Source organism: Phyllostomus discolor, chromosome X (genome assembly GCF_004126475.2).
Source record: "Phyllostomus discolor isolate MPI-MPIP mPhyDis1 chromosome X, mPhyDis1.pri.v3, whole genome shotgun sequence".
Lineage (NCBI taxonomy): Eukaryota > Metazoa > Chordata > Mammalia > Chiroptera > Phyllostomidae > Phyllostomus > Phyllostomus discolor.
Genome location: NC_050198.1, coordinates 40654747 through 40789143, shown reverse-complemented (window position 1 = coordinate 40789143; position 134397 = coordinate 40654747). Strand labels below are relative to the sequence as shown.

Sequence of the window (134397 nt, the reverse complement as noted above, 5' to 3'; positions counted from 1 at the left end):
ACTTCCTAGCACTTGGGAGGGGCCAAGCAGTCTCTAGGGCCAAAAGGCAGACCACACACCCTGCCATAGGCAACAGGAAAGCCTTTCTCCTTCACTCACCCTCTGTTTAGCTCAGGCATAAATGTTCTTAAGTGCTCAGCATTAGTTGGTAACCCGGCAGCCCTTCTTCAGACTTCTTTCTCAGGGAGGTCCTCATAAATGAGGGTGTGCACAGTCTGTTGGAGTGCCCTGAATTGGGGGAACAGTCTTGGCATCTGCACTGCCACTTTCCTATGGGACTGGAGGGGAGGAGGGCACTTGGATAAGAGAACAGGGTGTAAGTTGGAGTGAGAAGTACCACACTCAAATGTGCAAGTGTTCCTAATGGTGGCTCTGATGAACCTCTGCAAACCCCTTTGTGGCATACAAAAGGCGGGAACACTGCAGGGAGAAGGGGGAGGAGAGCAGAGAAATTGGCAGTGACAACTAAATGCCAAGAGGCCCAAACTCTGGGACCCATGGGTGTTTCCTGCCCAGATGGAAGTCCAGACCCTGAGGGTCAAACGGTAATTAAACACATGATCGCCTTGTTGATGAAACAAAATCTACAACCCTAAAGAATCAAAACATGTCAAAGGCATGGAGGCAAAGGTCAACAGGACAGACATTTGCAGTATTTAAAATCATGCACACAAGCATTTGTGTAATCTGATTAGGGCTCTACCCTCAGCCAGGGGGGAAGGTAGTGGGGAGAAAGGTAGGAAGTTCAGCGGCAATGGGAGTGACTTCAGTCAAAAACTAGTATTGAGTCTTTGGGTAGAAGCTCCACTCACAGGTAGATTTACATCTAGAACCTTGTAGCACATGGTCTGTTAGAAAAGCTGAAGGGTGTTTGTGGACAGCAGTGGATCTGGGCAGGAGGTAGGGGCCACCCAGTTTAATGCTGCTCCTTTATTTTCATTTTTTCATCTGCCTGCAGGCAATGCCCATCAGTTTCCATCTGGGATGTTGCACCCAGGAGGGCAAGGCATCAAACTTTTATTTTAGATTTCTACCTGCTACCCACTTGCTCTGAAATCTTGGGTAAACCACTTTACCTCTCCATGCCTCTGCAGACTCTGGAATATAAGGGGCAAAGATAAGAGGTCTGCACTAGATCAAGAAACCAATGAATGAATGAATGAATGAATGAATGAATGAATGAATGAATATGAATGGGTGAGCAAACAAATGTCCTCAGTTTATCCCCTGCCAGTCTAGCCCCTATGCCCCCCCTTAGCTCTAATGAAGAGACAGTGGGGGTGCCTTGTCCTTGAGAGGACAGATATACTACAGAGACCACTCACCCCATTGTTGCATTCACTTTCCCCTCCTCTCTTGACCCAGTCTTTTCTTCTCAACATATAAGCGTGCTCAGGATAGCAGTCCCCTGGAAGCCACTTTTCAGACCCACCTCCTCCTTTGACTACTGCACTTTTCCCCTCCTCAGTCCCCAGCACCCACCTGGGAAGTGAGCCATGACTCCCAAACTTCTCTATTCACCTCTGCTCTCCCCACTGGCCTCCAGAACCTTATATCCAATTACATACTGGACATCTCCCTGTGTGTGTCCCTCAGGCAAGTCATCATCAACAAAGCCCAGAACAGGCTCTTTAGCATCTCCTAAAAGTGGCTCCTGTCTCAGGAGCAGGCACTTTTATCCTCTCAGTGACTGAAGCTAATAGTCAAACATCCACCTTGACTCCTCCCTATCCCCAGTCTATCTTTGTGGGCATAATTGTTTCTTCCACTAACACATAGCAGGAAGCAAGGAAAGTGTGAATAAATGAGGGAATACATGAATTAACAGATGGCTGAATAGTCTTCATTGTCTTATCTTCAGCATAGGCTGGGCATATAGAAGGCACCAGGGAATATCTGTTGAACAATGGACTCACTCCTCTCCACCAGAGCCTCCCCAGGTTCCTGTTTAATCAAAAATGTCTTTCCAGGTTCTTGGCACTTAGCTCTAGGGGCTTCTAGGTTGATGTCAGCCTGTGAGGATATATACACCATGGTACTAGTCAAGTCTGATGGTTTGGTCCCCGGCACCAGCACATAGGTTGGGCTTTTTGTACTAAATTCCTGTACCTTAGGGTACCCAAGAACACTCAGACACTGTTCCTGTGGTTTCTCAGAGTTCAGGCATTTTCCAGAGTCAAGGCATGGAACAGGAGTACAGGATCAGTAAGAATGAAGGAGGTTCCATGGTCTTTGTCTTGGGGTTTTCTGGGAGCCAGCCCAGCCCTGTTGTCTGACACAGTCACAGAGGGAGCTGCACATCTGCACAGTAGACACAGCAGGGGAAAGTACCTGGCACTCATCTGCTTAATTATTGTATTACTACCAGTGCTTAGGATTTATGTGATTTACCATGGGACCAGTACAGATGGCAATTCCACAGAAAAAGTACAGTTTCCCAGAAGTAAGCAAGAAAATGACAGCTCATTGAAAAGTGACCCCCCCCACACCAGAGTGTCCTCCTAAGTGGGTTAGGGAGTTCCAGGAATGGGAATGGAAGAGACTCCTAGGATTACTCCCTACTAAAGCCCCTATACTCACCCTTATTACACAATCCCTTAAAACCAGGGCTCCAGGAACAAGAAATAGATTAAAGAAAACACATTTGGTCAGCATTGTACCAGTATCCATGGTCTGTTCCCCCTCTAACTCCTAGGCCCACTGATTCCCCTTTATCCTATACTGGAATCCATTATAAAGGGACACGATGGGTAAATATAAATGGATATTGGAAAGATTATTATACACTCTCTTTCTATGAAGTACTTAAGCAATCAGAGCCCCCATGGTGTTTGTTGCCAAGAAAAGTCAAATACCAAAGATGGAAACAAATAATAGAGATGCATCAACACCAAGGAGAATGGCAGGCAGCAGAATGGACTGAGCAACACAAAGATTATTACTTACATAGAAAGACAGGGTTCTGGCACTGAAGTGAGAACTGAGAGACAGGTATTAACCACATTGACCACGAAAGCCTTCCGCATGGCCTTTGCCAATGAGCCAAAACAATCCTGTGCCCATCTATGTGCCCAGCTTGCACCTTTAGAATATATACATTAAGATTAAGTTAAGCTTTAAAAATTTAAGGTGTTATATAAAGTGGTAAAATGTGTTGCTGATTAATTGCAAAGATTAGGAGCTAAACGCTTGCACAATAATATGCAATGGGCAGCTGTTTCTTATTATGTCTATGTCATATTTTCTGCAGAAAACTTACAGAACAGATATGCCCTGAGAACCTCATTTTGATTGTTTTTACATATGCCACATGTACACACCCAACTGTATAAAAATAAAAAACTCAAGAGCCTAGCAGAGATGCCAGGCTGTTGAGCTTGAAACTGCACCTCTGGTGTTGTTCCTGCGCTGACACTGTCCCTCCACTGGGAATCCCTGGACCTGCTGCAGCAGGACTCCAGCAAGTGGCACCCGAACAGGGACCCTTTGGTAAGCCCCTGCGAGAATAACGGGACAGATAGGACTCCACCATAGGGTACTGCAGCAGACCCCCTTGTAGAAGAGAGTAAGCAAGGAAAAGAGGTGGAAAGAATTACATAACTAATTGAGAAGTTATGGGCCATACTGAGTCAAAAGAGAGATGACTCTTTATAGAAATTATTCAGCATACGCTAAGTAAAAAAGGAGTGAAAGTTTCTACACATAAAATCCAATCCTTTTTGGATTTTGTGTAAGAATGCTGCCCCTGGTTCCTGGAAGAAGGTACAGTAAATCAAAAGATCTGGGGCAAAGTAGGAGAGGAATTAAAGCTGTATTATTAACATCATGGACCAGAGGGAATGCCAGTCCATGCACTAGCCCTGTGGACTTTAGTAAGAGATACCTGGCTGTTGAGCTTGAAACTGCACCTCTCATGTCATTCTTGCACTGACGCCATCCCTCCACTGGGAATCCCTGGAGCTGCTGGAGCTGGACTCTGGCAGGGGTTCATGGCTTCTTTTGCTCCTGCACAACACACTCCACCAAACAAATCATCTGGTGATTCCTACAGCTTCGGTAGGCATCATCATTCACCTCCACACCATAGGGAAGTTTAGGTCAGGCAGGAGGGTCCCTGGACCTCTGGGCACATGACCCCCAGACTTTAGGAAGAGCTTGGTCAGGCTCATTTTTTATTATCTCTTGCCCCTTGGTGTATAATTGTAGTATTGCAGCTCTCCAGTAGCCTTTCTTGTGACCAATTCAGTTAACATTCCTGAGCACCAAATCTGGGCCAGACCTTATGACAGACAAATTTCTATTCTCAAGATTTCAGTATAGCTCTTAGTCTGTTCCCTGGTACATCTCCTTTATCTACTCTCCAAGAACCCTCAAAATCTTTGATCATACAATCACTTGCTCTTTCCCTCTGTCATAATTGACTGGCAAATCCCCAACTTTGGATGAACCCAACTATTTGTCCTCTGTGTATCTGCACTTAATTTTCTCTGTGCTGCTAGGGAGAATCACATAAGCTGACAGATTGTGCATGCCTGTAGATTTATGATCTCCAACTTCACCCAGGCATACTTCACTACACAGAAGGACTTCCATGTTTAGGATTCCTCCAGCCCCATTCTCAGAATGGTGATTTTCCCTCTCCTCAAATACTTAATGTCTTCCCACTTTGCTCTTACTTACCTTTCTTGCTCATATTCAATTTAGAAAGTAGAAGATATTGAGACTTCTAGCCAAGATGGAGGCATAGGTAGATAATATTTCGCCTCCTCGCACAGCCAAAAGAAAGACAACAACAAATTTAAAAACAAAAAAATAACCCAAACTGACAGAAAATCGAACTTTATGGAAGTCTGACAACCAAGGAGTAATAAGAAGAAACAGTCATCCAGACCAACAGGAAGTGTGGAGATGGGCAGCAGGGCAGAGAGCACTTGCAGCAAAGTGGCAGCTGGAGGACCAAAGTGGGGAATGCGGCAGCTGGCCACCTGGGCAAAGCAGCAGCTGGTGGATTGGGCAGTCCCACATTTGCATGTGGATAAACCAGGAGGAAAAACTGGGGAGCGAGACAGACCATGCAACCCAAGGTTTCAGCACAGTGAAATAAATCCTCAAAACCTCTACCTGTAGAAACCTGTGGGCATTGAAGTGGCAGGAGAAACTCCCAGCCTCACAGGAGAGTTCACTGGAGAGACCCACAGGGCCCTAGAATGTACACAAACCCACTCACCTGGGAATCAGCACCAGAGGAGCCCAGTTTGCTTGTGGGTAGTGGGGGAAGTGACTGAAAGGCAGCTGAGAGATGAGCAAGTGGCATTGTTTCCTTTTAAACTTTTCCTCCACAGACAGCACCACAATATGGCAACATGGGTTGCCTTGCCATGGCAAATACCTAAGGCTCTGCCCCTTACTATGTAACAGGTGCGCCAAGACAAGAAAAGTATGGCCCAAATGAAAGAACAGATCAAAGCTCCAAAAATAGAACTAAGTGATAAAGAGATAGCCAACGTATCAGATGCAGAGTTCAAAACACTGGTAATCAGGATTCTCACAGAATTGATTGAATATGGTTGCAAAATAGAGGAAGAAGTGAAGGCTATGAAAAGTGAAATAAAGGAAAATGTACAGGAAACCAATAGTGATGGGAAGGAAACCAAGACTCAAATCAACAGTTTGGATCAGAAGGAAGAAATAAACATTCAACAAGAACAGAATGAAAAAACAAGAATTTAAAAAAAAATGAGGAGAGGCTCAGGAACCTCTGGGACAACTTTAAACGTTCCAACATTCATATCATAGGAGTGCCAGAAGGAGAAAGGAAGAATAAGAAATCAAAAACTTACTTCAAAAAATATGAAGGAGAACTTCCCCAATCTGGCAAAGGAAACAGACTTCCAGGAAGTCCAGGAAGCTCAGAGAGTCCCAAAGAATTTGGACCCAAGGAAGCACACACCAAAGCACATCATAACTACATTACCCAAGAGTAAAGATAAGGAGAGAATCTTAAAAGCAATGAGAGAAAAGGAGACATTTATCTACAAAGGAGTTCCCATAAGGCTATCAACTGATAGTCTTTTTGAGAAAAAGAAACCTTGCAGGCAAGCAGGGGCTGGAAAGGAATATGCAAAGTCATGAAAGACAAGTACCTACATCCAAGATTGCTCTAACCAGCAAAGCTCTCATTTAGAATGGAAGGGCAGATAAAGTGCTTCCCAGATAAGGTCAAGTGAAAGGAGTTCATCATTGCCAAGCTCTTATTGTATGAAATGTTAAAGGGACTAAGAAAAAGGAAATGATCTAATATATGAACAGCAAAAGGACAACAAAGTCACAACAACCAACAACTGAACCTAAAACACAAATACAAACACAAACAAAAACAAACTAAGCAAACAAGTAGAACAGGAACAGATTCAAAGAAACAGAGATCACTTGGAGGGTTATCAGTGGGGGGACAGTGGGGGGAGAACAGAGGAAAAGATACAGGGAGAAAGAAGCATAATTTGTAGGTGCAAAATAGATGGGTGATATTAAGAATAGTATAGGAAATGGGGAATCCAAAGAACTTATATGTATGACCCATGGACATGAACTAAGATGGGGGGATGTTGGTGGGAGGGAGGTTCAAGTCAGAGGGGAATAAAGAGGACAAAAAAATGGGACAACTGTAATAGCATAATCAATAAAATATATTAAAAACAGAAATTAGAAGATATTTAATGGAATTTCCCACATGATCTTATCACCAAGCCTCCCTCTGTACTCATCCTTTCTTTCTGTCCTCAAGCTAAAATGATAGAAGTATCCATTCTCCTTTTTAAGACTGATACTTTCTCTGCATTCTGGAGCATCCCATACTCTCCCACATACCCCTCTCTCCAGTATCAATTAATTTTCCTTCTCTATTTGATCAGTTCCACCATTACACAAATGTGCTGTAATATTTCCCATCTTATAAAATTATCACTAGATTCCTATATCCCTCCCCAGCAACCATCACTTTTCTCTGCTCCTTGTCAAAGCACTTGTCAGCAGGTTCTGTCTCCACTTTCCCTCTCTTCCAAAAGTAGTCATCAACACACTCAAATCCAGCCTCACCTTTTACTACTTCACTAAAAAAGCTTTTTCCGTGGTCACCTATGAATTCCATGTTGTCAAGTTCACTCTTCATTACCGTACTCTAGTGTTACTTTGGCTCTCAGCAGTGTTCATTCAGTGAACAGCCCCTTTTATTTTATTAATATCACCTTCTTTAAGATTCTATGACACCTCATTTCTTCTTCCTCCATCTCCTATGTCACTGGATGCTCCTATTCACTCTCCTTTGTTGGTTCTTCCTCCTGACTTCTAAATATTGGAGGGCCCAGACCTTGGATTTTTCTCTACCTTCTTACTTCCACACCCTAGGTGATCACATCTTGTGTCCCCCAAACATACATGTGATGAAGCTTTAACCCCCAAGTACTTCAGAATGCGACCTTATTTAGATATAAGGTCATTGTAGAGGTGATTAGTTAAGATAAGGTCATATCAAAGTGGGCTCTCAATTGAATAAGACCAGCATCCTTATGAAAAGGGATATTTGGACATAGACACCCACAACTCCATGTGAACAAAAAGACAGAGATTGGGGGAAATGTTTCTATACTTCAAGGAGTGCCTAAGATTTTCAGTGAACTATCAGAAGCTGAAGTTGAGACCTGAAACTGGTTTTCCCTAACAGCCTCCAGAAGGAGCCAACCCTGCCTACATCTTGATCTTGACATCTAGCTTCCAGAACTGTGAGATAATAAACTTCTTTTGCTTAAGTCACTGTTGTGCTCCCCCAATTCATATATGGAAGCCATAATCCCCAATGTGACTGCATTTGGGTGCAGGAATTTTAGGGAAGTAATTAAGGTTAAATGAAGTTAGAGGGGTTCGGGACTAATCTAATAAGACTGGTGTCCTTATAAGAAGAGGAAGGAACACCAAAGATTCCTCTCTCACTGTAGAGGGAAGTCCATGTGAGGACACTGAAAAGGCAGCCATCTGCAAGACAAGAAGAGAGCCCCCACCAAGAACTGAATTTGGCAGCACCTTGATCTTGGACTTCTAGCTTCCAGAACTGTGAGATAATAGATACCTGTTGTTTAAGCCATCCACTCTATAGTACTTTGTCATGACAGCCCAAGCTAAGACAACTACCCAGTTTGTGGTACTCTAGCAAAATAATGCACTTGGGATCATCCCTAACTACTTCTTTTTCCTGAACTCTCCATATCCACTCACTATCTCATATTGCTGGCTCTACCTACAAAATTGATCTAGAATCCATCCACTAACTACTCCTTACCCCCAAAGCTCCCATCATCATCTTTCACATGTCTTATTGCTATAACCTTTTTAACTAGTCTCCTTACCTCTACCCTTGCACCTTACAGTCTATTCCCTACACAGAAATCAGAGTGGTCTTTTTTTTTATCTTCCATATTATTTTTTAAATTTTTATGGAATATAAAACCAAGCATTTCACTTGCTTGCCTAAAATTGCCCAGTGCATTTCATTGCACTTTTAGAAAGAATGTGAACTCTTTCAAAGTCCTCAAAGGCCTTGCACAGATTGGCCCTGGCTCTTTCTCTGAATTCATCTGCTCTCATCACCTCCATCTTTGCTCACTAAGCTTCAGATACACTGGCCTCCTTTATGACCCTAGAACATCAATCACTTTTATGTTTTAGTGTTTTGCACTTGGCATTCTTTCTGCCTGTGATGCTTATCTCTATCCCCTTGCACCCACTTCACTTGACTGTATACCTTTAGGTCTCAGTTTAAATGTCACTTCCCAGTGGCACAGTGCAGTTGTGAGTGAAATCTTTTTTCTGTTATATTTGTTAGATTATTGATGATTTATAAGAAAAGTGTTAAGTTTTATAAAATTATCTTGTATCTATCTGCCTTGCTAAAAGCATTTCTTAGTTAATCATCTTTAGCCTTCTGACAATCACAGAATTTGCAAGTAATGATACATTTTTTTGCAATGTATCATTTCCAATAGGTATTCTTCTTGTTTCTTGGTATAATCTTACTATATAATTTCAACTAAAACCCTTTTCATAAACTCTCATAACAGCACAAATAATCTCATTTTGTACTTATATATTATTTTCTTGAATAAATGAGTATAAATGAACTTAAATATATTGAATAAATAACAGTTTAGCTTCTGTTCCCACCTCTCATTCCCCACTCTATTCAGAGTCCAGGGAATAGGGTGGACAATCATTAGATGTTGAAAGAAAAAAGAAAGAAATGGCAATGCTCTAATGGAAGTGTGTAGTGGTTTGTTGTATGGAGGTAGAAATGATGGTGAAACCATTTTTCATTAGAAGGGGAATGTCAGGGCAGGCTTCTACTGGATTTCAGCTTCAAATGGATGTCACCAGTAGGAAAAGGGGCAGGGGTGAGGAAACAGTTACAGAAAAGCCTGGAAACTATTAAAATGTTGTAAACCACATCTCACTTTGTGAGCTTCCACCTTTTCTGAGCCCCTGGATTTATTTTTTTCTCCAACTGTAAAGCTACAAAAAAAACCCCCTAAGATAAAAGTGTATGAAATATCTTTCTAATCCCTGGGTGGATGAAGCTTTGTATGTTTAAAAGAAATGGAAAGATTCACAAAGAAAAAAATAAAATAATAGATTTATGTACATTGAAAATATAAACTTCTGTATGCCCAAAAGACAAGCAACAAGGAAAACAAGAGAGTAAGTATGTGCTACTTGTCAGTGTATCTAATATGCAAACAGCATATGTGAATCAATAAGAAAAACACTAAAGACTTCCAGTCAAGATGAAAGTGTAGGTAAACATGGATCACCTCTTTGCACAACCACGTCAAAACTACAACTAAATTACAGAACAACTGTCACTCAGAACCATCAGCAATTGAGCTGAATGGAAGTCTGACAACCATGGAACTGAAGAAACCACATCCATCTAGGCTTGTAGGAGATGCAGAGGTGTGGAGGTGTGGAATAGGTTGATACCATACCCACACGTGGTCAATAAAAATCCAGGAAGGATATCTTGGGAGAGAGGAGTCCCAGCCCCACACCAGGCCCTGCCAAGCCCAGGGTTCCAGTGCTAGGAAGATAAGCCCCCATAACTTCTGGCTGTAAAAGTCAGTGGGGTTTGAGTTGGTAAAAGGAATTACTGGAGTCCCAAGCAGCTCTCCTTAAATAACACACACAGGCTTACTCAGACTTACTCCTTTTGAGCTCCAGAACCTGGTTAGCAGTGTGAAAGGCATCAGTGGCCTACAGGGATAAACTGAAATGTCTAGCATCAAGGTGAGTGCTGAAGGACAGCTTTCTCCCAGACAGAAAGTTGGGCAGAGGCCATTGTTCCTTATATGAGCCCTTCTGACCATAGAGCCACAGAGCCACCATGTCGGGGCCATATATGAGACTCCACCAACCTGGTTCACATGGTTTTCTCCACCTTGGGGGATCCCTGAGCCTCTACCCAGCCCAATTTGTGGCCCACCCAAACTTTTAACAGTGAATTTCCAATGAATGGATGGTCTCAGCTTAGGCTTAAAATCTAAATCCTCTCAAACAAACAAAATCCAGCCTCAGTGAGGCCCTAGCCTCCATACTTCTGGATAAATAGCCCCAGACCTGGCACCAGCAGCAGCCAGCTTTGGATCACAATTTGGCTTCTCCTGGGAACCTCCAAGCCCAGCACAATTAGCAGCCATCTCAGATCACTTTAAAGCCCAGGCAGGGTGGCCCCAGAGCATAGCACAGGTGGGGGCTGTCCCTGGCATGCACCACCCAGGAAACTACAGAGCCTACATACCCAGTGGACAGCTACAGACACTTTGGAGGACCACCACCCTATCCCTGCACAGCTGATCCTCCACAGAGGGCAGAGGTTGGTGGTCAGTGGTCACAGCCATTCTTTGTAGCTAACTGACCTGGGTAATTCCCTCCCATTGACCTGCCAACAGCAATCAAGGCTCAACTATAAGAGGAGGGTGTACTTAGCTCACATAAGGGGTGCACTTTGAGTATCCAGCTTGGGTGACAGGGGAGGCTGTGCCACTGGACCCTACAGGACACCTATTGCATTAGGCCACACTACCTACCAAGACACAAGAGTCAAAGCAGCTCTAATACATAGAAACAAACATAGGGAAGCTGCCAAAATGAGGAGACAAAGAAACATGGCCCAGATGAAAGAACAGATCAAAACTCCAGAAAAAGAGCTAAACAAAGTGGAGATAAACAATCTATCAGATGCAGAGTTCAAAACACTGGTCATAAGGATGCTCAAGAACTTAATAAGGACCTCAACAGCATAAAAAAGATCCAGTTAGTAACAAAGGATACACTAATTGAAATAAAGAACAATTTACAGGGAAACAACAGTAGAATAGCACACTCCTGTTTCCTGTGCTCTACTCCCCCCCAATCCCCGCTTTCTTGTCCTGAGCAATTTCTTTCTTGTGTTTTCCCAATGAAATCAGTCTTCAAAAGGGAATGTTTTGCTGATGTGGAAGAGGTGAAACAAAAATGGACAGAAACACTAAAAGGTATTAAAATTGACAAGTTCAGCCCTGGCTGGTGTGGCTCAGTGGTTAAGTGCTGGCTTGCAAATCAAAGGGTCGCTGGTTTGATTCCCAGTCAGGGCACATGTCTGGGTTGCAGTAAGGGGCATGTGAGAGGCAAGCACACACTGATGTTTCTCTCCCTCTCTATCTTTCCCTTCCCCTCTCTAGAAAATAAATAAATAAAATCTTTAAAATCTTTTTTAAAAAATCGACAAGGTCAAAGTCTGTTTTGAGCAGTGGAAAAAACCTCGATAGGTGTAGTTAATGTAACAAATGGAGAGCACTTTTATGGTGACTGAAGTTTAAACATGTAAGAATCAATATACAATTTTTTATAAATAAATTCTGGGGTTTTTTTTAGTCTACCCTCATATGTATATAATATAATATAATATAATATAATATAATATAATATAATTAATATAATTAATACAATTCATGCTATATGTTAACATATATAATGATATATATTACATATTAACTATACATAAAACACTAAAATATGCAGAACCTACAAGAAAACTAGAAAACCTTACTGAGGAACATCACAAAAAATTTAGAAAAATAAATAAGAATCCCAAGGGCTTTGTTGAAAGTGTTTACATTGTAAATATAACAGTTTTCTCCAAATTTAATCTATAAATTTAATGCAATTACCACCAAGATAACAATGGTATTATTTTTGTTGCTTTATTAAACTAATCTATAGAGTTTAGAAAGAAGAGTAAATAAGCAATAATGAAGTTTTGGGGAGAAAGTAGACACATACAAGGGCAAGGGGTGAGAGGGTGTTTGACTCACCATATATTAAGAGGTGTGTTAAAGGTGCACTGGTACAAATAATCTGTGACTGGTGTAGGAGGAGATGGTCTAGACCAGGGGACCAAACCAGAAACACAGCCAACGATATATAAGAAAAACATGGTAAGCCCTGGCTGGTGTGGCTCAGTGGATTGAGCACTGGCCTGTGAACCAAATGGTCACTGGTTTGATTCCCAGTCAGGGGACATGCCTGGGTTGTGGGACAGGTCCCCAGTAAGGGGTGTACAAGAGGAAGATAAACATCAATGTTTATCTTCCTTTCTTTCTCTCTCTTTTCCCTTTTCTAAAAATAAATTTAAAATCTTTAAAAAACAGACATGGTAAGATTGGTGCTTCCATCAGTGTGCCATAGCTGTAGCTCCAGAGTTCCTTGCAGGGGTGTCTAACTTGCAGCCTGTGGAGCAGCATGCAACACAGGATGGCTGTGAATGCAGCCCAACACAAAATTATAAATTTACTCAAAACATTATGAGATTTTTTTTCTTGTGATTATCTGTCACAATATATTTAACGTGTGGTCCAACACAACTCTTCTTCTTCCAATGAAGCCCAGAGACACCAGAAGGTTGGACATCCCTGCTTAGAGACAAATTTTTAGGGTCGTTCCCTGGTCTATAGAGAGGCCATGGGATTACTGAAGTCTGAGGAAATATTAATTGTCCATATCAAAGAAATTTCAGGGTGGTTAATGAAATTTTATAGGGGCTTAAATCCCCTAAGCTACCCCTTCTCTCCCATCCTGGTAGAAAAATGACATGTTCTTCAAACAGATTAAACAGAAAAAATATAGCTAATCTGCAGTTTAAGTATTAAACCAAATTCAAATCCAGACAGATTAAAATTGTACATGTCAACTAATGAAAGCATAAAAATGTATAGTGAAAACAATTTTTTTTAAATGTTGGGGGGGGGTGGAGAAGGCCTGTGCAAGCATGAAAGGAAGAGGAGAAAATGGTCAAGCACCAAAGATATGTGTACAAGCAAGGTCATAACCACATTCTTCACAAAGGAAAAGAAAGAAAGGGGAATGGGAATAGGAAAGACATAGGCTATATATAGTAGGGAGTGTTGGTTCAACCACACTCTGTATTTTATTAATAAGGAGAAACCCCTATGAGATTACCAGTTCTTGTTAAGGGGAAAAAAGCAGTTCACAATTCCTTTGTGTTTGTGAGAAAAATTTGTATGTATAAGAAAACATAGAGAGGGATCTATCCCAAATAGCAAACTGATTCTCACCAGCTGGTGGGATTATGGTGATTTTAACTTTCCATTTTATATATATATATATCTGTTTTGGCTTAATATTTTTATAATGTGACTGTTATGACTTTTATAATCAGATAAAAACAAAGGAAATTAAAAACTCTGTATGTTGTATGAACTAAATGATGTAAAATTGGGTTTGTGTAGTGAAAAACTGGGATAACATATACAAATTTTAATGATGGATTTATCTAGCTGGTGGGATTGTGAGTGGTTATTTCTAAAATTGCTACAATGGGAGCAGATAATTTTTATAATCAGAACTGAAAAAAATATAATTTCTAGGCTATGTGGTGGGAAAAGATTGGAAAGGCAAGAAGGGGCTGAGGCTACAGAGAGGAGCTGATAGTCTGATAGGGGCAGCAAGGAAACCTGGGTGAACCAAAAACATTACAGAATGGCAGATACAGTGAAGGAGAGAAACCAGGGTGTGAGATGTAACATAGAGGGGGAGAAGTGACTTCATCTATGCTCGTCTTTACCACTCTTTCACACTGAGTTCCTGTTACCTCTTTGTGTCTCTAGTTCCACAAGGGTCAGGTGGCAGGCAAAAACAAGTGGTGGGGTACTCTGTTGCTGAGAAACCAGTTCCATAGTGCAGCAAAACAGTTGCATAGCAGTTGTATGTAAGGTGAGGAGGAGGCTTGGTGGAGAGGCCCATCCCCAACTGGAATCAGGGAAATAGAGAAATTGCCTCATGGTGCTTTCGCATGAGAGATACAGGCAAATGAGAAAGGGTCTTATGACAGCCTCCCACAAGATTGCTCATCCTCTGATGCTCCTGGGAGGATCATGGACCATTCCACTAAGACTTGAGCCAGGCTGTGGTTGTGTCTCCTCCTTGACCTGTGTAGAGATATACAAAGTAACCAGAGTGCTATGGCAGAGCTTTTCCCTTTCACACCTTGTCTCTCAGACATGGCAAACACACTCCTGCCTCAGGGCCTTTTAACTTGTTGCTCCTGTTTTCTAGAATATTCTCCCCCCATTTGTCTACACAGCTATCTCCATTACCTGCTTTAAATGCTGCTCAAGTAGTACCTCTCAGTGAGTAGTTCCCAGTTCCTCACCTCTTGTCCCTTTCCATATCCTCTTTCTGCTTTATTTTTCTACACAGGCCATAGCACCATCTAACATGCTAAGAACTACATGTTATTGTGAGTTGAAATGAAATTTTAATTAGAAAAGTTTTACAGAATATCAGACTTGTGAACCTACAATACACCTAAAGTGTAAAAAAAAGTCTTATACAAGCACAATTATATTTTAGTTACTTTTCCTGGGTATGAGAATTCTTAGAGCAAGCATAAGCTCAGATCCAGTTGATTGAGGTATATCCTTTTAATATTACCTCTGTTTTCAGAGACTTATTTATGTAAAGGCTTGTATTTAAGATATACATTTTATTTTTATGTTTTGCTCACATTTCAGTCTCTGAAATAAGGGTGCCTGTCATCTTACAATAAGTACTGCTATCTGGGCACCAACCATGACATACATAAAAACAGCAAAAAGACCAACATAAAGCCAGCAGGGTGAGTGTCAGTGTTGGATTAGAAACCCTGACTCAATAGAGAATCATTCCTTTAATGTCTAGGAACCAGTGGCAATGGGGACATGGTGGAGAGGTGGTGCTGAGGTGATGAATCAAATATGATCAGCTAGATTAGCTACATTCTCCAAGCAGGAGTCCAAAGTGAGCTAGTCTAGAAGAATCACAATGCCTGCTTTAGGGCCTGCAGGGAACCTCCCCAACACTCCTGATGGCAAAGAGGACTATCCTGGGTGGAAAACAGTCCATCTAATAGTCTCAGTCAAAAAGTAATTCAGGTGAGTCAGCCTTGGAATATAAGGAAGTTTACTTTCACCAATTTATTTTCCTTATATTTTCCTTTTTATGCAATCACTAGAGAGATCCATGATAAAAATCAATGTCTTATGAAATCTTAAAGAGCTCTTTCAATAAATACAGAATAAAAATTGTATGTGCTAAGAAAGTGTTGTATTATGGCTTAATTAGATGCATAGCTTAGTTGTGAGATCATGCAGTTGATAATTATCTTCCATCTGATATAATATAATCCATATTTTGCTTATTTATTACTGTGTTATCTGTCCTCCCTCACTGTAATGTCTATGAAGTCAAGGCCTTTATACAATTTGGCTCACTGCTATACCCTCAGCCCCTTGAACATACCTGTGCACAGTGGGTGTTCAATAAGTATTTGGTACACACTTTCAAGAAAGAGAATTCCAGGTAAAGTGAACCAGTATAACAAATCCTGAGGTGAGAACATGCTTATGGTATTCCTGGAATAGCAAGGAGGCCACTATGGCTTGACCTGGGTAACAGAAGCTGTTCTATTTACTCTGACTGCTAAAGTTGTCAATTGAATTCTCAGATTCTTCATTGGCAACTTCTCCCCTAAAGTATCCACTTCCAAAGACCAGGACTGGTGGCTAGTATTACCTCTGAGGCTTTGTGAATATTCTAGTCAAGGCAGTGGCTCTAGGAGGCTCAATTCTTTCTGAAAACCTGCATGATGTCACTGTCTCACCCCAATCATAAAAGTCAGGGGCAAGGAATGTATTTGGACTTGAGTTTAGAGCCCTTAAGCATGGTTGGTGCAAATCGTGTGATGTGGTATCTAGAGAGGCCTGGCATAGGAAAGGAATGTCCTTGTTCTTTCCCATAAGGGAGTGGAGGGTGGGGGAAGGAAGTGGGGGAATAGTGGTAGTGGTGGTAGCTCTGATACCCACATTGTCTAGGATGTGGCAGTAAGGAAAATGAAATGCACTGAGGGGTTGGGTTGGGGTGAGGTCCCTAGGAATTTGTTTGCTTAAAAATCTTTTCCTGGAATAGGGTATGTGTGTATGTTGGGATGGAAGGGGTGTGTGGTTGTGATGGGCTATATTAATGGCCACCTAGCCCTGGATTGAACCTTGTTGGTCCAGGTAACTTTACTGAAACTTCCTGTGTGCCCTATTCCAGGGCCTGAAATGCTCTTGATGACTCTTAAAGTTTCTAAAGACCTCATATGCTTACTCACTTGACCTTCTAAATTTGAGATCAAGAAGCTTCCTCTTATAGCCCATCTTTTTGGAGCCTTCTGCTGGTGTGTGTGTGTGTGTGTGTGTGTGTGTGTCTGTGTGTCTGTGTGTGTGTGTGTGTGAGAGAGAGAGAGAGAGAGAGAGAGAGAGAGAGAGATTCTTCCCATGCAGATTAGTGTTTCTGAAAGTTTGGTCTACCTGGGGTTTTGTATCCATGTCATCAAGTCATTGACACACTGGAGTAATTATATTTCTGTACAAGATAGCAACCAAGACATGAGAATTGCTATGATTAAAAAGCAACTCAGATGATTTCTGTACATTACAGTCTTTGATAAATACTGGTCTAGAGGTTCCTTTAACCCTAGTCAGGGCAGATGGACAAATGGGACAATGATTGCACAGTGAAAGGAAGGGAGTTCCACTGCCAGGGCAGAGGTGCCAATGACCTTTCAACCATCAAGGGAATTCTGTCTTCCTCTTTAAAGTAGGTCCAGAGTCCCATTTCAGGCTTTTCTTCAGCTGTTCTCAAGCTTCCAGGACTCTGAACCCTCAGACCTTGGCTAGCCAAGGAATGTGAAGGGGAAATCTCAGCCCTTGAGCTGTATGCTGAGAGGCAGTTCAACACCAGCTGGGGAGGAATAAACTTCTCTGACACTCTCAGCCCTGTAAACTCACTACTTATCCCACTTTCCCTGCCAGAGTTTGTCAAAAGAACATCAGAGCTTGCTGAGAGTACCCAAAAGCCCTAGGTGTGGGTGGAGGGTGAGAGTAGAAACTCCGTTGTGACAGTATGCAGATGTCCAGGATGAGCATCACCTTTGGGATGAAATGAAATCAACCTAGAAGTATCCACTGTGCCAGAACATTTGCCCAGTTGACTAGTATATATTTGTAGCTAGTTTTGATTGAGACTCCACTGAACCAGATGCTGTGCTAAACCCTTAACTTGCATTATTTTATTCATTCCTTACAAGGACTTTTCAAAGTGAGATCTCTTATCATTCTCATTTTTCATATGAAAAAAACTAACATCTAGAGAGGTAGAGTCATTTGGCCAAGGTACACAGTTTGCAAGTACAAAGGCTGAACTTGAACCTGGGAAATCTGACTCCAGAACTTGTGCTTCCTAGCCAGGAATGGTATAGGAAATGGGGATGCAGGAAGCATAGGGAGGTGGTGTATAGTCAGGGATGGGATTGTGAGAAGATGCAAGATGAAGTGAGGGGCAGCCAGGGGTACTGATAATTACTACAGTTGTAGAGAACTAGAGATAGATTGAGCTGGGATGGGGGTGAGGGAGGAGGCATGAGATACAACAGGGCCTGAGCAAGGTTTTATGTAGGTTTGGGGTAGGGCTCAGGGATAGACCTAGCATCAGGTGGGTCTGGGTCAAGGAGTTAGCAGGGTTCAGGAATGGAGTTGGGAGGGAATCTGTCTAGAAGTGAGAGTCAGAGATGGGGAAGCTTCTTGGGGGAAGTAAGTGTCTGAACAATGCAAAACTTAGGGAGCACATGAAGCTCAATGATGAAGCTCAGTTGAATGTTAAGAGATAGATGATAATCAAGGATGTCATTGGGAGCTAGTCTGGGGTCAAGCCCAGGAAGAAGGTGAAGTCAGTGCAAGGGTTGCAGTAGGAAGACTCGGGGAATGATTGAAGCCACATATTTTCACCATGGGTTGGCCTGGGTGAGGATCCCACAGCCTGGGAGGCTCTAGGCTAGGGCTTGATTCTTGGGTTGTTTTTCTTTTTCTGTACTCACTCCCTCGATGATCCCATCCACTCTCATAACTTTTAATACTGATTAGATGCTACTTATTCTCTAAGTATATCTACAGCCCTGATGTTACTTTGTACTCTGGACTCTTCATCCAAACTACTCCACCCTTCATTGCTGTCTTCCTCAATTCAGCTAATGTTCCTATATCCTTCCCATTCCTCTGACTAAAATCCTGAGAGCTATCCTTGACTCCTCTCTTTCTGTCACAGCCCAATATCAAGCTGTCATCGAACTGTAATGACTACCATCAAAACCAACCCAGAATCTGCTTACTTCTCACCACCTCCACTGCATCATCTCATGTAAGGCACTATTGTCTCCCACATGGATTATTTGAATAGTCCATAAATAGTCTCCCTGCTTTTACCCTTGCCTCTCTTCAATTGCTCTCATAAAGAAACTAGATTGATCATATGTATGAAAATGGAAATTAGATCATGTTACCCCTTGCCTCAGACCCATCAATGTCTCTCCATATCACTCTAATAGCTAAAGTCTTCACAATGGCCTGCAAAACCCTGTAGAATCTCTCACCACCCCCATCATGGCTTCTCTGGCCATATCCTCCACCATCTTCCTCTCTAACTCTTTCCATGTCAACATACCAGCTTCCTGGGTAACCCAAGGGTGTGCTAAGCACGCCTCTGATTCCAGGGCTTTTGCACACATAGATCTCTCAACCTGGAACAGTATGGCCCCTCATCTCCTTTGCGTGATGCCAACCCTTTAGCATTATCCCTTGGTTCAAATGCTATCTTCTTAGTAGGGTCTTCCATTACCACCATATTTAAACAGTCCATACCCCTATAACCTTCTCTGTTTCCTTTTTCTTCATAGTACTGATCACCACCTAACATCCTGTATTTACAACTTTGTTCCTTGTGTAATCTCCATGGCATTAAGAGTTTTTGTTTGCTTTGTAGGGTTCTGCAATCCTGGGTCCTAGAAAAGTACCTGGCACATAGTAGCTATGAGTAAATACTCTTCTCAAGCTGCCATACAAAGTACCACAGACTAGGTGTCTTAAACAACAGACATTTATTTTCTCCCAGTTCTGGAGAGATCTCACAGGAGTCTGAGATCAAGGTGTCAGCAAGGTTGGTTTATTCAGAGGCCTTTCTCTTTGGCTTGTAGATGGCTGTCTTTTTCCTGTGTCCTCACATGGTCTTCCCTTTGTGTGTCTGTGTCCTAATATCCTTTTGTTATAAGGACATCAGCTATATTGGAGTAGGAGCCACCCAAATGGCCTTGTTTTACCTTAGTTACTATTGTAAAGACCCTGTCCCCAATATTCTAGGGTAAGGAGATCAGCACTTCAACACATGAATAAAGGGGAGCAAAATTCAGCCCATAACACTTGATTAATTGGTTAATCAGTTTTCAGAGATGAATTGAGGATCTTATGGTATAAGGATCATTGTTTAGGCTCGGGGATGGAGTGAGGCTTGGTGAGGACATAAGGAGATGGAGAGCAACAGAGCTCATAGCAGGGTTCAATTCTGGGGTAAATAAGGGTTGGGTAGAGAGTGAGGTGCCAGGAGTGAGTGAGGTTGGAAGAGGGTACTTGTCTCAGTCAAAGGAACAGACACAGGAATGGGATTAGGGAGAGGATGTGTAGAGGAAGATGAAGAATTGGTGCATTGAGAGGTAAAGAAAGGAAGGATTGGTCAAGGCTTAAAGATAGGAGGATGAGAAGTGTTAGAAGGGCAGCAATGCGGTTGAGACCCTGGAACAGGACCAAGGATGTTAGGGATATCACTGATGGGCAAGATCACCTACCTATTTTGCAGGGCCTAGTACAAAATGAAAATGTAAGTCTCTTGTACAAAAAGTATTAAGAATTTCAAGATGGAAAAAGCTAAGCCTTAAAACCAAACACAGGGAACCATTCTAAGTGCTAGGCCCTGTCCAAGTTTGTAGTTCCAACACTCATGAAGCTGGTCTTGCCAGATGGGATCTGGATCAGAAATGGAAACAGTGTAGAAGTTTGAACAAGGTTGGGTGGAAGGTCTGTCCTTTCACACTGTATTGGGAAATTTTTAAAAATCCTCACCCAAGGACATTTTTGTTGCTTTTTAAAGAGAAGAAGGGAGACAGAGAAACATCAGTGCAAGAGAAAAACATTGATAGGTTTCCTCCCATATGTGCCCTGACTAGGGATTTTATGTGCCTGGATTGGTGATTGAACCTGCAATCTAGGCATGTATCGTGACTGAAAATTGAACCAGTAACTTTTTAGTTACAGGATAATGCTCCAGCCAACTGAGCCACACTTGCTAGCAGGCCAGGGCTTGGAATTTTTATTGAAATATAATCTACCTTTTGTCATCTTTTAAAATTATTAGCAACTTCACTCCCCTTTTTTTTTTTTTGTAGCTGGGACCTTCCACAATCTTTAGTACTCTACACATGTGATTTTGATGTGTACCACGTGTGTTTGTTGAGATTGCCAATGCAGTGTGTAAGACAAGGGTGCATGATGAATGTGGCAGAGATAGGGGAGAGGAGTCAAGGTTCACAGGAAGACCAAAACATCTCTCCAGAATCTAGATAGTGAAGATCTAAACTGTGCCAGCAGCCTAGGGCAGGTTAAAGTAACTGTGATTTGGTGGATTTAAAAAAAAAAAAAAAAAAACCTGCACCAGTGCCCTGGTTGGTGTGGCTCAGTGGGTTGAGTACCAAGGGGTCACTGGTTTGTTTCTCTGTCAGGGTACATGCCTGGGTTGTGGGCCAGATTAAGGCTTGTGAGAGGCAATGGATTGATGTTACTGTCACACATGGATGTTTCTCTCCCTCTCTTTCTCACTCCCTTCCCTGCTGTCTAAAAAATAAATAAAATTTTTTAAAAGTTTTTTTAAAAAGTGCACCATTGACTGGGCAAGTCAGATAAGCCAGTGGCCAAGTTCTTCTCATCTTATTGCAGAGGGGGTTTATTCAAATCAAGGTCTAAACCTTGTGGGGCCAGATGGGGGACAGTGAAGAGGAAGGGCTTCAGACCTCCCCAGACAATCCCTGGGAGTACCTGAAGTCATCGTGAGGGAAGTTAGAAAACCCTCTGAGGAAGCCAAGATCTGGAGGGAGCCAAGACTCAGACTTCTCGTGGGGAGAAAGCAGGGGCCTCTTGGGACATCTTGGTGTTAAATTGAAGGCTGAACTTCACTCCAGCTCCACACCTCAGCTCACCTTCTCCCACCTCAGTTTTGCAAGATTCTAGTGACCTTGCTGCAGATGATGCTAAAGACATATGAAGACACAAGGTCTCTGACTCCAAGGTAGAGGAGGCAAGTGTGCACTCTGTGAGCAACCAAATGAACACAATACATCTGAATGTGGCCAAAGCTGACCTGTATTAGGCTCATACTAAGCACCAGGCACACTTAATATGATTATCCCTTTTGCTCTCCTCACCATCTTTTGAGGCAGGTACTATCATTATCATTCTCACTTAACAGATAAAGAAACTGAGATGCAGTCAAGTTATATCACTTGCTGAGGATCGTAGAGTTGATCAGTGGTACCACCAACTGTTGAAACAGATAGCATGTTGCACAGGTGTTAATATCCTTCCCACTCTTGGCATCTACAGAAGCCCCCCCCCATTTATAGTTTCTGCAAACTGAGTACTGAGAATGTAACAGTCAACACAGATGGGGGTGGACAATCTGATAAGACCTCAGAGTAGAGATGTCATCTGAGCTATGCAGGAAGAATGAATACAGCACAAAGAGGCTGATAGCGGGAGGAAAGGCATTCTGGGCTGAGAGGAAACTATTAAACTAGTGGTACTGAAGCCAGCAGCTTAGGTAGGGGGCTGGGAGGAGGGCAGAAACCACAGACCCTTGCTTCATACACTAAAATCTAGATGAAGTCTTCTGTGAATATAGTGGTTGTTAACTTCAGGACGGGGACATGGTGGTGGACTAAGAGACCCAGGAAGTAAATTCTGAAGATTCTCAAACAGTTTCCCTTATCAGCCATGACCCAGTCTCCCTCCCCTTGAACTGAGAGTGCCAAAGGAGCCCCATTCTCATTCTCAGGTGATCCTGTTTGTTTTTTTGGGGGGAGCCCACATTACAGGCTAGGGGCTTGTAGTCCTGCTGCCTTCAATGGGGACAGGGTGCTGAGGGTCTTTCCTGGGCAGGGAGGGAGCTCCTGCGGCCATGAAAGAGCAAGCAACCCAGAAGCAGACTCTGAGAAGTGGAAGCAGAGATGGAGGGGAAGGAGCCATTGAGAATGTGGGGAGAGGAGGAAGTGGAGGAGCTCACCCAGCCAAGGCTGTTTTCTGCTAATCCTGAGAGCTGGGCTGGAACAGGCCTTGAGGTGGTGGAATCTTCCCCTACCCCTATTTTCCCTTTCACCCTGCCACAGGACAAGTTGGAATTCCTCTGCCTGAAATCTGCCCCAAAGCACCAAATTTGGAGGGAGGGTGCACCAACTCCAGTGTTTAGCTGGACCCCAGAGGTGCAGAGAACAAAACGAGCCCTGAAAACTCAGCAGGGCACACGTGGTCCTTCTAAGGAGGCTTTGGCAGAGGAGATCCTGAGTCCTGTTAGAAAAGGTCACCTCATTGCCTGATTGTTCCTGGACTTGTGTCATCACTCGCTACTAGTGTCTTGCCCTGTCATGCTGAACCTCCCACAGCGCTGCCTCCTGAATGGCCCCACTCCCCCACCCACCCAGCGCTCCCCATGCAGGCCCAGGAGATTACTTTTCCCCTTTCTGCGCCTGAAGAGTTTTCCAAACCCATTTCCTCTATTTCGCTGCAGTACCGCTGCAGTATTCTTCCCATTTCCCAGATTTGACAAGAGAGAAGCTTGCCATCACCGGGCAGGGTGGGGAGAGTATAAGTGAAGAAGCCAAGGTCACCCAGTCGTTGGTGGAAGGCGGCCTCAACCCTGCCTTTCTTCTGCGGGCCCGTTGGAGCCCTGACCAGGCGGACCCAGGCTGTTGTCCCATGCCCCTCTTTTCTTTGCTGGCATTTGGAGGCGGGCAGACCCGAATGACAGGTGAGCCACGAAAGGGCACAGTTGTGGGGTGGGGCTGGGCTGCGCAAAGATGCCTGATGTGCGGGCCTTGGGCTTGGCCGAGGGCTGTAGTGTCGCTTGGGTTTCCTAGTGTCTGCGCCTGGGAGCAGGACTGGAACCCGCGCCTTTGGACCAGGGTCTCTGGTGCTCCCCGGGCCTGCGGGCCAGGCCCCGCCCCCACCACCCTGCTTGGGCGGGGGCAGGGGCGGCGCCGGTAGAGTGGGGCGCGGGTGCGCGGTCCTTGGTGCGCGCAGCCGCCCCTCTGGCCCAGCTCACCTATCGGCCCTCCCAACCCTGCTTGGAGCGCTCTCATCGCCCCCACCCCTTCTTTCCTCTGCCTGGCTGCCCGGTGCGGGGGTGCGGGAGACGATCACGGCCTGGCAATCAGGTCACGGCGGTCGTGGCGCTTGAGGGTGGCGCGCCAGGCGCAGGGCGTGAGGCCAGACTTGGCGCGGCAGGGTGTTGGGGGGGCGGGCAACGGCGGAGACCCTAAAGGAGAGCAGGGCAGGGGGGTACCGAGGTAATTATGGTAACAGGCCTGGGCTCCCGGCTGCGAAGGGGAGCTCCAGGCGCACTTCGACCTCCAGCCAGGGAGGCACGGGGGAGCCCGGGGCTCGGGAGGGCAGCGGGGCGGAGAAAAAGAGAGAAGGAGGCTGGGCTGGGCCGGGGGCTTGGCAGATGGGGAGCAGGTGGGCGGGGACAGGGGCCCTGCAGGAAAAGGCACTGCAGCGAGGTGGCGGGCTGCGTGCGCAAACAAGGCAGCTGCCTCTTGGGCCCGGAGAACGGTGAGGCCGTTTGGGTTGGGCGCCTCAGCCGCGCGAGGGCAAGGTTCGGTGTCCAGGGCCACTGAACTGGGTGCAGGGCACTACTGGGGGAGGATCTGGGGGCCAAGGCGTTGGGGATCTGGAGCAGACCCATGAGAAAAGTGTTGTTGGGCCAGAAGCAGGAGTTCGTGGGCAGGGCGCTGGTGGCTTGCTATGGAGGGTGAAGACAGGCACTTTGAGGGCTGCCATAAGTGTAAGGGAACAAGGAGGGTCCAGAGTTTTAGTTGAGAAGGTCCAGACGTTCAGTTCAATCATAATTTGAGAGTTCCGTGTCAGTGGGTGGGTTGATGAGTCATAAGATTTGGAGACCTTAGGAGCTTTACTACTAATCAGTTCTAAGTGAAGAAAATTAAAAGGGCTTGGATTGGGAGAAGTGATTTGGAGGCCATGTCTTGGGACTTCAGGTCTGATGGCCACCAGTCCCCATGCAAGGGACTTTGGGAGCCACGTCCCAGAAGCCTGGGGTGGGGTTAAGGAAGGTCTCTGTGGTGGCCTTCCTTCCTTCCCAGGCCTTCAGGATTCAGCTGTTTTCCTGTGGGGAGTGGGTTAAAAATTCCTCTGGCCTACAATCAGCCTTACAGTATCCACCAGGGGCAGGAGGAACATATACATGCGTGACTGCTGCAGCATTCTCTGTGATGGAGCCCTCATGCTTCCTCATTGTTACCATAGTAACAGCCTATCAAAGGTGTATTTATAAGGGGAAAAGCAGGTACTACATTTGGGGGAAGGAGGGGGAGGAGGCCTCATAGCAGCAACAGCAGCAGCAGTGACAGTTCTTTGACTACAGAATTATTAATGGAGTGGGGCTATGCCCTGTGAGCTGCTTGGAGTAGTTCCTGGCTTGTTTGAAGCTTAAAAATGACCTAATGACTTTTGCAGGTGTCAGCATAGCACACATTTTGGGATATAAGATGTGTGGGTGTGCATGTACCAAAGTCAGGTGTTTTGGGGCAAAAGGTGGCTGGCTATATGTAAGCAGTTATGTAATTTTTCCACGTATTTTTTTAAAAATGTTGCAGTTCTCTTTGATAAGCAATGAAACATATTTTTCTATCTTCACTTATTAGCAAAACCTTTACTCATTCTCTTCAAACCCTGGCACAAAGGCTCCATTTTTCTTCAATCAAAAATCTTGCTGTTAGGCATGCCAGACCCACACCCTGGTCACATAACCAGAGCTGACTCTAGGAGAACCTCAGAGATCCACAATGGAAGCAAAATTTAGAGATAATATTCCACCTTTACTCTCATAAATATTGGGGTCAACTTTTCTCACAATAGCAGGCCCATCCATTGACATATTCACATGTTGATAGTTTTGGGTGGGATTGTTCTGGGATTTAAAAGAGAAAAGCTCTTTTGACATGGTGTTTCCATAGATGGATGTTAGATTTATTTTTCCTTTAGCTTTAGTTTTGCTTGTGATTTATATCCCACCTGTTTGCCAAAAGGATTAGAAAATATATTTTAAATATACTTAGGATTCTGAAAACAAAAATTAAAAAGTGTATACCATGTCACAGGGGAGAAACATATGTGCTTCACAGCTGGGCGTCCAAGGTGTTTGTGTTTGATGGTCAATGTTAATGCTGAACTTCGTGGCAGCCTAGGCAAAAGGGTAGCACAATGGGTTACACTATTCACATGTCCTGCATCCAGTTAGTCATAAAACCAGAGCTTCTGCTTGGGGAGGGGAGCAGTGAGGTGATTGCTCCCAGATGTGGACAATTTGGCCAGTGCTCCAGAATATGTGTGTGAGTGGGAGTATGTATTGCAGGGAGCAGTGTGTTGTGGCTGGGATTAACATACTGGCTGGATAATTTCTGAGCAGGAACAAGGTTTTCAGACAATAGCTCACACTTTCATTGAGTTAGCATCTCAGTTTTGATCACATCAATTGATGTCTTGGTACTCTGCTGCAGTTTTCTTTAATACAAAGAGAGGAAAGATGACTAGTTTCAGGAGATCCTTACCACCATGTCTGGTGAAAATGACTGTAGCCAGTCATTTTTGAGATGGTTGTTGTTGCCATGGTAAGCTTTGCCAGTGTCTGCTTCTTAAATATGTGCCGTCTGTTTTCAAGGAATGTGCTTGTCATTAGAGGTATCTGGGACTTGCCATTGTGAGCAAAATTAGGTCATCTCTCTATCACTGTTGATTTGCTAGGCCTTGCCTAAGTCCCAGTATCTCTGAGGTCCTTTCCAACTCAAAAGTGCACAGATTCCTTAAAGGAAGCAAAGGAGGAACCTCAGCCTATAGGAGGTTTACTTTTTTAAAAAACAATGTCAAAGTCTAGGTCTTCTAGACTCTCAGAATATTCTTGGGGAAAAGAGCTAGAAGGATTGCTTTGGGCCCTGCAGGTCCTCGGACAGCTCTGGAGGAGAGCTCAGGGTAGAATGGGAACCAGTAGAGCTGTGAGTGGCAGTATAGAGAGTGCTGTGCCTTATATGGTAGTGCTTTGACCTTTGACCAAGCTAGTGGGGGTGTGGTTCACATTCTAAGGCCAATAGAGTGCCCTGTAGGTTCTGGCGTGTGATTTCACTGTGCCTCTGTTTTTCTTCTTTGCCAGGCAAGTGAGAGGCTGCATCTGAGGGAGCACTATGGCAGGTGAGTTTTTCTGATCCTAGGCCAAGTTGCAAAGCACCGTGCCTAAGGGCTCATGGGAAAAGTACATATCTGCCTTTCAAGTACTTCCTAGCTTTCTTTGCCTCAGGGTGTCCCTGTGGTCTCTGTCCCATTAGCTTTTCTGGAGCACATGCTCACCTGGAGATGTGCACCTACCCAGGCTGCTATGAAAGAAACTAATATGATAAGCCCAGAGGCCTGGAGAAGGGCACCTACCTGCTGGCAAAGTCCCATCTGACTGGGCATGATAGGGACTGGTTGACATGAGAACTAGGAAGTCTTAACCTCTAGGGGAATATCAGGAACAGATGTTACCTCTTATATTCTTAAAAGTCTCAGGTCAGGCTTATGGAGGTGCATAGCTCATATTATGCCAGTCAGCTCAACTGTAGCTGGGTTTCTCCCTTTGGAATAAGCAGATACGGCTACCACTCCATGACATTTTTCCAGGAGGCATCTGTGCACAGTCAATAAAGGCTTAGATTTTCCCTATGAAGCGTGTTACCTTCTTCCCAGGTTCTTGTACATTTATTCCTCTGATTTACCCCTGCCTAGGTTTCTGCTAGACTGTTTTGGGCAAGGCTACTAATGCCAGGTAATCTGATGGCATGGGTGGTCATTCAGGTGAAGGGAAGCCACCCTGATAGAGTCTTATGATGCTATTTTGTATTGGTCACCAGCATCAGCCTCAAAGAAGAATAAACTCTCAAGATAAAAGCTCTGATTTTCTCACCTTGACATGGGGCAACATATACTAGATGTTTTTTCACTGATGACTACAATACTCAAAATCCTTCATGTCCATCATTTCTACAAAACATGCACTCCTCATTTTCCTCCATAGCACTAGAGACCTGAGTCTTGTTGGGTCCATGGTGTTCCAGGCAGATACATCATGGCATCACAGAGAGTCAGCCATTCCACCCCTGTTACTAAAAGCCAGCCATGTCTGGGGTGCTGGCTAGCCAGCTGGCTTTGCCTTGCTTCCCTCCATTATTGTGCTTTTGTGCCTGGGCTGAGTCTGGTTTAAAGGAGCCACTGGGCATCTCCTCATTCCAGACCTCAGTACAACTTTCTCCTCAGTGTTTCTGGAGGCCAAGAATGCCCATTCGGTCCTGAAACGGTTCCCTCGTGCCAATGAGTTCCTGGAGGAGCTGCGCCAGGGTACCATCGAGCGGGAGTGCATGGAGGAGATCTGCAGCTACGAGGAAGTCAAGGAGGTGTTTGAGGACAAAGAGAAAACGGCATGTACTGCCCTGTGGATGGGTTCTGGGAGCAGAAATAGCCTCAGGAATAACAAGAGCAGGCCCAGGTGCCTCAGATGAATCAGAAGCAATGAAGGAAAGCCAGCCCAGTCCAAGGCAAGGCTGTCTGGACCATAGAAGAACAGACAACATGTCTTTAGAGTCCCATCTGCCTGACTCTGGGGGCCTGTTCACTTGGGCATGTTGCTCTTTGTCCTTGGTGCATTCCATAGCCTCTCTGATAGCTCTTAGAGCCAAGTCAGATGGGGTGAGATGGGAAGCAGCCTTGTGGAAGGTCTCTGAGGTCCATCTGGGGCATGAGCACTTGTGTATAAGTGTAAGTGGCCCTTTTTCTTTTGCAGATGGAGTTCTGGAAGGGGTACCCGAATGCAGTCTACTCAGTCCGAGACCCTGCACAGAGCTCAGATGCTATGTATGTGGTGGTGCCTCTTCTGGGGGTGGCGTTGCTGGTTGTCATTGCCTTGTTCATCATCTGGAGGTGCCAACTGCAGAAAGCCACCCGTCATCACCCCTCATATGCTCAGAATCGGTACCTAGCCAGTCGCACCGGGCACAGCCTGCCCCGGGTCATGGTGTACAGGGGCACTGTGCATAACCAAGGGGAGTCATCTGGGCACCGGGAGGCAGGGAGCAACCCACAGATGGTGCTGGGGCATACTCGGGGGTGCAGAACCACAGTCCACCTCGAGAGCACCCTCTACCTTCCTGAGTTCTCTCTCTCCAGACTATCCAGTGCCACTCCTCCCCCATCCTATGAGGAGGTGACTGCACCCCAGGAGAGCAGCAGTGAGGAGGCAAGTGTCTCTTACAGCGACCCACCCCCAAAGTATGAGGAGATAGTGGCTGCCAACCCTGACTCAGACAAGTAGTGGGACTTGTGTCCTATCTGGTATGAAAGCTTCTTTCAGGGTTCTCTTATTTTCTTTTTAACTTTTTAAAGACTGTGCCACCACAGAACAGCCTTAGCCTCCTTGTTGCCAAATAATTTCCTAACTGTGGATTTGTAGGAAGTTAGTTGTCAGAGACAGGTGTAGGGGGGTAGGGAACACACATACCCCTGGAAGGAGCCACAGGCCAGAGAGCCCAGCTCTTCCAGAAGCCCCCATGCCCCACCATTCTGTCCTGTCAGTGACTGGCTTCTCTTATGCCAAAGGAATCACCCCATGAAGTTGACTATGGCCAGAATGTGCATAGCTTTGGGCCCCAGGGCCAAGCAGCTGACTGGAGACCTATCTGTGTCTGGAAGCTTAGGCCACAGAAATGAGGGAGAGAGGACAGCCTTTTAGCACCCTTTCCCCTCAACATTTCTGTGCTTACTTTCCTGGCTTGCATTTTGAGGGCAGGAATAGTACTGAACAAAAACCAAAAAGAATTATAACAAACAGATAATGAACATAATAAAATATGACACTGTAACCTAGGCTATTTATAGGGGGCCAAGGGAAATCAACCTCACAGATCTGTGATACTTCTCTCCCCCAATGCCCACCCCACCCTTCTGACCAGGTTAAAAGGAATATCTAGAGCAACCTGGAGGAGGACAGGGTGTGTGAAGGATGAGGTGCAGGGATGTGCTTAGCAGAACTGTTTCCTCCAGATTGAATTTTGCCATCCTAGAGTGGTAGCTCTGGCTTTGGTGCGCTTAGCCTCTCCCAGGCCTTGGCTCTCCAGACATGTGTACTGGTTGTGCTAAAACTGCTGCCCACTGGCATGAACCCAGTCATAACACTGGGAAAACCTATATGGCTGACTGTGCCTGCGGAGTCCATGGCCTCTGAGTGTTGGTGTACAGGCTGGGGCAGAGAGCTGAAATTTTCTCCTCATGAGGTTGATTGGCCCATAGCACGATTAAACTCATGAACTTGGCCTCTTCAGCACTGTGCTCTCTAGTCTTGAACTTTTGGGATACTTCCCTTTTAATGAGTACATGTGTTGAGTTGAACTTGAACTTTAGATGGCTCATTTCTCCTTAACAATGGTGCCCATCTGGGGAGAAGCTCCTAAAGTGTCCCTTTTCAGAAATGTCTTTGCAAGGGAGATAGGGAAGCCCATGATCTGGGGTGGAAGGCCCATCCAAGATTAGCCCTGTCATTGCCAGGTGCTGGTCCATTTTTAGTAACCCCTTCCTGTGTCCCAGGAGCTGTTCCTTTCCATTTCAGTGAGTTTTTGGACAGCAGTGGGGCAGAGGTGACCTGTCTTTAACTGTCAGTGACCACACAAAAGACTGTTGACACCATCTCTCCCACCCTTCCATCTCTATCCTCCTGGCCTTGGTGGCAAACCATTTTTCCTCTGTGGTGCTTTTAAAAATGTAGCAAATTTTTGTGGAGCCCAAAAGAGTGCACAGTCAGGGTCTCTTGGCAATGACAGTAGTTTAAAACCTACTGAGAAGACAAGCTTCTTTCTGTTTAAACAGCTCTCCCAGGCAATCATCGGGCCTTCTTGTTTGAATGCAGCCCTGCCTCGTAGCCACAGATGACACCTGGAGGTTGCTTTAGTCCTGGACACTTGCCCTGAGACTTGCTTCAAGTCAGAAGGCTTATGTTCTTACCCCAATGAGGCCACCAGCTTGGACAACTTCACCCTATGGCTGGGGTTTTCCACCCTTCCCCCTACCTCACAGGCCTATTTGGAGGCTGACTAAGCTAATGTCTGTGCAGAAGGTTTGTCCTTAGGAAGATTCTTCTAGAAATGTGTAGGTTATAGGGGACCAGTGTTAGTGGAGGCTTTCATATATAGTTAGTCTCAGTCTGGGGAGTCAGTCTCCTGCCAGTTGACACTTTCTGTCCCCTTTCCCCTTCCCTGAGAGCTTCCCTGATGCCAGAGGTGCTGACCAGGTGGCATTTCAACTTTCCTTCCTCTTTTCCTCCCTCTTGGTCTCTAGCACTATACTCCTCTCCTTCCTCATGAAGGCATTTTTTGGCCTAGAAAGCCCCTGCTTTTTCCATAATGGAGGCTGAAGTCAATCTTATTTGGCCATGTTGGAGGATGTGGGGCAGCCTGAAACTTCTGAGCTACCCGCTGCTCTTCCAGCATTTCCTCAGGCAGGTGCCTATGTGTGAAAAGACACTTCCTCCTAGGTGTCTCCTCCCCACTGAGCAGAAGCCAGGCATGGGACCCATTGACGAGAGCCAAGGAATGTCTGCTGCCTTTGGCATCTGTTGAGTGCTTCCCTGCAGAGCTGCCACATAGTTTGCAACTGGGTGGAGACAGAATAGATCTGGAGGCAGGAACCTGGCCCAGTGGAGGGTGGCACATGTCCTTCAGGCACTGAGCACAAGCCTGTAGGGAGAGCCCACTGAGAGAGAGGCAGTTCCATAGGCCCTGTGCTCTCTGGTTTAGGTGCTTTTCAGCATTCTCTTGGATAGGGTTGCCACCGTGGTCTCTGGGATGTTTTTTTTTTTTTTTTCCAGTATATTGTGGAAAAAGATTGCATAGTCCACAATGGTCAGTATTCCTCGTGGTGCACATTTGGCTTATGTGAATGCTCTGTACATATCTTTCAAACTCTGTCTTTGTATGGATGTTGACTTGATACAATGCTAATGCTACAGTAGCCACATTTTTGTTGTTTTTGGACTTGTGTGTGTGTGTGTGTGTGTGTGTGTGTGTGTGTATACACTTGTGCACATTGCCTTTTCTCACATGCTTATCTGAAACAATAGCTGGTGTGTGGCTATACTTGTACCGGGAAGGAGGATTCCCATCTGAAGGGAAGACTGTCCCCTCCTGGAGCTGCGCAGCCTGATGACAGATCCCTGAGTGAGGAAAGGTGAGATTTGCTGTTAAAGCCCCCTAAAGTTGCTGTCTTTTGCCCCCCTCCAAAAAGAGGTTTTGAAGAAGACAAAGCAGCTCCATCCTGGGGGCCTCTGCCTGCTGGGACCCTAACTCACACGCCCTTTGTATTCAGTGCCCTTGGCCTTGATTCTGTTCTGTAGGTATCAGCAGCTGAAGGAATTCTGAGTGCTCTGGAGTCTTTTGTGTGTGTGTGTGTGTGTGTGTGTGTGTGTGTGTGTGTGTAGAGATATATGACTATTGACTAGGAATGATGGGGCTAGTGATGTAAATATTTTTCATTAAAAAAGAAAAGGCTTTAAAATTCCTTGAAATATGACTGTCACTCATATTTGACTGTCAACCAAAAACTTTCTAACAAGTTTTAAAATAAGAATTTCAATATTGTCCCTTCCCTGCTGCTCCCTATCATCCAGAGTTTTCAAAACAAAAGCACAAGAGAAAGAGTGAAACACACAGGTGTCCAGTGTGGGTGCACAGCATCATTACTATGCCCTGGCTGACAGAAATGCAACATAGAGCAACTGGAGGCCAGAGGCCTCCACTTCTACTTGCAAATCCCACTACCATTAGTGTGAATTCCTTAGGGTGCTTTGAAAAACAGGAATCTGCCTGATTTGTTTGACATTGTCTTTTTTTGTAGCCTGACTATGAGGAATTCAGGGCAAGAAAGTGTCTGTTAAGGATTTGGAGCCAGATGGTTTCTCTCTGGCTGGCTGGAGTTTGATCTTTTGACAACTAAATAGCATCCCACGAGAAGAAGAAATAAACAGTGCTGCCTCTAGATTGTTCTTTTATCCCAGAGAGATAATTGAGAGAGACTCTTACTCACCTTTGCTCTGTTTTTTTTTTTTAGGAATATATGCTTGCACTATGTGTGATGTGTGTGCCCTCACATTCAAGAACAAGATGTAGAGCTGGGCAGCAGAGTTGCTAGTGTAGGGTGCTTTTCAGCTAGATAAGTAATGAAGCTCCATTTCAGGATTGCACTGATTCAGAAACAAGCACATCCTCCCCACTGAACTCTCCTCATACTAATTAGTATAATTAGCTAATTTAAAAGTACTGTAATCAGATTCCTGCAACTATGGTACAAGCCCATTAACTTGAAGCCCACTAATTCAGAACTTAAAGAAATTCACAACTTAAGATAATTCACGGTCTCTGTGATTCTTCCTCCATAGAAGCATTTGAAATACTCTTTCCTTTAGTCAATTTTCAGGGTCATATGTGTAAGAGGGATCTAGTATAAAATGAACACCTTTTTCATATAAAAAAGGATCCCTGCACCGTGCCTTCAGCTTTGGTGTTTAGCAATTCTTATGCATAAGGCTTTTTCTGTACTGGACGATCTCTTCTCTGTCCATTGTGGGGATGTTGGGTACTACAGGTTTTCATTCTACTCCTTTACATACCCTAGGGATAATATAGTTTGTGAACTGGACTGCAATTTAAAATCATACACTGTGTATCTTGCTAAATATTCTGTAAAGCAGATGTTTTGCTATCAGACTGGCCACTCCTATTATTTGCCTCCAAATATTCAAATGTAGGGAGCTTTTCTTTTCACAGGCTGTGGGGTAGTGAGACTCTTTTTTCCAAGAATTTCTCTGACAAAGATATCCAAACAGCATACCCCCTTGGGCTCAATGTGTCAACAGTTGTTCCACTGTACTGAAACATCTTCCCATTGAACAGTGCCTGCCCTTCTCCTGCCCCCAGCCCCAGCATTAACAAGATATTCAAGATTGGGAGAAATCCCACAGCTGCTTTTGCCTTCAAATCCATCTCCCCTTATGGGTGCCACTTTCCCAGGCCCGAACACACCTGCTATTTCACTCTGTGATTGTGAATTTGTGATAGTGGACAATGAGCTTATTAGACATGATTACTGTGGAATGGATTGATTTTGTTGCCACTTTAAACTGTGTTCATATTCATGTGTTGACCTATGTCAGCTGGGAAATCTGTGTATTCAGTAACAAGTCAGGATTTCACTGGAGCCTTGGGGCAACAAATGAGTCTGATCTCCCACACATTGTAATTATTGAGTTTAGCCGTTAAATTTTGTCTCTTCCTGCACAAGAGGATAATGAATAACAATAAAGAGCAAATGCCATTTACTTGTGTCCTGTCCTTCTCTATTTTGGATTCCCAGACTTCCATGGGGCATGGATGATTGTAGGCTCAACTGTTTTTTTCCAGAAGTCAGACTAAATAAGGAAACATCCCAAACCAGTTTGGAAGCAGGAAGCAGAGATGCCCTGGGTCCTAATATTTGTCTCCATGTGTGTAAGATGACCTCCTGACCCACCCCCTGTGAGGAATTTAGTAAGATCTAGCACAAATCACAACAGCAACTTCCCTGTCACCTGATCCCTGGTTACTAACAGAGGTGTCCCTTGCTAGAAGGATGCTTACTTCATTTCAGAGCTGGGGGAGGAACTGGAGGGAAAATTTTTTCTTGTGCCCTTTGTAGGTGGTGCATGATACTCAGACTTTACCCTGGCTCAGCTTCCTGAATTTTGAGGATGGGGAGAGTCAGCGACTATACAGAGGGCAATGATTTCCTAACCTTTTCTTTGGCAGAACTGTAGTGTTAGCCCCAAACACTCTTAGCTGCTGGTGTGGAATGAGATATGGCCATGGAACATCTCTGGCACAAGCTGTGCCAATCCCCAGTAATGAAAGTAATCTATTCTTTAATAGGAAAAAGCCCTGGCAGTGATGAAACAATAGCAATAAAGTTCATGTCCTCCTTCAAGGATTTAATGTAGAGGCTAAATGCCAGGAGTGACAGCCAGAGACATTTAGTTCCATTCTTATTACAGTCTGGCTTGTTGAGTAATGCCAATATTCTGGAAATGCTGGGAAGTGAAGTGAAGACTCTTTAAGCAGACTCCAGAACACACATGGGCTTGGAACTTTAGGATATTTGCCAGAAACGGGCATTCTAGGCAGTGACTTAGGGTCCCAGCCTAGCCTACACAAGGAAGGTAACTCATGAGGGAGGTCTCAGGCTTCAAGTCCCCCTTGGGTACTATCCAAGGAACTCAGCCTCCATTTCTTATCTGCTGGCTATATAATAAGGCCATATATTCTAGGGCAAAGGCAGTTAGATTGCTTGTAAAGGGTGAGGGAAAGTTAGGGGCAGGGAGGTACTTAAAGAAATGATGGTGAGGAGAGATAGTCCTACCCCAGTCTCTCAGTCCCTGCTGGAGAAGACAAAGGGAATTGGATGAGGGCCAGAGACTGTGCTTCAGGGCTGTAACTTGGAAAGTTGGGATTTCTTTTTATCCTTCCCCTACTGCCACATTCTTATAGCAATTGTCCTGAGACTTCATGAAGTGAAGGGACAGAAGGACATTGGAGAGAATCCATGAGCTGTGCTTGGAACAGAGACTGCCAAGGAAAGTCTCCCTGAGGAAGCTGTGCCCAATTTAAAGACTGAAGGATGAGTAGAAATAAGTTAGGCAAAGAGCATAAACAGCAACTAAACCAGGCAAAGGAGAAACTCATGAAGAAGCCTGGAGTCCAATAAGGCCATCATGTTTTCAAGGAAACAGAAGAAGCCAGGGTAGCATAAGTGGAAAGGCTTGTGCAAGATGAAATCAGAAAGGTAGAGTAAAGCTCATGCAGAGCTTTCTAGGCCACACTCAGAGCTGTAGTCTTTATTTTAGTGATAATGCAAGCCACTAAAGAGTGCTTTAAAGAGCATGATGGCATGACCAGGTCCTATTATGTTTAAAACAGTCTCTCTAACTACCATGTGAAGAATGGACTATAGGGGGTCATGATGGGATCAGAGAGATAAGGTAGAAGGCTGTTGTCATTCAAGCAAGAGATATGATGGGATTGGCTACGTAGGTGGCAGAATACACAGAGTGGAGTAGACCATTAGGAAGATTTTTGCTTGCATACTTAATTACCTATTTAGGAGGTTTTATTAGGGTTCTTCAGAGATGCAGAATCAATATATAAGTAAATAAATAAATAAGGATATATATATATGTGTGTGTGTGTGTGTGTGTGTGCATATATATGTGTGATAGAGTTATATGGATATATCTGTTTGAAGTTGACCCTTGAACAACACAGGTTTGGACTGTGTGGGTCCACATATACACAAATGTTTTCAACAAATATACAGTCAGCCCTCCATATCCCCAGGTTTTGTATCCACAGATTCAACCAACCTCAGAACAAAAACAGTATTTTTGATTTCTTGCTGGATATCTGAGGATATGGAGAGCTGACTGTATGCATTGTTCTATGCCATTTTATATAAGGGACTTGAGCATCCAAGGATTTTGATATTTGCACATTACAGGGGGCAGTCCTGAAACCAATCCCCAGTGGATATTGAGGAACTGTAGCCAAATGTTTTGTGAGTCAAATATCATATGTGCATTTTCATCTATGCAGAGGTGAGCACTCCAAACCCTGTGTTGTTCATGATTCAATGATATATGTGTCTACCTACCTACCTATCTATCTATAAAGATATTCATTTATTTTAAGGAACCAGTTCATGAAATTGCAATTATAGAGGCGAAAAAGTCCCACAATCTGCCCTCTGCAAGCTGGAGACTCACAAAGCTAATGGTGGAGTTCCAGTCAGAGTCCAAAGGCCTGAGAATTACAGAACCAATGGTGTAAATTCTAGTTCAAAGAGAGACTAGTTCCAGCTTAAGTAGTCAGGAAGATATATATGAGGTGGGACCCCCAAAAAACTCAGAATTATCTTCTGGAGGGCAAGATCTTGGTAGTACAGGCTTCCCCTGCTAGGTGAATTTTCTAGGAACTCATCAGTATCGGTATCAGTGTACCAGCTGGCATCATTGTGAGAGGCTGCACTGGGCTTCAGTGAATTTTTTTGAAGACTCTTTAAATGTGCCCATTTCATCATGAGTGATTTACAAAGCACACTTGCGCATAGTGCACTGAATGTTCAGCAGTTTTTGACCAAAAAAGGATGATCCCGATGGCCCCTCCTTCCCTATTCACCCAATCTCACCCCAAGCAACTTTTTTTTTGTTTACCTGGATGAAAAAGTTCCTCAAAAGGGAAACATTTTGCTGATGGGGAAGAGGTGAAACAAACAAACAAACAAACAAACAAACAAAAACAGTAGAAACACCAAAAGGCATCAAAATAAATAAGTTCAAAAACTGTTTTGGGCAGTGGAAAAAATGTCTTGTAAGGTCTATTACATCAAATGGAGAGTACTCTGAAGGTAACTGAAGTTAAAAATGTAAGAATAAATGCACAATGTTTTATAAATGAAGTCTGGGTTTGGGGGAGAGGGGGAGAGAGGGAGAGAGAGGGGGACAGAGGGGGAGGGAGGGGGAGAGAGAGAGAGAGAGAGAGAGGAGAGAACACAAACTTCTTTTTTAGCTGCCTTTTTATTCTATTCAGGACCTTAATGGAGGGTATAATGGCTACCCACATTAAGGAAGGCCATCTGTTTTATTCAGTCTACTCATTGAAATGTTGATCTCATTTAGAAGTATCCTCACAGACACATCCAGAAATGATGTTTGAATAAATATTTAGGCACCTTTCAGCCCAGTCAAGTTGACACATAAAACTAATTATTACAGATGGGACACAATCATCCATAGTGACTAATTGCATTCCAAGGATTGTGTGGAGGAGTCCTAGATTACTCTCAGATTTGGGGTATCAGACAGTCAGGTCGAAGGTGGGACCATTCACCAGGAAGGGTCTAAATGGAGGAGGAACAGTTTGGGGTGGGAGTGCTGAGTGTGTGGTGTGGAGTGTGTCAGAGGGGAACCAAAGGAGGAGACTAGGCTGAAGCAGTAGATATGACTCTCTTAAGTTACCATAAAAATAATAACTGAAGTCTCGGGTATAGACCCAGTGGGCCAGGAGAGAGACCAGATAGGCAGGGGGGAAACTATGGGAGTAGGGAGTTCTGGAAACCAATGGAGGAAAGTGTTTCTATCTAGAAGGAGAGAGAGGATAATGATGTGAAATGCTTCCAAGAAGTCAACTAAGATGAAGAGTGCAGTGAATTCATTGGATTGAGCTGCCAGGAGGTCATTGGTGACCTTGGCCTGGGGGGTTTCAGCTGAGTGGTAGATTTCTCATACACGGATTAAAGTTGACAAAATAGACAAGTGATTAAACCCCTCTAGGTTTCCAAATTTGCTTCTAGTCTTTTGGGGGACTCTTGGACTAGCAGAGAAGAAGGAGCAGTAGGGACATCAGCTGGCTGCACTATTAGGCAGGAGGCAAGCTACCCCCTTTTTGTTATTTGTTGCTGCTCTTAGCTCCAAGTGCAGGGCCATTCTGAATTACCCGTTGGCTTATCATCCAGGAACAATTATCCTAAACTCACTGCAGCTCCACCTGACTTATTCAGATAGCCCATCCAAGCAGCAGGAAAATTTAGGGGCTTATCTGAAGGAATTCAGAGGAACATAACATCTCAGCAGCCCTGCAGGTTTGTCAGCCAGGGCTGTGGCTCTGTATCAGTGTCTTTAACCCACCTCTGCTGGAGCTGCTACCACAGACTGGACCGGAGTTCAGGGAGCATGACCAATATTTCCACCCAACTTGGAGAAGGCCTTCTACCAATCTGAGCCCCCTTGAGAAGAAGTGAGTTATTTTGGAGGTGTATAGTCAAAGGCTGAAGGTGCTAAGGAAAATGGTCAGGCCCTCCCTCTTAGGTTGACAGTGCTCTAGGGAACCATCACACTCCCTAGGAGGCACCGTGTGGCAGGATAAAGGGCAAGACTACCACAAAAACAACCCCTACTACTGTTCCCACAGACTCACAGACTTTCTGACTGTCCACATGTTTCTATATGCCCTCTACAGCATGAGCTCCATGAGGACTGGGACCTCATCCTTACTTCTAGTGCCTGGCACTCAGTCATTCTTGATTCAAGACAGCCATAATGAATGAGAGGAGTAGATGTTTGGATATCAAGGTGCTTCTTATAATCTCCTGATGGTTGCCTTATTCCCATGGGAGCTGGGTTCCAAGGGCTACCCCTGGTGGTTCTGCCACTCATTTCCTTCTTTCTACTCATAAAGTGACCCTCCTTTCCTGGGCCAGCTATAGTCCCTGCAGTTTGATCTGTCCTTCCTGTATCTTCAAGGAAAGGGAAGACAGCTGCAAGGCTCTGCTAGTCCCTCTTCCCCTTCCCCTCTGGCTGGGGGAGGGCCTGGGTCTCCAAAGATGACCTCAGTACCAGCTGCTTCCAGGAGCAGGAAGGAAAGTTGTTTACAAGTTCATAAGTTTTATTATCAAGTGGAGAGGAAGCTCCCAGATGTCTGGAAGATCTGGGTTTGCAGCCAAAATCGGGCTTGCTTGGGCTTGGGATTGTAGCTGCCTGAGATAGAGCTCTGAGTAGAGAAGGCAGCAGGCAATCATGCCCACTGACTTTTTAATTTTTCCTCCCTCCCTTCCTTCCTTCCCTCCCTGAAAATCAGTTTATTAATAACCTGCAGTTCAAGTGTGGTAAAATGAAATTGAAAGGTTTTATAGAGCTATAGTCCAATAGTATTGCATGTGATAATTGTTTCCTGTTTCTTTTTAAATTTATTTATTTAAATTTAATATTATTTTGTATTCATTTCAGGAGTATAGCATAGTAGTTAGGCAATCATATATTTTACAAAGTATTTCCCCCATATTTTCAGCACCCACCTGGCAACATACAACGTTATTATATTATTGACTATATTCCCTATGCTGTACTTCACATCCCTGTGACTATTCTGTAACTGCCAATATGTACTTCTTAATCCCTTCACCTTCTTCACCCAGCCTTCCAACCCCCCTCCCCTCTGGCAACCATCAGTCTGTTCTCTGTTGCTATGAGTCTATTTCTGTTTTGTTTTTTTCATTTATTTTGTTCTTTGGGTTGCACATATAAGTGAAATCATATGGTATTTGTCTTTCTCTAACTGACTTATTTCACTTAGTATAATACCTTCTAGGTCCATCCATGCTATCACAAATAGCAATATTTTATTCTTTTTTATGGCCAAGTATTATTTCATTGCATATATGTATCCCAATTTTTTTATCTACTTATTTCCATACCCATTGACTTTTGAATGCCCTTTTACAAGGAATGCCAATATAAGAAAGTTAGGAAGTCAGGACTGGTCTGGGAGAAAAGAGGCTAGAGTCTTCCCTGAAGTCCAGGAAGCTCCAACATATCTTCCTGAAACCAAGAAACGGAATTTGAAACAGGACTTTAGCCCAATCTCCCATGTGAAGATGGGGATCTGAGGCTCAGAGTAAGCAAAACAACTTGCCTATGATGACATGGTGTAAAAGCTAGAACTCACTCCCACATGTACTAACCCTGGGCCTGGGGCCCTGCCACCTCCCACTGCTGCTTGTAAGGGAGGTGGGAATAGGTAGCACACAGGCCACCAGACCACAAGCTGGTCAGGAATCTGAGTAAAGTGCACAGCTTATTAAATAGCTGGAAGAGGCCAGTGGTGGGAAGGCATTGGTGGAGGCACATTGTGTGGCAGATAGAGAGACAGACTAAAGACAAGGGCAGACAGGCAGATAGGAAAGTAACATCTGCCTGTGCTTTGCACCTTCTCTGTGGGGGGCTGGATGCTTTCTAGATTTAAACACAAAATTGGATGCAATTAACTGTGTTTGTTTGGTTCCCAGTGGAGGCTCTGTGTTCACTATTACCTCTAGGGAAAATGATGACATGTTTTCTTTGGAGATACCTAACTTGAAGAGGGAGAGAGCCTTTGCCCTCCATCCTTTCCTGTTAATAAAACAGTTCGTATTTTAAGAAAGATCCAAGCTCTTTAGTACACAATTCACAGAAAAGGAACAAAGAAGATCAATAAACATATGAAAAATTGTTCAGGTTTATTCATAATTAAAACAATAAAATTAAAGCAACAATGTAATAGATATCATTTTTCACCCATCATAAGGATGCCTTTTAGAAAGTTTCATAATACAGTATCTTGATAAGGCTGTGAAGAAACTAGCACTTTCTTCCCCTTGGTGAGGTCCCACTTGGTGAAGTCTCTTCAGAGGAGACATTGATAATATCAGTCAAAATTGTCAAAACACATATTCTAGGACCCCACAATACCTCTTCTAGACACCTGCTCTACAAAAACATTTACCCATGTGTGTTGAAGCATGGCCAAGTAATGATCACTGCAACATTGTTCAAAATAAAAGTTAAAAGCCCTAGACACCCAAAGTGTCCATGAACAGGTCAATGAACATGGCAAAATACTGTGCTATGTTTAAAAGATTGAGCTACATTTGTTCTGACATGGGAGATTCCCCCAGGGCACACAGTTCACTTTAAAAAGTAAGTTGTAGAACAGAACATATCTCAAATATGTGGTCTCATTTGTGTAAAATACTGCAAACATATACACATATATCTAAGCCAGATGTTCTCTAGGCTCCTCCCTCCCCTTCCCAGAAGTATCTGTCTAATCTCCTGAGGGAAGAATTTTGGGTCTCATGGCCTTCTCCTTTGGGAGCCTTCCACTGGGGTCTAAGCTGCAGCCGATCACTTACACTTGGCCATGGGCCATCTTCTTGGCTCCCATAAAGCTTGGCAAATCTTTCTGTACCCAGGGATGCTTTAGTCCTTCATGTCCCTGAGGCCGACATGTCAGACAGTGAGGGATTTTCAGAGTGTTTGGAATGAGAACTTGGGGGCTATTTCAGGAAAAAATTATGATGGAGATAAAAGTTTAGCATGCTAGAGAGATATATTAAGGGACAAGTCCAAACCCCTTCCTCTGCCTGCCTTTAAAGAAGCCACATATCCTCTGCAATATCTAGGCAGCTAATCTACGGCAGTTCACCTCTTATATCCATGATCTTCTCCAACCCAAATCTTTCCCACAAAGAAGGATTGAGAAAGAAACAGCATGCAAATTTTGTTGCCCATCACCCAACCATCTTTCGTTCCCAAGGTGAAATGCCAGGATTTCTGCATGGTGTTGGGAGATTGGTGGGGAAGTCTCTCCATCCATTTTGCTTGGCTTTAGGTAGTAAGTTCCTTTGCCACCAGGGGGCAGTGCCTCTGAATGCACCTGGCCTAGTGCACCAGTGCCCAGGAATCCCCAAATGGTCAAGGCCAGTTGCCAGTCAGAGGATAACTGCTCTGAGGTTAATAATGCAAAGCCCTGCCTATGCCTGTCTGCACTATTTTGACTCTGCTGATTGAGTGCTCTTTCAATCCAGCTACCCTATAGGGAAAGTACTGTTATCTCTATCATCCAATGGAGAGACTGAGGCCCCAAGAAAGGAAAGGTTAAATCGAGATCATTGTGAGGATGAGGAGGGCATAGCATTGCTAGATGAAATATAAGATACCCAGTTTAATATGAATGTCAGGTAAACCATGAATAATTTTTAGTGCAAGTGTGTCCCAAATGTTGCATGGAGCATACTTACACTGAAAAATATTTGAAATTATTTTTTGTTTATTTGAAAACTTTAATTGGCATCCTGTACTTTTATTTCATCAGTGTGGTAACCCTGGTCTGGCAGAAACCACTGGCTTCTGCTTCTCAGGCTCCTGAGTCTCATAGAGCACACTTCTTTACCCCTAAAGTACCCTCCAGAAAGCTCAGATTTCATGGCAGCTGCTATGCTGCAGCTGGGAAGGGCTTCTTCAGGGGCCCTCAGCAATGCAGTCAGGGCCTGTGTCAGCTCTGCTCCAGAGAGCTTGGTCCCAGAGCTGGACAAGTGGGGCCAAGGAGAGAGACAGGCAACCAATATTACACCACCTTCTCTAAAGAAGTCCTGTCCCCTCCCTTTCTTCTCTTCTGCCTTTTCCTTCCTCCTTTCATTCTTCTCTGCCCCCTACTTCTTTTCCTCCCACCTGCCCCCACCTGTGCTTGGTTCCTATTAGAAAAAGCCTCCTCTTCCCCTAGGGGCTCTGGGGCTGTTCCTAAGAGCTGAGAGTTCCCAAGGGTTGGTCCATACAACCTTTGGTGGTCATATCAGCCAAGGTTCTTCAGAGAAAAGGAACCAGTAAGATGGATGGATATACAAGCATATGTGTATGTATATAGATTTACTTTAAGGAATTGGCTCATGCCATTGTGCAGCTAGGCAAAGTCAAATTTTGTGGGGCAGGCCAGCAGTCTGCAATCTTAAGCAGGGATTGATGCTGCAGTCTTGAGACAGAATTTCTTGTCTGTGTAACCTCAGTGTTTGCTTTTAGGGTCTGCCAACTGATTGATTGAGGCCCGCCCACATTATTGAGGGTTAGTAGTCTTTACTTAAAGTTCACTGATTGTAAATACTGACCACAGCTACAAAATACCTTTACGACAACATCCAGACTAGTGTCTGATGGAATGACTGGGAACTGTAGGCTTGTCAAGTGGTCACATAAATCCCAGAGTGGTCTAATCAGTGGGCAAGCTCAGGAAGAACTTAGACTTAGATCAGAGGGTGCAGGGCCTGGGGACCCTAGAAGTTCCAGTATTGATAGGCAGATCCCTCCTTTCCTACTTTTCCTTCCTTTGGTTCTCATTGTTCCTCTACAGGCTGCCTCAGGGCATCTAAAGGCCACCTCTTCTGCCTGGGAACTCTGGAATGGAGGAGGCAAGACACACTTTGCAAAGGATGCATTTGGAGGATGCTTCTATCCAGAGCTGGGCTTGCAGGAGCCACAGCAGGCCTGGGATCCCACTGACTAATTCTGGGGTCCTGTGTTAGTCCCTGTCTCTCTCTAGAAATGATGGAGGGTGGGCCCACCTGCACCCCAATGGGGCCAAGTCAGATGATCTGGTAGCCAGAGTTCTCACAGGCAATGGCTCTGAGCCTTATCTCTTCTCCTATGTTGCTTGCAGAATAGCAGAGGAGAAGGCAGCAAACCCTGCCAACAAGATATAGCAGGAACAGAAGGTGCTGGTCCAAGGCATAAGCCCAAATGGGAGTCTGGCTTCACCCTTATGGCAGAGTATATTAACCCTGAGTTCTGACCTCTCAAAGGACTGATTTTCTGAGTGCTTTCCTCTCTGCTTTGCTTCCTGTGCATCCTTGGCCACAGCTTACAAGTGAACAACTGGTTGTGATGGCAGGAGTCTTCCCTTGCACCAAGGAGAAGATAGAAATGTCCATGCCTGAAGACCTGATTCCTGGAAGCCATGGGCAAAGTCAAGAGCACCTGGTGATAGTAGGTGAGGATCCCCTGAAATGTCACTTTCCTTGAGTGTGTGCATCTGTGCACATGTGTTGGAGAAAGTGTGTGAGAGGGTGGACTGACACTCATATATATGTGCATATGTATTTGAATGCATATATGGGTTACATGTGATTGTTTGTGCCTTTGTGCTCAAACACATGTGTTTGTAGCTTGAGTGACAGGGAGCTGAGGTGAAAGGGATTGATGTGAATATTCTGTAGCCCATGAGGGAGAGGGTGAGACCAACATGTGTGGTCCTTTGGTCTCCCCTTCATCCAAGTCACCAGTGTGTATATTGCAAAACATTCAGAGGGCTCAATTTATAAGATCAATCAGGTCAATTCTCTCTTTTAACCCTCCAACATCTTCTGCCCTTTAGAGTGAAATCTAAACTCTCATCATGTCTACATGATCTGATCAAGGTCTCCTCCTTAATATATTTCATGTTGTGACATGGTGACCCATATTCCATGCTAAATTTATGTTTGTCCTTATAACACCCCAAGATTGGCTCTTCCTCACAGCCCTTGTGCAAGCTGTTCCCTCTGCCAGGAATGCCATTTCCCTAGATTTTCCATGGTTGGACTATTTTACTTGTTCAGGTCTCTACCTCAATGTTGTTTCTGACTTTTCTAGAAGTGGTCTCTTCCTTCTATCATGTTGCCCTGTGTTTATCTTATTGGAAATGTGTCTCTTGATTTGAATTTACAGTGATGGATTGTTTTCTGTTTTTCCCTTTTATACACCCACTCAGTTTCTTGATTGCTGCAATTTTATCTATTGGTCATTGCTCTCTTCCCAGTAACTTAGCACAGAGTTTGGCCCTCATTTAATACTTGCTAATCTTTTGAACATAAGAACAAACTGAGGCCTGGGATTGATAGCAGTTAACAGCAGTGAATAGGTATTGAGTTATTTGTAAGAAGTTTGGGGATCCAATCTCTTTCTGATGTGTCCCTGTGCCCCAAAAGCCTTGTTAAAGCCTTTAGGGGTGTTCCTGGGGCCTTTGTTCTTCTCCCCAGAAATAATAGAGCATGGATTCAAGTCCCTGGGTGTCTCTCCGCGGCAACAAAAGTTGGGTTCAAAAGCTGCTGGCTCTGCTGCAGGCCAACCAGTTTGGAATATGACTGCCACTCGACCCAAGAAGGTGATATTTTATGGGGCCCTTGGCACATGGTGGCTGGGCTGGGGTTGGGAGTACTGGCTATAGTGGCTCCAACCTGATGATAGTGAAATATTGACTTTCAGGGAGAAGGAAGCAGGCAAATGAGGGCAGAGGTGTCCAGCAAGAGGTCAGAGCCATGCTTTGGTAGACTGAGAGTTTAACCTTGAGAGTCCAGAATGACTGAAGCACGTATTCCTTGGGGAGTACACATATACTTTATTCTGTAAAACTGTAGTGTGTGTGAAATGATGCTTCTCTTTATTAAAAATAAATAAGTATATATTGCTCTCCATATATATGTGTATATATATACATATAGCTATATCTCAATATTTATATTTTATTTTATATATAAATATATTTCTACATATAAATATACATATTTCAAAACACAAGTGTATTTAAATAAAAATATATATCAGGGCTGGAACAATGATAAGGCAAGTGGGGTTCCTATACTTCCTGGGTGTTAGGAAGTTCAGTCAATGGAATCTTACAATTTTGTAGCCAATCCTTTAAGCTACATTCACCATGGTGAAGGAGTATTCTAGAAAAAAGATGGTGGCCATATTGTGGAAAAGATGATGGGAAAAGGCTGCTGATTTGGAGTGGAGAAAGACCTGTTTGTTGTAGGGAATCACTTGAGCCCAATACTTCTGTAGCCAATTTTGTTAGCTATATTTGTGGGTGAGAGCAAGTTAGAGAAATGGTTGTCATATTGTTGCAAAGGTTACTGTGGAGAGGCAACAAGGTTGGAGACCAAGAAGACCGGACTTCTAGGGTCTTAATGCTGGAATCATTTCATTAAGATAAATGCTGAAATGATTCCAGGGTTCTTGAGTCAGAGGCTTCCTGGGAATGAGAATAAGCCAGAAATATTGAATGGGCATCCTGTGTCCGAATGCTGAAGTCCAAATTAAGCTGCTCCAACAGGTCAGGCTCCGTCCAACAAGCCACTGAAGCCCCTAAAACTGAGCGAGTGGTGGGAGTGGCTCAACCTCTGGATTAATTAACATTACCTGTTATGAACAAAGAATTACACTTTAAAATAGAGTTATTATATTAACCTTAGAAATAAATTTAGATATTTAGAATTAAGAAATGTATTAATTCTATTTATTTATCCATTATTTTGGAGTAAAAAATGGAACTGTTACTGCCTCTGGAGAACCACAACATGAAAGGACAAACATATAATGATACTATTCTGCTGATTTGGGAGAAATATGTAATATGCCTTAAACAGTACATGAAAATAAAAATAACACTTTTAAAATTACTTAACAGCAGGGCCCTGACTGATGTGGCTCAGTGGATTGAGCATTGGCCTGCAAACCAAAGGGTCGCTGGTTTGATTCCAAGTCAGGACACATGTCTGGGTTGCTGGACAGGTCTCTAGTAGGGGGTGTGTGAGAAGCAATCACACATTGACATTTCTCTCCCTCTCTTTCTCCTTCCCTTCTTGCTGGGACTACCTGCACTTTGTCAATTTTTCTAATATAAAGCTCTTATGCTTTATAATGTATATAATTCTAAATAGAGGGTTTCTAGAATTAAAAACCAAAAAAAATAAAGATAATTGTTTTTGAAATTAGACCTATATTATGATAGGTGATGACAATAAGTTATCATTAAATTGTAGATGTTGTTAGATTAATTTGTATTACATTGATGTTAAAACAAAACAAACTCCAGCCACCAGTCACTCACCCTTATTTGCCTTCAAATCTCTCAAAAAACTTTCTGTCCTTCTAATGCCAATCTTTATGAAAATCAAGGGGATGGTGTAGAAATTGTTCTAGGAGATATTGTCCATCAATTTTACCCTTTATAGTCCTGGGGTCTTCTTGACACCCTCTGTCCTTTTGATGCTATTTTTTGAGGTTTCTTAAGAAGTAGAAAAAGAAAATAAAATAGTGTGATTACAAGGTACTGTTCACCAAAAAAAAAAAAAAAAAAAAAAAAAAAAAAAAAAAAAAAGAGAGAGAGAGAGAAAAAAGGAGAGAAAAGAAAAAAGAAATTCACACCAGTATCTGTGTGCACTTTTGAGAAAGGTTAATTTTTCATTATTTGTTGTAATAGTGCAAAATTACAACCAAGGCACTGCCAGGTGGGGCCCTCCTCAGCTGCTCTCCATCTGCTTCTGAGTCACACTGAGGCTTACTTCATTCACCTTTGCCTTCTTTATTAGCACTTCCTGAACTCTACAGTCTTGCTGAGCTCTTTCATTCTCTGTTGCCTCTACCATTATCTTCCTTCTTATGGGCTGATATCATTTTACTGTCTTTACTCTTTTCTTAATGGAGTCTTAAGGGGAAGCAGTGTCAAGTGTGAAGGTTATCACAGTATAATAGTTAAGAGTACAACCTCTGAAACAAAATGTCCTGGATTCAAAATACTGCTTTGCTTTTTACTAATTACATGACATAGACAAGTTATTTGGTCTCTTTGTGTCTCAGTTTTCCAATCTTTCAAAATGAGGTGATAATAATACCTGTGTCAAAGGGTCATGATTAGGATTTAATGACTTGATATTGGTAAGGGCTCGGAGGATGGCATAGTCCCTGGCATGTCATAAGTGTGTGTTGAACAAGAATTTTACAAAATATTTCATCTTGCACTGGAAACCCAGAGCTGAGATTTGAACCCAGGTGGGTCAGTCATGTTCTGCTCTTCTAGCTCACATGGACTCTTTAATTCACAAAATACCTCTGATCCCAGAGCTCTGGGCCAGAAACATCCACTGCAGAGAGTCATTAGCAGACAGAGAGAAATGAAAGACATGGGGATGGCTGGGCCCATCCAGAGAAGGACAAGGAGGCTGTGCTTTCCTAGTAGTTAGGCTTCTATCCTGAATTCTGACACTTACCATGTATCCTTGGGAAGTATAGTCAGCTGTCCAGGAGTTAATTTCTTTGGCTCTAAAACTGAGGTTTTCCATTCTTCATCAGTGGTTGCAGAGAGTCAGCTGATGTCTGTATGTGACAGTGCTGGCACAGGATAGGGACCCCTATCACTGCTTTTCCCTTGCCACAGCCTAGATGACCAGGAGCTACCAAGGATCATGGTGTGGGTGGGGTAGTGGCAGGCAGACAACTTGTGAGGTTCCCAGGCTCCCCTAATGTCTGAAGCTTCCAGTCTTATTCTGGAGGATCAGACACCACATGACTCTTGGGGAGAGGTGTACCACTAGTCCTGGGCCAAGTGTGGGGCAGCCAAATTTGTCAGCTAGGGATGAGAAAGTTACTTTAACCATTCCTTTACTTAGGGTACTCAGCTGCCAATACCCAGAATGTCAAGAGAACCAGTCCATGGGGATGTTCTTCCCCAGGAGTATCCTGGTGGCTTCCAAGGCATGAGATTCCATTATGAGTGGTAAGATGGGTTGTAGAAACCCTGTAAAAGGAAAGGAGCTTTATGGCCAAGGATCAGGGTGGGCCAGAGGGTCTGGTAAGCAGATTGGCCAGGAAGGACTTGTGAACAGCTGGCCATGATTATTGGGGACCTGTTGCCTCCTTTTTTCAGCCCCTGCCCCTCCTGGCCCCTTGCCCATTTTAGTTCTCCCAGTTTTCTGCAGCTGGGCTGGGCTGGCTCCCAGGACCCACTTCACAAGATAGGGAAGGGCTGGAGGCTGACAGAGTCACTGTCCAGAGAGGCCCCTGATCTTACACATTTGCCCTTATGGCCTTCCTGTGCTTCCTGCCAGGCCTGGCCTGGGACAATGAGCAATTGTGACTCACTGTCTTTTCTGACTTCCCAGCAACTCAGAAGTAGATATAATTGCAGAGATTGGCCCAGAAGAACCAAATGGACTAGAGATGGAAGTCATGAGAAGACAGGTGAGTGTCTGCTATGCTGAGGACTCACTTGGAGGGTAGAGGCAAAATCATGGTGTTTTGGGGGCAGATGGGCCACAACAGTGCTAAATTTATCCTCTTTGAAGTTCCACAATCAGTCCACTCATCTTATCCCTGAGCATCTATAGTGGGGTCAGGCTTCCCACCCCTACCTCTCAATCCCCATGTCTGTGGAGTTCCATCTTGCTGTTTAGCCTTAAGGCTGCCTCTCTCTTGAAATATGGGGAGGAAATAGGGGAAGAGAAAAGGACAACTAAGAGGAAATATAAGAGGATGGAGGCATCTATGCAGACAGAGTGGCTCTGAGGTCTGATAGAGGGGTCCTCTTGGGTGGGCAGAGCAACCATGAGTATGGACGTGGGCATGGAGAGCTATTGTCCTGGTGGCCCCCTTTGCAGATGGTTCCCTTATGCCAGCCTTCCCCAGGATTAAAATGCCCTTCCCCACTTCTCAGCTGGGAAAGGCTGGCTTCATACAGACAACCTGATGAACTTAGTGGAGGGTGCAAGGCAGCTAGGCCTGCCCACACAGGCAGTCCAGCATACTCCAAGCCTCTAGTCTCAGCTTCTTCTTACCCAGAGGCACTTTGGCCTCCCAAAAAGCAGCAAATCCCCTTCCTGTTCTAACTTCATACTTTTTCCCAATGGTGAACTGTGGGCTTCCACAGATAGTCTTGCTCACCAGCCTGCTCTTGGTCTTTCTGCAGCTGCGGGAGATCAATGGGCGTCTGTGTGCCCTGGAGGACCAGGCAGCCATCAGTTGCCAGAGGGAGGCTGTGTTTCTCACCATGCTATTGTCGACTTGCATTGCCAACCTGTGGCTGTGGATGCGCCAGTGATGCGTCACCTGCCACCCTGCTGAAAGAGCTCTTTCCTCCTCTTCTTTTCTTTCCTTGGACCACCCTTGCTCTTCCTCCTTCTGTCTCCCAGAAGCAACCAGCAGCTACAGGGCCATTTTTCAACTCTGGTTGGATCCCCTGCTGTGGAAGGCCTTAGATGCTGGGAGGTGCAGGAAGATCTGAATGGGATGAGATGCAGCCCTTTGGAGGTTGAGGAGAGGGGCATATGGTCCTCACAGTAACATCAGTGGCAAATACTTCCTGCCTGTCCATCAGGACTCCATGGTGACCATCTCATCTCTTCTGTTCCATCCTATATGGCAGGGTCTTGGCTGTGTCTTCCTGTTTTCTTCCATGTTGTGCACAGGGCTCTGCACAGAGAAAATGCTCAATAAAAGTTCTGTGATAGCAGTAAACCCTGGCATCTGAGCTTCTTGAATCCATGACTCATTTGGGGCTCTAATTCCCTCTCCTTTCTCTATGCCACTGTCTGCCACCCCAGGCAGGGGTCTTCTTAAAAGCAAAGTTTGAAGGCTCTTCCTGTTGGGCTCAGGCCAGCAAGTGCCTGTGGGGACATGCTTCTGCAGCAGCTTGTCTAGGCCAGGTATTGCAGACTCAATCAGAGGACATCTCCTTGAAGAGACCAGAAAACTTTTCACTTGTCCAAGAGAAAATTGAGTTCCAGAGAGGGGGAACATGGCCCCAGGATTGTCCAGCAAGACTAGGACAAGGCTGGGTCTAGGATGTGTTCTCCTGAGTCCCTACTATAGACTTGCTGAGGATGAGGCCCCTACTCATCTCTGGAGGATGGATGGGAGGCCACATAGAGGGACTTTGAACTTCATTCACTCATGTCCACAGCCCTGTGATGCTCACCTCAGACAGGGTGGATTGCTGGATAGGGCAGTGGGACTCAGACAAAGAGTGTCACTTCTTGGGGCCCAACCACAGGGCAGAAGTGCCAGGTTGTAGGAGTCCTTCAGAAGACTGGTTGTCTCTTGCCCTGGGACAAAGAGATAAATAGATGACTCTTGGGAGCAGGGACCCAGAACATTCTCATTGGCTTTAATGGCTAACCAGACCATTCCTAACTTCCCAAATATGTCATGAGTTCTCTATAATAAAGAAGAGAGAATGTGTTAGTCAGGAAAAATAAAATAAGCATGATTGCATGTTTGTGTTTTTGAGACAGAGGGAAAGAGGTGGTGGGGGAGGGAGGAAGAGTGAGGGCAGGAAGGTGAAGGGAGACAGAGGGGAGAGACTTGAATCTTTGAGCCTGCTCTACCCCTTTCCCACCCCTCTCTGGTCCTCCATAGCCCCCATGCAATAAGGGGGTTCCTCCACTCCTTACTCTTTGGGGCTTTCAATACTTCTAAGAACCAAGAGGACTGACACGAACCTGCAGCCTCCTTGCCTCTTCCAAATGGGCCCTGGAGCCCCTGGAATCACCAGAGAGCTAGGAGGAAAACTGGGGTTCCTCCTTGCTAGCCACATGTATACTCCTCACAGCCTCAGGACAGACCCAAGGTGTGGGAACTAATTAAGGGGAGCAGCCCATTCTTCAGGTTTAGTGAAAGGCAGCATGCATAGCTTCCCACCACTAGACCCAAACTCCCACTGTTTTTGATGACATGGAAGGTAAGCCAAGCAGAGTGGAGTTGGCTGAAGCTAAAGATGCCAGAAAGCCTGCCCTTGAGTGGTCCTACTCAAGCTTCCCCTTTTTTCTGCTCCAGCTGGAATACACAGAAAGCTAAGAGGAAGAGGCAGCTATTGTGGGGTGGGGCAAGGCCTGCCTTTGAGATGTGGGTGTGCATTTGTGTGACCAGACATGAACATGTTTGCAGGAAAAGTCTGGTTGGAAATATGTTGTGAAACAAAGATTCACCCTTGGGAACAATTTACCTGAGATGCAAACAGTGTGGCAGCCCCTTGGAGAAATGCCTTGTGGGCTGGGGGAGCTATCCTTCCATCCACCTTGAGGTGTAACTGGCTGTTCCTAGCCCTACCTGTCCACTCCATCTCTAGGGTCCTCTAGAGGAAAATCAGAGCCAGAGCTGCCTCATGCTGGCCTCCATCGCAGCCTGGGAGATAGGCAGTAGACCCCTCTGCAGGGTTCTGTGAGGGGCTGTATTGTGGTGGCTGGCACCTCCTGCCTGTCTCTTTGGATATTATCTGTCTGGAATGTCTTAATCATTAATGTTATTTCCCTGTCAAGCTGCCTTGGCCTTCCCCAGGCTCTCCAGCATAAAGCCAGCCCTTTCCCGATAAGCCTAGAACTCCCCCATTGACAAGTAGAGGGAAGGGCGGTACTCATTTACAGTTGAGGGTATGGAGAGGGTTCTTCTGCATCATGTTTATTGCTCTTCTGTGAAATTTCCCATGGGTTGCCCAGGCTTGGTATAAGAGGGGTATACTGTCAGTCCCCTACCCCGCTAGATCAGGAGCTGCTTGAAAGCAGGGGCTAGCTTCCCTTGCTTTCCACATCCATGGCACCCAACAGAAGTAAATGGCTGGCCATAAGGCCTCTGACCAGGGCCTCCAAAGAGCAATTCTGACCTAATTGCCTCCTGAAGGAAGGGCTGGTTTTGCCTTGGTCATAGAAGTCTGGCCTTTAGGGCATGCCCTCTGTGGAAAAGCCTCCTGCAGAAATGTCAGTCAATTCTGGCTACTACTTTCTCTGTTGCATGTACTATGTGCCAGCACACTGCAATTTAAAAATATTGGATCACACAAATTCTACTTTGTGATATTCTCCTGAAAAATGCAAACATTACAGGTGTAGCTAACAAAGCCCCTTGCCTCCAATGTCAAGCCACCACAGGCCTAACTCCCATGGTTTGCTTGGTGTGCATCCTTGCAAATTCTTGCTTTCACATGCAAATATATGCACCTGTATGTGCCTGGGATTTGTGCACAAGGCCTCACAAAAGCTGCCTCACACAGTATTCTGAGAGAGGGGACAGTCCCCCAAGTCGCATGTGCAGGCGGGAAAAACTGTAACCTCTGGTCATACCACTCTGATGGGAAGGCCACAGACCTCTGTTAGCCCCAGCAGGTGCTAAAACTCAATATTCCAGATATATTATCTCCAGTTGGCTTCCTGCAGCTGGAGGGAGGCAGGCAGAAGAAGGTGGCCATGTGGGTGCAGGAGATGAGGGTATAGGGAGAAGGGCTGTGTTGTACCTGGGAGCAGCCTAACATCCTAGCTTCTGCAAAAGGAGCCAATGACTTGCCATCCAAGGGTTATTGCCTACTTTCCTTTCCCCAAGCCTGACCTTTCTTGGAGACCAAGTCCAGGGAGCCCTGGAAGAGAAGAAATGGATTTTCCCCCAGCCCTCCAGGTACCTCTTCTCTCTCCCAGGTTTCTCGCTAGCTTGCCCTTGGCCAGGTAGGCTGGCTGGGACGTAACCAAGGCTGGAAGGCAGGAACATGAGGGCAGTGAGCTGGTGGCTTTTAGTCCCAGGATACAAAGCCCTGAGTGATACATGCTCCATGTAAGGGAGGGCTCCTTAGGGAGCTTGGGAGGGGCTGCCTTCTGGATCTGGGCAGACAAGCAGCTTCCACAGCTGGGAAGCTCAGCATCCAGTCTTCATCTGCTGGCAGCCTAAGGTGTGCAGGACCCACAGTAAGAGGGTCAGCTATCCAGACAGCAGACAGGACAGCTTCTCCAGTGGACAGGTGCCATCCTGGACCAAGGTCTTGGGCTTGCTTCAGCAGTAAACATGAGTTCTTCTGGATCACTACCAGCCTCCCCTGCTGGCATCGGGAAAGATGGGGCAGCTTTCTGACTGGGAGGCTGCTAGCTGTGTGGGAGTTAAAAGACCCTACAAACCCAGAGACAGGAGTGCCAAGTGGTCTCTGCTGGCTTCAGGTGCTAATGAGTCCCCAGGGGCTCATCTCTGGTTGGAGGCTTCACAGACAGAACAACGGGTGCTGATCCTGCCTCTGAAGTCATCTGATTGGTGAGGAAAGGGGCTGACATTGGGCTGAGACGACCACTGACCAAGGGCTGACATCTTCCTGTGGCCACAGACCAATGGCTTCTACAGGGTTGGGGCTGGAGCTCATGAAAATGTGCAGGTCCTAGAGACAGGTTTAACACGAGCCTTTGTGTTTCTGGTCTGAGGGAAAAGTAACATGCATAAAACATTTTTTTTTTTGTCAAAGCAGCCAAATGAAATCCTGGGGCTCTAGGAGTATGAAGGCACTGAGTGTTATGCTAGGCTTGTCCCAAAACAGCTGAGCCTTTGTTTTTTCATAGGAGGGCATTGGGTGGGGCAGTGTCTGGTGAACACTTGAAACAGAGGGACTAAGGGGTTACCTGGCCAGGCAGGGTTTGGGGGGAGAGAAGAAGGAGCCTGTGGGCTTCACCACCTGTGCTCACCTCCATTGTCTGCCTACCAAGGGCACATCAGGGCATCCCAGCCTCAGATCATACAGGTGTGCTACTTGAAGTTCCGTGGCTCTCTGTGTATGAAAAGTAACGGAGATAGGGGTGTCGGGTTACATGTGCTTCTCCTAGAAAGCCTGCTGGGATTGTGGCCTTCATTTTCAACCCTTTGAGCTGCATCCTGGCCTCCTCAGGAGAACCTTGAGCCTAGGTTTTGGGAGCCTGCTCCTCTACTATCTGGGCAAATGCATCTGCAATGAAGCCTTTGCAGCTACTGGTTGAGGGATGATTCTAGAACCAGGAAGAAAGCCTGGAGCAGGAACCAGTTCTCCATTTTGGCTCTACAGCTGAGCTTGCCCTTCATCTCCCCTTGAGCCCAGACCAGCAATTGTCAACTTAATCCATGTCACACTGTAGTCATAGGAGGGAGTTATTTCTGGGGTAGCCTGTTTTCTAGATCTTCTGCCAGTGTCTAAGCCCTGCTCTTGGAAGAGCATGGGCAAAGTCTTCAGCACTATTTGTCAAATGGAGGCTCCAGGGTGGTAGCTGCTTTCTCCAGAGGAAGAGACACTTAGTGCTTGGACCGGGCACTAAGTCTTTGGACTGGGACATGTACTTCAAAATGAACCACAACTGTGCTGAGAGAATATGTACCCGATATGCCCTCAGGTTCATGGTGGCCTCAGAACTTCCAGGAGCAGTTCTGGCCAAACTTCTTCAGGCTCTAACATGAGATGGCCCCATGAAAGATGAAACTGCAAATATGATTCTAATGAGATCTAGAAGGGGTTTGAATGCCCAAGAGCAGAGTTTAGAATTTATCACATAAATGACACCTCCATCTATTCAACAGGTATATGACACTATCCTTAGTCTTGGGATGCAGCAGGGAATAAGTCACACTTGGTCCCTGCTCACATGGACATGACCATCTTGTGGGGACAAACAATTAGAAAGTAAATAACTGTCAAAGCATGATAAGTCTATGATATGAATAAAGTGGGGGAAAGTGGACTAGAAACAAGGGTGTGGATTTGGGAAAATACAGAGCAAGTTTAGGGAATGTATGCATTCATTCACCTCTAAATATGCACTGCTTGCCACTGGGCTAGGCTATAAGAATTATTGACTAAAGAAAACAGACAATTCCCTGCCTTGAGAAAGTTTATATCTAGGGTGATGGCATCTGTCCATTGGTATTAGAAACAAGGATGACAGACAGATCCAGGTGTGGACTTAATGAACTCACCCTGGTGATATGAAAGGTAGAGAAGAGGAAGGGCTGGGAATCTGAAGGCTAATAGGCAATGAGGCAGAAGACTATGACAAGGGTTGAGGCCAGACCTAGAGCAGCAGCAGTCAGGTTGGACAGGGATGAGGGTACTAGAGAGGGATTTCAACAGAAGAGCCAACAAGATTTGGGGCTTGGGCAGGGGTATGAAAGATGACTCCTAGGTTTTTCGATTGAGCATATGTGGGGAGAGGTGTTTTTCTCAAGATAAAGCATTGGGAAGGTAGGAGCTGGGGCTTGTGTGAGAAAAGTCATGTCAGTTTGTGATATGGTGAGTCTAGGGGCACAGTGACTGTTCCCAGGAAGTAGAGATGGCCTCTGGGCACCTGGAAATGTGGAGCACAGGAGGAGTTTCTCAGTGAGGACAGCAGGGGCTTAGATCCAACCCATTACCCCTCAGAGGAGCCTCCCCTGGGGTATGAACTGAACATGGCTGATGTCAGATACAATGCTCCAGTCTTATCTTTGTGAAGAAATGAAGCCTTTCTTGGAAAAGGTAGCCCAGTCATGGCAAATTTCTGATGTAATAGTGTCCACACTAGAAGCTCCAGCCCTTTGTCAAAGTAGTGACCAAGCATGCTGGCCTGCCAGGCCTCTTAGGAAAAACCCTTCATTCTGTGCGTCCTACTGGAGATTCCATTTACTCAGCAAATAGTTCTCAAGCATCTGTTTTATGAAGGTGCTAGGCTGGAGCCTGAGCTCAGGGTGACTGATTGTAGTCAAAGGTGAATCAGCATTAAGGACTAACTGTCTGCCTAGTGAGTGCCAAACACTCTTTTCATCTCTAGCTTGGGGTGCACACCCCCAGCTCCTGCAACTCTCCTTTGTCATGGCTGGGCTCCTTGTAACTGTCTCCCTAGGCCTGGAGCACAAGGGGGTAATTGCAGCTTCAGCTCCTTACTGAAAAGTCAGCCCTAAGAGCCTGCTGAGCCTGGTGCAGTTCTAACCTAACTCTTTTTGCTAGTGTCCAGGTCCCTGGCTCTGTTTACCTTCCAGACATGCCCTGTGGCCCAGTGTGCTTTTGAAACCAGATTGCTTGCATGTGAATCTCTGCAATGAGGATAACAATAGAATTAGCCTTGTCAAGCTTTTGTGATGATTACATGAGTTAATTTAGGTTAGGAGCTTAGCCTTTGGTAGCTACTGAATGAATAAAAACTTACCTTTCTCCTCTTGGCTCTCCTTGCTGTTTGCTGTCTGCCTGCCTGCCCACCTCCCTGATTTCCTTCCAGCCTACCCTATTCCCTGCCACCCATGATGTGCATAACCCTATGCTTGGAACCACATTCTCTGCCTGCTGCCCAGGACTTTACCCACTACAATGGCCAGAACTGAATATCTGGGGAACTACTTTATGAATGAGACTTGGAGCCTGGCTCTTTAGGCTGTTAGTTATGGAAGAGTTCTCTTCCCAATCACAATGGAAAAACTTTGGCTGATAGTAACATGAATCTGAGGACAGGATGGCCTGGGATATAAAAGAAGCTGGACCACCTGGCCACCTGGAGGGTTTTGTATTCCTTCTGGGAAGACCCACTGGAGCTAGTCTCTCCTACTATCAGCTGCATCTGGTTCCTTAGAACTGCACCAAGGTCTAACCTTTATGTGTTGTTCTCTTTCTCCTTTTCTCCTTTCTTCCCTCCCTCCTTTCCTCCCTTTCTTCTTTCTTCCCTCCATCAGTATGTATGGACTGCTTTCCAGGAGCCAGTCCCAGTGATATGTGGGGATGCAGTACATAACAATGCAGACACTGAGACTCACCCTCAGGCAGTGCACACTCTAGTGCACGAGGGTGCTGGCAAGAAAGGTGGCATAGTCTGGACTGAGAATTTGCCCCAGGACCTTGGAAAGGTGGCAGGAAACTGTGCACAGGCAGAATGAACATGGAAATGATCTTCAGGGAGAATTTTGAGTGCCAAGCCATCCAGAAGGCCAGAAACTAAAGGCTTGAAGCCTCAGTCTGTCACAAATGTCTGTCTAAGGGCCAATGGTGGTGATAAATTCAATGTGATTGGGGACAGGGTGAGTCATACCTGTCCAAAGGAAGCCAGAGTGTAATACCCAGCTGGAAGATGTAAGAAAAGCCTGAAGTTCAGCAGAAAGGTGCTGCTGTCATCCTCATCTTTATTACTGGACATTTGATGCCATCTTTAGTTTTGTGACTGCACATAATATATTTTATTTCTCTGAGTACTTTTAAGATTTTCCTGTTATCAATGAATTGTGCAGTTTGATTATAATGTACTTTGGTGTAGTTTTCTTCATGTTTCTTGTGTTTGGGTGTCATTGAGCTTCTCATATCTGTGGATTTATAGTTTTATGAAATTTGAAAACATTTTGACCATTATTTCTTCAAGTATCTTTTCTTTCCCTCCTCCTTTGAGAATTTCAGCTACATGTATATTAAGCCACTTCAAGTTGTGTCACAATTTGCTGATGTTTTCTCCATCTTACACTGATTTGCATTTCTCTCTGTGCTTTATTTTGGGTTGTTGTATTATGTTGTCTTAAAGTTTACTAATCTTGTCTTCTGCAATATCTAATCTGCAGTTAATCCCATCTAATGTATTTATTCATCTCAAAATATGTTGTTTTCATCTTCAGAAGACTGATTTGGATCTTTTCACATATTTCATAACCATACTTAACTTTTTGAATATATGGAATGCAGTTATATTAATTTTTTAAGTATCTCTGCCTGGTAATTTTTATAAAGATTTTATTTATTTATTTTTAGACAGAGGGGAAGGGAGGGAGAAAGAGATGGAGAGAAACATCAATGTGTGGTTTTCCCTTGGAGGCTCCCTATTGGGGGCCTGGCCTGCAACCCAGGTATTTGCCTTGCCTGGGAATCAAACTGGCGACCCTTTGCTTCTCAGTCTGGTGTGCAGTCCATTGAGCCACACCAGCCAGGGCTTTGCCTGGTAATTTTATATTTGTGTCAGTTCTGGGTTTATTTTGATTGATGGATTGTTTCCTCTTCATTATGGAGAAACTATTTGTGTGCCTGGTAGTTTTTGAGTGAATACCACACACTGAATTTTCCCTGGTTGGATGCTGGGTACTTTTTTTTATTTCTAAAAACATTTTTGAAAATAAAATAAAACAAAAACATTTTTGACATTTTTCCCCATTATAGAAGCAAGACATTTCTGAGTACACTACCCAATACCCTGTGAATCATTAGGTTTTCCAGTCTAGTTATTAGCATTAGACACTATATTTTCAAGCCTTGTGTTAGAGATGAGGACTATTAAGTTTAATTTTGGGAAATGGTTCTTTCCCCAGCCATGAACAGCTTCCTCATAGTTTGCCCTGATAAACACTTGGCTGAATACTTTGGAGGGACTGTCTGCAGATCTCCAGAGTTGTCTTTCTCTGCAGCTCTCTCTTCTCCAGTATTCTGTTTTGCAAACTCTAGCTGCCTTGGTCTCCTTGGATTCTATTCCCTATCTTCTCAACCTAGGGAATCTGTCAGGTTCCACCTGAGTTTCCCCTCTCCGTGCCATGGTTTGAAAACTCTCATGAGACTGTAATCTGGAACAATTGTAGGAATCACTTCATTTGTTTCCTGCCTCTTATGGATCACTGATCATTGTTGTCTAGGGTCTAGTGTCTTGAAAATTGCTGTTTCATATATTTGCTTAAGTTTGGCTATTTCATTCTGGAGGGCATAGCTGGTTCCTGTTACTCCATCTTTCCCTGATGCAGAAGTGTTGAATATTCCTTTAAAATAAACTAATTCATACAGTGGAGGCCTAAGGTGACTAATGGAAGTAGAAACAGGAAGTAATGAACTGGGAAGAGTGCAGATATCATTTGTTGACTATTCATACAAAACTTATGTACTGAGTATCTACCATGTGCCAGACAATGAGAAAAAGTGGTATTTTGGACTAAGGTGTTGATGGTGGAGATAGTGAAAAGTGATTGGATGCAGGGTGTTTTGAAGGTAGATTTCACATAATTTGCATATGTAGATTGTGGGGATATGAAAGAAAGGGAGAAGTTAGGGATGACTTTGAGGTTTTTGACAATAATTGGGAGAATGACAGTGCCTTGTTAAGATTCAGTTGAGTATGAAAGATAGGGTTTGGAGGGGAAGATCAGGAGCTCAATTTTGGACATATTCAGCCTGAGATGCCTATTCAATATCCTAGTGGTAATGTCAGGGAAACAAACTGGAGTTCAAGGGAGAGACTGGGCTGGTGTTACAAATATGCAAGTCATCAGCATACAGATGTGTTTGAAGCCACAAGACTGGATGAGGAAATGATGAAGACATAAAAAAAATAAGGATTCCATCCAAAGACTGAGTTCAGAACACTCCAAATTTTAGAGTTATGAAAGAGGAGGGGGTTTCTTCAGAGTTCACTGTGAAGAAGTGACTAGTGAGATAAGAGGAAAACCAGGAGAGGAAACCTATTGTTTCAAGAAGAGAGTGGATAAACTGTGTAAAATGCTACTGAGAAACAGAATAGGGGTGGACAAACAAGTGGCCCTGAGACTGAATTATGTTCCTGGCTGTTTTCTCTTTTATACTGGGAGCAGCACTGAGATCAGAGACTGCCAGATGAATCTGTTTAACCTAAGTATCTAGCACTGACCTGGTGCACAACAGGTGCCTTGGGAAAAAAATATATGGACTACATTACTGAAAAAAAAAAAAAAAGAAAACCAGGCAGCAGTGAACACTTGAAAGAGCCACAAACTGGGAGTGAGTAGCTCTTTCTTCCACTAACTCGTTGTACGTTTTGTTCTGGCCTTAACATCTATAAAGGGATTGTCCTCAAAATACTTTCAGCCAGGGTCCAAGACACTTCTTGGGTCAGGCTAGATTTTCTATGGAAGTCTTAAGCTGGTTGTTTAACTTGTGGATGAGGAGAAAAGAGACCTAGAAGTATACCATGATTGATGTTGGGCTTTTTATAGAATCATCGTGCCTGACTCTTGGTTTAAAAATCTACCTCCTTGAGGATCCCACTTTCCACTTGGGACCTCTGCTTATCTGTTTTCTTTTTGTCAGATACATGGTCTGATGACTTCCTCACCCATCCCAGTCCTGCCCTCACAATTGTTTGGTCTTCCCTGTTCATCCCCACAGCAGCTATTGCAAACCTTCTGGCCTCCTCCAAAGTCTGCATCTATTGCTGCCTGGTGCCTCACTCATTTCACTGACAATGCTGAGGTTTCATATGAGTGAACCTCTTCAACTGTCTCTCACTGTAGCCCACCCCCTTCTAGAATGTTTGTCTATCACCTTTTTCTCTCCTAGTCTGCTCATCAGTGGACCCCCTGCTGTGTGCTTCAAGCGTCTTCTCACCAGCTCTTGTATCTGGACCCACCCATTACATCCATCTTTCATGAGCTCCAGCTTTAACTGGAGTTGGTCACAAGCACAGATATTTTCAGTATCTATTGAATCCCTCCTTAAAACCTTTGTACTCATTTTATTATCTTTCTGCAAAAGGATAAAAACAAAAGCAATTTAGAGAAACTGTTGCAACCCCATATGATTCAGTTCCTACCTTATCTCTCTCTTCTCTCTCAGTTAAGACTGTAGAGTTAGATACATTCTCTATCGTTTGTTCCTCACCTCCTACTAGTTATTCTGAAACCCTGAAAATTATGCCTTCTTTTCTCACCACTTCTGAGGCTGCTCTGGATAAGATAACCAGTGAGGCCCCTGTTGGTGAATGTAGAACCCTTCCAGCTTTCATCTCAAGGAAAAGAAGATGCAGGCTCTGCATTTTCCTGCTCTTCCTGACATGGGGGCAAGGTGCTGGCCTTGCAGATTTCTCCCTTCCTTAGACTCTTCCACAAGTCCTGTCCTCCTCGGACTTCTCCATTTGATCAGTTCTTCAAACCATGTGTCACCTTTGTAGCTTTTCAGAGTTCTCCCTCACCTTCCTCTCTGCTCTTGTGCTATGGGAGGATGGCTCATCCCTTCATGAGAGCTTTAACTTCCAGCAAGCCCTGATGGTGTCCATGTCTCCCCTGTAGTCCAGATTTCAGTGAGTGTGGGGCCAGTCAGAGTCTGCTATAGCAGGCCTGGAGTGATAGTGAATGCTCGAGACCAGAACAAGGCCTTGGATACAGATGGCAGTACTTGGACAGATCTTTGACACTTTGGGGAGACAACTGATTAAGTTCAGAGTGCTTAAATGTGATAATCGAAGAAAACAAGAAGTATGGTTGACATAGAGGTTTTTGGCTTAGGTGACTGGGTAGAGGGCAGGCCCTTCTATGAGGTGGGTAAATTGGAGGAAAAGCCAATTTGTATTTAATGGTGTCAAGTTCAGTTTTTAATCTATGTTGGGTTTGAGGTGCCTCAACAGAGAAGCAGCTGGAGATACAGGAGAGCAGATAAGGAGAGATGCCTTGTTTGCAACATGATGGCAACTGAAGACTTAAGACTAGATGAGATTTCTTTAAAAAATTATTTTTTCATTTTTAGAGAGAGGGGAAGGGAGGAAGAAAGAGATGGAGGGAAACATCAATGTGTGGCCACCCCTTGCATACCCCACACTGGGGACCTGGCTCACAACTCAGGCATGTGCCCCGACCAGGAATCAAACCGGCAACCCTTTGCTTTGCAGTCCAGTGCTCAAACCACTGAGCCACACCAGCCAGGACTAGGTGAAGTTTCTTGAAGAGAGTATGAGAATCACTGGCCTGTTCCCTGGCAAATGATCTGAAGGAGCAGTTCTGATGTAGGAGCATGTATATGGCAAATCAGCCACCTCTGGGCAGCTAGACTCAGGGAAGGGCTTGTTCCTTGCAAAGAAAGATCAGGGATCATGGGAGAAGAATCTCTCTTGGTATCAGAACCTTAGAGAGGGCATAACTTGTGTTATAGCCTCTGAGCTACCCTCTTGTGGGCTCAGGGTCACTTCTATTGGGGATCATCTGTAAGGAGGGGAAGAATCCAAGTGCTGGCAGGCAAGTCCTGCACAGTCTCTCTATCAGAGAGAGATGTTCTCCCAAGTTCTCTGCCTGGTGTTCTCAGACTCCCGAGGCTGTCCTTGGCCTCCTCTGTCCTTTTCTTGAAAGTACAACTCACTCTCTAGCCCAGACCCAGCCTCCACACACCAGTATCCCCTTCATCCCTGCAATTGACTTGTGTTTCACTGTCTCTTCTCTACCTTTACCCTTCATTCAATGTGGTATAGCCCCTCTTAATCTTTAGGCTTCCAGAAGGCTAGCCCTGAAAACCTGATCAATATGAGTGGCTTCAGCTTTGTTTGTGTTGCTTGGATATTTCTGTCTCCATGGTCGGCTGCCTCTAGGGCCCAACCATACTCCTCTTTCTCAGGTGCCCTTATTATAATCCCAGTGCTGTAGTCCCACAGAGAGCACCAGGTGAACATCTCTGAGGCTGTTTGTTATTACCACTCACCACAGAGGTCAACATGCCTGTTATTGTCATGGTGACAGCTCCAGAGGCTGGAACAAGCTGGGGGGAGGTGCACCAGCAACAGGGGCCACAGGCAATCTAGTGGGTGTGCTGACCACTTCTGACCAAATCTGGTAGGGCATACCAACAATCCTCAGCAGGGAAGAGCTGCTGTGAGTCTCTTTTGCTCCAGCCTACCTGACTTCATGACAGACACTTTGGAACACAATCTTCTGTTTCTCTTCTGGCTTTTTCCCTCTCAAGCTGCTTCTTCTCAGTCTGTTTTGTAGACACCACCTACTCTACTCTGCCCTGAATCCTCACTCTGTATTATTTTCCTGCATGATCCCACCCACTTGCTCTCCTTTGATCCCCACACTCAATCCTTCTCTGAATGCTGTTCATTCTCCTTCCTAAATGTTTTTCTATTCTGCCCTGTGTCAGGCTTCAGTGGCACCATCTTTCCAGCCTTCTCCCTATCCCTCATTTCTACTCTTGCTCCCCCTATAATCTAGTCTCCATGTAGCAGCCACATGGATCTTTCTAGAATATAATGCTGTCCTTGTCATGTTCCTGATCAGTCCTTCCAAAACTCTCATATCCCAAAGGAAAGAGTCCTGACTTGAAGATCCTATTGGAGCTCTCCCTTCTCTCCTTCTCACTCCCTTCCCCACCCATGGGGCTCCTATCTGTTCCTCAGCCTGAGTGATATGATTTCAGGGTGCTGGGGTGAATGATATTTGAGCTGAAAGGAAGGAACCCCAGAGGCCATGCCCCTGGTTGAAAAAGTCAGTGAGAAATGGGACTCCTACCTGAAGAGCATGGGCTCTGGGAAGGTCTTTGGTTAGGAGATCCATAAAGCACTTGAGTCAAAAAGATACATCTCCTCCTGTGGAGCAGGAGTTTGGGGGTAGTTGTTGCTCTGGAGGTGTTAAGCAGCCTAAGCATATGCCAAACATCTGCAAAGGCAGAGCACCATAGATAGCTTAAATAGTTTTCTTTCTTGTTTTGTATTAGCTCTGATAGTTCATATGTCAAAAATTTCAATGGAGTAAAAGAAAAACACATTTTGCAACTTAGCACCATTTGCCTTTTCAATTGTCTATCAGAGTGGGAATAGCACTATCATCTTCTTGGTGCTTGGACCCTGACATTTAGACAATGCTGGGTCCCCTTGCCCTGAACTGCCATAGTAGTACCCAGAGGTGCTGGTGTTTGCCAGATGGGCCCTGGTTCTCTTTTCACTGCTCTGTTGCAACTCTGACTTATATGGGTGCCAGAGTCCTTTGTGACATTCCTTTTTGTCCTCTCCCTGGAAGGTGAGGGTCCCATTTGTACATCGAAGATGACAGAAAAATCTAATGGTGTGAAGAGCTCTACAGCCAATAACCACAACCATCACGCACCTACTGCCATCAAGACCAATGGCAACGATGACCAGGGGACCAGTAGCAGGTGAGTCTCCTGAAGCTGAGTCATATTAGAGATGGTCTTTAGGCTGCTACTTCCTCCAAGCTCTGCCTCATTGTCACAGAGTAAACAATCTTTGACTCAAGAAGACATCCTCTAAAGGAACCATGGAGTGTCTAGGTGCCTCACAGGAGGAGACAGTGCCAATAGGAAACAAGGTATGCTCAGGGAACCTTTCGGCAACTGCTTCTTCCTCTGTAGGCCACAGTCTGCGGCTGAAGATGACACATCCTCAGAACTGCAGAGGCTGTCAGAGATGGATGCCCTCCAGCGGGAGAGAGGTGGTTTCCGCAGGTGGGTTCCACCACAGTCCTGCTGCTACACCCTCCCACACTTGGGGTCTGTCAAAGTGGACAACATGGCTCTCCTTCTCTCAGTCCCACTGGGATTTTCCATGAAGACATCTGGGAACTACTATCAGTGCTGTCATTGCTTAACTGTTTTCTCCTGAGGAAGCTTATCTGAATAAACTTGGAGTGGCCAAAGGAGGCTTCCTTTTAGATTTTCTTGTCTCAGCATCACAGGGGAGGAATACTTCCCAGCAGAAGGGCCTATGTACAGGGCCTTGAGGCCTGTAGCCCAGGGCTGTAGGTTTTAAAGGGAAATCAGGAAACTTGGAACAACTTTCCTCCTGGCCTGTCCTCCCTTAGGACAAACTCCATCTTGCCTTGGAGACCTCTTATTTGTTTTTCACAACCAACTGAGATGGCACCTCTTACAGGAAGTCTTCCCTTTCACCTCAGGCTGCATTCTGAGTCATGACTGAGCCCCATCTACCTGCTCTCAGCCCTGGCCTTGATTCCAGTTCTTAGCACTGGGAAATAATGGCCTGACCCATTTCCCATCTTGTTTATCAGACACCAAGCTCCTGGGCATAGGTTCTGAACACACAATTCTCTCTGGCTCATAATCCCTCTCTCACCTCTAGGATCGTCCGCCTGATGGGGGTCATTAGAGACTGGGCCATTAAGAATTTCCGCGAAGAGGAACCAAGACCTGACTCATTCCTTGAGCGTTTTCGTGGTCCTGAACTCCAGACCGTGACAACACAGCAAGGGGATGACAAAGGCAACAAGGACGGCGAGGGCAAGGGCACTAAGTATACCTGTCCAGCCTGTGGAACTGGAAGGGCTCCCAAGCATACAATTGGAGGGCTCAGTGGGGTTTCTTATGTCACCAGCATGGGCAGACTGGGGTCTACACCAAACCCTGCCATGGCAGGGAAAGGGGTGGGCAGAGAAGACCTGCTATGGTTTTAACTCTAGAATATTTCCATTGTCCCAGCCAAAAGTTTTTGCAACAGCCAGTGGCCAACTTGCCACAAGAACCCCTAGTGGCTTTTCTCACCTAAGCTGCCCCTTGCCAAGTATCCTCTCACTGCTCACAAAGCAAGTAGCAAGGGCACCTGCATGTAGGCAGGGAGAGGGCTCAATTGAAGCCTCTGTTCCAGCAGTTACAGAGAAGAGCACTATTACGGACTACTGTTGAGAGTGTTCCCATACCAATGCCAGTATGGGTGCAGAGTTAGGCCTTTAAAGAGATCATGCTGGAGACCCACTTGCAGGGAAGGCCTAGGAACAATTCAGCAGGACAGGGTGGGGAGAAAGTAGAGCTGGAAGGTCTGTTCTCAGAAGAATGAGCAGGTGACTGTGGATGTCTGGCCAAGCCGATGTTCCTCACCTTTGGCCAGTGCATTATAAGAATTCTTTCCAAGGTGGGATACACCATCTGGGAAAGTGATTTGGGGGCTAGAGATCAAGCAGTAAATGGGGATGAGGGGGTGGGGGACATGGGGTGGGAAGGAAGCACATGGCACTCATTTGCTTGGAGTTCCTCTCTCCAATTCCAGCCCCTAGGAGGGTTGTAGGAACAGGTCCTGAGACCTTATTATGATTCTGTAAAAGTCACTCTCTAGGCTCTGAAGCCCAACCCAATAATAGCACTGTCCCTTCTCATTCACTCTGGACAAGGGGGCCTCCAGAGGTATGGGAACCCATGGGCCCATTGGAGGTTAAATAGGAGAAGGGGTGTCCTTTGCCCATCTGAGCTCTTCTCAGATTCCTAGCACCAGGTTGTGGTTCCCTGAGAGACAGGGCCATAAGCTAACCTACCCATCATCCTGCATATCCCCTGAAGTATTGTTTTTTAGGAACCCTTGAACTCTAGGAGTAGGGGTATTACCACGCTGGGAGCCTGGTCCCCAAGCCTGGCCTTTGTTTGTCTCCTCAGGAAGAAATTTCAACTATTTGTCTTAGACCCAGCTGGGGACTGGTACTACCGCTGGCTGTTTGTGATTGCCATGCCTGTCCTCTACAACTGGTGCCTGCTGGTGGCCAGGTGAGTAGAGAGAGTCTGGGAAGGGGCAGTCAAAGTAGCCTAGAGTCTACAGGCCCTGGGGTTGAGAGCATACTAGTCCTAGCTGTGGACATAGAACTTATCCCAAGCCAGCCCTGTTTCTGGATTCCCTGCTTGCTTGCCAATAGTACCTCCTTCTGCCCTGTTAAAGATCCCTTTGATTTAATATGCTACCAAAGCCTTATGTCTATCTTTTTATCCTTTTCCCTGGCATCTGTAATATGTTCCTACTTTTCCATTGCCACCAATACTGTCCTAGCTGAGGCCACTCTCCTCTCTTCTTAGCACAACTATAACAGCCTCATACTTCTTTGCAGGCACTCTTGCCCCTACAGCTTATCCTCCACGCTTGCAACTGTGGTTGATAGAAACTGGAATTTGATTATGTCATTCCCTCCACACAAACTCGTCAGTGGCTCCCTATTGCCCACAGGATGAAGCTCAAGCCCTCAGAGGGCCTTCAAGGCCCTCTGGACATGGCCTTCTCTCTAACTCCACCTTCTGGACACACCCAGCCCCATCATTCACTATTTCTGGATCACAACATGGTGCTTCCTCAAAATAAAATTTCCTCTCCCAATTTTTAGCCTATGGAGATTCTTCTCGTAGTCTCAGTTCCAAAGCCAATCTCCACATTAGCTTTCCCTGACAGCATTTCCCACCCCACATATCTCCCAACCCACTCACTCATTAAGCAAGGATTTGACTGACTACTAGGCTGACTGTGACTCATCAGTTCCCCTGGTTCCCATCCCATGCTCTGCACTCAGTTGGCGTCTTCTAGGGGACCTTGGATAGCTTTGAGGTTAGAGCCTAGCCCTGTTTTCCTATAGAGCCTGCTTCAGTGACTTACAGAAAAGCTACTACCTAGTGTGGCTGGTGCTGGACTACTTCTCAGATGTGGTCTATATTGCAGACCTCTTCATTCGATTACGCACAGGTAAGTAAACAACTGAGATGAACAGGCAGGACCATGACCCATATATCCAAAGGCCTGAGTCCAAAATTTCAGGAAACCATCTTAACACAGTGATAGTCTCAAGTACCTGGCTGGGACTTAGGTTAGTGCCTGCTCCTTTTTGAACCTCTTGGTCCTCCCATGCTTAGTGAGGTACAGACCAGGGGATGTTCTGTTAAGGTACTTCTGGTTAGCCTTGCGTCTTGAGTTTCCTGTGGGAACTCAACCCTTGGGAAGGAGGGTTGGATGAGCAGTTTTCCCTTGCTGAGTGTTAGCCCATCAGGAGGGAGAGGCCTTAAAACATAGGTGATATGTTTCTGGGCTTGCATCTCTACTAGGTTTCCTAGAACAGGGGCTGCTGGTCAAAGATCCCAAGAAGCTGCGGGACAACTATATCCATACTCTGCAGTTCAAGCTAGATATAGCTTCTATCATCCCCACAGACCTGGTCTATTTTGCTGTGGGCATACACAGCCCTGAGCTGCGTTTCAACCGCCTTCTACACTTTGCCCGTATGTTTGAATTCTTTGACCGAACTGAGACACGCACTAGTTACCCCAATATCTTCCGCATCAGTAACCTGGTTCTCTACATCTTGATCATCATCCACTGGAATGCTTGCATCTACTATGCCATTTCCAAGTCCATTGGCTTTGGGGTTGACACCTGGGTTTATCCCAATATCACTGATCCTCAGTATGGCTACTTGGCTAGGGAATACATCTACTGCCTTTACTGGTCTACACTGACCCTTACTACCATTGGGGAGACACCACCTCCTGTAAAGGATGAGGAGTATCTATTTGTTATTTTTGACTTCCTGATTGGTGTCCTTATCTTTGCCACCATTGTGGGAAATGTGGGTTCCATGATCTCCAACATGAATGCCACCCGAGCTGAGTTCCAGGCCAAGATTGATGCAGTCAAACATTACATGCAGTTCCGCAAAGTCAGCAAGGAGATGGAAGCCAAGGTCATTAAGTGGTTTGACTACCTTTGGACCAATAAGAAGACTGTGGATGAGCGGGAAGTTCTCAAAAATCTGCCGGCCAAGCTGAGGGCTGAGATAGCCATCAATGTCCACTTGTCCACACTCAAGAAAGTGCGCATCTTCCAGGATTGTGAGGCTGGCCTGCTGGTGGAGTTGGTATTGAAGCTTCGTCCTCAGGTCTTCAGCCCTGGGGATTACATTTGCCGCAAAGGGGATATTGGCAAGGAGATGTACATAATCAAGGAGGGCAAGTTGGCAGTAGTGGCTGATGATGGTGTCACTCAGTATGCCCTGCTCTCAGCTGGGAGTTGCTTTGGAGAGATCAGTATCCTTAATATTAAGGGTAGCAAAATGGGCAATCGACGCACAGCCAATATCCGCAGCCTGGGCTACTCAGATCTCTTCTGCTTGTCCAAGGATGACCTCATGGAAGCCGTGACTGAGTACCCTGATGCCAAGAAGGTCTTGGAGGAGAGGGGTCGAGAAATCCTTATGAAAGAGGGGTTACTAGATGAGAATGAGGTGGCATCCAGCATGGAGGTGGATGTGCAAGAGAAGCTAGAACAACTGGAGACCAACATGGAGACCTTGTACACTCGCTTTGGCCGCCTGTTGGCTGAGTACACAGGGGCCCAGCAGAAGCTCAAACAGCGCATCACGGTTCTAGAAACCAAGATGAAGCAGAACAATGAGGATGATTACCTTTCTGATGGGATGAACAGCCCTGAGCCAGATGATGCTGAAAAGACATAAGGGCTTGGGCCTAACTGCCTCTCCAACCTTGGCCTTGACCCCAGGAGCTAGAAGAGCTGTGTAGGTCTTCACATTTGAATACATTATCCCCATGTCACCTTGAATTCTCCCTAAAGCCTCTCTGTCACCAGGTTTTTGGCTCAATCACCCAAGAGCCCTCCTCTAAGTCCAGCTAACAGCTAAGCTTTTGCACAGTCAAGACTGTGTTGGCTTGCTTTCCAGGAGCTTTAGTCTGTTCCAATCTGAAGAAGCGAGAGAGGAGCAGCTGAACTTTCTTCAAGGGGTCTCTCCTGGGACTGGGAGCCTAGGCAATAATCTTCTCTGAAGAAGCCCATCTGCAGATGGAACGATGTGCACTCTGCTGCAGTACTCTCTTATCTCTGGGCACCTTTGCACCTAGCCACTTCCTGCCTTGCTCTGGCCCTTGCTTTTTCTAATATATGTTCTGAATATCCCCATTCCCATGCACATGTATGTAATTTAAACACTGGCTTTAGACATTTAACACAGGTACCAAGTGTCTGTCCCCTAAAGCAGGAAAAGGGTGTGAAGTGGGTAGGGAGGAGGGTGCTCACTTAGGGATGCCTCTCCCTGCCAGGCACTCCAACTCCTGCTCTATTGATCTGTCTATCTGCCAGCCAAGAGTGGAATTTCCACAGTCTTCTCTGGACCAGAGAGATGGTGATGCTTCTAGCTTCTGGTCCACTCCAGGGCAGAGAATGAGGAGCAAGGTAACTGGCAGTCAGCTATCAGGCAATGCCACCAGGAGGAGGCATCCTGGAGCTCTGGCCATCTTTCTATGCAAAATATTCCAAAGAGGCCCTGAAGGCTGGTGGTGGGTGAGAGACTCTTCAAGCCAATATCTGCAGTAGAGGCACATACAAATTAATAAATTCCTTTGAACCATTTGTGCTTATTGCCCAGCTTTGCTATTCACATTCTTTCCCTTCCTCTCTCAACTCCTCTGTTCCCCCCGATACTTCTCTTTCCCCCTTATCCTGGACTCACTTATCTAGAATACCCTCTACTGTCTTTGTCCACCTGCCTAAACCCTACTGGTCCCTTAGGGTTAAGCTCAGGTACCACACCTTCTTGGAGAAGGGCCCCTGACTATACTTGCTCCTATGTTACTCAGTCAATCACCCCCTCTAAGCAGTCACAGTGATTGTTGGCTCATAGCACACTATGTGGTTCATTTTGAGGAATCTGGTTTCCCCTGCAGATTGTGGGCTCTGAGAGCAGGGCCAGTGCAGTCTCCCTCATTGTTCTGTCTGTAGCCTTAGCACAGAGGAGAATGTTTATTCAACATGGCAGTAATGAAACACACCAAAGCATTTATGCTTCCATTTGCCAGCAGCAATATCTCAACAGAAATACTGACAATGTTTGGGAAGTTGGGGAAGATCTCCTAGAGGAGCAAATATTTCAGAGGGTACCACTGGATGATCAGGAACCTAAAGTGCAAGTGCTAATTAGTGGGCAAGAAGAACTAGATGCAGACTCAGATGTCTTTGTGCAGTTCTCCCCACCCCTTAACTGGGGTACAATACACACAAAATTTGCCATTTTGAATATTTTTAAGTGCACAGTTTGGTAGTGTAAAGGACATTCACATTGTTGTAAAACATATTTTCAGAACTTTTTTATCTTTCCAAACTAAAACTCTGCCCAATTAAATAGCTTTTCTTCCCTCTGCCACCTAGTCCCTGGCACACAGTGTTGTACTTTCCATCTCTATGAACTTGACTACTTGAGATACTTCATAAAAATGATATCATACACTATTTATCTTTTTTTGTGGCTGGCTTATTTTACTTAGGATAATGTCCTTAAAGTTCATCCATGTTGTAGCATGTGTCAGAATTTCTTTCCTTTTTAAGGCTGAATAAATATTCCATTGTATTAAAACCACATTTTGTTTAGCCATTCATCCACCAATGGACATTTGGGTTGTTCCCATCTTTTGGCTACTATGAATAGTGCTGCTATGCACACACATGTACAAATATATGTTTAGGTTTATGCTTTCATTTCTTTTAAGTAGATGGAATTACTCCATCATATATAGTAATTTTATTGTGTTGGCCAAAAAGTTTGTTTGCTTTTTTCTGTAAGATGGCTCTAGTAGTGCTTAGCTGTCTTTAACTTCATTCAAAACAATTTTAGATTGTATTGTGACAGTTCTAATGTCAGCATGCATTTAAAACACATCAAAATTGGTGAATTTTTGTGTAGCTATTTTAATATTGAAGATGGAAGAAAATACACATTTTTGGCATATTATGCTTTATTATTTCAAGAAAGGTAAAAACAACTGAAATACAGAAAAATATTTGTGCAGTGTATGGAGGAGTTGTTGTGACTGAGAAAATGTGTCAAAAGTGGTTTGTGAAGATTTCTGGAGAAATCTGGAGATTTCTTGCTGGATGATGCTCCACAGTCAGGTAGACCAGTTGAAGCTGATAGTGATCAAATCAAGACATTAATTGAGAACAATCAATGTTATACTGTGCAGGAGATAGCTGATGTCAGCTATCCAAATATCCAAATCAAAAAAGTTGTTGGTGCCCTGGCTGGTGTAGCTCAGTGGATTGAGCGCGGGCTGAACACCAAAGTGTCACAGGTTTGATTTCCAGTCAGGGTACATGCCTGGGTTGCAGGCCATGACCCCCAGCAACTGCACGTTGATGTTTCTCTCTCTCTCTCTTTCTCTAACTCCCTCCCTTCCCTCTCTAAAAATAAATAAAATCTTTAAAAAAAGGCTCAAATGGAAGTACAAATCAAAGCTCCAGAGCCAATACTTAAAAAAAAAAGTTATTGGTGAAAATGAAAAATGTGTCTTTTATTAAAAAAAACATATCGACTTTTTGGCCTACCCAATATTTTAAATTTTTTGAGGAACTACCATAGTGTTTCTATAATAACTGCTTCACTTTACATTCATATCAACAAGTGCACAGGCTACTAGTTTCTTCACATCCTCACCAACACTTGTTTACTGTTTTTAATAATAGCCTGTTTGTGGGTATGAGGTGGTATTTCATTGTAGTTTTGATATTCATTTCCCTGATAATTACTGATGTTAAACATCTCTTCATATGCTTGTTCAGGCCATTTATCTTCTTTGGAAACTATCTATTTAGTGTTTAAATTTTTTATTGATGTATTTTTAGAGAGAGGAGAAAGGAGGGAGAAAGAGAAGGAGAGAAATATCAATGTGCAGTTGCCTCTTGCGCATGCTCTACTAGGGACCTGGCCTGCTACCCAGGCATGTGCCCTGACTGGAAATCAAACCAGCAATCCTTTTGTTCACAGGCCAGCACTCAATCAACTGAGCCACACCAGCCAGGGTTGTAGTTAGTCTTCTGTACGTTTTTTACTTGTGATGTTTGGTTTTTCTTTTTGGTGTTGTGGTTTTTAAGTTGTAAGAGTTCTTTACGTATTTTGGATGTTAACCCATGTCAGTTATATGATTTGCAAATTTTCCCTATTCTATACATTGCCTTTCCACTTTGATGCTTGTGTCCTTTGATGCACAGTTTTAAATTCTGATGTAGCTTATTTATCTTTTTTATTTTTGTTGCATGGTTTTTGGTGTCACCATTCATTTTTATTAGAATTAATTTTTATAGCCTTTATAAAAAGATCTTATTTATTTATTTGTAGAAAGAGAGGAGGGGAAGGAGAAAGAGAGGGAGAGAAACATCAATGTGCGGTTGCCTCCCACGTGCTCCCCTCTGTGGAACTGGCCCACAACCCAGGCATGTGCCCTGACCAGGAATCGAACCTGCAACCTTTTGGTTTGCAGGCAAGCACTCAACCCACTGAACCACACCAGCCAGGGGTCTAACCTTTCTTTAAATTTATTGTAATTTCTTGTCCACTTCCCTGGTTTACAGTAATAAATTTTAACCAAGGGTAGACTCACTTGAAGGGATCTGTAACATTATCCATGCCTAAGCTTTGTTTCCTGAGAATGGTAGCAAATAGGAATGCAGCATTCATGATGTAACAGTGTTCTGTATATGGTCTCCCTTTGAGTGCTGGGCTGGAGGAAAAGGCTCTAAACCCCTTTACTACAAAAGAGGTTGAACCAAAAGGAGGTGTAGTCCTTGGAGACCCAGCCAACTGCTTGCCCAGATGCTCATTGCTAAAGGTACACTAAAGAGCTCAGTTTTCACCATATGCTGGAACTTGGAGTAGATGTTAGTTTTGCAGCCCTAGGATGGCACTGCACCAAGAGGCAGAGGGATAACTGTATTGACAAATGTTTCATTTGTTTCTGCAATAAATCTGCAGCATTTCTTCCTGGAGCCTGGATCACACTCAGTGTGGCCCCAAAGGGTGCCTAATTTCCAGCCCTCTTGAATTGGGAAGACATTGCACCTTGAATCTGGTTTTTCCGAGGGCAAAGCAGGTGGTCATCTGGGTCACACGGGGAACCCAATGGCTTGGTATGCACATTTCAGTCTCAGCTCTCATCCTCTCCCAGCTTCCTTTCCCTCAGACATCCTTGGGTCCAATCACTCATGATTTTTTGCCCATGTTCTTTTAAGCTTCCAGGACCTTTCTTATGCTGATTATGCTGCCTGGATCCCCCTTTTCTTTCTCTGACTCTCAGTTCACAGGCCCCTCCTTTGAGCCCCACCATAGCCTTCTATGCGAGACCTCCTTTTACACTGGACTGCGAGTATCTATTTAGCAATTGCTCTCTTTTCATCTAAACACAGTTTGTTCATTGAGAAAAGGATAAAGTAAGAAAAAGACTACCTGTGTGTGTGTATGAGAGAGAGAGAAAATTTGTGTGTGTACACCAGCATGGACACCTGTAGATGTGGTGTGGATGGTGTTTGTGCTTTCTGAGTACCTGGTTGTCAGCCTAGTCAGACAGTGTCTATCTCTGCTGCAGTTCTCCCAGCCCCCTTCCTGGTTGCTCTCTCTGCAAGTGTGACTCTCTCCTGCCTGTCACACCAGCTGCTTCCCTCACTGCTTCTCTTCCATAATTGGCTGTAATATAAGAACTGAAGTACACTTTCTATTATGTGTTATATTTATTCAGCATAGTCTGATGTTCCCTGCTCTTAATTTAAAAATATTTAAAGTGTTTTAATTTTTTTTCCTTTGAAAAAACCCAGCTAAGGTAAATTGCCCTATTTGTATATGACCATCAATTTCCTTTTCTCTGCACTGATAAGCTTCTATGGAAAACAAAAGCCCCTGCTCTCATCCACCACTTTCTTCTCCCTTTTGTGTCCAAGCTTTGGTGGCCCCTGCCTGTCTTGCAGACTGCCACCTGTACCTCAGCCCAGCCTGAGTCCCAGCTTCAGCAGTGTCAATCTGTCTCTCAGTATCAGTCTTAAAGCTAGTCTGTCCTCCCCTTTCCTTTCCAGGGGAGGCCAAGGCAGAGGGCCCTTCTCTTCTGTGTAGCCTGAAAACTAACTCAGAAGCCCCCAGTCCACGGAGACAGAAAACTCAGCCACCAGAGGGCGCATGAACCTAAGGAAAGGGTGGTAGCCATTGCTCTATGAACACCCCTCTCCCTTGACCATAAAGGGAGAGCTGAGCAGGACCCACTGAGGCAGTTAAATGGCTGCCCCAAGGCCTCACTGAGCTGTAGGACCAGACATCTCTCCCTGACTACCCCACTGTTATTCCTTAAACGCCCGCAGAGATTCTTGGGTGTCAAAACCAATGGCCCAGTTCAAATTTGTGTATGCCAGGTGCCCAGACTCTGCTGGAGACTGGCAATGGAGGAAATACCAGGATTGAACCACAATAGGACATAGGAACTATGGTTGTCATTATTTTAATGTGTATTGAGAAAAGATACTAGTAGTCCACAAAACCCTTGATGTTAGGAATATTATTGCTTAGCGTGGAGCTAAAAAAAAAAAGTGATCTGATTTAACTTTGATTTTAAAGAAAATATGTTTTCCAGTGGCACATGAAGGTAGTGCACAGATAATGGTACATATTAAAATACCTACCTGACACCACCCTGGTATTTCGAAATTAACAATGTCACAACTTACCACTTGATTGCTTTTCTCCCTAACCAGCTCCCTCTCGACTTCCTCAGTAATGGCATGTCCAGCTTTCTAGTTGTTCAGACCAAAACCTGTGAAGTCATCCTGGACTCCTCTCTTTCCTTCAACTATCATATCCAATCAGCCTGGAAGAACTCTCTGCTTAATTTTCAAAGGACAATGAGAATTCATTTACATCTCCCACATCCACTGACCCCATACTGGTCCAGACCATGACCAGCTCTCTTCTTGATGGCTGCAATCACCTCCAGGCTGGTGTCCTTGCTTTCACATTTCTTTTTATGTAATCCTCTCCACCTGGCCACCAGGGTTTTTAAAAAATGAAAATCCTGTTACATCACTCTCCGCTTAAAACCCTCCAGTGGTTGGTTTCTTATTATTCTTATAATAAAGTCCAAACTCATGACTGTGTTCCCCAGGTTCTCTCTGTTATGGCCCCTGCCTGAATCTCTGACCCCTCCCAGTCTTTCTATCCTCCTGCTTCTCTCCACCCCAGGCCTTTCAGTCTCTGTTTAATCCCTTGCACATGCCCACTAAGCTTCTTCCTCTCCTGGCAGCCTGGAACTTGCTGTCCCTCTGCCTTGATCTCTTCCTCTGGACCTTACCATGGCTGGCTCCTTGTCTTCAGGGCTCAGAAGGGGCCCTTGCAGAGGCCCCCTTCCAAAATAACCCCCTTCTCCCCTATCACTCTTGTCTCATCACCCTGTTTGGCTTTATAGTGTTATTACTCTCTGCAATCATATTGTTCACCTGTTTATTATCTGTTTCCCTATTTTTCTCAACCTCCTGAGGCACACATTATTGCTGGTTCCCCATTGCACTGCTAGTACCTAGAGCAGCCATTAGCATTTTATAGTGCCCTTTGTTTACTTTTAATTTTTTAAAAATTTAAATGGTAAATGTCAGGAACTACTTGAGTGCCTGGCTTACTCTCCTCTCTCTAATGGACTGGATCACATGTTCTCAGTACCATCTCTCTTTGCCCAACTTCATATGCCCTGGGAGTGCTGTGGCCTCACAAGACTCATTGGCATTCCATAACCCCCCTGGAAATGTCCCACAAGAAACTCAACTTATACCTACCTCTTCCTTCAAATTTCTGCCTATAACATCCTTCTCCTCCTTCAAAGTCAGCCTTTATGACATCTCCTCCCTGAAGCTTTCTTTGATTCCTTACAAGCAGATGTATTGCGTTTGTTTCCACTGTTCATTTGTATTTGTGTCTTTCTTCTTGCTCCTTGGGGAGAGGTCTGTGTGGGAGTCAAACTGCCTTTCCCATAGTCAAGGCTACTTGCATTTGGGCCTGTGGACTTGGCCCCTAGAGGGCCCTGCTGAAGATAGACCTCCATAAGCTCAGCAGTAGGGAGCTGGGGCAAGCAGGCATGGAGTGTCATTTGGTCCTAGTGGGAGAAATGGCTTGACATACTACTGGCTGTGGGTTCAATTGCAGGTTACCTTGCCCCAGCCATGGCAAGGTCTAGAGGAAGAGACATCAAGGCCAGAAGGATAGCAAGTCCCAGGCCACCAGAGATGCCACATACTAAGTGATTTTCCTTCTCTCCAAGGCATACATTTCCATGAAAGAATAATTCAGCCCTGATTTAGGGCCCAACAACAAGCCAGCTATAGCTAGCCCCAGTTGGAAGGGTGATGAATATGCTTTTCTCTAAAAGTTTCTCTAAACACAGGTCCAAAGGTGCTCAGTGCTGTGGCCAGGACCAGAGCCATGCCAGTGGAGGTCCTCATTAGGGACACTGGCCTGGGAGATCGGGAACATAAGGTGGGTTTTGTTCCACCCTATTTGCTGGGGACTTGGAAATTTATGCCCTTGGAAACCTGAGGCAGAGCTCAGTGGAGGATTTGGGAAAGAAGACATTTGATTTATTTCCAATCAAACTATTCTGTCTTAGCTTTTCCAGGCCTAGTGAGGCCCTGCTCTTTTTCATCACTTTCCACCTAGTTATACTCACATGACTGAAAATGAGAAAAGTTCTAAGGGGGTTGGAGCAAGTTGCTACTTTGCTCTTTATGGACAGATTTGTCCCTGAGAACTTGATGTTTGCCCAGGGTCTTGAAGGATTCACGAGAGCTGTCTGGGTGCCAGGATAGGGTGCCAGGTCCAAAGAGTTGATTAAACAATGATGTTGGAGAAGAAGGCCAAGGGCCCCAGTCTGTGGCTGGAGTGGAGCATGAACCAAATGTTCTCTTGGGCTCCACAGACCCTGGAATTAACTTGGCCTTACTGGCTAACTTAGACAAGTTTCTTTCCCTTTTAGGCTCAACTTCCTACTTATTTGAAATAAAAAGTCTTCCAGGGCTCTTTGCAGCCCTCCTGAGGGTGGGAGGAGAATGAGCTTATCTTTTTTCAACTCACAAATTTGTGTCATTGAAGTTTGTTGAGCCTCTAATTTCCAGGCAGATTTTCCAGTTTCTGTGAATCAATGTATTTAAATTAGATGGGTTTTCTTGTTTCTCTGGTAGAGTAAGCCAATTAAATAAGGCAATTTGTTGTTAGGTTGTTTAAATGCCAACTTGGTATCATAACCTTGGCTTGTGCCACTTGCAGGTCCTTTCAACTTATTCCCAGAGTGGTAGAATCAGAGGCTAGTTGTAGGAGTGGTTATCTCTGGGACATGTAGGTTGATCCTCTGACTTTTGAGGGCAAGGTGGGTGGGTGGTTAGGGGGACTTCAGGACTAGTGTTGGATAAGAGAAGTGGTGGGATGATAATAACCGCAAGTTCCCAGAGTTACTCATGAACAAGGGTCTACCTTGAATTTTCATCATCTGTTTTCATATCTGTATGGTAGGTAAGGTCTCTGGAGACTCTTGTTCTGGCTTTGGGGGGCACTCAGGTTCTGGGAAAGCAAGAGCTGACACGGGTTGGAGGGGTATGCAGCCTTTGGGACTAAGGTCTTGGAGGCCAAGAAAGGTGGGGTGGGCAGGCAGGCGACTGGGTTCAGGGTGAGCAGCTGCCTGAGAAGGGGTCTGGAAGGCACCAGCTAGCCAGGCTGTCATGTTTCTGGCTCAAGACCTCTCTTCCAGTTGTTGTTCCATTCCTGGACACATAAAAGAGTGGGGACACTCTCATAAGGTGAGTAGAGTGTGGTTCTGAGATTTCCAAGCCCTTGCCTACCCTCCACGTAGTGGAAGACCTTTCCCAGGACCTGTACTCAAGGGAGCAGGGCCACATCAAGGCCCTCAGAAAAGGAGTTTGGGTGGAGTTAGAAGTGTGGCTGCAGTCATAGGGCATGGCAGGGAGAAGCTATCCAGGTGACTACCCCTGATCTCCCTATCCCTTCTACAGACTCAGGAACCTTTGTCCCCTCCTTTCACTGCTGGGGACCTGACCACATCTGTCAGCAGCACAGTGTCACACTACAGAACCTTTGTTCCCTTTCCTTTCTTTCCCTAAGAAAGGCAATAGGGGAATATCTGTGGACCTCTCTGGAACTTTCTCTGAGGGAAGTTTGGGCTGGGGCCACTAGGCCACCTTCTTGGTTCTCAGAGCCACAAGAGTGAGAAGGCAGGTCTGTAATCAGTTTGCCCAAACCTGTTGAATTAAGGAAGATAGTGACAGGATGTGACAGACATACAGGAACAATGTCTGGAGAGCTCCAGTAGGGTTGAAGGACAGGCATTACAGGCATGGGGTTTGGTAAATAACATGAACAAGGCGACAACCTGAGCAGGCAAATTGGGAATGCAGACAGGGCCCCATGACTGAGCTGGCTGTTTACCTGTGAATCACCTCTGCAGATTGATTTCATCACTGAGCACTTGAATTTGCAGTGTGTTTTCAAAAAGAGGCTCTATTAGAGCCTTCCCTCAAAACAATGGAACAATTTAGGGTGCTTGACAGTGGCCCAGTAGCATTGCCTTTTCATGCCAGGGTCAGATGCCATGGCTATTGCCTTCTCCTCTCCTTGGCCACTCTTTTGTAAGGCCCGGGATAAGTTCCCCAGGTTTCAAGTTGAAATTTACCTTCTCCAAAGCCACTCTGACTTGAGGATCTCCAAAGATCCCCTCAGCCGCATTTGATCAAGTCTCCTCTTATGGCTCAATCTCCTTATCCCTATTCACCACCTGGTTCAGAGTAGATGCCAATAAATATTTGTGGAAAGAATGAACAAACCAACATATTTCTCTAATTTTGTAATGTGCTTGGATTTCTGTGTGTAGTCTACCCATGAAATAAAAGTACAGTCCTTTAAGAAACAACCCTGTGTCCAGTGTGTCCATACCACAGCAGAGGCTTAAGGAAATAAACCAGTTCTGTCCAGGTACAAGCCAGGGTGTAAGTGGTGAAATAGTCTCAGAAAGAGGGTATCTGTCTGGAAAGAGTCTCAGGAATTCAGTTCGTTTTGTGGGTACAGACTTGCTCTTCCTTTTATATTGTGATCACGTGGAACAGAAAGCAGCTTTCCTTGGCCAAAGACAAGGTAGGAAAGGCAGTAACTGTGCAAATGTGCCGAGACCTAATTGTGCATGCTGTAGGACAGCTTTAGATACTCTCTTCAGAAAGATACATTGAGTGGGTGGTTCAAGGCACTGGCTGCCATGGGGAATGCAACCCAGGAGCTGCTCCTGAACCCCAAGGTGACAGCAGTCCTTAACTGAGCCATCATGGGTCCAAACCCCAGGTCTCTGGTGGGTTGTTTACCCAAATGCAGAGCTTACATTACAGCCAGATGAAGTAAGCACTGATTGGTGACATTTGAGATGGAGCCAGCTGGAACTTGATTTTTGTCTGATGTCAAATCTCACCATATATTGTATCTTTTTTTTTGCATTTAAAATTATTATTTGTTATTATTGTTTTCTATGTTATTTTATTTTTTTCTAAAGATTTTTGTTTATTTATTTTTAGTGAGGGGAAGAGAAGGAGAAAGCAAGGGAGAGCAACATCAATGTATGGTTGACTCTTGCATGCCCCCCCACTGGGAACCCAGCCAACAACCCTGGGCATGTGCCCTAGACCAAGAATGGAACCAGAAACCCTTTGATTTGCAGGCTGGCACTGAACCACTGAGCCATGCTAGCCAGGGCTATTTTATTTTATTTTTTTGAGTGAACCAATAAATTTTTATTATACTCAGAACTTAAAAAACATGGCATTTACAAAAACACTGCTTGCAAAATGAGGATGTAAGACAAGACAAGTGTTAATTAAGATAACACCTAGGCTTGCCAAGGTGTTCTGTGAGAAGCCTACAGATACAGGATTACAGTTAACATCATAGGTTTTTTCAAAAAAAATTATTTTGTTATTCAATTACAGCGGTCCGCATTTCCCCACCACCACTCCTCCCCACCCTAGCCAAACCTGCCTCCCTCCCTTACTTGTACCCTCCCCCTTGGTTTTGTGCATGTGTCCTTTATGGTAGTTCTTGAAAACCCTTCCCCGCATTGTACCCCCCTCCCCTCTGGTTACTGTTAGATTGTTCTTAATTTCAATATCTCTGGTTATATTTTGTTTGCTTTTTTCTTTTGTTGATTATGTTCTAGTTAAAGGTGAAATCATATGTTATTTGTCCCTCACCACCTGGTTTATTTCACTTAGCATAATACTTTCCAGTTCCATTCATGCTGTTGCAAAGGGTGGGAGCTCCTTTTTTCTCTCTGCTGCATAGTATTCCATTGTGTAAATGTACTATTTTATTTTATTTTTATTGAATTTATTGGGATGAAATTGGTTGATAAAATTATCAAATCATTTCTTGAAAGGCACAAAAATCCTATCCAGTATCTGATTCACATTTGCCCATTATTTTAAGATTATCTTTTTCATAGCCAGTGACCTCTATCGAACCTGTCATGTCCCCCTTATTTTTGGGGAGATCTAGTACTTTGGCCCTTGCTAAACAAGAAACTTTGAGCTGGAGGTGGCTTGACCCTTGCTACACAAAAGTAGAGGGTTTGCAGCAAGTGGCCACCTGTGAGGTGCTACTGCACACACAATTGGTTTCTGCCTGGCTTCCCTTGTGGGGCTGCAACCTGGATCTGGGACTGGGTCCAGACCTCCACCTACTTCACTGGGGAATAAAGGGCCTTGGAGGACAGGTGAGGCTGTTGTCAGCTGTGAGTGGAGAAATAAAGAAGGAAGGAGGGAAGAGAGAGGAGGAATGAGTGGAAGAAAGGAGAAAGGGAGGAAGGAAGGAAGGAAGGAAGGAAGGAAGGAAGGAAGGAAGGAAGGAAGGAAGGAAGGAAGGAGAAGGAAGGAAGAGGGGAGAAAGAAAGGGAAGGAAGAAGGAGAGAGTGAGGGATGTAGGCAGGGAGATTTCTGGGCCCCTCTCCTGGTGACTCATGGCCACAGAGTGTGAAGGCTGGAAAAGCTTAGTTGCCTCTCAAGCAGGCCAGGATCCAACACCCAATAGTTAGCACTTAGTGCTCAGCTTTGTGGGGTGGCAGGGCTCAACAAGAGAAGGTTGGCACAAGTGTCACTCATGGAGTGGAAACAATCTTGGCAAGTGTGCTGGCCTTACTTTGTCAGGGAAATGTGGCAGTGTCTTCTGAGAACTTGGTCAGCAGGCCATTGTGATGTCTCCTTTGAAATGGATTCCCACAGGCTTGGTTGTTCATCATCACTCACACCCAGGTCATAGATACCATGTGAAGTTGTCCTCCCTGCCTTGAACCCTTTTTGTTTTTCTTTATCTGGACCTTTCTTTCTTTGCTGTTCTCTTTTCCCTTTCTCTTGTCTTTCTTTTCATGGTTTCTTCTTTCTCCCCCCTCAGCTCCCTCTCTCACTCCCACTTGCTCTCTTCCTCCTGTTTCTCCTGCCCTCTCCTGTTTCCTCTCCTCACTCCCTTAGTAGCTTTCTCACCTGTCTTCATACCTCTGGCCATTTCATTGCCTTCCCTCTGCTCTTTTCCTTTCCCTCTTTCCCCTTTTGCCTCCCTTTTCCTCCCCTTCCTTGTCTCCTCATCCCCAGGCTCCCTCACCCTGTTACTTCTTTTTTCTTGCCTATATTCCTCCCCTCACCCTTTTCTCTTTTCTCCCCCCTTCCCCTCCATCTCCTCAGAATAAATTTCCCATTTTTTGTCCTTAAGTCACTCTTTCAACATGTCTCTGCCCTCCTTTTCCATTCTCTTCCCTCTGCTCTTCTCTCTCTCTTCTCCATAGCTCTACATTCTCTAGCTGGTCATTGTCTTTGCTTCTGAATCTTTTTCTCTCTGTATCTCCCTCTTCCTCCCCATCTCCCTCTCCCTCCCAGGGTCTTCCTTCTACCTTCAAGCTCTCTTCATCTTCCTTCTCTCCCTCAAGCTGTACCTCCAGCCCCTTCTCCTCTCTCTTTATTCTCAGTCTCTCCCCTTCCCATTTTATGGGACCCTAGCCTGCCCTTTCCCCTCCACCCTTCTTAGCATCCCAAGAAGCAGAATCCTGGGAGCAGCCACTGGAGCTGGTAAGGATTTTGCTTTGATGGAAGTTTCACTGAACCCAAGGGTCTGGACCCTATCCCTCAGCCCTAGCCTTACTCCCACAACTGTCCTAAGCCCTACCTCAGGAAGGAAAGATTCAGGAGGGTCAGTGAGAGGCAGGGAGAAGAGCAAGCCCTGGGAGTCAGACATGCTGGGGTAGTCCTAGCTCTAAGTTAACATGCCCACTGGGCTGCTGATGCCCACCTGGAAAATGATGAAAGGGATCTGTGAAGGCTTCTGGGCATAAGTGTGTTCCTAGTAAGTGAGCCATCAATGGCAGTTATTTTGGATGGGCACCCCTAGTGATGAACCATCTGTGAGGAAGCAAGGTGATGAGTTGAGCCCCAGGCAGATCTAATGTAGGATCACCCCTTTGTCTTCCTCTTAGAACCTACCTTGGCTGGATGGGCCTCCATCTAACCTCTTCTCATAGGGCGTGGCCATCCTTGCCCATCATTTGCTCCCTTAGCTGCTCATTACCCTGGCCTGTGTCTCTCAGTTCCGACGCTCATGTCCTGGCCCTTCATTTCTAGGTTACCCTGTTCTATGCCTCTGACCAATTTGCACCCTGTCCCTCTGCTTTCAGCTGGCTGTGGGGCAGAATGAGAAGCCTTGGGAAGCCACTGGGGTTTTTCATCATATAAGAGGCAGTGGGGTTGGGGAAGCAGTTTCTGAAGGTGGAGGGGACACCGACATAACCCAATCATGAGCTCTGTATCAGAGCAAGGAAAGTCATTAACCCTCCCTAGTTACATTCCAAGTAAGGACCATGCCCTTTACAAAAACAGCCTGTCAGGCCTGGGGTAGCTCCTGGAGATGTAGCACAGAGATCGCCTACTAGGTGCATTTCTGTCATTGCACCAAGCCCCACCATAGGATAGTGGCAAAAGCATTCTTGGGAGTTGCAGAGTACCCAAGAGAGCCAGAGATGGGGATGGATACACAAACATGGACTCAAGGTTCTTGTCCAGGGGACAGTGAGGACCAGTTAGGGCCCTACATTCAGGCAGCCCAAGAATGGGGGCCAGAGAAAATCTAGGGTGACACTGGGCAAGCCTGGCTGTCAGTATCCCCATAATTAACAGAAAAATGGACTAATTGGCCTTTCAGCTGTGATGATATTGGCTTATCAAGACACATTTTGCTCCAGGCACTGTTCATAGGTGGTTTCATTTAATCCTCTCACTAACTTGACAACCTCAGGATCCCTATTTTTCACATGCATTAACCAGGGCACAGGAAGTTTAAGAGGTTGGCCACAGGTGCACAGTAAGAAAGTGGAAGAGCTTGGCTGGAACACAGGTCAATTAGCTCTATACCTTCCTGGCCTGCTGTATCCATGTACAGCCTGATAGAGTTGGTCCAGGGACCTGGCACTCTGAGTTCTTACCCAGCAGCAGCAAACTTACAGGTGGAAAGGCCAATCTCATGGAGACAAACTTCAGAACTTCTGAAGGGAAGTGGTTGTCTTCAGCCACCTGTCTTCCTTCTATCCTTGTTATAACTTGGGAAGTAGCACACCTCCCACAATGATTATTTGTTTATTCATTGTTTCAATGGCAGAAGCTCTTAACATTTGCTCAATTACTTGCTGTTTCCACTGTCTGCATCATCTGTCCCCCAATCCCTACATTACTGGGTTCTTCTTGACATTCAATCCTCAGCTTAAATGTCACCATGCTTGGACACCCATTCTAAAGTTGCCATTCAGTCAGTATCTGTCATATCACCCCATCTTAATTTTCTGGCCAGCGCTGCTCACTCATATTGCTGTCCTTTATTGCTTTCTTTGTTCATTCTCTCTCTTCTCTCACTAGACTGCCAACCCTGTGAATATAGGACCACTTCTGTCTAGATTCCTTTTGTACTACCAAGGCCTGGCAGGGAAAGCAGTGACTAACCATGTCTGGGAGCATTTAAGGAAGCTATTAGCCCTGGCTGGTGTGGCTTAGTGGATTTAGTGCTAGCTTGCAAACCAAAGGGTCCCTGGGTCAATTCCCAATTAGGTCACATGCCTGGGTTTCAGGCCAGGTCCCCAGTAGGGGGCACACAAGAGGCAACCACACATTGATGTTTCTCTCCCTCTCTTTCTCCCTCCCTTCCCCTTTCTAAAAGTAAACAAATGAGATCTTTAAACAAAGAAGGATGCTATTGAAGGGTGAGGAGTTTTCCAGGCAGAGAAGCAAGACAAGGCCTTTCTAGTAATGGAAATATATGGCTTAACCTAGCTTTTAAAGGAACAAAAGGCGCATGTGTTGGAATGTTAGCATTACAATCTCCAGTCTTGAATTTCCCTGACCAAAGATGCTGGACTTAAGCACCAAAACCTCAGGAGGGCTGCCTTCCTAAGCATCCTGAGACCTCATGGCACCAACAAAGTAACTACAAGGGGCCTTCAAACAAAGAAAGAGCTGTCAGGAGCCCTTATAAAGAAAGAAAATGTCCTGATGTGTCCTACTAGCTTGTCCTGGAGCCTGGAAGTGTCTCACCCCTGCTAGAGCTGGGCCCTCTGTAGACATCTCCATGCAAGGTGAGAATTATGGCCCCCGGGCACACAGTGTAGTGCATGGACCCAAACTTATGCCCACTCGTACACGCACACTGTAGGCCTAGGACTACAGGACAAAGCAAACTTTGAGGAGCCATCCTGTGTCTGAGTGATGGGCTCTGAACTCTGCCAACCCCTATGCCCTGTACTGAACATCTCTCAGTTGTTTTAATTTGACATCAGGAGGGATGATGAAAATTTTGGAAAGTCCTAGGAAAGAGGGGAAGGATTGCAATCTTTCTTCCTTAACGTCCCAAATTACTGACATGGAAATGGGCTGCCATGTCAGGAAGTAATACAAGAAAGAAATTTGCCTTATGAGGAATTCAGCTTGGTCATAAATATACCCAATAGTACTTCACACAAGCAAGGTACTTTTTTGGGTGCTGAGCTCATTCCCATACATCAGCCCACTGGCTCTTCTAAATGGGCCTGTGAAGTAAACAGGACCAAGATGAGCTACCCTGGGAGCTGTGTACAGAGTCTCTGGCCCAGGGCACTACTGTCTATGACATTTTTGCCCCAGGTCAGGTCCAGGTCCAGGTCCAGGCCCAGGCCCAGGCCCAGGCCCAGGCCCAGGCCCAATCCCAGGCACAAGAGATCCTTGTGCTGCAGTGGGCAATCCAACCCCAGGAGACTGCAGGCAAGAGACAAGGCTTAGATGAGGAGAGGTGGGGGGAGCAGGCTACATTCTGATGAGCTCTGAGTGACCAGCTCCTGCTCCCTTGTTCTTTTCCTTTCCTTTTTTATGGTTTGTATTGAGATAAAATTCACATAACATAAATAAACCATTTGACTACTTTAAATTGTACAATTCAATAGCACTTAGTACATTCACAACATTGTACATCCATCACCTCTATCTAGTTTCAGAAGATTTTTATCACCCCAAAAGGAGACCTCACACCCATTAAGCAGTCAGTCCCTTTTGCCCTCTCCCTTCTTTTCCCTTTAAAAAACTTATTAGAACTTATTTGTGAACTTCAGGTGCAGAGAGTGGAATTAAATCCACCACTCAGTTCAGAACTAGCTATAGAATCACCCATGGGTTGTGCAAGGACCCTTTCTCGTTTTATTTTTTCCCCTTAATTCCAGATTCCCACATCCTTTCTTCCCTTTCATGGGCACCTATTCTAAAGCATTTGATATGCATCTCAGAATATGTATGTGTTCTTGTAAAATATAGTGTATTTTTGCATATGTGTTTTTAATTTGCATAAACGTCATTGTGCTATAAATCTTCTGTTTACTTTAAAAAAAATCAGCATTGTAATTGTGATATTAGTCCATGCTGTGCATACATCAAGTTACTTCAAACTGCTGTTTAAATTTTTTTATTTTATTTATTTTAAAAATATTTTATTTATTTATTTTTAGATTGAGGGCAAGGGAGGGGAAAAAGCAGGGAGAGACATTGATGTGAGAGAGAAATGTCGATTGGTTACCTCTCACAGGCACCTTGACTGGGGACCGAACTTGCAGTTCAGGCATGTGCCCTGACTGGGAATTGAACCGGCGACCTTTTGGTTCACAGCCTGTGCTCAATGCACTGAGCTATACCAGCCAGGGCCCTTTGTATTATATCTTAATATCCAGTACAACAAGCCTTCCTCTTTGCTCTTCTTCTATACAAATTGATTTACCTATGTCAAGGTCTTTTTTCTTTCAATGCCTTCTTTTCTTAAATCCCGTATAAACAAGCTGATGGCATTGACACATTTGGTAGCAGAATGGCAAGCCCACTTTTCTGTCAGATTAAGAGTAGAGTTTCTTCTTCGTAAGAGCTGGTGCTTTAGCCATCACAAATTTCTTTTGGGTCCCTTGTTTTATTTCAGGACCCGCAAGAAACCTCTGAGGATGACAACCTCATTTTATAGATGAGGACACTGAAGCTCAGAGAGAGGTAGGGATTCCCAAAGATGTAAAATGTTCATCAGATGGATGGGACTTGAACCCATGCTTCCTGAGTCCCTGCCTTTATCTCTTGCCACCACACTAAGCTAACACACTGTTTAAAGAAAATAGACAATTCATGCCCCAAGCACGAACACTTGCCACTACCATTCTCTACCCAGATAATTAAGTTAAAGGGAAAGCATGGCAAGAACTTCTTTGAAGAGGCAAAAGCTAAAGATCACTATACATTTCAAGGGAGTTCATCAAGCACAGTTGGAATGGTATGGACAAAGCAGAGGAGCATTTGGGAAACAGTGGAAGCAGTTCTGGAGCTAGATGGGGTGTGAGCATTGCAAGATGGATATGTAAAATTTGAATGAGTCTTAACAGATCAAGTTCTCCTACACTCCAGCAGGCAAGCAGGGAACAAGAGTCAGGAAGAGGGAGAAAAGAACATGGTGGTGACAGTAACTACAGTGAGGAAGCCAGCAGTAGGGTCTATAGGCAGAGATGGTGCAAACAGCAGGAGTTCCTGAGACTTCTTGAAGAGGGGTTGGGAATGTAGATAGGCAGTCAGCCTGAGCAACAGTTCAGCAGAAAGACTTGATCCTGGCATGCTATGGTCATAGACACCATCCCAGTGGAATGTCACAGGGGCACAGCTGCCACTCAGCATTACAACTCCATCTGAGTAAGCACTTTTTTAAGGCCAGCAACTGCCTCAGAATGGGAGCCCTTCATCCTGGAGGTGTGAAAGGAGTGGTTGCATGGCCATAGGAAGATGGAAGTTGTACCTGTGCTTGGGGTGTAGATCACTGAACTCCACTGGTCCACTGGTTCTCAAACTGACATGGGAGTCATCTGGGGAGTGGGTTAAAAACATAGATGTCATTCCCTACTCTTCTGACCCACCCGCTGGATGGAGAACCAGTAGTTTAGAGCAGTTCTTCTCACACTACCTGGAATGGAAGGACCAGTTTTTCAATCTCCATTCAGTCACAATGTATATTCTTATAAAATGCAAAATCACACACTTCTGTGTTGCAGCCATGTCAAATTGCTAAAACAGTACCTAAACCCCTACTGTTATTGCTGTGCTTATCTCATCAACCAGTATTAGCCTGTGAACCATGCTTTGCATAGCATGATTTCAGAGGACCATTCCTCTAGAGCAGGGGTCTCCAACCCTCAGGATGCAGACCAGTACCAGTCCATGGCCTATTAGGAACTATGCTGCACGGCAGGAGGTGAGCAGCTGGCAAGCCAGTAAAGCTTTGCTCACATTACTGCCTGAGCTCTGCCTCCTGTCCCCCCACCCCACCCCACTCCATCCATGGAAAAATTGTCTTCCATGAAATAGGTCCCTGGTGCCAAAAAGGATGGGGAATGATGCTTTAGAGATTAGTTCCAGCCTGGAGGTTATAGGCTGCTGTGTCAGTAGTGGTTGTCCTGACTCTAATCTAACTTGCAAAGCTTCCCTGGGGCCAGGACACTTTGGGCTTCATTCAACAACTAAAAGCCCAGTTTTCCTTCCAATTGTCTTGGCCCCTCAATTTCCCACTCTCTGTGAAGGTGGCAGACTAGAGAGTTATCTACCAGAGCCCATGCACTAATGGAGCTAAGATACTTCTTGTGTCTTTTTTGTTTAGAGGGATCAGGCCTCCCCATTCTGCACTGTACATGCTAAATAAATCATACACTGATTTAGCAAAGACCAGGCCTGAGTCAAGGAGGTCTCTTGTGGTCTTGTCTTCAAAACGGAGTTCCCAAACCAGAGGCCCAACTTGTTTGACAATGCTTCAGGGACTATTGTACAGAAGGTGGAAGGACTTTCAGGTGGGTCTGACTGTGGAGTAACTGCTGCACAAAAGCATTGAGGACAGGCCAAGGGAAGACTGTATTAAGGGAAACAGGCCATTTGAACTCAAAGAAATGGAATGTATCACAGTGATCACTGAGGCCCTCTGTCCCACTTGAATGTTCCATGGTTCAGAAAGGCATGAGGGTTAAGATGCCTACCTGGCTGATCTGTGTCCACTTTCTCTCATGGTCATAAAGACAGATTTATTGAATCACCATTTACTTAACACCTTCTAGCTGCTAGTTCCTGTGCTGAGCCCTTGGAGAAACATGTCAGTGAAGACTCACACATGATTCCAACACCGGAGATGTATGGAGCTCACAGTCCAGTAGGTAAACATTCCTAACGGGACACAATCACCAAAGCATTGATGAGGTTGGGTTGTTAGCTCCTTGAGACCATGGATTATCATCTGTCTTGCTTACTACTATAACCCAGTGCCTGTTGCTCACTCAATATTTGCTGAATAAAAGATCTTTAATGTCTCTGTCCTGGATGCCTGTGGTTGATGGTCAGTTTTATGTTTCAATTTGGCCAGGTTATAGCCCTCAGTTATTCAATCAAACACTAATCTAGGTGTAGCAGTAAAAGTAAATTACCCTCGATAATGTAGGTGGGCCTCAGCCAATCAGTTGAAGACCTTAAGAACAAACCTGAGGTTACCATGAGAAAGTTCATTAAAAATATTTTTTATTGTTATTCTATTACAATTTCCCCACTTTGCTGTCCTCTGTGCAGCCTACCCCCTGCTCCCATGGTCAATCCCCACACTGTTGTCCATGTCAATGGGTCATTCATACATGTTCTTTGACGAGTCCCTCCCCCTTCTTTTTACCATTATTTCCCTCAACTCTCCCATCTGGATTTTGTTAGTCTGTTCCATGTTTCCCCATGTTTCCATGCCTCTGATTCTATTTTTCTAGTTAGTTTATTTTGTTCATTGGATTCCTCTTATAGGTGAGATCATATGATATTTGCCTTTCACTGACAGGCTTATTTCACTTAGCAAAATATTCTCCAGTTTCATCCATGCTATTACAAAGGTAGGATTTCCTTCTTTCCTTCTGCTGTGTAGTTTTCCATTGTGTAAATATACCACAGGTTTTTATCCACTCACCAACTGATGGGCACTTGGGCTATTTCCAATACTTGGCTATTGTTAATTGTGCTGCTACAAACATTGGGGTGCATAGGTTCTTTTGAATTGATGTTTCAGGATTCTTAGGGTATATTCCAAGCAGTGGAAGTGCTGGGTCAAAAGGCAGTTCCATTTTTATTTTTTTTCAGGAAATTCCATACTGTTTTCCACTGTGGCTGCGCTAGTCTGCATTCCCACCAACAGTGCACAAGGGTTCCCTTTGCTCTACATCTTCACCAGCACCTGTTTGTTCATTTATTAATGGTGACCATCCTGACTGGTGTGAAGTGGTATCTCATTGTGGTTTTAATTTGCACCTCTCTGATGGCTAGTGATGCTGAGCATATTTTCATATGTCTATGGGCCACCTGTATGTCCTCCTTGGAGAAGTGACTATTCAGGTTTTTTGCCCATTTTTTAATTGGATTGCTTGTCTTTGTGGTGTTGAGTCATGTGAGTTCTTTATAAACTTTGGATATCAAAACCTTGCTGGTGTATCATTGGCAAATATGTTCTCCCATACAGTTGCTTCTCTTTTCATTTTGATGATGGTTTCTTAAGGCCTATACTTTTAATTGTATGTATCTCATTTGTTTATGTTTCCTTTATTTCCTTTGCCCTAGGTGATATATGGGCAAAAATATTGCTATGTGGGGTATCTGAAACTTTACTGCTTATGTTTTCCTCTAAGATTTTTATGTTGTCACAACATATATTTGAGTTTTTTATCCATTTTGATTTTTTAAAAATATTTTAAATTTATTTTTAGAGAGTGGGGGAGAGAGAAAGAAAGGGAGAGAAACATCAATGTGTGGTTGGCCCTTGCGCATCCGCAACTGGGGACCTGGTCTGCAACCCAAGCATGTGGCCTCACTGGAAATCGAACCAGTGATCTTTTGGTTCACTGGCCCATGCTCAATCCACTGAGCCACACCAGCCAGGGCTATCCATTTTGATTTTATTCTGCTGTATGGTATAAGCTGGTGGTCTAGTTTCATTTTATTTGCATGTACCAGTCCAGTTCTCCCAATACCATTTATTTATTTATTTATTTATTTTTAAAGTATTTGTTTATTTATAGAGAGAGGGGGGATAAATAGAAGGATAAAAACATGATGTGTGAGAAATACATCGATCTGTTCCCTCTTGCATGTCCTGACCTGGGGAGCTGGTCTGAAATCCATGCATGTGCCCTGACTGGGAATTGAACCAGCAACCCCTCAGTCCACAGACTAGTGCTGAGTCCACTGAGCTGCACTAGCCAGGACCCAATACCATTTATTGAAGAGGTTAGTTTTGCTCCATTGTATGCTCATGCTCCCTTTGTCCAATATTAATTGACCATGGATGCATGGGTTTATTTCCAGGCTCTGTATTCTGTTCCATTGGTCTATGTGTCTGTTTTTATGACAGTACCATAGTGTTTTGATTACAGTGGCCTTGTAGTATAGTTTAATAACTGGTATTGTGATCCCTCCTACTTTTTTCTTCTTTCTCAAAATTGCTGAGACTATTTGGGGTCTTTTTTTGGTTCCATATAAATATTTGAACTATTTGTTCTATAGTCTGTGAAATATGCCATTGGTATTTTAATAGGAATTACATTGAATGTATAGGTGGCTTTGGGTAGTATGGACATTTTAATGATGTTAATTCTTCTTATCCATGAAGATGGTATATGTTTCCATTTATTTGTATCTTCCTTAATTTCTTTTTTCAGTGTGCTATAGTTTTCCAAGTCCAGGTCTGTTAGTTACTGGTTAAATTTATTCCTAAGTACTTTATTTTTCTTGTTGCTACAGTAAATGGGATTTTTTCCTAGTTTCTCTTTTTGATATTTAATTCTTAGTGTATTAAAATGGTTCAATTTCTGAATATTCACTTTATATCTCACTATTTTACCAAATTCACTTATTAGTTTGAGTAGATTTTTTATGGAGACTATAGGATTTTCTATGTGCAGTATCATGTCATCTGTGAATAATGGCAGTTTTACTGCCTCCTTTCCAGTTTGGATGTCTTTTACTTCTTTTTCTTCTCTGATCACTGTGGCTAGAACTTCCAGTACTATGTTGAATAAGAGTGGTAAAAGCAGACACCCTTGTCTTTTTCCTGAACTTAAGGGGAAAGCTGTTAGTTTTTGCCAGTTTGAGTCTGATGTTGTCGGTAGGTTTCTTGTATATGGCCTTTATTATGCTGAGTTATTCCCCTTCTATTCTCACTTTGCTGAGTGTTTTTATCATAAATGGATGCTGGATTTTATCAAATGTTTTTCGAATATCTATATATGATCATGTGATTTTTGTCTTTCCATTTTGTTTATGTGGTGTATTATGTTTATTGATGTGTGAATATTGTACCATCCTTGCGTCCCTGGGATGAATTCCACTTGATCATGGTGCAAGATCTTTTAATGTATTACTGGATGTGGTTTGCCAATATTGTGTTAAGGATTTTAGCATCTATGTTCATCAGAGATATTGGCTTTTACACTCCTTTTTTTGTTGTGTTTCTACCTGCTTTTGGAATTAGGATACTATTTGCCTCATAAAAAAGAAGGGATTTGAGAGTTTTTCCTCTTCTTGAAAATTTTGGAAGAGTTTGAAAAGGATAGGAGTTAGTTATTTTTTTAAATGTTAGATAACATTTGCCTGTGAAGCCATCCAATTCAGGGCTTTTGTGGGCCTGGATTTTTTTGTTTATTGCTCCGATTTCAATTGTTATCAGTCTGTTAAGGCTTTCTGCTGCTTCTTGATTCAGTTTTGGCAGATTGCAGCTCTCAAGATATATGTCCATTTTCCCTGGTTGTCCAATTTCTTGTAATTCATAGTAATTTCTTACAATCCCTTGTATTTCTGTGGTATCAGTTGTAATTTCTCTTTCATTTCTGGTTTTATTTACTTGGGGTCTCTCTTTTTCTTGAGGAGTCTGGTTAAAAGTTGTCAATTGTGTTTGTATTTTCAAAGAACCATCTCCTGTATTCATTAGTCCTTTGAATTTTTTTTAGTCTCTATGTCATTTAATTATGTTCTGACATGATTATTTCCTTCCTTTTACTCACTCTGTGATTTGTTTGTTGTTGTTCCTCTAGTTATTGTAGATACAGCACTAGGTTGTTTATTTTAAATGTTTCTATCTTTTTTTTTAGGTAGGCTTCTATTGCTATGAAATTCCTTCTCAGGACTGCCTTCAGTGTGTCCTATAGGTTTTGCGCTGTTGTGTGTTAATTTTCCTTTGTTTCCAGGCAACTTCTGGTTTCTTCTTTGATCTTATTGTCAATGCATTCATTATTTAATAATATGTTATTCAGTCTTCATATATTTGAATGTTTTTGAGTTTTTTCCTTGAGGCTGGCTTCCAGTTTCAATCCATTTTGATCTGAGAAGATGCTTGATATGATTTCAATTTTCTTTAGCTTTTTGGGGCTTATTTTATGTCCTGCCATGTGGGACACAAACATGTTCCATGTGCATTGGGAAAGACTGTGTATTTTGCTTCTTTGGGGTGAAAGGTTCTGTATATATCAATTAAGTCCATTTGATCTAGAGTGTTGTTCGATGCTACAATATCCTTGTTGATTCTTTGTTTGGAAGATCTATCCATTTTTGACAGTGGAGTGTTAAAATCCCCTACCATGAGTGTGTTGCTGTCAATATCTTTCTTGAAAGTCCTCCAAGATTTTCCTTATATATTTAGGTGCTTCTATGTTGGGTTCATATATGTTTACAATGTTATATTCTCTTGTTGGACTACTCCCTTAAATATTATATAGTGATCTTATTTGTCTTTTGTTATGCCCTTTGTTTGAAGTCTATTTTGTCTGATAGAAATGTTGCTACCCCAGCTTTTCTTTTCATGTCTGTTTACTTGAAATATTTTTTCATCCCTTCACTTTCAGCCAGCATAAATCTTTTCTTCTGAGGTGGATCTTTTATAGACAGCATATATGTGTGTTGTCTTTTCTTATCCATTTCAGCTATTCTATGTCTTTTGATCGGGGCATTTAATCCATTTGCACTTAAGGTTATTATTCATAGGTACTTATTCATTGCATTTTTCCCTTTATCTCTCTCTCTCTATTTCTCTCTGCCTCTCCTCTCTCTCTCTCTCTCTCTCTTCTTAAATCAGTCCGTTTAGCATCTCTTCCTATGTTGGCTTCGTTCAGATGTACTCTTTTAATCTTTTTTTGGTCTGGGAAGCTCCTTATTTCATCTTCTATTCAACTGAGAACCTTGCTGTATAGTGCAGTCTGGTTGTGGGCCTTTACTTGCCATTACTGGGACTATTTAATGTCATTCCCTTCTGTCTTGTAGTGTTTCTATTGCAGAATCAGCTGATAGCCATATCAGAGCTCCTGTGGATGTTATTAGCTGTTTTCCTCTTGCTGCTTTTTAGATTTTCTCTTTGTCTTTAAATTTTGTCATTTTAATTATGATGTGTCTTGGACTGAGTCCCTTTGGGTTCATCTTGATTGGGTCCCTCTGTACTTCCTGGACTTGCTTTACTTTTTCCCTCACCAAGTTTGGGAAGTTTTTGGCCATTAGTTTTTCAAGCATGATTTCTATCCCTTGTTACTTTCCTTCTCCTTCAGATATCCCTATGATATTAATATTATCATGTTTCATGTTGTGCTACAGCTCCCTTAAACTATTCATTGTTTTTCAGTCTCTTTTCACTTGTCCTGTCGGGTGTTTTTTTCCTACCTTTTTTCCTACTTGCTGATTCAATCTTCTGCTTCATCCACCCTTCTTTTAATTCTTTCTAGTGTATTCTTTATTCCATATATTGCATTCTTATTTTTCTCCTGGCTCTTATTCAGAGTTTCTATGTCCTTTTTCATGCTGATGTAGTTTCCAGCAAGTTCTTTGTACCTTCCACTGAGTTCTTTGTAGCTCTCATCAAGCTCCTTGAGCATTCCTATAAACATTATTTCAAACTCTATGGGTAATAGATTGCTTGCCTTAATTTCATTTAGCACTCTTTCTGGAGATTCCTCCTTTCCTATTGATAGGGGGGTGTTTCCTTGTCTCCCTATTTTAGGTGGCTCTTCTTGTTTGTTTTGGCATGTTAGATAGATCTGCTTTGACTACCTGTCTTCAAGAGGTGGCATTCTGTGGTAGGACATCTGTGGGTCTCAGTTTTGCAGTCTTCTTGATCTCCTGAGCTGTATACTCTTGGGATGCTCTTTATGCTCTTTATGTGCACTCTCTTATTATAACTAGGTTTTAGTTGTTGTTGAGTCATTCTTTGCTGGATTCTTCCCTCCAGCTGGCTGACTGAGAATCACACTGCCCACCATGTCTTGTATGCTGTTGTATAGGTGCTTCTAGAACAAAACAAAACAACCCAGATAACAAAACCTATGCTTGCAAAAATAACCTCCACTGACGACCTCACTATCAACAACAAATGAGCAAATATTTATAAAATGGAAAGAGATTAAGACTATTAAAAGCAATGAAAAATAGATATGAGATGACTAATGAAAGAAAAATTATCTTGAGAGGCTAGATGGGGAGAAATAGTAAGAGTAGGGAGTAGAAACAAGGCAAAGGAAGAAAGAAAATAAAATTTACATTGTACATAACAAAAGGGATGAAGAATACAAAATAGAGTAAGAAAAGGGAAGAGAATAATATGAATTTTAAAGAAATAAAAAATAAAAAGAACCTATGCACACCAATGTTCATAGCAGCACAATTTACAATAGCCAAGTGCTGGAAGCAACCTAAGTTCCCATCAGCAAATGGGTGGATCAAAAAACTATGGTACATTTACACAATGGAATTCTATGCAGCAGAGAGAAAGAAGGAGCTCCTACCCTTTGCGACAGCATAGATGGAATTAGAGAGCATTATGCTAAGTGAAATAAGCCAGATGGTGAGGGACAAATACCATATAATCTCACATTTACTGGAACATCATCAACAACAACAAAAAAAAGCAAACAAAATATACCCAGAGACATTGAAATTAAGAACAATCTAACAATAGCCACAGGGGAGGGGGTAGGGGACAGTGGGGGAAAGGGTTTTCAGGAACTACTATAAAGGACACATGGACAAAACCAAGGGGGAGGGTGGAAGCAAGGAAGGGAGGTGGGTTTGGCTGGTGGGGACTGGTGGGGGGAAATGCAGACAACTGTAATTGAACAACAATAAAGTAATTTAAAAAAGAAATAAAAAATAGTGAAAAAATAAGAATAAAATTGAAGAAGAACATCCACCACAGCAATATCAATGACAAATGAGAATAGATAAATGCAGGAGGAAAGTAATTAAGAATAAAAAAAGAAATAAAAAAGATTTTGAGATGCTTAAAGGAAGGAAAAGCTATTTTGAGAAGATAGAGGAAGAAGAAATAATAAGAGTGAGGCATGAAAACTAGGCTAAGAGAGGAAAAAAATGAAAATTAAAGTGAAAAAAAAAGAAAGGGCAGGAATATAGCAAAATAGAATAGGAGATGGAAATAGTAAAATTCAAGATTTGAAATATAAAAAGAAGTGAACATGTAGGAATAAATTTGAAGAAGTGCTATAACAATCTCCATATCATCAATAAATGAGCAAAGATTAATCAAGGTGGAGAGAGAATAAGGATATTATAAGAAATGGGAAAAAGAATGTGAGATGACTAACGGCAAGAAAAATGGTTTCGAAGGGCTGAAGGGAGGAGAAATAGTAAGAGTGTGGAATAGTAACAAGTCATAGAAAGGGAAAAAATAAAATTTAAAACAAAAACAAAAAGAAGAAGGAAGAAAGCAAGGTGGAATAATGTTGGGAACCGCCCTGCCTGGTATCAGAAGCTGTAACCTAATAGCCTAAGGCTAAGGCTGAGGGAATGACCTTGGAACTGTAAGCCAGCAAGGAGACAAGCTTATCTCCTTGATAGGAGCCCTGCTTCTGCTCCTTCATACCTCACCCTGCCTGGACCCCAATGCTTGGTCAGTTAGCCAGTGACGGGTAAGATTCCCCAAAGGGGGAATGATCTAAGACAGGCACGATCACGTGGGAGGCCCCCAAGGAAGGACTTTGGGGGCTACAGCAAAAGGGGGTGATGGACCCTAGCCCCTCGGCTTTGACATAGCCTGAGTCCTCATTGTCTGTGAGAAAATCTCCTAATCTCTTGGATGCCTTACTTCCCTTGCTTCACCTAAGCCTGAAACAATGACAGAGGGTGGTGCAGCCCTGTGCTAGAAAGGGCGGGTTCCCCGGGTGATCATGTCTAAGAAAGAACATGTAAAATTCTGTGAAACCTGCTTTGTTTAGAATGCTCTCAATTAACTGATAAGGGTCCAAGGAAGAAGTAAGTTTGTTCCTTAAAGTTTTTTACAGCTCTTTGACCCTGACTCAAAATAGGCCCTCAGAGTTCCTTGTTATCTGTTGTTTGATCCTTACTTCCTGGCAACGAGTAATGAGCTTTACCTGAATTCTTATGCAAACAAACCCAATAAAAAGCCTGCTCAGGTGGGAGAATGATGTGCTCTCCCTTAGGGGCGCTTTCCCCTAGGGAGGGTGGCCATGGCACTCCACACTAGAGAGAGTGGCCATTCCATCCCTATTTCCCCACAGGACCTGGTTGTCTCTGTGTATGTTTTTCTCGTGTTTTGATGAGCCATCAGCAGTGTTCTGTGCTCACTGCCAGTTGGTGGCTGTGTCAGAATAAGAGGAAGGAGGAGTAAAACATGGGGTTTGAAATACACTAAAATAAAAAGTAGTGAAATAATAGGAACAAATGAAGAAAAAGAAAACTGTTAAAATCTATGCATGTGAAAAAAATAACACAAATAATAAAGAAGACTGTGGTGGAGTTCATATTAACAGAATCCAGTGTTTGCCACTGTCTTCTCTTTCTGGGTCTGCCCTTGCTAATGTCAGATGGTGTCCTAGTCTAGCCCTAAGCAGCCTGCTTGAGAGTACAAGTGATCTACAGTCTGTGGCTGTCTCCTTCAGGCTTGACTGGTCTCCACTGTTCTGCACTTCCAGCTTTCCATCAGCACAAGACCCAGGAGTGATTCATCTAATGTTTGAGAGCACTGCCAGTACCACCTCCACCTGCCTGCAGAGAGGGCCTCTGGTGCGATCAAGAGGGTGCAATATTTTGGTCACCCCAAGTGGATACTGTATTCAGGAAAGATGGTGGGAGTGTTTTCCAGCCCCACTCCCAGCCACAAGTCTTGGTCTGTCCCGGATTATTTCCAATAATGTATAGTTTCTGGTGTATTAGCTGTCTGTTTCCTGGGAGGGGCCAGTCTGTGTAAAAGGGGCAGCTCATTCCTGTTTGGCACTGATGGAAGCTCTATCTGAGATCAGAGGCTTGGCGGGGTCCTGAATACCCCCTGTGGTACCTGTCTCTAATGTCTCTGCTCTGCTGGTTTCAGTTAATCAGGGTCTGAGGAATCAGTGTAGCTTGTACTGTGACAGAAGTTCAGAAAGGTCCCTTTCAGAGCTTCTCCTTATTTCCCCTGTGGATATGCACAGAGCAGAGAGCTTTTGAGCCTGGCCTCACTGATCTGCAGAGCCTGCAATCCTGCAGGTGGGGGTTGGGCATGCTTGCCTGTGAGGGGACCTGCCTGGCTGCAATGAATCTCAGGCATTCAGCTCCTGGTTGTCCAGCCCCCAAGCTGCTGCTCTTACAGGAGACTCAGGCCTGAAACTCCCACTCTGCACAGCTCCCTGCTCACCAACCATGCTGGGTTGGGTGTCACAGTCCCTTCAGTGTGACACTTTCTGTTCTTCCTGTGCATCAGGACTCAGGGGGATCAAACTGTGCTTTCACTCTGGTTTCTTTGTTGTCAGAGCTGCTGTGCACATGTGTGTGAGCATACAGTCCCTGCCAAGTCTCACCTCAGCTCCTCTTTTAAAAGAGTCTCTAGCCCTGGATGGTGTGGCTGGGTGGACTGAGTGTGGGCCTGCAAACCAAAGGGTCGCCAGTTAGATTCCCAGTCAGGGCACATGCCTGGGTTGCAGGTCAGGTCCCCAGTAAGGGGCTCATAAGAGGCAACCACACATTGATGTTTCTCTTTCTCTTCCTCCCTCCCTTCCCCTCTGTAAAAATAAATAAATGAAATCTTAGAAAAAATAAGAGTCTCTATGTGGCCCCCAGGCTGCAGCACCAAGCCCTGGACCAGTTCTCCACACACTCCGTATTCCCAAAAAACACAAAGTGTCTCTGGCCAGGGCTGTCCATGTCCTGCTAGTGACTCCAACAGTTTTAGGAGATAGAGTTTCTCTCTGCAATTCTCCTGGTTGGCACTGCAGCTATGGACAGGCAGCTAGCTGTGTGTATGTAGCCTAAGTCTCCCAGACTTTGTATATCCTTCCACATCTCTCCCAGTTAGGGTTGGTGGTTTCCCTGTTTGGGACTAGGGTCCTGCTTCAGGAAGGGAAGGAGCCACTAAGCTTCATTTTCTGTCTGTTCTACCTTCTTCTGTAGTTTCCTGACACAGGGAATTTCCCCTTAACTTATAAAATCTTTTACTGGACAGTGCAAAGCATCTTCTGTACTCCTTGGCTTCAAAAATTCATATCAGCTGGGATTCTGTTGATTGTTCAGGTCACTTGTTGGAAGATCAGCCAAAAATCCATTTGGGCCACAAGCAAGTGGGCTCAGCTTCCACGTACTCAGCCTCTATTTTCCTGTTGTTTGGAGAAAGAAGTTCTAGCTGTGGGTGATATTATCAGCTCCTGATTGAGAGTTTCCAGCCTGCTTTTCATGATGGCTTGTCCTGTGGTTTTCAGAATTGCTTCACCAGCTGCACAACTGAGTCATCAATTGACTGCAATAAATTGAATAAGCCAATTCCTTGCAATACATCTATCTTCATCTCTATTATTTATCTATCTATCTATCTATCCATCATCATCATCATCATCATCATCATCATCATCATCATCATCATCTAATCTCTATCTCTATCTAAAGGATTCTACCAGGAAAACAGAATCAGAAATAAAATATTCATCCTCTTGGACCACATCTCAACTCCATTCAAGCCCCTAGGGTTTTTACCCATATAGATTCTCAGGCTGGCTCTGGGTTTTGTTGCCTTCCCCAGAAGTCTGTGAGCTTAATGAAGGTAGTGACCCAGTTGCCTTTGTGTCCAAAAACCCAGTGCCTTGCCAGAAATTTGCCCTTAGAGATCCTCTTGAATGATTTTTAAATTAATGGATGTACCGATGCTGGGAAGCTGAGGGCAAGCTATCAAGGTGACCTCTCCCTAGGCCAGCTCAGTGAGTGGCCTAGGAAGAGGTCAGCAACTTTGGTGATGACCTAGGTGACTTTAGTGATGACCTCTGTGCCTGTGATTGCTAAACCTCTATCTGCAGCCCAGACTGCACTGTGAGCACCAAACCCATAGCTTCAATCACCTGTTGGGTGTTGTAAGGCTGCAAACTCAATATGAGCAGCAGCTGAGCCTAGTAAGTAGTGGTCCAGGCTCATGGACCCAACTGCCTGGCTTAAATCTTGGCTCCTTTAGTGACTATTTGAGAGATTATTTAATTTCTGAGACTCTGTTATTTCATTTAAAAATGAAAATCATCCTCATCATAATCATCATCATCATATACCTCATAGGGTTTGAGGAAGAGTGAGGCAATACATGTAAAATGTAGGGAAAGGGTCCTGGAACATAGTACTCTCTACTACACTGAAGAAATATTAGCTAATATTACCATGTTCCATTCCAACTGGTATAAAGGAAGACTCAAGACCTTTTACAAGTAGTTTCTCCTCTCCTGTATTCTCCACTCAATAAATGTCTCTACTGCTCATGCCCCTTCTACTTTCCAATATATTTTACATTATGTCAACTCTAATTCTTAGCACTTTCTTTTTCTCACCCTTACTTCTATCACCTTGGTCCTAGCCACCACCATCCCTTGCCTGGATGACTGCAATAGCCTCCTAAATGGTCTTCCTGCCTCTGTTCTTGCCTACTTTTTCAAAGTCTAGTCTCTTCACAGCAGCCAGGAGGATATTTACAAAGCTAATAAATCCTGTTCAGAATCTTCCAGTGGTTTTCCATATCATAAAGAATAAAATCTAGCCCTGGCTGGTGCGGCTCAGTGGACTGAGCACTGGCCTGCCTGCAGACCAAAGGATCTCCACCAAAGGGTCACAGGTTTGATTCCCCGTCTAGGGCACATCCCTAGGGTGTGGGCTAGGTGCCCAGTGGTGGGGGTGGGGGGTGGGCACGAGAGGCAAACACACATTGCTGTTCCTCTCTTTGTCTCCCTTCCTCCACCTATGTCTAAAAATAAATAAATAAACTCTCTAAAATAAAAATCCAAACTCTTCCTCCTATCCTGCAAACCCTGTTTAATCTGGCCCATGCTCACCTCTCTGACCTCATATCCCCATCCTCCATTGTGTTCTGGCTATACTGACACTCTGGCTCTTTCTCAAACACAGGTAAGCATTCTGCTTGTAGCCTTTGCATATATAGATCTCTTTGGGTAAAATCTAGTTAATTCCTCCTATTTATGCTTCAGTTAATACACTACCTCTGCAAGGAAGACTTCCCCAACGTTCTATATTAGTTCTGCATTACACAGTTCTCATTGCATCTTGGGCCCCTTCTTCATAGCTGCTAGCCCAGATGTTGTATCTTTACTGATGTGCTTATATGATAAATATCTGTCTCTTTTACTAAAGCTAAAAGTTTCATAAGGGCAGAGACTTTATATGTCTCATTCAAAATTATGCTTTCTGTACCAAGTGTATTTGGCTCATAGTAGATGTTCAATGGATAGTTGTTAAAGGCTGAATCATTGAAGCAAATTTTGATTTGGCATGGAAATGAACAGGACTTTAAAAAAAACACAGGAGCCCTGCCTGGTGTGGCTCAGTGGGTTGGGCATTTCTTCACAAAGCAAAAGGTTGCCAGTTCAATTCCCAGTCAGGGCACATGCCGGGGTTGTGAGCCAAGTCCCCAGTTTGGGACATGGGAGAGACAACCGATTGATTTTTCCCTCTCTTTTACCCTTCCCCTCTCTCTAAAAATAAATAAATAAATTAAAAAAAAAATTACAGGACAGTGTCAATAGGGTAGTGTTGAAGGAGGAAAAGGGACTTTAGGTGAGAAAACAACATAAACAAAGGCACAAAGCCATGGAAATAAAGGGTGAGATTACAGAAAAGTGGAAATCTTGGAATGACTGAAGAAGAAGGTATATGTGAGGCATGTTGGGAGGTAAAGATGGAGATGATAGCAGGGGCATGACACACCAGATCTTATGCTCTAGGCTAAAGGGCCTCATTTTCATCTAGTGGACAATGGGGAGCCATGGAAAGGGTGTGCTTAGAGGAAGGGTGGCCCCAAATAAGTACTCTGCCTCCTTCATTTGGCCCCAGGCACCTTTCATTATAAGTCACTTCCAAGTGATCAGGGTAAGTTTTTGCAAGCCAAGCTAAGCCCCAGGGAGTCCCAATGGTTCCCCTTCTTTCTTACTCTAAGTTTTCCAAAGCCTAAGGGTGTTTTTATTTTTTTCTTTGAGAAAAGTATGTACTAAATCCTCAATATCAACTCTTCCATTAACTAAGTAATTGCTCAAAGTTAGGCAACACAACTAGAGGTAAAGACCACAGCTATAAGTTTGGAGGGAAGCTATTGGTGTTTGGTGTTTCTTGGAGGGGTTAAAGTCACTGTAAGTTTTAGATTTCAGGGCTTAGGAGATGGGCCTAAGGCCAGAGTAAAGGGAGACAAGATGAGAGAGAGAGAAAGAGAGAGAGAGAGAGAGAGAGAGAGAGAGAGAGAGAGAGAGAGAATAAGAGTATGAATCTGAGAACAAGCCACGGAGAAAAAGAGACAACAAAGACAATGAGAAAAGACAGAGACAGAGAGCTATAGAGACACAGTGAATGACCATGAAGGCTGAGGAGCCAGAGAGAGAGAGATATCAGTAAGAATTGACCAGAAGCCTAGTTAGAAGCACAAATGTGTGTAACTAGTGGGTTGGCTTGATCAGCTCCTGATAAATGACTTCCTTCCAGTGAAAGTGGATGTATGAGCTCTGGAGCTGGAAGTTAAGTGGAAATTAAAAGCCCGAAATACCACAATAAGCCAAGTGAAAAATAAGCTTATCAATTGGTTAAGAAGTTTACTGGCAAAAATTTTATATTTACTGCTTTGCTACCATTCAAGCTAAATCTGTGAAAAGTATACATGAATGTAGGCATACAGACTTCTTACTCTAAGAGAGGAGCTTGTAATAACTAATAGCTGTCTGAACACCCCACTGAGGGTTTTGTCCCCAATCTGCCTCATGTCTTGTTATCTGGGGCTACTTGTATACTCCACTTAGCCCTGGTCATTATGTGCCCCACCTCAACAGGAGGGAAGAGTCATGGCTGCAATACCCAGAGACTTGCCTTGGCACTAGTTATGTTAGAGCTGGGTGACATTCAGTATCAAATGAAAAGAAAGAATGATGCTTTATAGTTTTTTTACTGTTGTACTGGAGAAAAAAACTGTGGGACAGCATGTTTCTACTTTTATTTTCAATGTCAGAAGAAAGCTTCACATATTCTTTGATGGAAACAATGTGACTGTGCATTGTCCCTTTGTGAAGAGACCCTGCAGCAATATAAAGAGGACAAGGTCTAAAGTGCACTGTGATAAAGCTTCATTCTGTTTTACCACAGTGGCGACTTTGGGGCAAACATCTGACTTTCTCTTGGTTTCTGTCTTACCTGTCCAACAAAGAAAAAGGAACAGGTGATCAAAAAGTGGCCTTCCATTAGTGATGTTCTAGGCACCTCAGAGTTAAGCCACCCAATCAAAATTCTCATGACTTTCTCAGAATATTAGTTGAATGTTCATACCCCTGGATGAACTCACAACTACCTGAGCAACTACAACAAAAAGGTATGTATTAAGAGCTGGGGTTCCACATTGAGTAGAGGACTAATGTGACACGTGTTAGAACTTTGTTCTTGATCTGGATTGACCACAAATTTGAAGACAGAAAGATTTGCCAAATTTACCAATAATTCAAGACCTGGAGAAAAGGATGTAGGACCCTGGCCAAACAGAACAAGATGATTTTTAAAGGGTTACATAAAAACCCATCATGTTTTTTTTAAAACTAAACTTTACTACCCTGATTAAAGATCTCTGGCTCTGAATAAACTCAGAAGAGAAACATCCAGTTTGGTTGACTATAAACTCAAAAGGGGTCCACAGTGTAATGTGCTAGAGAAAGAGCTTCCATAGCAGTTGGCTGCTCTGTCTAGGAAGGGAGAAATAGTGACTCCCTGTTGATCAGACTTTGCCCAGCATCTTCAGCTTAGTTCTGGGCCTCACACTTGAATAAGGTTGGGTACAACCTGATGTGTAAAAAAGAAAACTACCAGGATGGGTGAAGAAAAGACATAAGGGAAAGGACTGTTAAGAATAAAGAAGAGAAGATTCCTTGGGGAATGTGGCCACCCTCTAGGGGTATCTAAAACTCTGTTCTGGGGAAGAGAGAGCAGACTTGCCTGCTTGCGAACCCCAGAAGGAAATCCAAAGATCTGTTAAGCGATGAGATCAAGGAAGTAGCTGGCTACTGGAAGGCTATGTTTTGTCAACATAAAATTACAAGTGTGTTCTGTGATCCCTGATCCCGATAACAGATTGGGCTGGCTTCATGAGGACATTATAGCTGTAAATCTGAGGAAGATTTACTGGTGACTGACTGTAGGACTAGGTGTCATGTATCCTGTAGTAGGTCCACTGGCCAATGTGGGAGGCTAAATATTTCAGTAGTAGCCCTTAGAGACTGAGAAGTATTTTTATCCCACTCTTGGTTACTCATTTGTTCATTATTCATTTATTAAATAACCCTTTCTTAAGAACCAAAGAAGACTTACCTTGTCAAAAAGGAGCTTCTGGGCCAGAAGGCTTTGTGTGGCAGCAAGATGGTCATTCAGTCATCCATCAGTGAGATCTGTGCTGGGAGCAGAGAAAATTTTGCAGAGTGCTGCCCTTCTGTCAGCCCTCTGAGGTCATGTGTCAGCATGAGAGCTGGTCCAGCCTGGGATAGGGTGTGGAGAAACACATGAGTCATGCTCAATACTATGCTTGGGACTCAGCCACAACCTTAGCATTATTGGCAACATGGTGTTTACAACATCCCCCTCTTGTTTTTTTTTTTTTTTTTTTTATCAGAAACACAGTAGCATTTGGTGGTACTATAGGCAGAAGAGACACCAGGGAACCCTCCATCAAGGGTGAGAATGGACAGATTACAATGACACAAAAGCCTTGGAGATGAACATGCCAATTAGAAGGAAAAGAATGAGGTCCTAGAGGCTTCAGAATTCTGAATCTGTCTTTTCCCTTTCAGAGCAGCAACAGTTTTGGAGGCAGCCTGGAACCCTTCATGAAGCAGGTGAGTCATAGTGCACCCCTAGGGACAGAGCTGTTGAACCACAGTGTGAGCTACTGTACTCCTCAGAATTTAACTGGCAAATTTATCTACTTTGGCTTGGAGTTGTTTTTGGTTACTAGGGATGCTGTAGTAATGAGTAAATGTGAAACCTGGTTGTCAGTGCCCCTCCCCACAGGGCTCCTGATGCTTTCATCCACTGGTTTGGGGTAGAGGCAGCCATAGCCTCTTACCTCTGACTTTGCAACCATAATGCACTAGCTTGCAAAACCAGGCAGCAAGCCCAGTCTTGTGTCTGTTTGGGTTGGGGGCTCCAAATTTTCCTGAGTATAACAAGAGAGGAACTGAGAATGTTTCCCTGGCATCTATCCATATGAGCTGACCTGTGGTAATAATGAGCCACAGGTGAAATTGGGCACAATGTCACAGATGCAAAACTGATTGCTCCAGGAGTGGGGCTCCCTGCATTAGGTTGTCATGGTTAGATTAACTGCCACTAGCTGCTTTAAGGGGACTTTGCATTTCTGTCCCTGATGTAGAAGCCATATATCAGCATGATAGTACACAACCTGTAGCCCCAGCTTGCTGTAGATACAGGCAAGGGGAGACTCACAGTTTCACACTGATGGGGCTGCCTTTACCAGTGTCAAATAAATTGTGAAGGAAAGTAATAAAAAAGTGACTTTATAATCACCATGAAACGTTCATGCTGCTCCATGGTTCTGCAACATGTTGTGTGCATTGAAAGAGGAGGCACACAGCCAAGTAAAGGGGCTGGGCAGGGCATCAGGCAAGGGACAGGGTAAAGACCTTCTGAGACAAGCAAGTTTCCTATACTGAATGCAATAAGTATGGGCACATCCAGCTCTCCATTCTTACTACTGTCATTGGTCCACCACCACCACTAGAGCCTTCTCTGGGCTCCTTATGTCCACTGACATATGTCATGGTTTGCAGGGTCTTCTCCACAGACTCCAAATTTCCTATTGAGGAAAGAAGATAAGTATTCAGAGGATATAACTGTTTTTTTCTTGGGATTAGTTGAGTCAAAACAAACTGAGCAGGGGCTGGGTCCTGGGGCCAATCAGGTTCTGCCTTTCACAGCATTTGTGTGGGAAATAGACACACAGCTGCTTCTGAAACAGCAGCATTCTCCTTACATTGAACACAATTTTAAAGTTAGGAAGCTGGCTGAGAGTGGCGACTAGCTTTAGAAAAGGACCACCCCAGGACATTTATAATAAGCTCCAACATTTCTTCTTTTTCCTCCTGCACTATCGTTAGATAAGAGGAAAGGCACGGGAGCAAGAAGCCATGGCAATACCTCCTAGCTGAAAAGGCCTCTCAGAGATGCCGAACATAGATATCCCCCAAGTTATCTACCCAGATGACAAAAGTATGTCCAAATGTTGGCCAATTGCCTGGAAATAGAAATTGATGAAAAAACGTCTGCATGTCTTGGAGCTTACCAGTAGCAACCCCATGGAATGTTCTCCTGAATCCTGGCTATATCATTTGCTTGAGGGATAATAGTGGGAAGTTGGTGTGTGGTGACCTAGCTTTCATTGCCACTTTGCATTTAGCAACTTATGTGCCTTTTTAGAAATATTGAGTTAAAATATTTGTACTTACTTATTTAAATCAGTAATAATTGTTGTGCACTAAGTAACTTTCCAATTCCAGTTTATCCCTGCAATTGTCTTATTATATTTTGTTATAATAATGCATTATGGATAAATGGAAACAGGCTACATTTTCTTTGATCTGGTTAATGATGTTTGTGAGAAATCAAGCTGTTTCAACTGTGAGGAAGTACCCTAAACAGCATGATTCTCTCAAAGTTTATTTAAATTGGGAAAAGTACTGGACAATGTTCAACTGTTTCTAATATGCTCACCTTGTAAATTTAAGTCTTGACAGGGAGGGTCAAGAGCTTGGAAGACACCCTCTCTTTCAAGGCAAGCCACTCAGAAGACCCTTGTAGATTCTTGTTAAATAAATAGGTGAATGAATGCTCACACCCTTATCTGAAACTATCTTCTTTCAGAGAAAGTTTGACTGTTTCTCTCAACATCTTTATTCCCAACTGCCAGCTTGTCCACATTAGTGTAGGACTCACACAAAAATAAGAACTGGTAGAGATGGCAGGATAATCTCTGTGTCTAGGCTGTGAATTTACTCTGTTGTTTTTTTTTTTCCTTTTTTTGAATTGTTTTCTTAGTGGGGCTTTTGCTTCTTCTTTCTCATTCCAGCTTCTTTGAGTCTTTTACCCTCATATTTGTGCTGTGTTTGCAATTGACAGAGCCCTTAGGCTTCTGGCTCCAGCCCTCTTTGATTCCATAAGCCTTTATCTCACCACAGCTAACAAGGCAAGACCCACTCTGAGATATTATAGTTGCATGGGTAACAACTGGCTTTGTCTTCTGCTCATCTCTCAACAAGTTTCTATTCTACAGACTCAGAGACATCCTGTACTTGGGACCAATCTTGGACCCAGAGGGCCTTCAACTGAAGGAATTCCAAGTATGTGATGTCAGCCCCAGCTGCTTCTCCCACTGATACTTCCTACACACTCAATCCTACAGGGGCTGTCCCCCAAGGGCAGCTTGTGTCTTCCAACCATTTTGACTTCGTAACCGCCTTTTCTTCCACCAAGACCAACCTCTTCTAATCTATTAACAGAGTTTCCATTTTCAAATAAGATCTGTTCCTGAATCCTTCCCTATTCCTTAATGGATTCAAATAATCCTTGACTAGAAAGAAACTTCTGAACTCATCTAATCCAATACCTCATTATACAGATGGGAAAACTGAAGCCCCAGCAGGGTCAGGACATGCCCAACACCACAGAGCACATCAATAACACAGTGGGGACTCAAATGCCACTCTCTTGACATTTACATTTCCTCATTCAGCAATCTCCTCCTCAGCTGGTTGTCAGTTGTCATGAAGCAGTGGAAATAAAACAAGCACAGATAACCCTTCACTGTTCAGAAGAACTACAGTAAATATTGGAAGAAAACCCTTCAAAATATTAATTTTGATAAACTTGAGTGGGTAGAATGTGGATAACATTTTCTACTTTTTTTATTTGAAATGTTTCAAATGTTCTTTCATGAACATACATATATTTCTGGGAAAATGGAGAAAGTAAATATACAGGGGCCAGCACAAATTACACCCCCTTTTTATTACAAGGTCAGAAGTGTGTGATTCTGTAACATAACAACATCACACTCAAGTGTACCATATGATATTTTAGGTGAAATGTTCAAAATAAAACTGTGAATTATTACACCCTTATTATTACCCTACCAACCACATTCAAGCAGGCATTACTTCTGCCAGACCCTGTATGTACAAAGATGGAGGAGTAGGAGAGGGAGGAGAAGAAACAGGAGGAAGAGAAAAGAGGGAAAATGGCTTTCAATGCCAGTGTGGATGTAGGAGCATTTTGGGGTGTCCAGTGTTTCCTTATCAAGTCCTGCACATACTTCATGGGTAGAGAAAAAAGCCAGCTATCCATTAGTCTATGAAGCATGCAGTTCTCACATCAACCCCAGCCCCAGCTGTATCTTGGAGAGAGGCTTCATGTCCCAGAGTTACTGACCTCCTGACCCACATCTTCAGTGATGACTCCTCATTTCATATTCAAATGTTTCTTGTGTTACTGGTCCCCCTCGCAAACACTGAACCATCATCTATTCAGTGCCAGGTTCTAGGGTGTGGGTTGTGGAGGAAGTGTAATAGGAACAGGAATCAGATGCCATTGCTTGTTCCAAGGCTGTCAGTTCAGGGAAGGAGGCAGTTGTGCATACAAATAATGCAAAGGCAGAATAGCAGGAGCTTTCTGGTTCTACCTCAGATGCCTGGGGGAATGATGTCAAACCCACCTTTGAAACACAGCTGTGTTCATGGGATATCATCACAGCAGCTGCTTTTATGGCTTCTACAATTGACTCAGCTCTCACTTGCTAAACTTGGTGGGGCTGGGGTTGGCCATTATAAGCATATGTAACCCCTTTCCCAAAGAGGCCCACACTCTGGGACTGAGGCCTTATCCTCCCAGTCTTCTATTTGCATCAGTGGGGACAAGAGGGCCTGTGTCTGGATCAGGCAGGGGTTCTGTGAACAGTCTCCATGTAAAAAAAAAACCAAAAAAAAAAACAGTGAAACAAGATGACTGGACTTCAGCAGCATGATGGGTCCTGGCACAGTGGGCCATTGCCTTGCTTTAGCTCTTGGTTTTCTTTCCCAGTGGCCCCATTCCACCTCCAGCTCCCTGCTCATATGTATCACAAAAATTGGATTCATACTGTGCATTCCCTCCCTTCCTCTCTCCTCTTGCTGCCAGAGAAGCCCTTATAGCCCTGTCATCTCCCTCCTTACCCTCTAGCAGTGTGTAAAGGCCCATATTCTGCTTCTGAAAGCCAGGGTATAGAAGGTCCTCAAAACTGCCCTTCCCTGCTCGTGTTTCTGGGCTGGGTGGGGTGGGGGAGGTGTACACACATACTTTCCTGAATAAGAGTGTTGGAAAGTAGGACTTCCAGGAAAGCAGCTCTAGGCAATCAGGAAGTGGAACTGTAGGAAGAGTGGCTGCAATCTGATTTCACATGCAGTTAGAATCGCCCCAGATCAGGGGCCTCTCTTTCAGAGCAAACTGTTTCTCAGTGTGATTGAACTCTGTGGTGGGTGATCAATGGGAGTGTGGAAAACAGGAATCTATATTCCAGGGGCTGTGGAGTTCAGAGGACATGGCACTGGATTTTGCCCTAAGTTTCCTGGGGGAGCAAGGACTGGAGCTAGGCCTTAGAAAGTGCTTGGGCTTTCCAAAGAGGGTGAAAAAGCTGTTTGAATAAAGGTCTCTGAGGACAAGATCACTAGTGCATCTGGCATGTCAGGTATAGTGTAGTAGGAGCACTGAAAGGGCCTAGGGTAACTTAGGTTCCATTAGGTCAAAACTTGCATCCCCTGTGCTAAGCCTTGTGGGCAAAGCTGGGGTGTTACACATGGCACTATTCCTCCAGTAACTGTGGTCAAAGGACCTGGGATATGGAGGAAGAGGAGATGTTCTGATGCATTTCTCCCAGGCATCATCTTTGTTCCCTGTTCTCTAGTATTTTTGGCTGGCATGCTTGGTGTTGTGAACTACGATGAGCTCTGATTATTTCACATATCACGATGATCTTGTCAGCTGCAGGGCATGAAGAACCATATTACTGTGTTGATGCTGAGTCACAGTGGTGGGTGTGTTTTCTGCCCCTGGAAGTATACCTTCCACTTGGATTGGGGGTAATTACAACCCCCAACACATTCAGACAAAGCCAACTTGCATACCTGAGGGAGCAAGCCTTTCGTCACAAGCTACATACCACTTGCCATGCACCACCCAAGCAGACACCCACCTTCATGGAAGGGAGGGTGGGCCTCAGCTTCCTGAAGGTCCTGAAGCCTTCAGTTAGGATAAGAGATACAGAAATAGGAAGCAGGGACTTCTTCAGCCAGTGCTCTAAAACAACATACTGCTATATTTAGAAGTGTGGGAAATGGGAAGAAGGAAGAGAGAGAGAAATGACTTGTTTTTCACTAGCAATGAGGCTGAGAACTCATATTCTCAATCAATTCTCCTGTTATGAGCTGAACTGTGTCCCCTTGATATTCACGTGTAGAAATCCTTATGTCCAGGAGCTCACAATGTGACTGTATTTAGAACAGAGGTAATTAAATTAAAATGGGTTTTAATTTGCACCTCTCTGATGGCTAGTGATGCTAAGCATCTTTTCATATGTCTCTGGGCCCTCTGTATGTTAATCTTGGAGAAGTGCCTATTCAAGACTTTTGCCCATTTTTTAATTGGGTTGTTTGTCTTCCTGGAGTGGAGTTGTGTGAGTTCTTTATATATTTTGGAGAGCAAACCCTTGTCTGAGGTATCATTGGCAAATATGTTTTCTCATATAGTTGGTTCTCTTTTAATTTTAATGCTGTTATCTTTAGCCATGCAGAAGATTTTTAATTTGATGAGATCCCATTTGTTTATTCTTTCCTTTATATCTCTTGCTCTAGGGGACATATCGGTGAAAATATTGCTACATGGAATGTCCGAGATTTTCCTGCTTATGCTTTCCTCTAGGACTTATATGGTGTCATGACTTGTGACAGCATGGATGGAACTGGAGAGCATTATGCTAAGTGAAATAAGCCAGGCAGTCAGGGCAAATACCATATGATCTTACCTTTAACTGGAACCTAATCAATAAAACAAGCAAAATATAACCAGAGGAATTGAAATTAAGAACAATCTCACAATTACCAGAGGGGAGGTGGGAGGGGATAATGGGGGAAAGGGGGAGAGGGTTTTCAGAAACAACTATAAAAGACACATGGACAAAACCAATTGGGTGTGGAATAAGGGGAGGGAGGTGGGGATGGCTGGGGGAGTTCTACAGGGGGAGTGGTGGGGTAAATGCAGACAAAAGTAATTGAACAGCAATAAAATAATTTATTAAAAATTAAAATGAGGTCTTCAGAGTGGGCTCTAATGCAATATGGCTGGTATCCTTATAAGAAGAGGAGGTTAAAACACATATACACCGAGAGAAGACCAGGTGAGAAGACATGAGAAGACAGTCATCTATAAGCCAAGGAGAGAGGCCTGGAACAGGTCCTTCCCTCAAAATCCTCAGAAGGAACAAAATGTGCTGATAACTTCACCTTGGGCTTATAGCACCCAGAACTGGGATACAATAAATTTCTATTGTTGAATCCAACCATCCTGTGGCACTTTGTAATGGCAGCTCCAGGAAACTCATACATATTCTCTAGTGTTAGGATGCCTAGAAATCACAGGTCAGCTAACTCAACTGCAAATTCATGAGCTTACCCTCTGATGCTATGGTTTAATAAGCCTAGGATGGGGCTCACTAGTTGCTCAAGAAGCTTTGTGAGAGACTCTGAAATATGTGGTCTCTGAGAAACTGGGACTAAGATATTGCACTTGGACTCAAAAGTACTGGGTTTGAACCACAGCTCCAAAACTTAGTCACTGCAACCTTGGCCAAGTGAGATTGCTTTCTGGGACTCAGTTCTCTCCCTTGTAGAATGGGGATATCACTTCCTTTCATGCTAGCCCACAGAAATACTAATGAGCATGTATGTAAAGGGCAAAGTTCTAGTTTCTTATCAGAGTGGTATCTTAGGTCTGGCTGCTGTAACACTATACCATAGACTGGGTGGCTTAAACAATAGGTGTTTATTTTCTTGCAGTCATGGAGGCTAGAAATTCAAGATCAAGGTGCCAGTGTGGTCAGCATCTTGTGAGGACTCTTTTCCTGGCTCGTAGATAGCCACCTTTTCACTGTGTCCTCACACGAGAGAGAGACATCAAGACCTCTCATGTCTCTTTATACAAGGGCATAAATCCCACCATGAAGGTCCCACTCTCATGACATAATCCGAACCCAATGGTCACCCAAAGACCCTATCACCAAATGCCATCGCATTGGAGGATTAGAACTCTCACATATAAATTTTGTGGGGGACACAATTCAGTGTTTATCAGGTGACAATGGTAGCAATGAGCTTGCAAGTCCATATTAGACCCTGTATGTAACTCCTCAGATCTCTGAGACTCAAGACCTGCATTTCAAGGAACTGTACTGTGAAATAAACATTGAGGCCTTGCTCCTTCTTTGACTCTTTTTTGACATTGCTCACCTTTTCTGAGCAGAGGGGCATTTGTGGCCTGATGGTCATAGGATGGGGGTTATAGAAAAAGGTATATTATAGTTGGTAGCTGAGGGACCATCAGGCCTTTCTACTGTGGACAGGTCAGGCTAGTAAAACTCTTCTATATGTAAGTCAAAGGTTATGGGGCCTTTTTGGGTTACCCCTGCTCTGGCACCATACTTTGTGGAGAGGATTCTCAGCATATTGCTCAGATTTCAAAAAGGACAAATCCTAATTGGCAGGTACAAAATAGACAGGGGGATGTTAAGAATAGTATAGGAAATGGAGAAGCCAAAGAACATATATGCATGACCCATGGACATGAACTAAGGGGGCAGATCACTGAAGGGAAGGGGGTTACTGGGTGGAGAGGGGCAAAGGGGAAAATCAGGACAACTGTAATAGCATAATCAAGAAAATAGATTTAAAATGGGGGAAATCCAACAGCAAATGCATTGACAGTTAATGTGGTATTTCACTGAAAGCTTCAAGGAGAGGCAAAGGAGATATTATATATGACAAAGCAACAATTATTAATTAGCTTCTTTAAACACCATGGCTCTTTTATGAAAATCCATCTTCCATGGTGGCTGTGTGATTCCTCCTCTGTCTCCTCCAACCCTAATCTTTTCAGCCTTTCTAGCCTCTCAAGGCATGATCCAGCTGAAGGCTGGGCATAGAGTAAATTCTCAGTCAGAGATTAGTACTGCATGCCTGGGAAAATCTAAGGTCCCTCTCTGCCAGTCCTGCTTCATGGGCTACACTTCCTACCTCCTACTCACAGACCTAACTGGCCCTGGGTATGGTGTGTGAGGGAAGAACCCTCCTGTATAGTCTTTTTCATAGTGGAGACTGTTTCCATGCCTCAGGATATAGCATGCTAGCTCACTGTCTCAAGCTAGCTCCTTTCCAGCTCCAACTTTTGCTATATCTTGACTATTCACCCAGTTCAGCATCCTTCCATCTCACAAACTTCATTATCAGAAGGTTTTCAGTCAAGGGTGTTTTAAGCCAATTTTTCATTTTATAGATGGTGAGAATTTGTGCCCAGGAATAGAAAGAAACACAAACAAGGTTCCTCAATAAGGTAAACAGAAGATCACTGTGAAAGTGGTAACCAATACAATCTGAGCTTTCGTAGTCAGCTCAGAGGCCCAACAGTGCTGGGAAGGAGCAGTTAATCTCCCCTCATACCCAGCTTCTAACCCATGGGACTGGGAGCTGGTATGTATAGAGCATACTCTGGAAGCAGACCTAAATCTTCCAGCATGTAATCAGATCTTTGGTTTTCAAAGATCTTGGATAATGAGCATTCATTCTGGTCTCTCTCTCTCTCTCTCAAATCCCACCTCCCCTCACTACCTTTGCACACCATGTGTCCATTCACACCATCTATGGTATTCTCCCAATTTGTCTCACTCCTTCCCTATGCCCACTTCTGGCTGTCTTTTCATGAAATGCTGGGAGGGGAGGTGAAACTTGGACCTGAAAGCAGTGGAAGATGGACATGGCAGGGAGGTTTCTTTTGATGAGGTGGCAGGAGAATGAAAGGGGTTTGTTTTGCTGAGAACATAGGCTTGGCAAAGAATTGTGGTTTCCTGCTCTAAAACCATTCTCATACTTTTCATTTGCTCTTGGAAAGGTCTGGAAGCACTGTGGAGTGGGAAAAAGTATGGGGTTAGAAGTCTGGAAAGCTAGATTCAGGTCCTGGCTTGGCTTTCACCTCTGAATGTGGCCCTGGACATGGACCATCCCACACCTGGGCTTCTTTCCTGTCTTCCTGGTGGGGAGAATCAGACAGAGCCCCTGTACACACTGGGAGTGGCAAGTGATAAGAGGTGGCAGATGCAGCTGTTAGTCCTGTGCCTTGCATGCAAAAGTTCTGCCTGTGTTGGCGCTGGCTGCAAATCTGCCAGGCCAGGTCTTTCAAGACTGGTTAGGAGACAAGTTAAGGGAGGCCTCAAGCCTTTCTGCCTGGAAAGGATCTTGGAAAGAAGTTGCTTAGTTGGTGCATTTTTAGCACAATGACATTAAAAATGGCACTGCTATGGCAGAAATCCTGAAGATCTTCAGGGGGTCCAGGAGCTAAGGTTAGAGTGACAATGGGAGAAGGCATCTCTGTCTCTTGGCTGCCCGTTCCATTTATCTTTTTGCTTCTAGATGTATCTATTTAGTTCTTGGGGGAGAAGGAGGAATGCCACAGCAAGCAATTCACTCTCTACATGTACAGAGATATAGCACCAAGCTTTTCAGGAGGCCTGTGAGAGGGTTTGCAGCTCTTGGCTGAGCCATCACAGAGCATCCTTGTGGAAGCCACTGCCAGCTTCCTCTCTGTAACTGATCTCCCTGTGCTGTGGACTGCATATTTTTGTCCTCCACAAATTCATATGTTGAAGCTCTAACTCTAAATGTGATAGTATTTGAAGGTGGGGTCTTTGGGAAGTTATTTGGTCATAAGGGTGGAGCCATCTTGATGGGATTAGTGCTGTTATAAGAAGAGACATGAGGGAGAGTTTGCTTCCTCACCTTCTGCTTTCTCCCGTATGTGGATGCAGCAATAAGATGACCATATACAAACCATTAAGAGGGCTTCACCAAGAACTCAACTGTGCCAACACCCTGATCTAGGGTTTTCCACCCTCCAGAACTGAGAGGAATAAATGTCTGTTATTTAAGCTATTCAGTCTATGGTATTTCATTACAGCAATTCAAGCAGACCAAGATACTCTTGCCTTGCTTCCCAATCTATTCTTTTATCAGCAGCAAGAATGATTTTTAAACCACTTTTTAAGGTATACTTTACATAAAAATGTACATGTTTAATGTATATGAATTAATGATTTTGGAATTAAATACACACTGTAAAATCCTCACTGCAATCTATACCATAAACATATCCACCACTCCAAACATTTCCTCTTACCCGGTTTCTAGTTTGTTTATTTATTTTGTTAAGAACACTTAACATAAGTTCTACCCTCTGGGAAAATTACTAAATATACACTATAGTATTGTTAGATATAGGTGCTATGCTGTACAGTAGATCTCCAGGACTTACTCATCTTGTATGACCAAAACTTAGTAGTACCCTTTAAAAGCTGCCTGTTTTCCCCTCTCCAGCCCCTGAAAACCCCCATTCTAATCTCTGCTTTAATGAGTTTGACTGTTTTGCACCTCATATAAGTGGTATCATGTAGTATTTGTCCTGTGTATGGCTTATATCATTTAGCAGAATGTCCTCAGGTTTATCCATGTTGTTGCAGATGGCAGGATTTCCTTTTTTTTAAAGGCTGATTAGTATCCCAGTGTGTGTGTGTGTGTGTGTGTGTGTGTGTGTGTGTGTGTGACATTTCATTTATCCATCCAACTGTCAGTGGACATTGAGGTTGCATCTATGTCTTGGCTATTGTGAACAATGCTGCAATGAATATGGGAGTGCAGATATCTTTTCACTATCCTGATTTCAATTAATTTGGATATACACCTCTAAGTGGGATTCCTTGATCACATGGTAGTTCTGTTTTTATTTTTGAGGGATTTTCATGTTTTTTTCCACAGTGGCTGCACCAATTTACATTCCTACCAATAGTGTACATCCTCACTAACATTTGTTTTTCTACATCTTCAACAACACATTATTTTTTATAATAGACATCCTAATAGATTTAAGGTGATATCTCATTGTGATTTTGATTTGCATTCCCCTGATGAGAAGTGATGTCAGGCACATTCTCATGAAGCTGTTGGTCATTTTTATGTCTACTCCAGTGAATAAATGAAATCAGTAAAATTACAGGATATAAAATCAAATTGCAAATATCAGTTATGTTTCTATACACTAACAGTGAAATATCTAAAAAGTAAATCAAAACCATCTTATTTATATTAGCATTAAAAAGAGTAAAATAATTAGGAATAAACTTAACCATGAAAGTGAAAGACTTGTACACTAAAATGATAAAACAATAGCTAAGGAATTTAAAAAGGCAAAAATATATGGAAATATACCCCATGTTTATAGATTGGAAAATTAATGTTGTTAAAATATCCATACTATCCATAGCCATCTGTAGATTCAATGCAATCTCTATCAAATTCCAAATGGTGCTTTTATAAAGATACTAAAAAATCCCAAAATTCATATAAAACCATAAAAGACCTAAAAGAGCCAAAACAATTTTGAACAAGAGCAAAACTGAAGGCACCACACTTCCTGATATCAAAATATGTTATAAAGCTACCATAATCAAAATAGTGTACACTGGCATGAAGACAGACAGGGGTGGGCAAAAGAAGGTTACAGTTGTGAGCATATGAAACACAGAGCTTATTCTTGCATCGTTATTTATTTATTAATTATTGAATTATTTATTATTATTAACCTGCTTTTGCCTACCCCTGTATAGACCAATGGAATAAAATAGAAACCCCAGAAATAAACCTGACAAAATGGTCAACTGTATTTTGATAAGAGTGTCAAGAATATATAATGGGGCACCCTGGCTGGTGTGGCTCAGTGCATTGAGTGCTGGCCTGCAAACCACAGGGTCTCCAGTTCAATTCTAAGTCAGGGCACATGCCTAGGTTATGGGCCAGGTCCCCACTAGGGGGCACATAAAAGGCAACCACACATCATGTTTCTCTCCCTCTCTCTCTCCCTGATTTCCTCTCTCTCTAAAAATAAAGTTAAAAAATAATACACAATAGGGAAAGGAAGTCTCTTCAATAAATGCTATTGGGAAAAACTGGATATATACATGCAAAAGAATGAGATTGGATCCTTATTTATATCATACACAGAAATCAATTCACATTAAGTTAAAGACCTTATACTGTGAAACTATTTGAAGAAAACATAGGTAAAAAGCTTCTTGACCTTGGCAATGATTTGGATATGACACTAAAAGCATAAACAATAAAAATGAAAATAATCAAGTAGGACTATATCGAACTGGAACACTTCTGTACCACAAAACAAACAATCAACAAAATAAAAAGGCTACCTATAGCATGGGGGAAAATATTTGCAACCCACATATCTGATATAGAGAGATTTAAAACCTTAAATATCCTGCTCCAAACCTCCCATAGCTGTGTATGGAGAGTAAAGATCACTTGTCTTATCCTGACCTCCAAGACTCCAAGTTACCTGGCCTCACCTATCACTTCAGTTTCAACTGGTGCCACTCTCCTCTCATTCCCCATACTAAATCCATGGGCTTTCTTTACTCCACTTCCTTAAACAGACCAAACTCAGTCCCTCTTTAGGGGCCTAGTTCTTCCTTTTCCACTTGCTTGAAAAGCTCTATCTCTTGGATCATTGTGTGACTGTGACTGCCTTCTTCTTGTCAATCACTCTCAACTCAAATGTCATTTTCACTGAGAGGCCTTCTCCAAACTAAAGTAGTTACAGGTCTATAAACATGCTACCCTGACCTTTCTTCCTTATGGCACTTGTCACTCTCTGAATTATCTCTACACGTTTATTTGCTTACCTGATTTTTGTGCACCGTTTCTACCTTAATGTAAGCTCCACAGGGCCACAACTTTGTCTCCCTTGATTTTCATTGTATTTTCAGTGCCCAACACTAAGGAGGCATTCAAGGAATGTTTCAAGAATGAGTGAATAAGTGAATGATGTGTAGAAGTTTTCCAGGGAAAGGTAATGGTGCAGGGGAAAAAAAAACTTATGTAATCCTCCAGGCACAGTTGAATACCCTGGTTTCTTAGGCCTCATGCTGTGATCGAAATGTGTGATAATGTACTTGTTACATGGCCACCTCTCCCAACAGATGATAAATATCATGTACACCAGGATCATTTGTCTTATTCACCACCATATATTTTGTATCTTAGTGTGTCTAGCAGACAGGAGGTCTTCAATAATTTTTTGTTGTTTGACTGAATGATTGAATATATCCTCCTTGATTGATGGAACATGAAGGAATGAAACCTAGCAAATCTATAGTTTACAAATGGTAAAACTAAGGTCCAGAAAGAGTTGTTCACTGTCATACCCAAGGCAGGTCAAAATGCACATCTTAGCCATAGGACTCATCCTGCAAATGATTCAAAAGTTGGCTCTGTTGAGATGGCTTTTCAAAACTGGGAAACTAAGCAAACACAGGATGATCCATTATTTTTGCTTGGAGATGAAGGGAATCTCATTACAGAGGCAAAGGGTCCCTCAATGAAATACCATCTTATTCAGGACAGGATTAGCCTGGAAACAGAGCAGCTATGTTGAGCCTATTTATGCACCTGTCCATAATAATAGAATCCAGGCTAGCTTTCAACTCTGCAAGTATCTCCCCCTCCCAGAAACCCCAGCCAGATGCCTCAATTCTTTAGGTGTCACCACCAGTTTCTGATGGTGGAGGTAACTGACAAAGTTGGTATTTTCTAAGGCAGCCTTGTGGAGTTTCTTAAGAAGATCTTAAGAAGACAGTCTTTAGAGTTAAAAAACAGATCTAGACTTTAATACTGTATTCTGTATTTACGAAACAACCACAGTCAAGTAAATCATGTCTCTGAACCTTAGTGGCCTCATCTGTAAATTGGGGATAATAATATTAAGATCTATAATAAAGGGCATTGTGAAAATCAGGTGAAACTATGTACTTGGTAAATTGTGTGGCTCTGTGTTCATGCTCTTCTTGGATCTTTAAGCATTTGCCCAGTTTGTACTTGAGTGATTGCTTATGATCTTTGAGGATAGAACTGTTACTACTTTTTCTGGGCATCTCATTTGTACCCTGTATAGAGCTGGGCACAGGGTGGGTGCTAGTGCTGTTTGCTACCCTGTCTGGATCTAATATTCAAAGAGAATAGGAAGAGCTGTTTCCAAGTCTGGCACACTTGAGTCTTTATGAGTGTGCAGTTGAAGGAAGTGGTTGTTATTATGCCTAAGTCCAAGGGACAAGCAGACCCAGGTCCTGTGCAGGCAGGATGATTTGTGATAATGAAGTTTGCCCCAAGGTAGTTACAGTATATGAAGGCAACAACAATTCAAGACCCACAATGCTTCCCAGAATAGATTCACAGGTGGGTGACATATGAAGTTACTTAACACTCCCCTCAAGTTAGTTCTGAGGATCTATTCCATTACCTACCAATTTAATGGGAGTGAGGCTGGACCAGAAGAAGCCATAACCCCTATGTTCTTAGCTGCTGGAAAGGAGTCCTTGGCTAGGTGATCTGTAGCACAGGCAAAGGAAGAGACAAGACTGAGGTAGAGCAAGTTGAGATAAGGGTTGGTATAGGACACTGCTGGATTAAGGAACTTGATTAGGAGGGATCCAGAAGCAAAGCCTGCTCCTTGGCCACAGCCTGAGTTACAAATTACCAACTAGCCAACTCACAATCAAAAAGTAAGACTATAATAGATTCAAATGTTGCTTCTGTACTGCCTCAAGTGGAAGCAGGATTGGCATTGGAGAAGACACTTATTTCAGTGAAAGCATCACTCTGGGCAGCTATATTGCTTATGTACATAGTAAATACTGATCTCAGGTAAATCCCAAACCAGTGCTCAGATTTGTGCAGTCTTCCTATCTAGCACAAACCCTGGTCAGTCCACAGCCATGCCTGTGATAAAGCAGAGTAAGTCATTCATTAACACCCATTAAGTTGGGGAGAAGATAGTCCTCAAATATGCTAATGCCTAGTGAATGAATTTAAATTTGTTTCCTGGCAAAACTTTACTCCATTGCATATGTCTTCTCTCTTGTGTCATCAATCTCTCTTGAATTTTCTTTTTTGAAATTGTTTTTCTATTACATTTGTCCCATTTCCTCCAGTTGCTCTACTCTGACACACCCACCTGCCCAGACAATCAATCTCCGCCCTGTTGTCCATGTCCCGGGTCATTTATACACGTTTCTTGACTGGACCCTTGCCTTCTTTCCCCCCTTATATTCCTCACACCTCCCTTATGGTCGCTGTCAGTCTGTTCCTTGTTTCCATGCCCCTGGTTCTACTTTGTGCATTTGTTTTATTAATTAGGTTACTGGTACAGGTGAGATCGTATGGTATTTGTCCTTCACCACTGGGCTTACTTCACTTACTGTAATACTCTCTAGCTCCATCCATGCTTTCTTTCTGCTGTGTAGTATTCCATTGTATACATGTACTGCAGTTTTTTGATCCACTCATTTATTGATGGGCATTTAGGCTGTTTCCAGCACTTGACTATTGTAAACAATGCTACTATGAACATAGAGGTGCATAGGTTCTTTTGAATTGGTGTTTCAGGATTCTTAGAGTATAATCCCAGCAGTGGAATCAGTGTACAAAAAGGAAATTCTATTTTTACCTTTTTGAGGAAATTCCATACTGTTTTCCACAGTGGCTGCACCATTCTGCATTCCTGTCAACAATGTACAAGGGTTCCCTTTTCTCCACAACCTAACCAGGGCTTCTTGTTTGTTGATTTTTTTTTAATATTTTAATCATTGTTCAAGTACAGTTCTCTGTCCTTTACTCCCATCCCAGCCCACCCTCCTATCCCTTCCAGCCTCCCTCCCATTTCCACCCTTCCCCTAGTTTTTGTCCATGTGTCCTTTATATTTGTTCCTGTAAATGCTTCCCCTTTTCACCTGAAATTCTCTCCCCTCCCCCCTCTGGTCACTGTCAGCCTGTTCTCTATTTCATTGTCTTTGGTTATATTTTGCTTGTTTCTTTGTTTTGTTGTTTAGGTTCCTGTTAAAGGTGAGATCATACGGTATTTGTCTTTCACTGCCTGGCTTATTTCACTTCGCATAATGCTTTCCAGTTCCATTCACACTGTTTCAAAGGGTAGGAGCTCCTTCTTTCTTTCTGCTGTATAGAATTCCATTGTGTAAATGTACCATAGTTTTGTGATCCATTCATTTACTGATGGGCACCTAGGCTGCTTCCAGCACTTGGCTATTGCAAATTGTGCTGCTATGAACATTGGGGTGCATAGGTTCTTTTGGATTGGTGTTTCCGGGTTCTTAGGATATAATCCCAGCAGTGGAATTGCTGGGTCAAAAGGCAGATTCAATTTTAGTTTTCTTAGAAAATTCCATACTGTTTTCCATAGTGATTGTACCAGTCTGCAATGCCACCAACAGTGCAATAGGGTTCCTTTTTCTCCACAACATCTCCAACACTTCTTGTTTGGTGCTTGGTTTATGATGGCCATTATGACCAGTGTGAAGTTATATTTCATTGTGGTTTTAATTTGCATCTCTCTGATAGCTAGCGACATTGAGCATCTTTTTATGTGTCTCTGGATGCTCTGTGTGTCCTCCTTGGAGAAATGTCTGTTCAAGTCCTTTGCCCATTTTTTAATTGTGTTGCTTGTCTTGTTAGAGTGGTCATATAAGTTCTTTATATATTTGGGAGATTAAACTTTTGTCTGAGGTATCATTGGCAAATATGTTTTCCCATATGGTTGGTTCTCTTTTTATTTTAATGCTGTTTTCTTTAGCTGTGCAGAAGCTTTTTATTTTGATGAGATCCCATTTGTTTATTCTTTCCTTTATGTCCCTTGCTCTAGGGGACATGTCAGTAAAAAAAGTTGCTTCATGAAATATCTGAGATTTTCCTGCGTATGTTCTCCTCTAGCACTTTAATGGTGTCACGACTTATATTTAAGTCTTATATCCACCTGGAATTTATTTTGTGTATGGTGTAAGTTGGTGGTTGAGTTCCATTTTTTTTGCATGTAGCTGCCCAGTTCTCTCAACACCATTTGTTGAAGAGGCTATTTTTACTCCATTTTATGTTGCTGCCCCCTTTGTAAAATATTAATTAATCATAGATACTTGGGTTTATTTCTGGGCTCTCTGTTCTGTTCCAGTGATCCATGTGCCTGTTGTTATGCCAGGACCAGGCTGTTTTGATTACAGTGGCGTAGTATTTCAGTTTAGTAACAGGTATTGTGATCCTTCCTACTTTACTGTTCTTTCTCAAAATTGCAGCAGCTATTTGGGGTCATTTATGGTTCCAAATAAATCTTTGAAGTGTTTGTTCTATGTCTGTGAAATATTTCATTGGTACTTTAATAGGTATTTCATTGAATTTGTAAATTGCTTTGGGTAGTATGGACATTTTGATGATGTTAATTCTTCAGATCCATGAACACGGTATATGTTTCCATTTGTTTGTGTCTTCTTTGATTTCCTTCTTCAGTATTGTTCAGTTTTCTGAATAGAGGTCTTTTACGTCTTTGGTTAGATATATTCCTAGGTATTTTAGTTTTCTTTTTGCTATATTGAATAGGATTATGGGATTTTATTCTTGATTTCTGCTTCTGCTGTTTCATTGTTGGTGTACAAAAATGCCTTTGGTTTCTGGATATTGATTTTGTACCCTGCTGTTTTGCAAAATTCATTTATTAGGTCAAGCAGTTTTTTGGCTGAGTCTACAGGATTTTCAATGTACACTATCATGTAATCTGCAAACAGTGACAATTTTGGTTCCTCCTTTCCAATTTGGATGGCTTTTATTTCCTTTTCTTGCCTGATCACTGCGGCTAAAACTTCCAATACTATATTGAATAAAAGTGGGAAAGTGGACAACCTTGCCTTGTTCCTGATCTTAGTGGAAAAGCTTTTAGTTTTTGCCCATTGAGTATGAAGTTGGCTGTAGGTCTCTCATGTATGGCCTTTATTATTTTAAGGAATGCTGCCTCCATTCCCACTTTGCTGAATATTTTGATCATAAATGGGTGCTGTACCTTATCAAATGTTTTTTCTGCATCTATTGATATGATCATGTGATTTTTGTCTTTGCTTTTGCTTATGAGAGGTATTACGTTTACTGATTTGCAAATATTGTACCATCCTTGCATTCCTTGGATGAATCCCACTTGGTTACAGTGTATGATCTTTTTAATGTATTGTTGGATGTCGTTTGACAATATTGTGTTGAGGATTTTAGCGTCTATGTTCATCAGTGATATTGGTCTGAAGTTTTCTTTCTTTATTGCGTCTATCAGGTTTTGGGATTAGGATGATGCTAGCTTCATAAAAAGAGTTTGGGAGTCTTCCATCACTTTGGATTTTTTTTAAATGGTCTGTGAAGGATAGGGGTTAGCTCTTCCTTAAATGCATTGTAGAATTCTCCTGTGAAATCATCTTGTCCAGGGCTTTTGTGTGTGGGGAGTTTTTTAATTACTGCTTCAATTTCATCAGCTGTTATTAGTCTGTTCAGGCTTTCTGCTTCATCTTCACTGAGTTTTGGAAGATTATATTTTTCTAGAAATTTGCCCATTTCACTTAGGTTTTCAAATTTCTTGGCATACAGTTCTTGGTAGTAATTTCTTACAATCCTTTAGATTTCTGTGGTATCAGTTGTAATCTCTCATCTTTCATGTTTGATTGCATTTATTTGGGTCTTCTCTCTCTCTCTCTCTCTCTCTCTCTCTCTCTCTCTCTCTCTCTCTCTCTCTCTCTCTCTCTCTCTGTCTCCATGAGCCTACTTAAAGGCTTGTTGATTTTATCTTTTCAAAGAACCAGCTCCTGGATTCATTGATCCTTAGAATTGTGCTATTAGTTTCTATGCCATTTAATTCTATTCTGATCTTGGTTATTTCCTTCCTTTTACTTGCTCTGGGCTACCTTTGTTGTTGTTCCTCGAGTTCTTGTAGGCATAGGGTTAGGTTGTTTGTTTGAAATGTTTCTATCTTTTTTAGGTAGGCCTGTATCGGTATGAACGTCCCTCTCAGGACTGCCTTCGCTGTGTCCTTTAAGTTTTGGGTTGTTGTAAGTTCATTTTCAGTTGTTTCCTGAAACTTTTTTTTATTTATTTTTTAGGGAGGGAAGGGAGGGGGAGAGAGAGAGAGGAACATCAATGTGTGGTTGCTGGGGGTTCTGGCCTGCAACCCAGGAATGTACCCTGGCTGGGAATCGAACCTGGGACACTTTGGTTCCCAGCCCGCGCTCAATCCACTGAGCTACGCCAGCCAGGGCTATGTTTCCTGAAACTTTTTGATTTCTTCCCTAATTTCATTCTTGACCCAACCATTGTTTAATAGCATGCTATTTAATCTCCATGATTTTGAGTGTTTTGAGTTTTTTTTTTTCCTTGGGGTTGGTTTCTAGTTTCAGTCCCTTGTGATCCAAGAATATGCTTGGTATGATTTCAATGTTTTTGAATTTGTTGAGGCTTGTCTTGTGCCCTCTCATGTGGTCTATCTTTGAAAATGTTCCATGTGCATTTGAAAAGAATGTGTATTTAGCTTCTTTGGAATGAAGGGCTATATATATATCAGTTAAGTCCGTTTCATCTAGGGCATTGTTCTATACCACAATATCTTTGTTGATATTTTGTTTGGAAGGTCTGTCCATTTTTGACAGTGGGGTGTTAAAATCTCCTACTATAATGGTGTTGCTGTCAATATCTTTCTTGAAGTCCTCTAAGATTTTCTTTATGTATTTGGGTGCTCCTATGTTGGGTGCATATATATTTACAAAGCTTATGTCTTATTGGTGGATTCTTCCCTTGAGTATTAGGAAGTGACCTTCTGGGTCTCTCTTTATGGCCCTTTTTTTGATGTCTATTTTCACTGATATGAGGATTGCTACCCCAGCCTTTTCCCCCGTTTGTTTGCTTGGAAAATTTGTTTCCAGCCCTTCACTTTCAGTCTGTGTAGGTCTTTTATCCTGAGGTGGGTCTCTTGTAGGCAGCATATTTTTGGGTCATGTTTTCTTATCCATTCAGCTATTCTGTGTCTTTTGATTGGAGCATTTAATCCATTTACATTTAAGGTTATTATTGATAGGTACTTATTCATAGTCATTTTCGTACTTGTCTTCCTCTCTGTCTCTCTCTTTTCCTTCCTTTCCTTAAAGCAGTCCCTTTAGCATCTCTTGCAGAACTGGTTTGGTGGAGGTGTATTCTTTTAGACTTCTGTTGTCTGGGAAGCTCCTTATTTGGGCTTCTATTTTGATTGAGAGCCTTGCTGGGCAAAGTAGCCTTGGTTGCATGCCTCTGGTTCTCATTACTTGGAACATTTCTTGGCATTCTCTTCTGGCTTAGAGTGTTTCCATTGAGAAGTCAGCTGCTAACCTTATTGGGGCTCCCTTGTATGTTACTTCCTGTTTCTCCCTTGCTGCCTTTAAGATTCTCTCTTTGTCTTGGTCTTTTGCCATTTTAATTCTGATATGTCTTGAAGTGGGCCTCTTTGGGTTCCTCTTGATTGGGACTCTCTGTGTTTCCTGGATTTGTGTGACTTTTTTCTCTTATCAAATTAGGGAAGTTTTCCATTATTACTTTTTCAAATAGGTTTTCTATCCCTTGCTCTTCTTCTTCTGGTATCCCTATTATATGGACATTATTATGTTTCATATCGTTTTGCATTTCTCTTAATCCCTCTTCATTCTTTCTGAGCCTCTTTTCCTTTTCTTTCTCTTTCTGGGTGTTTTTTTTTCCCCTACTTACTTTGTCCCCTAGCTCGCTGATCCAATCTTCTCCTTCATGAATCCCACTTTTGATTCCTTCTACTGTGCTCTTCAGTTCAGAAATTGTATTCTTCATCTCCTCTTGGCCCTTGTTGATAGTTTCTATTTCCTTTTTCATGTTGATATAGTTCGCAGTCAGTTCATTTCAGTTTCTGGTAGCTCATTGTGAGCTCATTGAGCTTTGTGATAATCATTGTTTTGAACTCAATATCTGATAGTTGAGTTTCCTCTATTTCATTCAGCATTCTTTCGGAGCCTTCCTCCTTTCCCTTCATTTAGGGATTATTTCTTTGTCTTCCCATTGTTTGTGAGACTCTTCTTGTTAGCCTCTGCTTCTTAAATTGATCTGTTCTGGCTCCCTGGGTTTACAGTCTGAACTTCTATGGTAGAATACCTGTGAGGTTCACTGGTGCGGTCTCTTTCAGGTATCCTGATGTTCACAGCTTCCACCTACTTTTTTTTTGTGATCAGTTGGAGTGGTAAGGCAAAATTGTTTAAGACAGCAAGAGAGTATTCTATGATATTTACAGTAACAGCCTGTTGAGAAGAGATAGGAGATCCTTTGGCTGTGAATAGTATTAACAGTGATCTTCCACCCAACTAGCTATTTTTTATAAAGGATGGAAAGAAGATAAGGCTCTTGTTGGAGAGGGAAGGATTGTGAGTTGGATCTAGAAAGTGGTGAGGTTGTGGGAGGTCAGATTCTGAGGTAAGGTGAGAGTAAAGGATAGTAAATAGGTGCAGTGTGTGAGAGAACAGAGTTAACCACTACAGTAATAGATTTCAGTAAACTGTGAAGTGGGGTAAGGTCTGGGGGGGGGTGTTGTGTAGTATTTACAATTTTATGGAATAACTATTATTTACAGTAATATTAGGAAAACAATCATTTGAGAGAATATATGAGATCTAGATAACAAGAATAAGGAAGATAGAACCTTTAGCAGTGTACTAAGGGAATACAAGTGAAGTGAAGGACAGTAAATCAGCAAGACACTATGAATGAGATAACAGGGGAAACCTGTCAAATGATACAATATAACCAGCTAAGCAAAGCAGGCTATAGAAAAAGAAGAGGAATACAAAAATACTATTAAAATAAAAGATGTAAGAATAACGAAAAAATAATAATGCAATAACTTGCAAGTTCTCTGTAATAGTAAAGTGAAATTTTTCCTACTGTCTCAGGTGTTGGCATGCCCCCTGTTTGGGTCTAACTCTGGTCTTTTCACAGTTTTTGTGTGTGTGTGTGTGTGTGTGTGTGTGTCACTTGTGGGTATTTAAAAAGAAAAAAGAAAAAGGAAAAAAAAAGAAAAGAAAACGCAGAAGGAGGAAGGAAGAAGAGATAAAATTGGAAGGGAAGGAAGAAGGAATAAAACTAGAAAGAAGGAAAGATAATCAAAAGGAATTGTGAGATATAAAAAGAATAAAAATTAGGAAATAAACAATTAAGAAAAAAGAAAATTAAAGAAAAAAGAAACAAACAAACAAACAAAAACCCTCTTGTTGGTTTCAAACTGGCCAAACAGGTTTTTCTGGTCTTGTTGGCTGCAGCAGGCTGAGGGGAGATTGGTTTCGCTTTTTTCCCTTTATGTTCAGCACTCAGTCAGCCTCAAGCATACTCTCCCCAGAGCCAGCCCAGCGCCTGCCTCTCGGCAGGGCCCTGCATGTGGGATCTGGGCCCTTCCAAGTACTCTCTCCTCAGGTTAATGGGTGAGAGCTCTGGGTCTCCTGCTGAGCCTGTGCTTTCCTTGGGTTTATGGGTGTGGGCTCCGGGTCTTTCACAGAGCACACTGTCCCTGGGTTTGGATCATGGGCATGTGGCCAGGCCGCCCTTCGTCACATGGGCTTGGGGGAGCACTCTTTCCAGGGCTATGAGTGGGTGCTCACAGGCCCTGTGGGTTTGCCACTCAGTCCTCACTCCCTTCTCTGCACCTTCAGGCAACCAGGCCTCTTCAGTGCTGCTCAATATTTGTTTGGCCATGGAGGGAGTGGTTGACCCAGCTCTCTCACAATAGCTCTGTCAGATCTGGTGAGTGCTGTGCCGGGGGCTGCAGCCTTCCTGGTCCCTGGGCTCTTATTGTCCTGAAGCATTCTCCTTACCATCTGGTTTTTCAATGTCTGCTGTAATTTTTGATCTCCTATTTTCATATATGCTGTGGTATTGTTGGCTGTTTGCTCTGTTCCTCTGTAGATTGGCTAGGTTTTTCTCCTGTGTGTAGGGAGAAGTGGAATCTGCTCCCTCCCACCACACCGCCATCTTCCCTCCTCTTCTCTTTGTTGATTTCTTAATGATGGTCATCCTGACTGGTGTGAGGCAGTATCTCATTGTGGTTTTAATTTGCATCTCTCTGATGGCTAGTGACATTGAGCATTTTTTCATATGCCTATGGGTGCTCTGTATGTCCACCTTGGAGAAGTATCTGTTCATGTTCTTTGTCCATTTTTAAATTAGATTGCTTCTCTTTGTGGTCTAGTTGAGTTGTGTGAGTTCTTTTTGAATTGTGGAGATTAAACCTATGTATGAGGTATCATTGGCAAATATGTTTTCCCATATGGTTGGTTCTCTTTTCATTTTGATGATGGTTTCTTTAGTCATGCAGAAGCTTTTTAATTTGATGTACTCCTGTTTATGTACCCTTTCCATTATTTCCCTTGCCTTAGAGAATATTTTGGTGAAAATATTGCTGCATGGGATATCTGAAGTTTTTACTTCCTGTGTTTTCCTTAGGGACTTATGGTGTCATGGCTTATGTTTAAAAGTCTTTATTCATTTTGAGTTTATTGTTTTGTATGGTGTAAGTTGGTGGTTGAGTTTTATTTTTTACATGTACCATTCCAGTTCTCCCAACACCATTTGTTGAAAAGGCTGTTTTTACACTATTTTAGGTTCCTGCCCCCTTTGTCAAATATTAACTGACCATAGAGACATGGGTTTATTTCTGGGCTCTCTATTCTGTTCCATTTATCTATGTGTCTGTTCTTATGCCAGTACCAGGCTGTTTTGATTACAGTGGTCTTGTAATACAGTTTGATGTCAGGTATTGTGATACTTCCTACTTTGTTCTTCTTTCTTAAGATTGCTGAGAGGCTATTCAGGGTCTTTGTTTCATATAAGTTTTTCAAATATTTGTTCTAAATCTGTGATGTATGTTATTGGTATTTTAATAGGGATTGTGTTGAATCTATAGATTGCTTTTGGTAGCATGGACATTTTAATTATGTTAATTCTTCCAATCCATGAACATGGTATACTGTTTCAATTATTTCTATCTTCCTTAATTTCTTTTTTCAGCATTTTATAGTTTTCTGAGTACAGGTCTTTTACCACCTTGGTGAAATATATTCCTAGGTACTTTATTTTTCTTGTTGCTATAGTACATGGGATCCCCCCCCCCCACCCAAGTCTCTCTTTCTGATAGTTCATGGTTGGTGTACAAAAATGCTTTCAATTTCTGAATATTGACTTTTATCCTACTGTTTTGACAAATTCACTTATTAGGTCAAATAGTTTTTTGGTGGAGCCTATGTACACTATCATGTCATCTGCAAATAATGACAGTTTTACTTCCTCTTTTTTAAATGGATGCCTTTTATTTATATTTCTTGCCTGATTGTTGTGGCTAGAATTTCCAATACTTTGTTGAATAAAAGAGGTGAAAATGGACACATTTGTCTTGTTCCTGGTCTTAGGGGGAAAGCTTTTAGTTTTTTCCCATTAAGTATGATATTGGCCTGTGGATTTACTGTGTATGGACTTTGTTATGTTGAGGTGTGCTCCCTCTATTCCCACTTAGCTGAGGGGTTTTATCATAAATCAGTGCTAGATTTTAACAAATGATTTTTCAGCATCTACTGAGATGATCATGTGGTTTTTGTCTTTAATTTTGTTTATGTGCTGTATTATGTTTATTGATTTGTGAATATTATACCATCCTTGCATCCCTGGAATGAATCCCACTTGATCATGATGTGTGATCTTTTACATGTGTTGCTGGATCCAGTTTGCCAATGTTTTGTTTTATTTTATTTTATTTATTTATTTTTTAGGGAGAGGGGAAGGGAAGAAGAAAGGGAGAGAAATATCAATGTATGATTGCCTCTCATGTGTCCCCTACCGGGGACCTGGATCACAATCCAGGCATGTGCCTTGACTGGGAATCGAACTGGTGACCCTTTAGTTCACAGTCTGTGCTCAATCCACTGAGCTATACCAGATAGAGCAGTTCACCAATCTTTTGATGAGGATTTTAGCATCTAAGTTCACCAGTGATACTGGCCTGTAGTTTTCTTTCTTTGCTGTGTCTTTATCTGGTTTTGGAAGTAGGATGATGCTGGCCTCATGAAGGGAGTTTGGTAGTCTTCCCTCTTCTTGAGTTTTGTGGAAATAGTTTGAAAAGTATTGGAGTTAGCTTTTACCAAATTGTTTGGTAAAATTCCCCTGTGAAGCTGTCTGGTCCAGGGCTTTTGTGTGCTGAGAGTTTTCTGATTACTGCTTCAATTCCACAAGATGTTATTTGTCTACTCATACTTTCTGCTTCTTGATTCAGTGTTGGAAGATTATATGTTTTTAAAAATTTGGCCATTTCACCCGGTTGTCAAATTTCTTTGCATTTGGTTGTTCATAGTAATTTCTTACAATCCTTTGTATATCTGTGGTATCAGTTGTAACTTCTCTTTCACTTCTGATTTTATTTATTTAGGTACTCTCTCTTTTTTTCTTCATGAGTCTGCTTAAAGGCTTGTCAATTTTGTTTATTTTTTTTCCAAAGAACCAGCTCCTGGACTTATTGATCTGTTGGATTGTTCTTTTAATCTCTATGTCATTTAATTTTGTTCTGGTCATGATTATTTCCTTCCTTCTACTCTCTCTGGGCTTTGTATTTTGTTGTTTTTCTTGTTCTTTTAGATGTTTGATTAGGTTGCTTATTTGAAAATTTTCTGTCTTTCTTAGGTATGCCTGTATTACTATGAACTTCCATCTCAAGACTGTCTTCACTGTGTCCCACAGGTTCTGGGCTGTAGTGTGTTTATTTTCATTTTTTCCCCAGAAATTTCTTTATTTCTTCTTTGATCTCATTTTAACCCATTCATTATTTAATAGCATGCTATTCAGTCTCAATGAACTTAAATGTCCTTGAGTTTTTTTACTTGAAGTTGGTTTCTAGTTTCAAGCCATTTTGATCTGAGAAGATGCTTGATATTTCAATTTTCTTGAATTTGTTAAGGCTTGTTTTGTGTCCTATCATGTAGTCTGTCTTTCAAAATGTTTCATGTGCATTTGAAAGGAATGTATATTTTGTTTCTTTGGGGTGAAAGGCTCTGCATATATCGAGTCCATTTGGTATAGAGTGTTGTTCAGTGCCACAATATCCTAGATTCTTTGCTTGAAAGTTCTGTCCATTGTTGACAATATGGTATTAAAATCCCTGCCGTGAGTGTGTTGCTGTTGATATCTTTCCTGAAGTCCTTCAAGTTTTCCCTTATATACTTGAGTGCTCCTATGTTGGGTGCATATATGTTTACAAGGTTTATATCTTCTTTGTGGATTGATTATTCCCTTAAGTATTATGAAATGTCCTTCTTTGTCTTTTTATGGCCTTTCTCTTTTTTGATATTTTATTTTATTTTCTGCAATGTATAGTTTTTTATTGTTGTTCAAGTACAGCTGTTTCCATTTTCACCCCATCAAGGCGCTCTGCCCAACCTATCCCTGCTACCCACCCTCGAACCTATTCCTTTTGGCTTTATCCATGTGTCCTTCATACATGTTCCTTGATAGACCTTCCCTTATTTTCCCCCATTATCCCTTTCCCCACTCCTCTTTGGTTCCTGTTGGTTTATTCTTTATTTCAATGTCTCTGTTATATTTTGCTTGCTTGATTGTTTTGTTGATTAGGTTTCACTTATAGGTGAGATCATATGGTATTTGTCTTTCACTGCCTGGCTTATTTCACATAGCATAATGTTCTCCAGTTCCTTCCTGTCATGAATGGTAGGAGCTCCTTCTTTCTTTCTACTGTGTGGTATTCCATTGTCTAAATGTACCACAGTTATTTTATCCACTCTTTTCCTGGTGGGTATTTAGGTTGCTTCCAGCTGTTGGCTATTGTAAATTGTGCTGCTGTGAATATTGGGGATCATAGGTTCTTTTGAATTGGTGTTTCAAGATTCTTAGGGTATAATCAGAGTAGTGGAAATTCCGGGTCAAAACGCAGTCCAGCCCTGGCTGGTGTAGCTCAGTGGATTGAGTGTGGGCTGTGAACAAAAGGGTCACTGGTTTGATTCCTAGTCAGGGCACATGGCTGGGTTACAGGCCAAGTCCCCATTGGGGGCCATGTGAGGGGCAGCCACATATTAACATTTCTCTCCCTCTCTACCTCCCTCCTTTCCCCTCTCTCTAAAAAATAAATACATAAAATCTTTTTTAAAAGGCAGTTCCATTTTTAGTTTTCTGAGGAAATTCCATACTGTTTTCCACACTGACTGCACCAGTCTGCATTCCCACTGACAGAGCACTAGGGTTCCCTTATTTACACAACTTCTCCAGCACTTGTTTGTTGATTTGTTTATAATGGCCATTCTGACCAGTGTGAACTGGTATCTCATTGTGGTTTTAATTTTCATCTCTCTGAAACTATATTACAAGGCCACTGTAATCAAAACAGTCTGATACAGGCATAAGAACAGACCCACAGATCAGTGGAATGGAATAGAGAGCCTGGAAATAAACTGAAGTCTCTAAGGCCAATTAATATTTGACAAAGGGGAATGAAGCATAAAGTGGAGTAAAAATAGCCTCTTCAACAAATGGTGTTGGTAGATCTGGACAGCTACATGCAAAAAATTGAAACTCAAGCACTGACTTACACCATACACAAAAATAAATTCAAGGAGGATAAAAGACTTAAATATAAGTTGAAACACCATGAAAGTCCTAGAACAGAACATGAGCAGGAAAATCTCAGATATGGCCTTTGTTTTGAAATCTACTTTTTCTAACTATTGCTACCCAAGCTTTTTTCATGTCTGTTTGCTTGGAATATTTTTTTCCATCTGTTCACTCTCATCCTTGTAGGGCTTTTCCTCTGAGAAGGGTCTCTTGAAGACAGTATATATGCAGTTTGTGTTTTCTTATCCATTGTCTTTGGATTGGAGCATTTAATCCATTTACATTTATGGTTGTTATTGATAGGTACTTATTCATTGTAATTTTTCCCTTTGAATTTGTGTTCTTTCTCTCTTTCTCTTCTTCTCCTT

The 134397-nt window shown here is 43.4% G+C and overlaps 2 protein-coding genes across 8 annotated transcripts; both read left to right on the top strand.

Moving 5' to 3' along the window:
• The first annotated feature begins 23768 nt into the window (after positions 1-23768).
• On the top strand, positions 23769-50504 carry PRRG3 (proline rich and Gla domain 3). Of its 5 annotated transcripts, none has more exons than XM_036017117.1 (9): positions 23769-23926; positions 26935-26972; positions 28074-28234; positions 28597-28667; positions 44112-44233; positions 45261-45385; positions 48672-48778; positions 49164-49242; positions 49967-50504. In XM_036017117.1, the coding sequence occupies exons 2-9, from the start codon at positions 26966-26968 to the stop codon at positions 50096-50098; spliced, it is 804 nt and encodes a 267-aa protein (XP_035873010.1). In that variant the 5' UTR covers positions 23769-23926; positions 26935-26965; the 3' UTR covers positions 50099-50504. The 5 variants fall into 5 exon arrangements, 4 of the variants coding, with proteins under 4 accessions (XP_035873010.1, XP_035873009.1, XP_028379283.2 ...); XM_036017116.1 differs by lacking the exon at positions 23769-23926 and adding an exon at positions 24235-24323; XM_028523482.2 differs by lacking the exons at positions 23769-23926; positions 28074-28234 and adding an exon at positions 24235-24323.
• Positions 50505-53659: 3155 nt separating this feature from the next.
• On the top strand, positions 53660-70610 carry CNGA2 (cyclic nucleotide gated channel subunit alpha 2). Of its 3 annotated transcripts, XM_036017114.1 has the most exons (9): positions 53660-54060; positions 55342-55465; positions 60331-60496; positions 64495-64630; positions 64847-64939; positions 65574-65744; positions 66875-66982; positions 67834-67940; positions 68297-70610. In XM_036017114.1, exons 3-9 carry the CDS (start codon positions 60421-60423, stop codon positions 69700-69702), a joined length of 2097 nt encoding a protein of 698 aa, XP_035873007.1. In that variant the 5' UTR covers positions 53660-54060; positions 55342-55465; positions 60331-60420; the 3' UTR covers positions 69703-70610. The 3 variants fall into 3 exon arrangements, with proteins under 3 accessions (XP_035873007.1, XP_035873008.1, XP_028379282.1); XM_036017115.1 differs by lacking the exon at positions 60331-60496; XM_028523481.2 differs by lacking the exons at positions 55342-55465; positions 60331-60496.
• The last annotated feature ends 63787 nt before the right edge of the window (positions 70611-134397 follow it).

Coding starts and splice junctions, on each gene's coding strand:
- PRRG3 (XM_036017117.1), top strand. Junction 45,386..48,671: donor CTGCCACTCGACCCAAGAAG/GTGATATTTTAT, acceptor TCCTTTACTTAG/GGTACTCAGCTGCCAATACC. Junction 49,243..49,966: donor TGGAAGTCATGAGAAGACAG/GTGAGTGTCTGC, acceptor GTCTTTCTGCAG/CTGCGGGAGATCAATGGGCG.
- CNGA2 (XM_036017114.1), top strand. CDS start 60,421: ATGGACTACATTACTGAAAAAAAAAAAAAAAGAAAACCAGGCAGCAGT. Junction 64,631..64,846: donor GACCAGGGGACCAGTAGCAG/GTGAGTCTCCTG, acceptor CTTCCTCTGTAG/GCCACAGTCTGCGGCTGAAG. Junction 65,745..66,874: donor GGCGAGGGCAAGGGCACTAA/GTATACCTGTCC, acceptor TTGTCTCCTCAG/GAAGAAATTTCAACTATTTG.